The sequence below is a fragment of the Urocitellus parryii genome, chromosome 1 (assembly GCF_045843805.1).
Source record: "Urocitellus parryii isolate mUroPar1 chromosome 1, mUroPar1.hap1, whole genome shotgun sequence".
NCBI lineage: Eukaryota > Metazoa > Chordata > Mammalia > Rodentia > Sciuridae > Urocitellus > Urocitellus parryii.
The window spans coordinates 255,342,940-255,487,118 of record NC_135531.1 but is presented as its reverse complement, the minus strand read 5'-3'; the positions used below and the strand labels follow the sequence as shown (position 1 = coordinate 255,487,118).

The 144,179-nt window shown below is 37.2% G+C and overlaps 4 protein-coding genes and 1 pseudogene across 5 annotated transcripts; 3 read left to right on the top strand and 2 right to left on the bottom strand.

Moving 5' to 3' along the window:
* Positions 1-12,325: 12,325 nt before the first annotated feature.
* On the bottom strand, positions 12,326-37,441 carry Fastkd2 (FAST kinase domains 2). 2 transcript variants are annotated; one of them, XM_026394576.2, is made up of 12 exons: positions 37,370-37,441; positions 35,881-36,716; positions 32,838-32,941; positions 31,961-32,069; positions 31,592-31,715; positions 31,191-31,330; positions 29,556-29,728; positions 18,378-18,541; positions 16,793-17,008; positions 16,363-16,447; positions 13,739-13,853; positions 12,326-12,651 (listed from the first exon to the last, which is right to left on the bottom strand). In XM_026394576.2, the coding sequence occupies exons 2-12, from the start codon at positions 36,616-36,618 to the stop codon at positions 12,532-12,534; spliced, it is 2,088 nt and encodes a 695-aa protein (XP_026250361.2). In that variant the 5' UTR covers positions 36,619-36,716; positions 37,370-37,441; the 3' UTR covers positions 12,326-12,531. The 2 variants fall into 2 exon arrangements, with proteins under 2 accessions (XP_026250361.2, XP_026250360.2); XM_026394575.2 differs by having other exon boundaries at positions 37,284-37,433.
* On the top strand, positions 24,843-25,327 carry LOC113186954 (large ribosomal subunit protein uL23 pseudogene; annotated as a pseudogene).
* Positions 37,442-37,812: 371 nt separating the features above from the next.
* Positions 37,813-60,115, top strand: Mdh1b (malate dehydrogenase 1B). Its single transcript, XM_026394611.2, has 12 exons — positions 37,813-37,834; positions 42,102-42,214; positions 44,693-44,827; positions 45,011-45,153; positions 46,839-47,335; positions 50,611-50,752; positions 52,271-52,434; positions 54,286-54,425; positions 54,719-54,770; positions 56,898-56,969; positions 59,658-59,723; positions 60,039-60,115. Exons 1-12 carry the CDS (start codon positions 37,813-37,815, stop codon positions 60,113-60,115), a joined length of 1,623 nt encoding a protein of 540 aa, XP_026250396.2.
* Positions 60,116-71,015: 10,900 nt separating this feature from the next.
* Dytn (dystrotelin) lies at positions 71,016-135,446 on the top strand. Its single transcript, XM_026394610.2, has 12 exons — positions 71,016-71,214; positions 84,689-84,760; positions 88,058-88,259; positions 89,609-89,694; positions 90,255-90,355; positions 97,491-97,561; positions 97,779-97,943; positions 99,806-99,917; positions 104,987-105,138; positions 121,570-121,729; positions 124,344-124,824; positions 135,343-135,446. Exons 1-12 carry the CDS (start codon positions 71,016-71,018, stop codon positions 135,444-135,446), a joined length of 1,905 nt encoding a protein of 634 aa, XP_026250395.2.
* Positions 135,447-138,569: 3,123 nt separating this feature from the next.
* On the bottom strand, positions 138,570-142,852 carry Fam237a (family with sequence similarity 237 member A). Its single transcript, XM_026394568.2, has 2 exons — positions 142,441-142,852; positions 138,570-138,703 (listed from the first exon to the last, which is right to left on the bottom strand). The coding sequence occupies exons 1-2, from the start codon at positions 142,850-142,852 to the stop codon at positions 138,570-138,572; spliced, it is 546 nt and encodes a 181-aa protein (XP_026250353.2).
* Between the last annotated feature and the right edge of the window lie 1,327 nt (positions 142,853-144,179).

Genomic DNA, 144,179 nt, shown 5'->3' with positions numbered 1-144,179 from the left:
AAAAAAAGAAAAGAAAAAGAGGGGCTTTCTTATCCATGATGAAATTTCTTCCAAAGTTACCCATGTACATGTACTAGGACTTTCATGTCTTGGTTTAAAGATGAGAGAAAGGGGCTGGGGATGTGGCTCAAGTGGTAGCGTGCTCGCCTGGCATGCGTGCGGCCCAGGTTCAGTCCTCAGCACCACATACAAACAGGGATGTTGTGCCCGCCGAAAACTAAAAAAAAAAAAAAAAAAAAAAAAATATTTTAAAAACACTCTCTCTCTCTCTCTCTCTCTCTCTCTCATCTTTTAAAAAAAAGATGATAGAAAAATTAATATTTTATTTGTTTGAAAACGACTTGTTTCCTGTTTATTATAAAGTTTTCTAATACATAATATGTAGTTCTAGAATCAAATTTAAAAGTTTAAATACTTTGCTCAATGTCATGTGGCTTTGGTAACTCTAAGTCTGGGTTTCTTCTGCTGAAAAATGGGCAAGATAGTAATTACTTCAAAATTGGATTGTTTTATTTAATTAACCTTTGAGAAAAATGCTTAAAAGAGAGTAATTGCTATTATATTTTGTGTTATATATGTGGGTTTGGGCTTCAAATAGCCTGCCTGGGAGACTCACCGAACACTCATTCCCATGATGCTGTTATTGTTCAAAATATTTTGTGCATTTTTCTTTTGGAACTGCCTTAGAGTTAGTTTTTGAGTCTTAAGAGAAAATTATATCTTTATGCCTATACTGCTATGTTTGGACGAATCCCCTGAAGGCCTGTGTATTAAAGGCGTGGTTGCCAGTCTGTGGGGCTTTGGGGAGGTGATGCACTTTTTAAGAGGTGAGGCCCAGTGAAAGGAAGTTAGGTTACTGGGGACATGCCTTGAAGGGGTTATTGGAGGCCTAGTCCCTGTTTCTCTCTTTGCTTACTGGCTGCTGTGAGATGAACAGGACTCATCCACCACACAACCCTACTGTGATTATACTATGTTACAACAGGCCCAAAACAACAGGGCCAAGCAACTGTGAACTGAAACTTCTGAAACCATGAGTCAAAACAAACCTTTCCTCCTTTTATGTTGTTTGTGTCAGGTATTTTGTCACTATGATGAAAAACTGACTAACGTACCTACATTTCCTCAAATAATGTCACTCAGTTTTATCAATTTCATTCACCAAGGCTTGCTGAGGTAGCCTAAAATGTTTAACCTAAAGCTAAATATAAAAGATGAACATTTGCCAAAAATGAAGATACACAAAAAACTTTGTGCCATTGAGTGATAGGACAGATGTTCTATTTGTTGTATAAGGCCCAGAATATTTGGGAAAGTCATAAGCCATGGAATCAAACCCTGCTCTAGAGTTAAGAAGGTGGGGAAATATGTTGCTGATGATTCAAAGTCAACCCTGGGAAAGCTAGAATGTTCCGGAATTTTTGAAAGAGAAATATTGCCTCTCCAAAGCAATCACATGTGGATTTTCACAAGCAGAAAAGATCACTGTAGCTCTGGTAATGATTAATGTTCATTCTGTGGAAGGACAGAAGGAAGGAGAAGCACTCCTGACCTTGAATGCAAGGCAGGCTGTGAGAGGAACAGGAGAACTGGGTCACTCCTCTCTTGCCCTTATTCACGACACACTTTTTCCCTATCCCAGTCCCTTCCCCTGGGAGACATAGATGCGTGCGTGCGAGCACACACAACCACACACACACACACACACACATACACACATGCTTACACACATACACCATTAAAGAATAAGCTCCCTGCCTCTGCTCTACTAGAAACTTCCAGAATTGAGGGTTAGCATTGTGCCTGCAACTTGCACCTCAAACATCTCATTCTTCATGTTGTTATCATTATAACCCTATCATTACACTGCTGGTTAATCATGATTAAAACAATAGGGCTGGAGATGTGGCTCAGCGGTAGCGCGCTTGCCTGGCATGCGTGCGGCCCGGGTTCGATCCTCAGCACCACATACCAACAATGATGTTGTGTCCGCCGAGAACTAAAAAATAAATATTAAAAAAATTCTCTCTCTCTCTCTCTCTCTCTCTCTCTCTCTCTCTCTCTCTCTCTCTCCCCTCTCTCTCACTCTCTCTTTAAAAAAAAAAAAAAACAATAAACAAAGGGAAAATTCTTTCCCTGGTGAGCATAAATAATTGCAGATGAATACATCTTGTTTGGGCCCTACACCCTGTAATGTTAGATGCTATTGGGAACAGTATTACAGGATGTTTTATTGTCTGAGATAATTTTTTCTAATTGTAATGTTCACTCCCTTCAGATTTCAACCTCATCCTGAAGGCCCAACAAAGTCACCCAGAAGGATTTTGTGGCTCTTGCCTACAGCTAATGGAAAAAGTGTTTTTTTCTCCTTGGTAATGATCGTAAAGTGAGTGTGCAAAACCAAGCAGAAGGGGACTGGGTTTCTTTTTCCCACCAGGTAGGGTGTGAGCTCTAGAATGAGCCTAGCTTCTGGGGTGGGAGAGGAGAGGAAATGTATGGGTTTGCTTGGAAGCCTCTCACTAGGGGAAACCAGCTTATGAAGGGGGCCAGCTCAGTAGCTAGGCTGGAAAAAGCTTAGAATTCTTCCATCCTCTGCCTTTCACTCTGGATTTCCCAGCCCTCCTTTCCCACCCAGCAAGGACGACCCCAGCATACGCCAGAGCATGCCAGGTCACATTTAGGTATCAGAAGGCCTCATTTTCAGGTTCTCTAAAAATCCCATCTATTGATCTAGTCTCAGAACTGCCATCGTTCCTTTCCTTTCTGCAGCTCAAGAATGAGCAGCTCAGAGGAGGAGGCTCCTATTTTGTGGAACCTCTCCTTTTGCAGTTAGTCCACTTTGTTCTTCTTCCCATCCTCCTGCTCTTGTCACTGTGCTGCCTCTGGCTCCTCCAGGGTCAGGACGGAGAGGAGGGAAAAGGGGAAGCTATTAACTGGTGACCTTGTATTCTGGGGGGTTGCCCTTTGTGGGTAAGATGCTGGCTCCTTCAGGCAAAAGGATTCTTAAGAGACACCCTCCACCCCACCCCCTTTTCCCTGGCTGCAGCTCTCTCATGCCATTGTGCTGTCTGTCCTAACTCTGGAGACTCACTCTCAGGCTGCCTGTGAAAAGCCCTTCAGCTTCTTTTTTGCAAGCTCTGGCATGGAGTCCTCCAGGGCAGATGCCTTTCAGGATGATTCAAACCTGCTAGTTTCTGTGGCTTCCACACAATCCACAGGAAATATGCATCTTTGCCATCCCCTTTCCCCAGCAAAGCTTGGGAGGCTGAAGCCCTCTCACAGCCACCTCTATTTTTCTTCTGCAATCTGACAGGGCTCCAGGCAGTTTTCTGCCTTTGGGCTTTTCCAAGCAAGAGTAGGTTCCTAAGTCCAGCCACCTTCTCCCACCTCACCCCCATTCCACCACAGCAATGTTAGAAGGATCCACATGAAGTGCTCAAAAGGTTCTGTGCCCTGACTTCTGAGAGATATTTCATGAGTTATGATTCTACCAGAGTGAGTGAACAAAATCCAAACCACCAGACATGCCCTTCAAGACTGGATCATGTGCCCTCATCCTTCCTCTCCATATACTGGGCTCTGCCAAGGATTACAGATCATTTTTCTCTTGAGCCTATTTCAGCTTTTGACTGAGCTGAAAATTTTAAACATAACACCCTTCTCTGTCATCATCTTAGGCAATTTACAGAGATAAACTTATGACTTCATATCCATGCTACATAAAGTATGGATGTTTCAGATTCATTAGAATACATAATTCTCACATATAAAAAGTTTATGCCCATAAACAGTATTTCCACAATACTCAAGCCAAAGATGATCTCATTATCTATATGATAAAATTCATCTCTGGTGAATTTAAGTTGATCTTGCAAATCTTGTGAACCACATATACTATATGATACTTTATACATTTATACTTGTGAAATTAAGGAATAATTAGATGGATGGAGGGATAGATGGATAGGTGGATGGATGGGTGGGTAAATGACATATTCTTAAAAAGTCACATCTAAGAGGTGAGCAGGGAATTTGAGATGTGTGTCTTATTCTTTTAAATAATAGTTGACAACCCTGGAAAATGTCATTTAACCTTAGTGTCTTAATTTCTTCATCTATATGAGCAGTAGATAGGATACTTTTGGGAGCTCTGAAACTACATAGAGCAGGAAGGTGTTAGTGGGACAGAACAGAATCTGCAGCTCTGCTGTTGTCTTGAACAGTTGCCTGTTTCTAGACCTCACTTTTAATAGGTGCAAATAGGACATAGGAAGATTCTCTCTAATTCTCCTTGGAAGGTAGTTCATATAGAAGAAATAACTTTGATTTCCTGGCCCAGCAGTTCTAACTAGCTGTACAATTATGGATCTGTCATCAAAATCTCTATGCTACAATTTCCTTAACTCTTAAAGAGGATGAGGATTACTACTTTATGGGGTGGTGGTAAGAATCAAATGTCTTAAAGTACTACTATGCCTAGTACATAGACAGCCTATACAATGGTTGGATTCTGTACCATCCTGTGGATTTCCAATTAAAAAAAAAATACAGTGGGGTTTCTTCCCTCCTTTACTGCCCAGGTTCAGTCATTTTTGAATAAGCTTAGTTGCTATAGTTACCCTCCAAAGACACCACGTTTGAAAATGTGTTAGGAGATGGGGATTGATGGCAGAAGGCTTTAGTGGAGGACACAAAGCAACTTCAGCAAAGGAGACATTTTAATACATGTGAATTCTTTCCCTTAGAAACCAGTCACATTTTGCCAAAATGGAAATGAACTCAGGAAGTGGAGTCTCAGAAGTTCTGCATTTGGCCAGCCTCCTTCTCCCATAACTGAGACCTCAAGGACAGGTATATCTGGCCCTGAACCAACTCCGGAGCATCTCAGTTTCCTCCCCCAGGATCTGGCAGTCAGAAAGATGTTGGTTGCCAGACAGAATTCATCAGACTCACTTCCCAGATGCTATCGCTTCTGATGCTGAAGGAAAAATAAGTTGCCCAGCAATTGAGGTTGGAAAGGATGGCTAGAACTGGGAAATGCACAGTGTTACATACAACAATGGGCTATTCTTGTTAAAATTGATTATCAGCCATTTTTTGTATTTTTCAGAGGTCCTTGCATATCTCCAACCCCACACTGAGTCTCTAGAGGAGCTAGCACTAACATTCCAGGGTAAACTATCCCCCCACAGCGGTGTTACAAATGGTTTTTGATCTGTCAAAATCAGTCATGGCTCCAACAGCTCTCAGCAAATGAATAAAAGTTGGCCTGACCCTGCTTCCTGATGCCTACTAAAGCAAACCCAAGACCCAATGGGGCCTCTCAGGCGAGAATATTGTGCACTCAGTCCTACCAAAAAGACTCTTTCTACCTGGTCATTTCCCACCCCCACCCCCAGATATCCCAGGGAGCTGTCCTGCTCTCATTTGAAATTCAAACCAGAAAAAAAGTCACCCCTGAAAATATCAAGTGTCCCACTTGTAGTTTCATGATGATTCAGCACCACCTAGGGGACGTTGTCATTCTTTTCTTGCTATTTCCATTTTAAACTGCTTTTTAAATATTGCAACTTCCTCGGCCCATGAGAAAGCAATAGAAGCTTCTCCGAAAGTAGTTTTCAAGATTTGGCTCCAGATCATTTCAGCTGGAAACTTTGATCAAGCAGCTTATCACACAACGATCACTCTCAAGGGTTGTGGTTCACATATACAATTCACCATGGGGAATTTGCTTCATTGTTATAAGAACTACCAATTATTAAGCATCTACTCCATGAAAAGACATATATATATTATTCCTTCAAACTGGGAATTAGCATCCCCATTTTAGAGATGAAGAAATGAAGGCTCTGAGAGGTTGAAACTTTCCAAAGATCCTAAACCAGGGAAGGCTTACTCTTTCCAATGCAAAATGCTGTCTCTCTACATAGCAGTGGGGCGGTTCATTTTAATGACTCTGAATCAGAATATTCAAATATTGCCTTTCAAATAAGTCACTTTGAAGCCTATTCTGTCATTCCAATACCTAATGCTCATAACATAGCTGAGTCTCTGCTGTGCAAAGTGCCTTCAGAGCTGTCCATGAGTTGCACACATAATCTCAGTACCTTAGAAACATAGTGGAGATACATGACACCAAGCTGTATAAACTTCCAGGCCAATCCTCTGTGGAGTCTTAGTCCATATGTCTGAAATAGGCCAGGAATTTATATTTTTTGTCAAGTAGGCAAGTGATTAAAATCACCAGGAACGCTTAAGAAGTACAGGTGGAATGATACAAACTTTGGGGTCAGAAGGACAGCAGTCCAGCTCTGCCTTTTTTCTAATTATTCACGCCTAGGAAAAACACTGAAAGTCCTGGAGTATCAGCTTTACTATAAAATGAATATTAATGTTTGTTAATGTCCACCAAACAGGTTGTGATGAGGACACATGTGACACCACCATTGGTGTAAGTAACTCACCATTGTTACTTAGTTTAATCACTTACTCATCAAATTTGCCTTACATAGAAGCTTTTTGACATTTTCAAAAATTAAATTCACACTGAAAGGATATTAGGATACATAAAATATACACCAGTAATATATATTATACTTCATTAAAAAACTGAACCAATAAAGACCTTTAGGAGGAGATGATAGATGATAGATACAGGTAGACTGATGATCAGATGATCATCTTTGGGATAAGAAAATATTCCAGAAATGAGAAACCAAACACTAAAACAATTTGACACTAAGGAGAAAAACAAGCTTCCAGAAAAACACACACATTGATAGAAAATGTAGAAGCAACTCAAGTGCCCATCAACAGAGGAATCCATAAACAAAATGTGATATATACGTATAATGAAATATTTTTTAGCCTTAAGAAGAAAGGAAATTCTGACATATCCTACAACATGGATGAGCTGGAAGAACATTATACTAAGTGAAATAAGCCAGGCAGAAAAGGACAAATACTGTATAATTCCACTTTTATGAGGTATCCAGAGTCTTCACATTTGGACAGGGCTGGGGCAGGGTTCTTGCCTGGTATGAGCAAGGTGCTGGGTTCCATCCCAGTATTGCAAAAAAAAAAAAAAATTATAGAGATAGAAAGTAAACGATGGTTGACTGGGCCTAATGGTAGAAGGAAACAAGGAGTACAGAGTTTCTATTTTGTAAATTTAAGATTCTATATATACTGATTATTGCACAATACTGTAAGTATATTTAATGCAACTAAACTGTACACTTAAAGATAGGTAAGATGGTAAATTTTAATTTTTAAATAAAAAATGATATAAAACTCACAGGTAAATTTGAGAAGGATCTTGTTGGTTTGTATGGCTAGGACAAACAGCACTATGTGAATGAGATACTGTGGCTTACAAGTGAGCACACAGTTCATTTTAAAAATGAGCAAATAAATTCACAAGTAATTTTGCATTCACATTCTCAATTAATGTGACCAGCACTGCCTGAGTTGCCTGTTTTTCTTTCAAGCTACGTCTTTACCCAGCAAAGCTCAAGAAATATTATAGAGCAAAAAGGAGACTGTGACTAGACAGCCTGTTCTGCCTTAACTCCCATGGCCTGGGAGAAAGTTTTGAAAATTGGCTCAATCCACGGAGCATGATATAAACGGAGGGAGCAGTACCTTCCTCTCTGCAGCACAGTGAGTTGTATATATCTGTGTGCTGGGACAGCTGGGTACAGAGCAGACGTATCAGAGGCATGTCTGTGGACTGGATCACAGAGCACCCCCAGCCTCAACCACAGCTCACAACAGCAGGGGATGTATACCTTATTTGAACCTCAAGTTGATGAAGAGGGCATTGCCCCTCAGTTTCATTGAATTGATTTTCTTCAAGACTAGGTATTCTTCAAGATTAGTCTTTAGTAAGATAGGTAAATATTTTCTGGTGACTTTAAGTAACACCCAAGCACTTCAATTTCTTTGTCTAATTTAATTTCGTATCTTTCTCCAGTTCCACGTTTTTTGAGCAAAATCAAGGCATGGATTTCCTGAGACCACTGGGTAAAATATTGATGCCATCCCTTTTCCCTCTTCATGATGATGTGCTTCCTAGTGTAAGGAGATTGCTGAGAGGGAACTGGCAAGAAATGCAGTGAAAATATGGGGAAGAAAGGTGAAAATTGAGTGCAAGAAGAACAAGCAGAAAACCAAGGCAGGTTTCCTCTCTCACCTGCCAGGAGAGCTTTCTCTGTGCCTGGAGCAACGTGCTGAGGGCAAGGTCACATGTAAACCCAACTGCAGTTTATGTGTTATTCCTAGTGGTTCTTAGTAACAGCATGTGTTTCTCTGACCCTGAACAAAATTCTTTAAAGCAAAATTCAGAAAATGTTAAAGAAACATTTTTTTTATTTTTTTCATTCTACAACCTATAGAAGCATATTATCTGTGATCTTGTCATTAGTCAGCATTCAGTTGCTGATAACAGAAACTACTCTATTTAGCACAATATGTTTGGAGGATAATTTCTGGCCATTCATAGAAGACTCATTCTGCTTATATGATTAGAAAAACTAAAGAAATGTGTAGTTTAGTCTGACTTCCAGCAATGACTCCCTAAACATCATCACAGAACAGGCTGTCCAAAGAGCTGCTATCTCTGCTGACAGCCTAGAAGCTGAGAAGTCATGAAGATGCTGCCCCATCTCTGGTTCCAGAGACACATTACCTTAGCCACAATCCCCACCAGCAAAATGGACATCCTACATACTGCCATACCACACCCTGGAACCTTTGCTATTGCTACTCCAGACAAATAAAATGTTCCATGGCAGTTTGCTGGCAGAACCAACAGAAGCATGATTTCCATTTCATTTAACCCTCCTAATTTCAGGTGGGCCCATCTGCATGAAGAAAGCTAGGCCACAACTGGAATTCAAGCTGGGAGTCTCAAAAATGTAGACTTCAGCTTTATCAGGGATTATGGGTGACCAGAACATGCCCATGTACACACAAGGGTCCCAAGTATGTCAAGAGATATCTATCTAACTCCTCAGTCTTCTGGGTAGCCGCAAAGAGCTAGGTGACCAAAGCGCTGTTGGTCAGTGATCTCCTAGGGCTTCCAAAAGGTAGCCCAAATATGAAGGGATCTGACAGTCCCACTCTCAGTTCCTGTGGTTAACAACTATGAGGGGCATATGGCCTTTGCTGCTCTGCTGTGATATTATGTGAAGCCAACAGTATGTCCCATCACAGGGACAACTATGTGAGTAGTCTGCTGCTGAGCGAACCATTGACCATTGTACACAAGGGGAAATGTCAGTAAAGTGAAGTCAGGTGGGGTTTGAAGAATGCCAGCTCCTCATAGGTACAGCTCCAAAAGATGCCCCAGATCTGTCTTATGGACAGAATTCTATGTACTTAAGAGATATTCAAGGGTGACTACTCTAACTCTCTCTCTCTCTCTCTCTGTGTGTGTGTGTGTGTGTGTGTGTATGTATATATCTCCACTCCATAATTAGAATATCATCATTCTTTAGAAATACTTCAATTGCATTTGAGATCCATTTGTATTATCACACACAAAAAAAAGATACCAATACCACACATTCTGTCAATGACAGAATAGGAAGATTTGTTAGGTTATAAACATAATTTTCAATTTTTGTATGGTTTTAAAAATAAATTGTTTCATTAGCTACTTTTGTAGATAGTTTGTCAATGCTAAATATCAAGAATTTTGAAGAACTTATTAAAGTGTCTTGATCAAGAATTGCATGTACAGGACTGGGCCTGTGGCTCAGTGGTAGAGCACTTGCCTAGCATATATGAGGCTCTGGGTTTGATCCTAAGCTCCACATATGAATAAACAAATAAAGTGAAAAATCTATTGGCAAAAAATATTTAAAAAAAAATTGCATGTTCAACAGCCAGGTATGCTAGTGCATGCCTGTAATCAGAGCTACACAAGAGACTGAGACAGAGGATCTCAAGTTCAAGGCCAGCCTGGGCAACTGAGCCAGAACCTATCTCCAAATAAAGGGTTGGGGATGTCGCTCAGTGGTAGAGCATTTGTCTATCAAGTGCAAGACCCTGGGTTTAAAACCCCAGCAACACCTATTTAAAAAAAAAAAAAAAAGAATTACATGTAATCATTTCAATCACACAATGAAACATCTAATATCTTCTCTAATGCTTCGGATTTTACTGATTTCATTTCTTATATAAGGAAAATATTTTTTGCTACCAAGTTCCAAATAGAACCCCAAATGCTCTACAGCTAGTACTATGGAAATACTATCTTTTTCCATGTGTGCCACAGACTTGTGGTTTCCAGGGGACCTTTTAAAGATGAGGGATATGTTAATTATCTTGATTGTGGTGATGGTTTCCTAGGCATGTGTATGTATATCAAAATTTATCAAATTGTGTACCTTAAATATATGTTTATTGCATGTCAATTATACTTCAATAAAGCCATTTTTAAAAACATGGAAGGAAAAAAAAACATAAAGTACATTCCAGAAAGGTTGTTTACATTCCACTAGTAGCATATGCAAGTGCTTACATCATTACACTTTCATTAGCACTGCAATTCTTAAAAAGAAAACCAAAATACTAATTTGAAAGGCAAAAATATCTCAGATGTTTGTATGTGCACATATTTACTAGTAGACTGCAACTGTTTCTTGTTGAACAGCTCTCTGCCCATTGTTCTTTCATTGCCACAAAAGGAATAATGCTAACATTAGTGATGTAGTCAAAGGGAAATGTCTTCTCATCTGCTATGTCAATCAGTTCAAACTCAAAGAAAATTACTACTCCAAATGGCAGTTTAAGTATTCATAAATTTGTCCAATTCTCTGAATATGAGTCATAATTAACCTCTAGAAGAAACTGATACACACTTAACATTTAAAGAATGAACCCTAGTTTCTCTAATAACAGAATATTCTCACCTCATTCTGAAACTTATAAAGGTTAAATCACTTGGCTAAAACTAGACGATGTCCAATTTGGAACCAGAATCCAGACCACCTGGGATGAATAGCCCTGAAATAGGAAGATGCAGAAATCAATGGCATAGCTGAAACTTCTGAAAAATAAAATTCTTTGAGCCTTAACTTCTTCATCTATAAAATGAAAGAGGTCACTAAATGACCACTGAGCTTCTTTTTAGGTCTAACCTTTCCTAAATGCAGGCTGCATTAAGTTGATAAAACCCAACAGCTATTGTCTTATTGCTGCAGTTTTGTTTTATTGCCAGCCTGGGGAATCCTCAACTACTTTTCCTGTAAGCCCATGTCAGCTCACATTCAAACCTTAGCCCTGACCAACTATCTGCGTAGCCTTGGTAAATAACTTATCCTCATTCTAGAGATGAAGAAATGAAAGCCCAGAGAGAATCCTGAGAGCCGATATACCTCAAAAGGCTAAGACAACAGAGAAACTACACATGAATACTGAGCAGTGCCCAGTACCTAGTAAGATGTCTAGGAACTACAAGTCTTCTGTACTTGTTGGTAGAATAATACCAGTTTACATGAAACCCATACTGCAAGCTCCACAAGTGACCCGGCCTATTCACCACCATATCCCCAAAAAACTCAAATACTGGGTAGACAAGTACAGAAAAAAATATTTAAACTGCAACAAATATTTGAACAAGAGACTAAATAGACACAATTGAAAAAATAGTACTCAGGTCTGATTCACAACACACTTCAGCTATATATTTAATTTAAAAGATCTCATAAAATGATGGGAGAGGTAAAGAGGAAGAAAATAAGAGAAAGGAATAACATAAATAATGGCAAGGTATTACCAACTATGCCATCTATGTACTATCTCATCTGTGTTTCTCCACCTCAGCACTGGTTGCAAAGGCAAATGCCATCCTTATCATTTTTAACATGCTGCCCCACTAGTTAACATCCTCTACAACTTGAGTACCAAGACCAATTGCTGTCTGGCCAACACTTGAAGTGATTTGGAGGTATAACTCCATGTCATAGAACAGTGATAGTAGAAGTACGTATTCACAGATTTCAAACACAAAGACACACCAACTTGCCTATGACCCATCAAGACCAACTAAGAAACAAATTTTTTCAAATATTAAAGCTGGGGAGAAAAAAATGAAACCTACAGCTCTTGAATTTGTCAAATATCTGTATAGTAGAGGGAACGAACAGGTGTTGGGAAAATGATCCTTCTGGAATTTTTTCAATATATTCTAAGGTACCAGTAATCGACACTTCTGTCATTCTTAAAATTAACTTGAAGAAATGAAGCAACTTTTTCTGTCAGATAAATTTCATTGATAACTGAATTTCAGTCTTTTTTTTTTTTTTTAAAGAGAGAGAGAGAGAGAGAATTTTTAATATTTATTTTCCAGATATCGGCAGACACAACATCTTTGTATGTGGTGCTGAGGATCGAACCCCGGCCGCACACATGCCAGGCGAGCACACTACCGCTTGAGCCACATCCCCAGCCCCGAATTTCAGTCTTTATTAAAGTTATTTTTATAAATGCATATGTCCTAATATGAAAAGGTTGACTTTTACTTTAACATGTGCTTTGCAAATTTGCATCAGCAGAAGGAAGGGCTTCAACTGAATAAATTTTAGTCTTCAAAAATGTGACCGCATCTTCCATCTTTAGTTTTTCCAACTCCCACTTGTTGACCTTAACAGAGAATGAAGAAAATAGTCAGTTTATGAAAAGATAACACACATACACAGAGGAAAAAAACTAATGTAGGGATCAAACATATTAAAGTCAACTGCTTTTTAAAAGCAGTTACCTTACAATTACTCATATTTTAAAGGCCAAATGAGATGATAAGCTCAGAATGAGTAAAGATATAACAGTAAAAATTATAAAAATTTTAAAGGTCCTCTAAATGGTATAAAAATTACTTTCTGGGGGAAAATCTTCCTTAGAATGTATATCATCAGTATGAAAAACAAAATCTTAAATAGTAGTACATCAAAAGAAAGAGGCTATCTTAATCTCAGTAATCTGGACAATCTGCCCCTGGATACTAAAAGTATGATAATGGAGGATCAAATATTTACACTTTACATTTTGTGTAGGACAAAACCAGTTGCACTGAGATGGATTCCAAGATTATCATAAATTTATTTGCAAGATTCTTGCTACAGACAGAAACGTCTGCAGAGGCTGTTAAAGAAAAGCTGTGTTGCTTGGGATCAAAGGGAAGCATAAGAGGGAAGAAGAGGAACCATCATCCCCAAGCTATCCAGGAAACAAGCACTCTCCAACAGCCTCACTGGCCAGGGAAAGCAGAGCTTTAATATTTTTTCTTCCCTGTTCAAGATAATTGAGAAACTGAAAATGGTTTCATGTGTCTTCAATTATATAAGAAAAGATATTACTTTCTTATCAAAAAATGATAGTAATCAGCTGAGTAGAAGCCAAGTCATGTATTAGAAATGTTCTTATTAAAAAAAAAAAAAACAGTGGGCTGTGGCTCAGTGGTGGAGTGCTCACCTAGCACGTGTGAAGCACTGGGTTCAATCCTCAACACCACATAAAAATAAACAAACAAATAAATAAATAAATAAAGCTATTGTGTCCATCTACAACTAAAAAAAAATATTAAAAAAATAAAACAAACAACTAAAGCACTTATTCTAATAATGCTCACAATTTCTCTATAGAGTCCTAGTAATCAACTTCACCATTCCTGGTAGCTGTTAGGATGTATAACAGAAATTAAAGAGTGTTTCATATGCATTTTTTTGCTTACCAAGATTACATGAAAACCCATTGCATTCAAATGACGAATTTTCACAGCAAAGAATCCTCTGGGGTGGTTTGAATCCAAACAATAAACAGATCTAGGAACACACAGCACAGCTACTCTGAAAACAAAAATAAACAATATGAGAACAGTTATAGAGACCACCATTTACAATCCTGCTGCCTTGATGCTCTTTGGGGGTTTCTAAGTGGAGCTCTTCACTCACCACAGTCCTTAACATTCCCTACAATCTTAGTCCTTCACCTCTTTCCATTACTTGGCATCTGAAGATGCTACAAAATACAAAGATTACTTTGTAAACTAAAACCTTATCATTAACATATAACAAAGTTATCCCTCAGCCATCTTTAAGGATGGCTATTTTTTTGAAGTAGAAACTTTTCAGATATAAAAGCACTCTTTTTTAAGGGTTTCCTGTGTGCTAATCTCTGATCTGAATACAATTATCCAGTAGAAGCTCTGGTGGAGGTTAACACCAATGGTAATGCTCTTCTTGTACATACTTCACATACTCTAAAGAGCAATATTTAAAAACCACAACTTAGAGAACAAACACAAAGAAATCCCTAAGAGAAAGGAAAGACTAAAAAACGTAAAATGTGTAAACGTAACAAAAATGTGCAAGGTGTCACTTAATTTTTTCATTGTTCTTTGCATTTTGGAAATGAGTAATGAATTCATTAGAAGGGGAAAAAAATGGGAGAAAAAAAAAAAGACATTAAGACTATTGTCGGGGCTGGAGATGTGGCTCAAGCGGTAGCGCGCTCGCCTGGCATGCGTGCGGCCCGGGTTCGATCCTCAGCACCACATACCAACAAAGATGTTGTGTCCGCCGAGAACTAAAAAATAAATATTAAAAATTCTCTCTCTCTCTCTCTCTCCTCTCTCACTCTCTCTTTAAAAAAAAAAAAAAAAGACTATTGTCTTCTCTACCCTGGCTGCTAAAAGAGAAATTTCATATTTTTAAAGAAATGTTTGCTTCTTCTCTTCTCAGTACTTCACGCTGAGAACTATATTATTTTATTATGTAAGAACAATGATATACCTAAAACAAAAAAATGACCTGTGACTAGGATTAGAGAGTATTAATGGTTTGGATATGTGGTGCCTCCCAAAGTTCCTATGTTAATATAGAAATATGCAGATTTAAATGATTAGATTATGATATCTGCAACCTGACCAATCCATTCTAGTTTGAATGAATTGACTGGGTAATCTTTAGGTCGAAGAGGCATGACTAGCAGGGTGGGTCACTGAGGGAGTGCCCTGCAAAGGTTCATCTTCCATGAAGCCCCTTCCCCTTTCTCTCTCTGCTTCCCATCTGTCATGTCTTGAGCAGATCTCCTCTACCACCACCTTCCACCATGATGTTCTGCCTCACCTTGGAGATCCAGAATAATGATTTGGCAGACCATGGACCAAATCATTGACATCATGAGCTGAAATAAACGTTTGTTTTTCTAAGTTGTTCTGGTCAGGTATTTTGATCACAGCAATGCTAAACTGACTAACACCAAGAGAAAGCCTTTTTTGAGCAGATGGTAACAAGGGCAGGGAAGACAGCACATGAAAAAATGGTCCAGAAATAGCCAAATGAATTCAGAAAGGGAAAACTTACAGAACTTCATGTGAATGGAAAGGAATGGGTAGATAAGAATTTGAATCCCTGAAGATTTATTTTGCACCTTCCTCTTTAATATTTATGTACCTATCCAATAGAATAACAGGATATTTAAATTCCACAGGGTTGACATTCATATCTGACTCATCTTTGTGTGCCCCACGGGGCCTAACAGAGAATTTCCACAAAGGCTGACTGAATAGGGGTGTGTGTGTTCAATGATCCCATGATCACACACATCTGCTGACCAGGCAAGACATTCCCTCATGATATGGCATCATAATTTTCCCAAAGGTACTCTATTTATAATGTGTGAGTCAAAGGAACAACTATGATTACCTTCGATGGGCTCTGCTTCGTATACAACACAGCTTAATTAAGAAGTTAAGGTTTCTCTACTTTTGAAAAGGTCTTGTGATACAGCAAAATATTTAGTAGGTATTTGATTTTTGCAGAAGCTTCAAGTATCTATGGTCATTATTATTATCTTCTCAGAAGTTTATACTGCAGTGATAGTTTCAATGATTTTAGCTTCAGAACATTTTTTTTAAAAATGTCTATTTTGGTAAGTGACCGAACTCCAGTCCACTGTATTCCACAAAATGCAAACATTTGCACCTAAGCAACAGATTTAAGGTAAGAAGTCCCATGATACATTGCAGGCTCCATACAAATGTAAGGTCTTGGTATTATACTATTTCACATGAAGTCTTTCGGAATTAAGATTTAAATTCAGAAAGTCCAGCAAATGAGCCAGGTGCAGTAGTGCACACCTGTAATTCCAGCAGCTGAGCCAGGAGGATCATGAGTTCAAAGCCAACCTCAGCAAAAACGAGGGGCTAAGCAACTCAGTAAGACCCTGTCTCTAAATAAAATACAAAATAAGGCTGAAGATGTGACTCAGTAGTGGAGTGCCCCTTAGATCAATCCCTGATACCCTCATTCCCCCCAAAAAAGAAAGTCCAGCAAATGAATATTGGTAAGCAACCTTTGCATATTTGTAGCAGAAGTCACATCAATGTCAGAAAATGAAAGCACTTGGCTCCTGTTAGTATCCATTCTGATTTCAAAATCTGAAAGAAAAAATTTGATATTAATGTTTCAACATTGCTCAAAGTGATTTTCTCTTTGAAAATGTGTCTAACACTAATATATCATTAATGATAATGATAGCTAAACATATTGAGAGCTAGCCATGTGCCAAACACTAATCCAGAGACTGTAAAATTTCCTTTATTGGCCACAAGAATCTTATGAGATGGGTACTATTGTTATTGTGCTTTTGCAGATAAGTAAGACACAGAGCAAGAATCAAAGGCAGGTCCAAAGGCAACACTACACTGCACTGGACATGCTGCAGTAAACTCCCCAACCTCTGAAAGAAAATAAATAAAATTAAATAAAGAAACTTCTCATACCAATATGATAATTATGTGGCAACTGCACATCTTTGGAGAAGTATCCTTCACCACCTAGAAGGCTAGTTAGTGCCTCTGTAATCTCTGCATTTGGGCGTGGTGGTGGTGATGGCTGCTGTGGTAGTGAAATGTCTTTGGCCTTCTGATAAGGAGTGTCATCCAGTTTTAAACAAGTATCAACAATGTGAAGCTTATGAACATTCCTCTCAATGTCACCTAGAAAGAAAGAAAGAAAGAAAGAAAGAAAGAAAGAAAGAAAGGAAGGAAGGAAATGCATCATTATGAAAAATATTAATGCCACATTTTAAAAATTACACTGCATCTATATTTGTAATCAGCTTTCTTATTATAAGAACTCTATCAATGTTGCCCTACTTTCCAGGGCCTGAACCAGTGCCCTGTACCTGTCCATGTTTTAGGCCTTAAAATATCTTTAGAAGTGATTTAGTCTAAACTCCTCATTTTATAGAGGCAATATCCAAGAATGTTAAAAGAAGCCTCATGTGTAATTAAAGGCAAAGTTGGGACTAGAATGAAGGTTCCCCTGGCTTTAAGGCTGTTTTTTAAATATACTATTTGAAAAAATCAGCACATGGAATTGACCCTTCACAACTTAATTTTGGGATTTTTATAACATTGTTTTTAAAAGGATTACAACTAACTTACTCTCAGATACATCATCAAGTTTTGTATGTCTATCCAGATATTTATTTTCCTTATTTAAAAGCCAACAATTAATTTGGTTCTAATAAATAAATTTGCTAATTTGATAGCTATTTAGTTATTTATTCTAACAGGCTGTGTCCTCATTACAGGTCACAAGTAACCAAGTGTTTACAGCTATAAGGATTGACTTAAGTGGCTTTAAATGTGACATGTACAGATTAGGAAATGCAAACACCTCTGATCTAGGCATAAAGAACAATTGGAACATTTAGCCTTGTATAAAAGCATACAGTGTAAACAAAAAAGTGTAATGCTGATTGAGCTTGGATCTTTAATATCCCCAAAGGCCTACATGCTAAAGGACTAGAGGTCATCCTGTGATGCTACTGAAAAGCAGTGGAACCTCTAGGAGGCAGAGTCTAGTGGAAGGAAGTTAGAGCATTGGGGGTTCCCTTGAAGGTCACTGGCACTCTGGCCCCTTCCTCCCTCCCTCTCTCTCCTGCCTGGCTGTCATGAGGTAAGCAGCCTTCTCCATCATGTGTTCCCATCATGATGTACCATGCTGCCACAGGCCAAAGGGACACAGCCCAGCAATCATGGACTGAAAATTCTCAAACAGGACCAAAATAAATGTCTCCTCCTTATAAGTTGATCTTCTCAGGTCTTTTTGCCACGGGATGGAAAGCTGACTAACACAATGATGCCATCCTTTTTCTTCTCTTCTATACACAGCCCCTGTCACTACAGGAGGCTCAGTGGGTTTGCTGGTTTCAGCACTGACCTTTAACTTCACCATTATCAGTCCTTTCCTCAGAAACATCTGTTCTGCACATTTAACTCTGACTGAAACCCCATTTGGAATCACAAGGTAGACAGTGGTAGTGCCTTCTTTCAGTCACTATTTGCAACAACGTCCTACCTGATGTCAGCAGCTCATTGATCACATTCTTTTGGAGAAGCTGGTTAACAGGGGCCAAGGGGAAATAATTAATCACACAAAATGAACATATTGCATTCAGAAGGTTTTCAGAAGAGATGTGATGAAGACAGCCGGTCAGAGCACTAGCCATAATTTCCAGGAACCTTTTGGGGAACAAAGAAAAACCAGATTTCAAATATACATAGAAGACACGGTTATGGAAGACCTAATTAGCTGCTATAGAACCAGCATCCTTTAGAAATCCAAAGTAAAGAGAAAAAAGCGGGCTTGTAAATAAGTTTTTACACACGGTTTGGGACAGGCTGCTCTCTCACAGAGTATGTATCAACTTGCTGTTGCTATTGTCTTGCACAAAAAGTGTTTTACACGCTTTCATTTAATTCCTATTAAAACTCTATGGGCTATTATTACTATTACCCTCATAATAAAGATGAGTAAACAGGCTCAAAGAAGTTGAGGAACTAGCAGTATATGAACAAACAGCCAAGAAGTAGCAAAGACAATGTCAGAACCTAAATTGTCAAGATCCACAGCCTTTTAATCATTATATTATATTTTCTTTAAGGCTGGACCATCACTGCAGATTTGTAATCAATTAAAATTCCCTAGCTATCAAGTTTTCTTTCTTGAGTTTAAAACCCGAGAAAATATTCTGGGTTAAAAGAACTGTAAACTAAGTTTACCACCCAGAGCTAATATTATACAGTATAACAAAGAATTTTAGCATCGACTCAGAGAGGAAAGATCAAACTTCAGTGAGGTTATTTACCCAGAATGATAATACTAATAAATGACACAGATATTCTTTGAGCCCAGGTCAGTCTGACTCTCAGGGAATCTTTTATTTGTATCATTATGTAAGAAAAAAATAAAATACATAGAAAGTACTGTGATAATACAGAGGAAAAAAAGTAGAGTAGCATTTGGGAGAATTTGAACAGGTAAAAAGATGAGAAAAGGGAAGATCAATTGAATGGAGCCCTGAAAATGTATGCTATTTCAGTGTCAGTGAATAACTAGTGAGAAGAAAGCACAGAGTAGGGATTCTTACGATAAGGGCAAATATGCCTAATTAACAATGCAACTGAAGGGCAACTGAGAGATCCCACAGACCCAGCTGATTGGGTCCAGGAGGAAAGGAGGCCTGGTAGGCTAGGAGAGCTATGGGTGTTACAACAAGACAGAGAAATTAAACAGATCTTATAGAAAAAAATGAGATATCAGTATTAAACTGATGGCTGATTTCACTTGGATTGTGCAATCCAAAGACAGGTAGGACAGGGTAGGGCCACAGATGATGAAGTCTGGAGACTGGGTGGCGATTACCTCTGCATCTTGTCTCCCTCTCTCCTCACCTGTACCCTATGCTTTCACAGCCCCAAGCTATGTGCTGCTTCCTCACATGTTCTGCTGTTTCTTTCAGGTCTTGTAAATACAGTGCCTTCTACTCAGCATGTCCTTTCCTGCTTCTCTTCCCCTATGATCTCCTATACATCCGGCTTTTAAGACCAGCTCAGACACCATCTCTTCCTGGCAGCACTGAGTACACATTTCCTGTATGTATCTCTATCACTCTATTTTTCATGCTATATTTAACTGCCAATTTAGATGTCCAATTTATCTATTACACCAAATCCTCTGGTGAGAATGACTGTCTTATTTATCTTTTTGCTTAACTATCCAGGTGCTTGGTAAACATTTAATGGCTAAATGAATAAATAAACTTAGAAGAAGAGACAGAAGGAGGAGCACATTAGTAGACAAGAATGAGTCAATAATTATGAGCTCACTTCCAGAATTACTGAAACTTGAGACACTCCAAGATGTACAGTGAAGACATACAAACCCCAGAGATAGGTTTGGAACTCAGAGTACACTAAAAACCAGAGATGCAAATCTGGGATTATCCATAGGGTGGTAAATGCAGATCAAAAGAGAAGAATCCAAAGGTTCAAAACGACACGGTATAAGTGGTAAATGTTTTCTTTCTTGAGTTTCAAACCCAAGAAAATATTCTGGATCGAATACATCCCTTCCTCCAATAAAATGATTAATGTACACAAAAAGGGCATTCATTACGCTAAGCCAAATTTGGCACCACCGTCTGACCCAATTCCTCTCTTCTAATCAATGTCTTTCCAAATGCTTAGCATTATGCTGCTTCCATAGCTTTGCCACCCCTGTCACTATCTATTCTCTTTCCTTCATAAAGCATTCATTTGGTACCCGGCACCTACTGCCTTCCTCTGGATAAACAAGATGTGTCCTCCTAACTAGACTAAGAAGGGAATACAAACTTCTTTTTTATGTCCTCAGAGTAGAAAACTCAGGCAACTACACATTCATGACTGACTAACCTTGATCTACCAACCACACTTTGGCTGTCCCCTTTCTCCAGAGAAGAAATGTTGAGATGGGAGACTAAGGATGAGATCAATCTCAGCACTATGGACACTTAGCTAGATGGCTCCTTGGTGTAAGAGGCGGTCTATCCTGTGCAGAGCAAGACGTCAGTAGCATCCCTGGCCTCTACCCATTAGAGACCTCCTCCAGTCATGATAACAAAATATCAAAAAATGTCTTCAGCACTGTTCAATATTCCTTTGGAGGCAAAACCACTTCTAGTTAAGAACTACGAGGTTAAATAAAGGCAGAGCAGACAGACAAAAGGGCAATATTTATAATTTGCTTCCTGTACTAATTCTGTTCCTGCTGTTTTATTGAGTTTCATGGCTTTTTTTTAAAACCTCTATTATTCCCCCTCTATTTCCAATATAAAATTTTATTGGACAAAATTATCTTTTGGGATGTCTAGAGTCAGCTAAAAAAACTCCCTAAACGGCCAGTGCTTGTTTTCTAATCCCAAAGAATCTGTGGAACTGTTTCTGGAGTTTTAATTACCACTTAGCTGGATACCGTTCATCTGAAATGTCTACGGGGTCGCCAGGAGCCAGCCTCATAAGAAAACCGAGCAGGGAAGTAGATGAAGGATGAAGACAACAGGAACCTGGGTCTGACTCTAGAGTGCTTGCCAACTGAGAATCAGAGGCAGATTAATTAACAAACAACTATAACTATGTGGTCAAGGCTCTAAGAGTCTGTATGAGACATGGCAAGCATCCGGCCTCTGAAGGAGACAATTAGGAAAGCACACAAAACATGGTTTGAGTTGAATTTGTCCACTCGCTATAGAGCATGGTGGCCAGTTGCTTTTTAAGTGGCTCAGTATGACTCTGTTGATTATCTGCCCACGTCTGCTAGATATCTGTCCCAAACCTGGCTGGATTTTGTGGGTAAATTTGAATAAGAAAAAAACAACATGATAAAAGACAGTTGTAATCAAGCCAGATGATGGCAAAGGGATGGACTGTGAATACTGCCATGAAGACTTTCAGAACTGCGGTAGTGTCACTCTTGGTCACTCCAAGAGCTGTGACCTAAACTCTACTTTAATTTTTAATCTAAAGATTACTTTGGATATTGGCCAAATTATATTCTTATGTTGTGGACATGTATGAATATGTAACCAATCCCACCATTATGCACAATTATAATGCACCAATTGAAAAATGTGGAAAGAGAAAAAATAAACATTACTTTGTGCCAGAGATTAAGAACCTGGCATGGATTTTCAAAATGACCCAATGCAACTACAAGTAACTCAAGCCCATTTTAATAATGAATAAATCAAAGCACAGATAAATAACTTGTCAAAAGTCAAGTAGTTTCTGAACAGCAGAGCTAGGATTTAAACATAAGAAAGCTATCTATGCTTTTAATCGATCTTCTAACAGATGACATTTTATATACATATCTAGTTTTTAATGACTCCTAACTGTTCCAGAGAGAAAGAAAGATCTAAAGGAAGAAAAGCAAAGGCATAGAACAACTTGTAGAACCTAAGAAATTGTTACATGTTTGTGGTTAAAATAAAAAGAAGACAATGCAGTAGCACAGACCAAATAAACTATAGTGGAGTGAGTCAGCAAGATAGCAGAATAAAAAGGTCCAGCCCTAACTGCCCCACAGAAAAAAATGATTAAAAAAAATATATAGATCAGAAAGCCCTTATGAGGCTTTATGGAAGTCCAGAATCCAGTTAAGACGTTGTAGTATTTCAGATGCACACAAAACCAAGAATAGATGCATGGACACAGATAAGGAGAACAATTTCTTTGCATGCCACCCCTCCTGCCAGTGGGCACAGCTCAGCAGCATAAGAGATTATCTTGGCCTGTAACTACTCCCATGGAGCAAAGAGTGGTGCATGCACTGAATGTGCTGGACTTTTAGCATATGGACCAAGGGACTGGTTTCTGTTTGGTCTCACGTGAGGTACTGATGGAACCAGACAGTTCAGATGCCTAAAGGCAATTAAGAACAAAGGAAAAAGGGTACGTGACTTTCTACACCCAGCACACCTCCACAAGATTGAGAGAAGGTACAGAAGACAGGGCTTCATTCCAGGGAGCAAGGGAGAGGAGTGGAGCATGGCTTCAACCTCACAGCTTTCAGTATGCTGAGGGGTCAGTTTCTATCTTGCCTCGAATCTCCACGCCAATACAACAAGCACAATTCAGAAACCAAGGAGAAATTAAGAAGAAAGGAAAAGGGATTGGTGGTTTGCAACAGGCAACACAACTCTCCAAGATTAGGAAAAGGGCTCATCTCAAAGTTACTCCACAAGAGACAGGAAAGGAATAAGGTATACCTCCAATGTCCTACCTGCTGGTCAGTAGACACTAGAGGAAGGAAGACATCATGGTTTCCTAAAAACAGTGGAACTAATAACTATTTCTAATTAGGAATCTATGAGTACAGAGAAAAGGTTGGTGATGCTCCATATTCTGTATCTGGACTGACTGGTAAGGGTCTTTCCTTGACAAAGCCAGTCTGTAAAGACAGGAAGATGCAGTTGTTTCTTTAAATGTGTAGACATGGGTGCACAGCTATGAAGCAGAAAGATCAGAAACATGGCAACAATCAGAGGAGCACAAAAAATCTCCAGTAATCAACCCCAAAGAAATGGATATTCATTAGCTAACTCACAAAGCATACAAGATAATTGTCTTAGAGAAGTTCAGTAAATTTTAAGAGGACACAGACAAGTAAATAAAATCAGGAAAATGATACATGAACAATATGAAGACACTAACAAAGAGATAATAAATCACAAAAATAAAGCCAAAGAGAATTCTAGACCTAAAGACCATAACACCAATGACATGACTCCCTGGCTGCCAAGCTGCACAGCCAGTCTGCTGGACCCTGCTGAGCAGTGGCAGCAGAGTGGTAAAACAGTGAAGAGACAGTCCAGGTGGACAGCAGCAAAGCAAGCACAGTCTGCAGCTGTGTGGGGCCTGCCATGTAGGTAAAGCAGTCCTGAAGTACCGTAAGCCAAGGTAGGCTGACCTGTCACCCTTTGAAGGTCAGACCTGGGCATGACATGATGCCTGCTACAGAAGGCCACTTCGTGCAGCACAGCATCAAACTGCTAGCATAGACCATTCCATGACCTCAACCTTCCTAACCTGTGGTAAGAAAATGGCAGTGGGGCAGGCCTGAATGAAAATCGGGACTCAAGAATTGACTAATATTGTTAATGTTTCTAAATCCTAATTAACATAAATTTGAACCAATAGCAATGGTATTGGTATTGAACCAATAGCATTCTTTCAAACTCTAATTAGCATAAGCTTAGACCAATAGCAGTTACCCAGTGCTATATAAAACCCCTAGACTAGCACTTGTGGGACAAAAACTGCTATTGGGTCCTCTCCTGCATTGCAAGAGTTTCGTTCCTGTATCCTACTCTTACACTCACTTATCCTAGTCTGTGGATTTCATTCTCTGAATTCATGAGACAAGAATCCAGAAAGAATTAGAAATGTGATGGTGAGCTGCTGGGTTCTGCTACAACACTGGACAGCATGACCCACCATTAAAAGCAGCAACACTACTCAGCTGCAGAGGCCTGCAACTTTATGCAGACCCCACCCACCAGCAGAATCAGAGATACTCTGTTCCCACCTGCCAGCAGCTGCAGGGAATCAAACCTCTGGTTTCACCTATACTGAAAAGTTCACTAGAGAGCTGAAAGCACATTTGAGCACAAAGAAAAACATCAGCTAATCCAAACACAGGTCATTTGAAATTCTCTAATCAAAAGGACGGGAGAATAAAAAAGTATTAAGAAAGTCTAAAGGACTTATGGGACATCATCAAGCACACCACATTTGTATTTAAAGAGTTTCAGAAGACAGAGGGAGGAGCCAGAAGTTCATTTAAAGGAACAGTACCCAAAACCCCTCAAAATCCTGGGGAGAATAATGGATGTCCACACTAAAAAAGCACAAATGCCTCCATTGGACAAACCCAAAGAAATCTATATCAAGACACAATGTAATCAGATTGTCAAAAGTCATAGGCATGCGTACCACCATGATGGTGCTGAAAGCTAAGAAGGAAGCTCTGCCCCTCCCAAAGCTGAAGCTAAAACAAAAGCTTTGAAGGCTGAGAAGGCAGTGTTGAAGGGTGTCCATAGCCATAAAAAGAAGAAGATCCACAAGTCACCTACCTTCCGGCAACCCAAGACAATATGGCTCCGGAGGCAGCCAAAATATCCTCCGAAGAGCGCCCTCAGAAGAAACAAGCTTAACCACTATGCCATCATCAAGTTCCCCTTGACCACAGAGCCAGCCATGAAGAAGATAGAAGACAACAACACACTGTATTCACTGTGGATGTCAAGACCAACAAACACCAGATCAAACAAGCTATAAAGAAGCACTGACATTGATCTGGCCAAGGTTAACACCCTGATCAGGCCTGATGGAGAGAAGAAGGCATATGTTTGACTGGCTCCTAATTATGATGCTTTGGATGTTGCCAAAAAATTGGGATCATCTAAACAGAGTCCAGCTGTCTAATTCTAAATATACTCTTTTTTTTTTCAACACTAAAAAAAAAAAAAAAAAACTCAAAAGGCAAAGTCAGAATTTTGAAAGAAGCAAGAGAAGAGTATATCACCATATACATATATATGGGAACCTCCACAGAACTATCAGAGATTTCTCGGCAAAACCCTGCAGGCCGGAATGAAGTGGGATAATATATTCAAAGTGCCAACCAAAAACCAACTATTCTTGGGATAATATCCCAACTATCCTTGGGATAACAGCCCTTCAAAAATGAAGGAGAGACAAAGACTTTCCAACAAATGAAAGCTGAGGGAGAATATCACCACTTCGCTTGCCATACAGAAATGTTAAAGGGCATTTTTCTAGTTGAAATGAAATGACACAAAATAGAAATACAAAAGTGTATGAAAGTTGCTGGACTACAGGGTACATGCCTGTGATCCCAGCAACTCAGGAGGCTGAGACAAAAGAATCATAGGTTCAAGGCCCACCTGGGCAATTTAGTGAGATCCTGTCTCAAAAATAAAAAAATAAAAAAGGTCTCAGAATAAAAGCTCAGTAGTAAAGTGCCCCTCAGTTCAATCCTCAGTACCATAAAAAGGAAAACTATATACATATATATGAAAGTAGAAAACTCACCAAAGGTAAATATATAAAAATATAGAAGACTATAATACTGTAATGAATAGTATGTAAACACCTTTAATTCTAGTGTAAAAGTTAAAGAATACAAGTATTAAGAGTACTATAATTATAAAAATATATTAATAGAATCCTACTAAATTGAAACATCAGTGGGGGGAAAAGTGTACAGTCTTTGTATGTGATTAAAGCTACCATCTTATATACATTGCTACAGTGATGTTCTATGTAAGACCTATAGTAGCCAGAAATAAAATACCTATCAAGAATACACAAAAGGAAAAAAAAGACTAATAGCACATATCCAATTATAAAGGAAGAGAGCAAGAAAGGAAAAAAGAAAAAGAATTACAAAATGGAAAATAATGAAATGACAATAGTAAGTCCTTCTCTTAATAATTAATTAAACATAAATGTATCAAACTTCCCAATAAAAAGACTAAAGTAGCTAAATGGACTAAAAAAAAAAAAAAACAAAAAAAAAAAAACCAAATATATGCAGCGAACAAGAAACTCACTTTAGATTTAAGAACACAAATAATCAGAAAATAGACCGGGAAAAATATATTCCATGCAACAATAGACAAAAAGAGCAGGGGTAGCCATATTTGTATCAGACAAAATAGATTTTCAGTTAAAACCTCTCATAATAGACTAAGAAGGTTATCATATAATGATAAAAGGGTTAGTTCATCATGAAAATACACCAATTATAAAATATAAGGATTCAACATCAGAGCACCCACCTATAAAGCAAAAACTGACAGATCTGAAAGGAGTAATAGACTGCAGCATAATAACCTTACTTTGAATAACGGACAGAACATCCAGAAAGAAAAGCAATAAGGACATAAAGAACTTGAACAATGCTATAGATTAAATGAGGATAACAAATACATATAGAACATATAGCACCAGAATACATTTTCTCAAGTGCACACAGAACATTCTTAAGGACAGTTCAAGTGTTATATCACAAAAAAAAAGTCTTAAGAAATTTATGAAAACTGAAATCATATCAGGTTCTCCTTTTAAACCACAATGGGATAAAAATCATAAACTGATAACAGAAAGAAATTCACAAATATGTGAAAATCATACAATACACTCTTGAACAATTAACTAGTGGGTCAAAGAAGAAATCAAAAGGAAAATCAGAAAATATTTCAACAAAAACATGAACACAAAAAATTATGGGATGCAGAAAAAGTACTTTAAAAAAGGAAGCAATAAATGCCTACTAAAGAAAAGAAAGATCTCAAACAATTTGAATTTATACCTCAAAAAGCTTTAAAAAAAAAAAGAACAAACTAAGTTTACATTTAGCAGAATTAAGATTATAATAGAAATAAAGGAAATAAAGAATAGAAAAAAAGTGGCAAACCTAAGACTTGGTTTCTTGAAGAGGTTAACAAAATTGACAAACCCCTAAGGAGACTAGCAGGAGAAAAGAAAAGAGGATTCAAATGAATAAAATCAGTTTTGAACAAAGAGATATTATAACTAATGTCACAGAAATAATTAGATCATAAAAGATTACTATGAAAAATTACATGATAAAAATTGGATAATCAAGAAGAAATAGATGAATTCCTAGAAATATATAAAAAGTCTAAACAGGCCAATAAGGAATAAGAAGACTGAATTAGTAATCAAAACCTCAACAGGACTGGGGTGTAGTTCAGTGGCAGAGCACTTGCCTACCATGAGTGAGGCCCTAGGTTTAATTCTTAGCACCACAAAAAGAAAACAATGAAAAAGCCAGGACTAGAATGGCTTCACTGATGAATACTACCAAATATTGAGAGAAGAATTAATACCAGTCCTTCTTAAATTCATCCAAACATTTGAAGAAGGAGGAACATTTCTAAATTCATGAGATCAGCATTACCCTCACACCAAGGCCAGACAAACAGCTCTACAAAAAAAATCACAGGTCAATATCTTTGATGAACATAAATGCAAAAGTCCTCAACAAAATACCAGCCAACCAAATTCAACAGCACATTACAAGTTCGTATACTACAAGCAAGATTTATCTAGGTATGCAAGGTTGGTTCAACATACATAGTCAATTAATGTGATACACCAAATTAACAGCGTGAAGGATAAATATCATACACTCATCTTAATAAAGAAAAGAGTTTGAAAAAAAATGAACAGTCTTTTGTGATAAAAGATCTCAGCAAATTAAGCATGGAAGGAATATATCTCAACATAATAAAGGTCATATATGAAAAGCCCATAGCTAACATCATATTCAATGGTGAAAAACTAAAATCTTCTCCTTAAGAGCAGAAACAGGACAAGAATGCTACTTGGAGCAATTAGGTAAAATAAATAAATAGGAAAAAAAAGAAAAGAAGAAAGCATTCACCTAAGAAAAGAAGTATTTGCTTTATTCCCATACAATGAACTATCCAAAAAAAAAAAAATATATATATATATATGTATGTGTGTGTGTGTATGTATATATACATATAAATCAATTCCATTTATAATAGCATAAAAAAAGAATAAAATATTTAGGAATAAGACTAACCAGGCAAGTAAAAGACTTATGCACTAAAAACTACAAAACTTTGATGAATTAAAGACAACATAAATAAATAGAAAGACATCTCATGTTCATGGATTGTAAGACAATATTTTTAAAATGTCCATACTATTTCAACATGATCTACAGATACAATGCAATCTCCATCAAAACTCCAACAGCACTTTTTACAGAAGGAGAAAAATATAACCTTAAAATTCATATGGGAGTCACAAAATTGCCAAAGCAATTTTGGTAAAGAAAAACTAAGCTGGAACTGTAACATTTTTTGGATTCAAAATATATTAAAAATCTACATTAATTTAAAAAAACAGTGTGATGCTGGCATAAAAACAGACAAGGGTGACTAGAATGAACAATGGAAAAAGCATAGTCTCTTCAATAAAAGTGTTGGGAAAACCGATATCCACATTCAAAATAATAAAATTAGACCTTTATCTTACACTATTCACAAGAGTTGACTCAAAATGGATTAATAGTTTATAACCTAAAATCTGAAACTCTAAAACTTGTAGGAGGAAACATGATAGGAAAAGCTTTATGACACTGGTATAGGCAATGATGCTCTGGCTATGATACCAAAAGTACAAACAACAAAAGCAAAAACAGACAAGGAAGTCTTCTGCATAGCAAAAGAAACAATCAACAGAATCAAAAGGCAATCTATAGAGGGAGAAAATATATCTGATAGGGGGTTAATAATAATAATTAAAAATTCCCAATTTCTCAATCAAGCTTTAAAAAAATGAACTATGAATTTAGGAGCTGAAGGGATAAACAGAGAGTTCAAAATGAAAACTCCAATATTGAATGAACAAATATAAAGAACCAAGAAATAAGCAAAACAAAGAACAACAAAAATAAAACAAAATTCTGTTTAACTTCATAATTGAGTAAGAAACACTAGGTTTTATCTCTTGACATGGATGATGGCTGTAGATATGTTCCCTTGTGGTAACTGATTAAACATTTGGTTGGCAATCTTTTCTGTAAGTATGCAATATGACAAAAAAGAGATAAAAAGAAAAAAGTACATACTCTCTGTCCTGGGAATCACAGAAATGATTGAGAGAAGAATATACATGAAGAATAGGGACAATGCTCCTCAAGCTTAAGAATGAAGGATCCTCTATTATTTTCTTCATAAACAAGTCCATCAAACCAACATGTCGAAATCCAAAGTTTTCAAATAAAAGGAGGAGAAAAAGAACCTTAAAAAGAATTGAGGAGAAACTCATTAATTAATAGGCACATTATGCTACTAGTAATTTTTTAATCTCAAAAAAAAAAAAAACAGAAATGTGCTGTCACACAGAATACTCCCTAAAAAGGAAAAATTATCTTTTCCTCATAAAATCTGTTTCATTAGTTGTTGAATGAGATATCAAGTTAATAAGCAATCTCTTTTTATAAGTTGAGAATTAGGGCATACAATGATTTCTTTACTTCTTATTCCATTTAAAAATAAATTCTTTCCAACATGTATTTCATACTACTGATCTGAAAATTACTTTTAAATACACCATTTCTAGAGCTTTTCAAAATGACCAACTCAATCTTGAACTGCTCCCACTTCCAAACCTAAATATTTCCTAGTTTCTAATACATGTGATAACTAAAAAATTTCTAAATTTAATAGTAATTTCTAAAAGAATGGAGCAATATTATTAAAATAAAATTTCCAGTTTGCCTCCAATTTCTTTTTTGGTCTTTATCACAATAATTACTTCCCTTTCTGAAATCAATTTCATAGTAAATTCCATATTCATCTTACTCTCCAAAGTAAATTGAACCTTGTGGTCCACCATAGTTACCACCTACTTCACTGGAAAAAGGAATTTCTGCTAGTTTGATTTATTTAGATATGTATGTTATTAAACACCACTCTTAAATTGAAACTTTTACTCAGAAAGAAACAATGGACATGATCACTAAGTAATAATATTTTATTCTTCAAAAACTACATACCTGTCATAGTACCCATCTCTATGTTTCAAAATCTAACAAGGAAGATGTATAAACAATGCCAAGTATCTAAAGTACCATACAACCTTTTGAAAACCAAATAGAAGAGAAAACTTTGGACTTTTAGATTTTTGTTTCACATAGAAATATGATTAAAAGATTGAACAGGAGGGGTAGAGTTGAAGCTAAGTGGTGGAGCACTTGCCTTGCACATATGAGTCACTAGGTTTTCTCCTCAGCACAACACAAAAATAAAGAAATAAAATAAAGGTGCTGTGTACATCTACAATTAAAAGATAAAATATAAAAAAAAGATTCAACAGGAGCAGCTCAGGAGGCTGAGGTAGGAGGATCCTGAGTTCAAAGCCAACCAGCCTCAGCAACTTAGCAAGGACCTAAACAATTTAGTGAGACCCAGTCTCCAAATTTAAAAAATTATAAAAAGAGCTAGGGATGTAGAAAAGCACCCCTGGATTCAATCCCTGGTACCAAAAAAAAAAAAAAAAAAAAAAAGATTGAACAGTATATTAACAAATAACTGCTAGACAGAAATAATAAAGAGCTTATTTTTCAAAAGTCTATTTAGCACTGAAATATTTTGATAACTTAAATGGTACAAAGCAGAAAGAGAAATACTTAAAATGCTAAATAAACTAATATTCTTCTCAAAATTTTCTGAAGTTTATTCTCAACTGATAATATACTCACTTGTTTTAATTTCCAGATTTCAAAAGTTGTAGCCACATAATCTGCTATTCCCTTGAAGAGATCTAAATTCTGGTATCGGAGGTCTTTGCAGGACTGCAATATGCTGATCAATATTTTAAAAGGACATCCATGGATATTATCTTTAAGAATGAGTTAAATAAACAACCAAAATTACCAGTTTGGGATATAAGATTCACAATGCTCAATACTTTTGTTTCTTTAGGAAAAAAACAGCAATGTATTTTGTCAAAAAACAACACTACAACAAAAATAAAGTTTAGATATAACCATATCATCATATTTTCTTCATACCAACATAAAGTTTTAAAAACATAACACATACAATTTAAAACAGTAGGTAAAATGCTACAAATCATAAAAAAAAAAAAAATTCCTCTTACCTATGACCATCTTACTGCATTCATTCAGGAGTATAACAGAACGGTGATTCATAGCAGCTAATACCTCAAACATGCGTTGGCTATTCAAAACAGAAAATCTGTCTAATTCTTTCAAGGCTTTCATCTAAAAAAATAATAAATTCATATTTAATTTATCATTTGTAGAAAAATAAACTTTTATTTTTAAATAAAAAGGATGAAGTTTAGAAAAAATAACTCAAATAGACAAGTAAATATGTTAATTCACTTTAGCAAAGCCAAACTCAAACCCACAGCCATGTCTTCCTAAAAAATTGACTTTAGGAAGTGATAGCAGATCATAAGACTTTTCTCAAATCTTACCCTTCTAGAGAAAATTCAGCTATTTACCTCCAATTTCCTTTTAAGAGCAACTGGTGTATCCTTTCCAATATATTTCATCACAGTTTGTAAAGTAAAGACACGTTCTATTTTCCAAACCTGCTGATCAACTAGTATCCTATAATTAAACACAATAAAAGTTATAATCCTAGAATCTTCAAACCAGAACAGAAATCTTAAAATTTCATTTGGTCGAGCTCTCCCTTCCCACAAGCAAGAAACATGAAGCCCATAGACATGAACCTGTCTATGAGAGTGTAAGTAGTTAGTAAAAGATCTAGAACCAGTCTAGACCCACTTCCTCTCACATTATTACACTCTTTATTAACGAGCAAATCACATCAGAAGATTATACTGGGATATTCTAGGAATAGCCAACAAAGATATAAAATTAACTATTATACTCAATAATCTATGCCATTAGATCAGTTGCATCGATTTTATAAATCCCCTTTCAAGCTGAGTCAATGTCATGTAACCCCTACACAGTGCCCAAATAACCATTCTGAATTGAATATACATGTCAATCTTCCCCATTTCATATTGGTACTGTTTTTTCATTTTTCATTTTTTCAGTCTTTTTGTAGTGCTGGAGATAGAACTTACTGCTAAGCAAGCACTTTACTTTCTTTTAAAATACATTAATTTAGAATTCACTGTTGCCCACAATTTTTTATATGGTAAACCCTTAAAAAAAAACAGGTATTATTTCTAACTTTATTTCATACAAAGTCAGGATTTTAAGTTCAATAAAGAAGTAAAGACTTTACCAACAGTGCCTTCCCTCCCTCTATTCTCCTGCTCATTTTCATCTCAATTTTTAATTTGCAGTGTAAGAGGAAGAACAGAGAAAAACCACATGAAGAAAGCATAAGAGAATTCTCACCACAATCCTGCTCGAAGAACATGCACATTCTTGCATGGTTTCATTGCCTCTAAAATAGTTGACAAAATGGAAAGACATCTCTCATCACACTCATTGATACGTTCCTATTGAAACATAATTAAAAAACACTAAAGATGATGAGCACATAGTAGACTATCTCCGTCAAGCAAAACCACTGACCTGATGTCTTTAAATAAAGGATTAAGTACAAAACTGAGTCAATATAGTCAGTCAATAATAAACAACTTCTCTGGGAAAGAAGACATCATACTTAAGTGAATTTACCAAATAACAGATGCATATTCTTTTATGCATCCATACATTTTTATATTTAATTAAATGACAAGTTCTATCAAACATTATTTTTACCTCTTCTTAGGACCCAAGACTATCATGAAGGCCAATATGATACAGTAATATAAGACCTACTGAAGTACACAGAGCAACTTTCTCCTTCCTAAAGACCCTTAGGAGGCTGTGTTCTTATAATTTATCTATCTTTTCCTGAGTATCTTTCCTGAACCTATTAACTTCAGTTGTAAATCTCCTGCCACATTTTACTAACGCTATCTGGGTCTCAGGGAGCCCAGGCTCCAAGAATCCTTCCTTGAGGTCTCTTTATTTAAGGTACTAATTTTGATTCCAGAAATGGCAGTGAGCATAATTTGGAAAATGAATAGTAAGAAAAAAGTTTACCTGGTACTCCACAATTTAATCACAACTACCCTATACACCTCATAAGGTTAATTATGATCACATTTGAGGAAATCAGGACAAAAGAGGTACACTCTTTGCTAAAATAACATCACTAACCAGTTATAATGTATTGAGTCAGAACCAGATAATGATAAAAATGAATAAGTCTGAAAGGAAAAAAAGATTTTGTTACCATGAGACAATCTGTGGTACTCCATCAATACCTGCTCTGAAAGGAAAGTCTATCTGGCTGTGAATGAAGGGCAAAGTCATTGATGGCAGTGAGACATAATCATACACACAGATATTCTGACTCCAAATATCCATGGCTTCTACTTCACCAGTGTAAATGCAATGCTGATGTGAATACCTGTCCAAGATCTAGTACCAGTAAGAGGATCACTGACTAGGTAGGGTGATTTGTTATAATCACTTTTAAGTAACTACATAAGAAACTAATATATAATCTACCAAATAAGCATGGCTATTCTGTGGCTGAAATGAATATATATATACAAAATAAAAATTAGTTCTTAATTGAAGACATAAGGAAATCACAGTAATACAGTAATGTAGAAAGTTAAAAACTCTCATACACCTATGAACCTAATTCTTGAATTCCACAGCTAGATAACATATGTGTCAAATTATCTTCAAGAACTTCTTTCTTTAAAATAAACATTATTTTATTACTATAATTTCAGTTTAGAAGACTGAGGTGTTTACAAATGATTAAATGATTATTTTAATGAGCTAATCCTTCCTGACATCTGGTCAATGACATCAAGCAGAACACTGACACCCTTGTTTGAAACCAAAAGTTCCCCTATCCAATTTCATTCTTCCTTCCAATGCATTTTCCACTAATTCAGAGACTGAAATACAAATCTGAGCATGTCAACCTTTGGTTTAAAATCTTTCAATGAATTCCCATTGCCTAAAAGATAAATATAAACCCCTGAAGCAGGCATAAAAGATTCTTTACAATTTTGCTCTTATTTTTTCCTAGCCTCATGTTCTACTACCAAGCTACTTGCTGCCCCGACTATCCCGATTGGCCACAATGGGCACAACTTGCTTCCCATCCATTCAAACACACAGCCACGTCATTCTTTACTTCAACAGGATGGTCATCCCTCAACTGCTGGTCATCCCTTGGTCTCAGCTTAGGCATAATTTCTAACTGGGCTTGAATCCCAATTCTACCATGGATTAGGTGTTCATTCAATCAGTACCTTAGCAAGTATAGGTACTGCATCCCTAACCCAAATATCTGAAACTTAATATCGGCACTAAAATTTTTGGATTTTGGAGCATTTCAGATGTTGGGTTCAAATGGTCGAGGTTCAAGTAGTAAAGTCTACGCAAATACTTCAAAATCTGAAAACTCCAAAATCGGAAGCACTTCTAATTCCAAGCATTTCAAGTAATGGATACTCAGTCTGTACCTAAAGATACGGACAGTAACAGGCACATGTCTTGGCCATATAATTAACCTAAGTTTCAGTTTCCTAATCATTAATGAGAGTAATAACACCTATGTTAAAGGGCTATACTAAGGATTACATGGGACGATTCTGTATTTAAATTTTATACCCTGCTTCAAACACTGATCCATCTCATCTTACCATCATGAAGACAAACTAGATTGGAAACTTATGTTATACCCTCTCATAAAACATATTTTTCTTTTATTTCTCTGAGAGCTCTATACGGTCAGCATTCTGTTTACAATTGTATTCCCAAGTGTTCAGAACACTTAGAAAGCACGGCTCATTAAAGGAATGTTATTTTTGTAATTTCCTGCAAAATATGTCTTCCCCTCTAGATTATAAGCTTCATGTGTATTTGGAATCATGTTTTATATCCCCACTGACAAATGCAACAACTTGTTGACAACTAATATATGTTTATTACATGAATAAATGAATCTATCAGCTGTGTGACCTTAGTCAAACAGCTTAATATCACTGGGACTGGTTCTTCATCCTCAAAATAACATTGATCCCATAAGGTTAAGAGGATTAAATAAATTATATAAGTAAAAGGAAAAGATGTTCAATAAACATCAGTTCCCTTCCCTTCTCTCCTTCCTTCAACTACTCAACCTTTCTTTGTAAATCTTGCATCTCTCCCCATTTTAGCCTATTCACAACACTGGAGAAAGTAAAGGGGGCAGACTTTCACAGATTTCCACATCAAAAGAAATGACCTAACTTACGGTCTCTAAAAAAGAAATGCAAAAATAAATGATCTCTTTTGGTAGCTACACATCAATTTCCCTCCCCATTCTTTTGAGATATGATAAACTGAGTAAAAACACATTTAAGTCGCCCTTAAATTTTACCTGGATAAACCTCAGCAACGTCTGTACCAGAAGAGTATTCTGAGGGACTCCAAGCTTCACTATAGCATGAAGACTGAACAGTAGGTGGTCATAGTGCATAATCTTGGCTTCTCGTATCGTTTGTTCACACAACTGGTTAAATGCAGGGTGATTAAACATCAACTGCTTTTCGAAGTGTTTCTGGTCATCGGACATCCTTTTGGCAATTGTCCACATTGCTGACAAATAGTTACTGCTAGGAAATGTAGGTGCTTTGGAAAATATATCTAAAACATCACACAGGGAATTACATTCCTCAGACAGTTTTCTAGAGGTCACAGGGGTTGGTTTTGTTCCCTTGGTGAACATATCGTCACCAGAGGCCTCATGATGGAAGTTTACTTTCTTCAATCCATCATCAGATGTACCAACAGAGACAAGAGAATGTGTTGAGTCAGCGGATAAGCTTCTAGAACAAAGTAGTCTGTCAACTTTAAAGACAGTGACATTGCTTAGGTCTTTTGTTTGAAAGACACTATATCCTGATTTTAAAATGAATGGACCCTGAAAGAGGTATCTAATGGATGTTTGCATTCTACCATGAAAGTAATTTAACAGAAGGTTTCTTAGCTTCTGGTTTGAATGAGCATTTTTTGGTGTGCAAAATCCCAAAGAATACTGCCTCAAAGTTCTGCTTTTTGGAACTGAAGTACTGAGTTGTCTGAGGTTCCATAGAAAGGAACTTGTTTTGTTGTTCATTTTGCTATCCACGGAAACACTTTCAAATGGGTTTAAAGTTGCCAGTATAAAACAAAAGTCACTCCTATTTGTGAAAGAGAACACATGCTGTCGTTTTCCTGTAAGGAACAGAGTAAAGGAAGAAAGAAAAATTAAACCAATCTTCTACTTAAATAAACACAATGCATTTAACAGAGGCTAAGGTGGGAACCTACCAATCCAACAGATTTACATTTAAAAGGTAAAACTAGTTCACCAATACAGGCGTCCCCTATTTTTACCACAATGTGTGCATTGTTTTAAAGTACTCAGGGTCAACCACTTTAGAAACAATTTTTGCAAAAACTAGCTTGAAAAGAAACAGAAAAAAAGAAGAAGAAAAAAGATTTCAGATGAAAAGTTCTTCCATAAAGCTTCCTCTGCGGAAGAAATTTTTGTTAGTACTGCCTTTGAAATATCTTCAATGGAAATAAAAAGTTTAACTTCGATGGATACTTTCCAACATGATGCTTTAGCAACGACAGAACACGGACTGTTAATAATACTGACTTAGACAAGCTGGACTTGCTCGGGACAGGAAGCAGGAAACAAAAATGATGTGCCCTACGCTTGTAAGATGTCACTCACCGGACCCCACAACCCGTGTCAACATGCTCCTGCAGCTGGGACACCCAGCACTAACCTACCTCCTTAAACTCACTGCCGGGGCTACTCCTCAGACTTTTTTTCGTAGGGCAAAAAATCTAGGGTGTTATACTGCCGGTGGCCCCACCTGTGCTCGTCCTCCAGTCACCTTACAGCAGAACCCGTGCCACTATACGGAGGCCGCCATGATAACTTTGCGATAACCACGCGAATCGCGAGATTTTACGGATTCCCTTACAGGTCAAAAAGGATATGTTCCTGGCGGTTGCAAAAGGGTATGTTTGGAGAGAGAGAGAGAAAAAAAAAAAAAAGGCTACCAAAAAGAATGACTAGTTTTATTGAAGGCAGAGGTGGAAACTAGGAGTGGAAGAAACCACGGAGCTTATAAAGACAATATATGATCGTACACTGAAAGTAACCCATTCAAGTCACAACTTCGAACGCCCAACTATCTGGCTGGGCGGCCGAGTTCAAGGCTGCAGCCTCAGACTGCGCCTGCGCCACTCTTGGCGGCGCGGGTTGCCCAGAAACCGTGCCGCCGCGGTCGCTAGCTCTAAGTTTTGTTTAAACATGGCCAAATTCGTGATTGCGGGTGAGTGATCCCCGCGCTCGCTCGCAGATGACTCAAAATGCCAACAACTCTCCTCCCATGGCCCCTTAAAGTGTAGATTGCTCTTCTATCTTCGTTCCTTCATTCCACTCAATCTGGCTTCTACTTATGCCTCATATGGAAGCTGTTCCCACCGAAGTTACCAGTGACTTTTACTAAAGCTGTCCCCACCGAAGTTACCAGTGACTTTTACTAAAGTCTTAGTCTTATTCAACTTCCTCAATTCATTGAACACTGTGATCTTATCTGGCTTCTATTCTAACAACTCCAGTCTCTACGGACCATCTCAGGCTTTCTTGTGCTTTTCAAAGAGTTTATTGGATTGTGACAGTTTGCCAAGCACAGCTGAACACAGGGAATACAGGTTTTTGGTTTTGGTTGGTGGTGGTGGGGGGGGAGCATTCTTCGGGGAGTATTCGTTCTCATGAGATAAAAGCACATAATGAAGTACTTTTGATATGGTGTGACTAATGTAATGAGGGAGTGGTACACTTACCTCTGGATGAATACACCCCAGATCTGGAGGTGGGGGTGGGAGTAATAGGGACCCAAGGAACTCACTAGGGGAACTGAGATGTGAAGGTTTGGATAGGGAGGCCATTTCAGATAAAAGCAGAGGGTAAAGCCTCATGGTCTAATGGAGGACCTGAATGTGGGTCTTTGGGGCTAGATCTACAGAAGCAAGAGACAATCTTACTTAGACAGGTAAGGGCAATTGTTTTGCACTTCCTATACACCTGGCAAACACGTTTGAACTGTGTCTTGAAACGAATGGGGAGTTCAAAAAAAGTTATATGAAAATTTTTAGACAGGAGAATCCTAATAGGCTTGCATTTTAGGAAGTCCATCTTGGCAGCAATGCAGGGTCAGAGAGGGACTAAAGTGTGGACTGGCAGCAAAGAACCATGGAGGGGGGCTTATATTGTACCTGTTTCCTCCTGTTCTCAGCAAGTTTTTTTCTTTTTTTTAATTTGTTCGTTTTGAGAGTGAGGATTGAACCCAGGGACACTTTACCACTGAGCTACATCCCCGAGCCCTTTTAGTTTTTATTTTGAGACAGGCTCTCAGTAAGTTGCTTAGGGCCTCAATAAATTGCTGAGGATGTTCTCCAACTAATGATCCTCCTGCCTTAGCCTCCCAAGTCAACTGGAATTACACACGTGAGCTTTCAGCATGTTTCTTAAAAGAGTAGATTCCTCTTCTATTTTTATTCCTTCATTTCACTCAATCTGTCTTTACTCAATCTGTATCATTATGGAAACTGCCCCACCAAAGTCACCAATGACTTTTACTAAAGCTGTTCATTCTTTGTCTTATTCAAATTCTTTGATACATTGAACACAATTGACATTTACCATCTGCCTAAAATCTATTTCCTTTGCTTCATTAAAAAAATATTTTTGAGCATTGACTATATATTTGAAAGAGTGAAAATTTTACAGAAAATGTTTTGTGTATGACAGTTGCAAGGCAGTGTTCTTCAGTAGTGGTGGCAAGGAATCTTAGACAGGTAAGGGCTTCCCATAGGGAGTAATTTTAAACAGCTGAAAGATGAAAGTAACCTAGAAGAGAAGAGATAGGGCAGAGCAGAACAATTTAAACATGGGTATCAGGGAGGGGGATAGGAGTGAGGAGAACTAATTTGGGGATACTTGAGAATATACAATTAGCATAAAATTGAAGTAAGTTTAGTAGGACTGGAGCAAAGAGAATAAGGAAGTGACTGTCTCAAGCTGAGGCCTGAGATAGATAATGTAGATTCTTCTGAGCCACATTTAGTAGTTTAGATTTTATCCAAAGTGACTGGAAGGTTTTTGGAAGGGGAGAACATGCCTATTTGCCTTTTGCCTGTCTGACCATTATGGACATGGTGTGAGAGAGAAAGACTGAATGCCCACAGATAAGTTAGGAGACTGGCACTATAGATCAGGAAAACATTAGTGGTAGCCTGCCCTAGCACCGTGGACAATGGAAATGGAGAGAAGTGAGAGATGGAAATGGAGAGAGATAAGGGAGGCAGAATCTATACAACTGATTGTCTAATTGTTTGGGGGAGATCAGGTAAGGAAGAAGAAATAATAAAAAATATTCCCAAGCAATAGTTTGGATAACTGGGTCTATTAGGAATCATTTGAAAAAATTGAGCAGAAGAATAGGCTTAATACTCCAGATAGTCTTAATATTCTTAAGTAATTGGGGAGATGGACATAAAAAGAACATAGGAGAAGGAGCACATTTGGTAGGGAGCTAGCATAGATATGTTGAGTACCTATAAGACATTTAGAAGGAGATGGGAGAATACAGGAGGATATATAGACATCTAGGTAGGTATAAGGATAGGTCTGAGCTGAAAATACAGATTTCTACATGAAACTAAGGAAAAATACGTAGGGTACAAAGATAAGTCATTTGAAGACTGATGTTTTTAATGGGTCAATAAGGGAATAAGGACCTACAAAGTATAGAGAACAGCCGGAGATAGAAGGAAAACCTGCAGAATGTCCCATTATATTTAGTGTTTTCAAAGAATGGAGGAGGGTATCAGTAGTGAGTGCTCCTAAGGGTCAACAACAAGACAAGGCTTTTAAAAATACTAGGGCACAGATGACCCTAGTAACCGAGAGAACTGTCAGATAAGCTAGATGGCAGTGGGATGAGAACTAAATCAAAGTGGAGAATTGAGGGTGGCAGTATGGAATGTTTAGAAGGGCATATAGAACGTTGCATTTTTTTAACACACAAGAAACAACATGAATATATTTGTGTATGTCGTAAAGGGAGCATTAGAAACAGATAAGATTCTATCTGTGGGAGATAATCAGTTCAGCAAGGTTTCTTAGAGGGCAAAAGATGCAGTGATTCAAGTGGTAGGATTAGACAGAGAGAGGAGAAGGGATTCCTTTTTCATTGAAAAGGAGAAAGGAGGAAAGGAGGAGTCCAAATTCAGACTGGCTTGCAGGTGTGATGGCAGAAGTCTGAGGGATTTCCCCACTGAGTCCATTTTGTTTAGTTTGGTTTGATTTTTGTAAAGTAGAAAGCAAGGTGTCTCTTACCATCATCAATGTTGTCAGTGTTCTCCTCCTTCCTCCTCCTCCTTCTGTTTATTTTTTCTTTGTTCTGATGCAGTTCTGGGGACTGAACCCAGGACTCACATTTGCTCACACTCCACTACTGAGCCTTATCTCTAGCCCCTGTCTTCTGATAGTGCAGAGAAACTGTGGGGTTGGGGAAGAGATTTGGAGGAAATGGACATAATTTGGAATTGTCACTGTGGAGAACAGAAATGAGTGCTTGTAAGGGAAGCAGAAAGCTCACCAGGCAGAGTTGAGGGCTAATAAAGTCTGGTGACCATGAATTTATAATGTTGTCCCTCTGCTTGGTTCCACCATGTTTCTTCAGTGGTAATTAGCAAATGGGACCCAGGCACAGAGAAGGCAGGTAATTGAGTTCATTGAAGGTGAAGGACTTTTATCAAGCTGATTTCCTGGGACAGAAGGCCCAGATTATTCAAATCATGAGCCTTAGAATGATGGGCAATTTATTTGAACTAGTCAGAGAGGCTAATGGACAGACGGAGTTGATAACTTGGGAGTTCCCATGCTGTTGACGAACAAGTGACTGGAATTAATTAAGGGAGAATGTTACAGAGAAGTTTCAGCACTTGTTACCTGTACCTCCTGCTCTGTCTTAAACCCATACCTATTTCCTATGGTGGATTTAACCCATTAATGACTGCAAAATGTGTGTCTAAAACCCTTATATAGCACATGAACTTGAGATTTACATATCTGACTGCTGGTTGTGCCCACTTAAATACACTACGGATATCTCCAACTACACCTGTCTGAAATTAAACTTCTTATCCATAATTTCTCTCTAGTAAAGCCACAATCCTCTATCCAAGTCAGAAAATAGAAGTTATCCCACACTCTTCTGTTTCCCTCAGTCTCTCCCTCGCCACTAACTGTGGGCCACATATGAAATCCACAGGTGTCCTCCCTCATTACAACTCCTCATTAACCCTTTGGCTTTGAGTGGTTTCTGGTGATTTCTTGTCACCTCTCTTCTCTACTAAGTTCATTGCTTAATTTATAGTACTTAGCAGCCTCTTAATATAATAAAAATCAGAAGTTTATGTCATAGCAGTTTATACTACAATTTTGTTATAAAATTATATTATAACTATGATTAAATCCATAACTTCATGATAATTTCTGTGTGATAAAAGAAAACATTTGAACTCTCTTAGGTAGAGCAGATTGTCCATATTATGCAAAAACAGAACTTCTGGCAGACTATTTACAGAAGAATCTTCCTGATTTTCAGATATATAAAATTACACAACATCCTGATGTTTGGGAGGTAAGATGCCTTTTTTTTTTTCTTCTTGTTGTTTGTCTTTTTAAGAAGACTTGAACCCAGGACTTCCCATGTGCTTAATTTGTTAAACTTGTATGTGCATAAAATTACATTTTAATTTGATTAAATATTAGCTAGTGTATCATATTGACCTCCAGTAATAAGTGTTCATGTACTAATGATGTTTGAATACTATAAAATGAGCTCTTGCTTATCAGTCTCAAAACATCATTGCTTTTTCCATAATACCTGGTAGATCAAATGAAACCTAACCATAAGTAGAATAAGTTTGCCTCTTCCATCACCAACCCAACCAAGAATTCAGCTAGCTTAAATTGCACTTGTTAACTGTACATTTTCTTCCAATGCTTAATCGATAGTATTTAGCATCCTCTTAATATAGCTGATTCCTAATAGGAGGAGGATTTATTTATTTGAAATACCCATATTTGTGACTAAGTTGCCTCATAAGCACACTTTGAGAAAGAGCTTTGGGTGCTTTGGTTATGAAGGTAGAAGCTGGACTAGATGGCATCCACTTAAGTACACTCATTATGCCTTTGGACCCATATGATCCATGAAATAATTTATGCCATATAGTAATAAGTCCTCCAAGATTCTGGTTGATGTCTTTCCCCAGAGAAACTTTTCAGGAGTAATATTAGTCAAATTACCTATATTTTCAACTGCACATAGTTTTCAGAACCAAACTGACTCTTGTCACCTCTCTTCTCTACTATCCATTATATATTCCCTTCATCCTCTACTGGTATAGGAGACTTATTAGGTGTGGTGACCTTAAGGGATCTGATTCCTAGTCCATTTTCAGGATAGAATTGGTACACTTGTTCATTTACTGTCAAAATCAAGCAGGGTAATAACAAAGACACCCCAGTGGAACCTAGATCCTAAATATTCTTTACTGCCTATGTTGGGCAATGGCTGCTCTGTATGCTCATCATAAGCAGGGTAATTATTCCTTCAAGCATGGCATCTCCTCTCCTTGCCTGCTACTTGGCACAGGAGCTCAATGTGACTAATGGAAACTACACCTTAAATTTAGTGGTACTCTTCCTGTTTCCCTTGATAGAAACAGTCTCCCTTTAGGATTTAGAATCTCATACAGTCTAGAATAATAGAGTCTATGGAAGCACAGGTTACCCAAGTGGGTCCCTGGGGGTGATGGTAAGCAGGATCACTCTTAATTCTACTCCTTGGTTCCTGGATTCAGGTATTCTACATATTAGGGCAAAATATTACATTGATTTATGATGTGTATAACATCCTGAAAGAGATGCCCCATCCTTCCAAGGTATCAGTCTTTAAGCTAGCACCTGTACCTTTGGTGGCCTGTCCTGCCCTCTATTATTCTGGGTGATGTGATATATGATAAGGGCTGTGGAACCCATGGTTACATGCTAAATACTGCATCTCTTTGCTATAAACTGAGTCCTTTCATTCAAAGTAATTTTGCAAGCCCTAATCCATACTGGTCAAAGATCTAAGAGTAGAAAAGGCAGTTATTTACCCAGAATACATGTAAATGCAATTCTAAATAAATCATTACTCTCTTTAGGGTGATAGGAGTTCAGTGTGATCAATTTGCCATGAAAGTGCATTGGTCTTTGTTGCTGAACATTTAGCAGCACAATAACTAGGTAGACTTTACTGAGTGGCAGCCCATTCTCTTGAGCTATTGTATAACTTCTGTCTCTTCTGTGAGCAGACTGCAACTGTTATTTCATCCCCTGGCATTAGTTATAGTATTTCTTTAACAGTAGATGTTTTCTTCTGCTGTCTCAGATCTTTTTTTTTTTTTTAAACTGGGATTGAACTTAGGAGAACTTAACAACTGAGCCACATCCCTATCCCTTTAAGACAGGGTCTCCCTAAGTTTCTTAGGGCCTTACTAAGTTGCTGAGGCTGGCTTTGAGCTTGCTATCCTCCTGCCTCAGCCTCCCAAGCCCCTGGATTACAGGTATGCACCAGTCTGCCCAGCTTTCTCAGATCTTATCATTGGGAGGCCTAGTATACATAAACCAGAAAATGGTAATTTACACTTTTTCTGATAAATATTAGCAGATACTCCCAAGTGACTTTTAGCTTATTCAGTCTGAATCATATAAACAATGTTCACAGAAAATAAATATCAAAATTTATGTGTCCCTAAAACTGGAAATAGATCATATATAAGAAGAATACAGGGGATATAAGTCACTTTTTAAAAATAAGTCTAATTAGAACATCTGGCCTCTCTTTAAATTAAAAATTTGTACTCCAGGTTTCCAAAAGACTAACTTTCAGTAACTTTATTTGACTAATGAATTTGAAGATTTATTCTTTCTTTTTTATTAATTTGTAACTTAAATCATCATTATTTTTCTATACTTACTTTTACTGTTTAAAGATACCCAAATTGATATTGAATTGAATTCTTGGGCAGATCTAATATATGATTTTTTTTGGAGTGTCATTCAACAGGAATGGCTGAAAGATGTGTGTGAAAAGAATAAGTGGAATCACAAAAAGTCTCCCATTATCTGGAGAGAGCTGCTGGATCGTGGAGGAAAGGGTTTGCTTTTGGGAGGATATAATGAGTTCCTGGAGCATGCTCAGGTGCATAAATTAACTTGTCTGTTCAAAAAAATATATTATTGTATTACATTATTATATGTTTCAAATGTTATTTTCAGGATATTCTGTCATCTTTCTTTGAGTTAGAACAAAAATTTTCCATTATGACCATTATTGAGTGATGATCTATTTTCTGAGGTTGACTTTTTCATTCTCCATGTTTAGCTTTACTATGATGTCACCTCTAACATGATGACTGAGCTAATGATGGTAATTGCTCACGAGAACCTGGAGGCACATATAGAAAAAGAGCTGGAGAAGGAAACCCAGAAAGATCTCATCAGCCCCTTGCAGGTCTGGATCACCAGGTGAGATAGTCAAACACTAGGATTTAGGAAATTGGCTTTTATTTTTAGAAAGAACAATAAGATGGGATTAATTTCGTGATGGAAGAATACCTGAATGTCAAGTTTGAGATGTGTGTTGGGAGTATGCATGCACATTTATGGTTAGATATGTGTGTGTGTGTCCTTCTTTGTAACCCCATGTATGAGTTCTAGATTTCACACATATGCGTGCATACACACACATGCACACACACCCACTTAACTGTACAGTATGTCTGCTTTGCCAGATTTCTGTCTCTGGCACTGGTCCTCTCTAACCTTTGCCACTTGCTAGGTTTCCTTGGCTCCTCCTCTTGTGCTCCCCTTCTGTGTTCCCCACTCCCCTCACCTTGTTTTTCCTTCTTTTTTCTCCTTCTCAAGTTTGCTTGCCATTGCTCCCAGTCTAGGACACATCCAGTCTTTGCTGTCACTGTCTCTCTTTCTTTGATTTGATTTAATTTGATTTTTATTGGTGCATTATAGCTTTGCATAATAATGATATTCATTGTGATACATTCATACATGCACAATTCACATTTTAGTCTGTTTAATTCTCTTGTGTCCTCCTTTCCCCCTCCCCAGCCCCTTCCTCTAATCTACTGATCTCCCTTCTATGTTCATGAGATCCATTTTATTTCCTTTTCCTCTCAAGCTTCCACATACGAGAGCAAACATACAACCCTTGACTTTTTGAGTCTGACTAATCTCACTTAGCATAATGTTCTCCAGTTCCATCCATCTGTACTCTCTCTCTTTTTCATCTCTGTACTGTCTCTGTCTTTCTTGCTCTCTCCTTCTCCCCCTCTCCTTTCCCCACCCCTCCCCACCCCTCAGTCTGACTCTCACATTATCCTTCTGTAGAGTAAGAAGAATGTGTGTACATAACATGTGCACTTACTTTAAAGATTATTGTTATTTTGAAATATTATAAATACTCAAAGAATTGAAAATTGTTTAGTAAACATCTAGGATCCTATAACCCAGCTTTAATAAATGCCACATCTGAAGAGCATCAAAATGGTATAGATACTGTTGAAACTCCTGTTGCACCCCTCCCCAAGCCCGTTGTGAACACCAGAAATTCTCAGATGCAATTCCGAACTCCCTACAGTTGATTATCACAGAAATAGAAGACCCAGATACTTGCAAAATACAGTTAAAAAGATACCATACACAGCCTGTGTTGATCCTAGCCATTTTTACAAGGATTTGTCTTTGTGGAAATTTGGAAAAGATGGTCCTTTCTAAAAAGAAAAAAAAGTCATTACTTTATAGATAAGTGTATAAAATTTTAAAAAGCTGTGGCTAACTGAAACTTAGGTCTTTTTCTTTTAAGAAGAAATGTAAACGTGTAATTGAAGTAGTGTGATATATCTCTTTGAAATTTTGCTTTCTGCATATAGGGAATTCTGTTTTATTTGAAAAACATATTACACAGGTACATGTCTTACTTGAAATTGTTTTGAGATACCCAGAGCAAGGAGTTATTAATGAAAAATTTTTTGTTCTATTTCCAATTTTTAGCCTTCAAAATGTCTATGCAGCTGTAGAATGCTTAAAAATATTAAATCATCCTACAATGCACATGCAGAAATATCTATTAAGAATAAATGCTTAAGAGGGCAAAGGATCTAACCATTCACAATTCAACTCTGCATTTTTATCAGTGCAACCTCTCCTGCCTGCTACAACCTCCTTCCCATACTGACGAGTGGTGAAGTGTTTGGGATGCAGACGGAAATTAGCCTAACTCTGTTTGACAAGGAGCAGTCGGAAGAACTACTCAAAAGCCTGGTGATGGAGACGCAGGACCTGGCGTCTCCTGTCCTCCGCAGAGTCTCCAGCTGTACTACGGAGAAATACGCCTTCCACCAGGCCCATGTGGTCATCATCCTTGACGACAGCACCGAGGAGGAGGTGTACGGTCTAGAAGAGTGCCTGAGAAGCAAGGTGCCACTGTGTCGTCTCTACGGAAACCTGATTGAGAAAAATGCTCACGAATCTGTCAGGGTTATTGTGGGAGGAAAAACCTTTGTAAATCTTAAAACGGTCTTGCTTATGATGAACGCCCCAAGCATCGCCCACAACATTATCGCGGTGGCTCTGGGGGTGGAAGGACAAGCCAAAGCGGCAATAGCCAGAAAATTGAAAACAACTGCTTCATGTGAGTGAACTCCTGCTGATGATTGTGTTTGTGCTTTTAAACAACAGGATTTCAAGCAGCTAGGAAGAAGGTGCATCCCCTTGGATTTTCTGGATAGCTAGAATAAAAGTAGAAAGTAGATAACTAACAACTTATTTAACTACAGTAGTCCAACTAGAGTAGTTTCCCTTAGTTAGGGGATATATTCTAGGACCCCCAGTGAGTGCCTGAAACCACATATAGTACTAGACCCTACATATATTGTTTATTTCTATATGTACATACTTGATGAGGTGTAATTTACAAATTAGCAACAGTAAAAAGTTAACAATAATAACTAATGATAATATAGAATAATTATAACAATATATTATAATGAAAGTTCTCCAAAACATGAATTATTTCTGGAATTTTCCATTTAGTATTTTTAGACTGTAGTTCATTGAGAGAAACTGAAGTCATGAAAAGTAAAATCTTGGATAACAGAGACAACTGTACTGGGCATTTTTTTTTTTTAACCAGCTTTTATAATTGACCTGGTCCTCCATTATAAAAACTAATGAACATGGGCTAGGGTTGTAGCTCAGTGGTGGAGCATTTGCCTAGCATGTGTGAAGCACTGGGTTCAATTCTCAGCACCACATATAAATAAATAAAATAAAATAAATTAATGAACAGATATTTGATATAAGGCATATACTAGTCAAATAATAATTTGAAGCCTAATATTCAATTTTTTCTCAATAATGGTCAATTAAGGTAATCGATGCTTAAAAAAATTTAGAGCTATGTTAAAATGGCTTTGCCCCACTTCCCATCCATGTGACCTCGAGCAAACATGCTGTTCCTCAGTTTTCTCATATGTAAAATGGGGATGTTAACAGCACCTCCCTCTCAGAATAGATGTAAGGATCCAGTGAGATAATATTTCTAAAGTACCTGTGTGCAGGAATACCTGGCACATGGTAACATTTGCAAGGATGTTAAACTTTATCAATAGGCTTATAATATCTGGTCAGTGCTCCTATTATCTTTGAACTGGTACACATCAGAACCATCTGAAGATGAAACTGGATCACAAAATGGATGGTTATATTTTCAAGGTCAAGAACACATCTGACATATTTTAGTTCTCTGTGCCCAGAGATGGAGCAGTTGCAACACTGAGAATGGGAGGAGGCACAAGACTTTACAAGAATGAAACACAAGGAAGAGGGAACCTGGAATGCCTAAACCAGGCCATGGAAGACTTGAATGAGCCCCTGATATTAGAGCCTGTGCTGCTTTATCTGTTTCTTCCCAGTGAAACCCCAGGAAGTATAACTCCTTGTATTCTTGTATACATATCTTTAGAGTCTAACCTCCACAGTAAAACTCAACCAGACTAATGCTAAAATTATTCAGTAGGAAATGAAACATTTCCTAACCATTTTATCTCTGTCATTGACCTTATAGTTACATATGTAGACACTGATTTATCACAAAAGATTCATAATACACTGATGAAAAATGTCAAGAAGAGGCAGTGATAGAAAATTTTAAATGAGACATATGTGTTGGGGGAGGGTAGCCTAGGCTTTCAACTAGAAAGGTGCTGTCTTGTGGGTCTGCTGGTGCCATAATTATAAGTTCTGCTCTACTTAAAGCAAATAAGCATGTGATGAGCAGAAAGAAGTAAAAATAGAGGAAAACCAGGAAGAGGAAGGAGAAACATTAGATAAATAGTTAATTGAAGTGGAATTGTCTGTGAAACAACAAGGAGAACCCAGTAAAGGTAAAAACACTTAAGCAAAATGATGTGAAAGTGGGAAACCACTAAGGAAATCATTCAGGGATCGTTGCAGCTGCCAAGAGAGTGGCAAACCTTTCCATAAAAGCCAGGTTCAGCGTATCCCTAAGTTCAGTTCACACATTCTCAGACCATGTGTAGTCTTAATTGGGACTCTGTGTTACAAGTGATAGAAAGTCAACTCAAAGTGCCTGAAGTGGTAGTTTTTTTTAGGCATAGCTGAACACTGCGGCTCCAATGATGACATCAGGACTCACTGGTCTCTTTTTCTGGCTGACCATTCAGTTAGTTTTACTGTAAGGTAGGCTCTAAGGTGTAGCAACATGGCCACTGGCATTCTCAACTCACAAGTTCATGACTTACCTAACCAGTAGAAAGAGGACTTTCTTCCCTGCTGGTTTGTACAAAAGTACTACAAACTTATTGGCCAGGTTCAGACCACATGCCTATCTCCGAATCAGTTACTGTGTCCAAGAGAGTAGAATCTGGATCTCATGTCTATTGCTGGATCTAAGAAATAACAACAGCCCCATCCAAACCATATGGACTGAGATTGAAGAAAGGGTAATTATTTAAAGAAAACCCAGGATACTGTTAAAGAAAAAAAGAAGGAGGAAGAGAGACAAAAAGCAGCAGATGTTCACTAATTTTCTGAATCATAATTTAGGGTTTTTAGAGCTATAAAGAGACTCAGAGCCAGTAAGAAAAATGAGACCCAGTGAGATTAAAAGTCTTCTTTAATCTCTAAGAAGAAAATCTACCTTATGTTTACCTGGGGCTAGAGAATAATTTTCCTGTGTGGATCATGAACTCCAAAGCCTGACTACCTACCCTACCCAAGCTCCTACATCATACAGCTAATGGATGGACCCAAGTGCATATTATAAGATCTCTTGGGAGTAGGGCAGTGAAGGGAGAAGTAGCTATTCCAACGTCATGAGCCATTTAGGTATAAAAGAGAATGTCAGAGGATGAGATAGGCATTGATGGGAGTCTACTTGAGTTCCATTCCCACCTTCTTCTTCCCTGCCTGTCTCTTGCTAGAGATCCAGGACCAACCCCAGTGATGTAATTTTCAGTAGCAGTTTCTTTCAGGGAACTTTCAGTATTCCTTGATTTTAATCATATACCACACCTTCACAGAGCATTATTAGTGATTGCCAAGTGCTGATAATTAGAGAGATGATCCACACCTTTTTCAATATACTCTCCAGTTTATTTATTTTTATTTATTTTTGGGGACACAGTATCTTTATTTTTTATTTATTTATTTTTATGTGGTGTTAAGGATCGAACCCAGGGCCTCACATGCGCTAGGTGAGTACTCTACTGCTGAGCCACAACCCCAGCCCCCTCCAGTTTATTTTACAGCCAATGGAGCATTCTAAAATAGACAAAAGTAGGATTCAGGTAATTTTTTATATTAATATTATATAATGTTATGTTAATATATTTGTATTAATGTTGTGATATCATTTATTATGATTATTTTTATTTCTATTCTCAGGCATCAAAGATGTGATAATTTGGGGTAATATTAGTGGAAATAACTATGTTGATCTGAGGAAAACACGGGTTTACAAATACGACAGTGCCATTTGGGGACCTCCTGAATTTTCTCGCCCTGTTTTAGATGTGATTTTTGATAGGTACAGTATATTTTTAAGTGATGTATACCAACAATGTTAAATAAATGTATGATAGTTGTTACTTTCTTTAGAAGCATCCACAAGTCGTTGTGCAAAATTAACTCATATTTTTTCTCATATTTGTTCATGCTTTCTTTTAAAGCAAACACAGAAAATTCCACAGAATATCATCAAGTTACTCCCAATCCTAATTTTTTTTTAAAGAGAGAGAGAGAATTTCAATATTTATTTTTCAGTTTTCGGCAAACCAACATCTTTCTTTGTATGTGGTGCTGAGGATCAAACCCAGGCCACACGCATGCCAGGCGAGCGTGCTACCGCTTGAGCCACATCCCCAGCCCCTCCCAATCCTAATTTATTTGATTTTGAAATTATGTTTTTTATGTCAGATGATCCTTAAAGTAGTTTATTTACGTCATTAAACTTATCTCTAAAACAAATATATGTAAAGGTAATCTTATTTAGTGTAAAGACAGATACATATCCAAGTTTAAATTATTTGAGGCATTTTAAGAAAGAGGAATTAAAGAAAATAAGAAAACCAGGCCAGGCTGGGTATTGTGTCCCAATAGAGGCAGAACTGAGAGTGGTGAGGCACATAATCCCAGGACCAAGCTGCTTGGGTTGGAACTCTCAGCCACCTATCAGCTGTGTGGCTTTTGAGAAATCACTTAATCTCTTTATGCCTTAGTTTCTCCATCTGCAAAATAGAAACAGTAACATGAGATAGCCCATACAGGAATGCTAGGAACATGAAATGGATTAATCCAGGTAAAGCACAAGAAACACCAGCATTGTGATGAGGCAGAAGAGGAGACACCAGCAGGAGCGCCTTTGAAGCATTTTTCTAAACTCTACAACACTTTCCCAGTTGTCTCATATCCTTTCCATTTCCCCTCACTTTCCCCTCCTCACAACCTAGGAACTTGGTCTGTGTCTGGGAATGATGTGTCCCCGGTTTGCCCTTCTGGAACCAGATTTCTTTTGTGTGCTGCCTACACAGGGCCAGTGTTGCATGGAGCTGTGTCATGTGCTAACCCATTAGCAGGGGCAGCCTTTTAGCACTCGTTCTAGCCAAGCTAGGCTATTCCCTGAGTTTAGATTCAGACCATAAAAACATAATTATTCCCTAAATCTCAGATGAATAATTCAGTGCTTCATGAAATTGTTTTATTTTAAATGAAGGATATCACTGGTTCCAAAATAACATCTACATAGAATAAATTCTTTGTAATGAAAGTAATTTTCCCTGCAGTATTTGGCCACTTTTCTGTGTTCCATATTCATATTATCATGGTGTTAGTTTGAAATTTTGGGATTCCTTTCTGCTACGCTTGATTATTTTTCCATCAACTTTTTATGGGGACTGAAGTCTGTTGAAGAAAGGGCATATGAAGTCATATTTCAGTCTTGAGTATGTATATAATTCCTGGTACTTAGTTTCATTGAACCAGAGAATATCTTTTGTAATTTGCATTCCTCTCTCCATTGTAAAATTGTTTCTTTTTCTCCTTACAGTGAGTGGGTAAAAAGAGAATTTGTGATGACCATTAAAAGTTTGACCTCCACGGGAAAACAATTTGGACGCATTTTAGCTTCACACAGTATAGCCACTACGTTGAAATATTGGTACCATGGCTCACCACCTGGGGAGATTGTGTCTTTAGGAGTACTGAGTGAAGGTAAATCTGGGTTTTTCATTTCTTGTAATATTTAAAAACATCTTGTCTAGGTCTTAAAATGGTCTATAACCATAATTCATTGTACAGTTATTCATTCAAAAACTCGACAATATTTTGTATGACTGCACTGGAAACACATTAGGAATTTACCTGGCATCTTCCTTTAGGAAATCTACAGTAAAGAACAGCCAGACACACTCAGTTTTATGAAGGCAAGAAAGAGAAAGCAAAGTCAGTTCTAGGCTGGGAGCAGGAAGAAACAGGGCATCTTCATAATGGACATCTTCACTACAGGAAGCCACAAAGTCTGAATGATGCTGAACTGGAAGACAAGAGTGAGAAGAGCACTGGTTATGGGAAGCCCTGGGAAGAAAGATGCAGAGTGGGATACAAATGAGTGCAAGAGGACCAGGCAGCACTAGAATGTGAAAAGGTTGCTCTCTGTCCACAAATACTAGGTAGAAATGTCTACAGCCTTAATGTTTTAATCTACTAAAACCTATTTAGCAGATAAACACTAGCTAAACCATCTTCTGCCATTTTTACAAAACAGGAAAGAGAATAGCTAATATTCTGTCCTCCATAGTTCTACCTAAAGCATCTCTTCCCTTTCTGTTTTCCTGTCTCCCTTAGCAAGCTTAGTTTCTTCAGTGCTGTCAGCCAGGGCCCCTCTGCTGAGTTCTAGCCTGCCAAATATGGCTACCTGTTTAGCAGGTAACCATGCTGTCACACATAACACAACCCAACGTACACCAAACTGAACTTACTGTCTTCCTTCCCAATCTGATCTACCTCTTGCATTCCTTGTGTTATTAGCAGAATCATCACCATCTTCCACCTTGTTCCAGGGACTTCAGTGCATTTTGAAGACATCTCTCCAAATTCCCCATGTCAGAATTAACCTGTCTTCTCCTCTATACTCATGTAGTATTTCGTTCATCTGTCAGAGAGCATGTTGTAGTCTGCCTTTTTAGTTATATATGTGTCCTTTACTTGAGAATGTGCACCCTGAGGGCAGGGGCTTTGTCTGGGTCATCTTTCTACACCTTCCTATAGGAGCATTTTGTATGGAAAACACTCAGTGAATCTTATTCAATTGAGGTTAAGATTCATGAACATTGCCACACTGTGATTTTAAATCATTGTATGTGACTTTGTAGGAAAATGGGTATTTAAAACCCTTTATTTATAGAAATAAAGTTGAATTAATCTCTATAGGAATTTCATTCAAAAATGAAAGGGGGAAGAAGATATCCTAGTGACTACATTTTCAGTGTCCAGAATGGCAGGAATCATTTTCTTATTTGAGGCATCAAAGAAGGGGAGTCATCTTATCTGAATGGTGCTCAATTAGTAATAAAGAATGCCAATCTTTTTACAGAGAGCACAATTCAAATGAGGTCCTGGAAACTGCAAAGAAATAGCCAACTTTCCTGCCCACTTCTTTCCTTTCCCTGTCCTTCATACCCTGGCAATAAGACTGCCGTAGTAGGCTAGAAGACTGGAAGACCAGATTGAACAAATGACTTTGCTCATGGGCTTTATAGGGAGCCATGGAAAAGTTATAGGAAACAGATACAAAGAATCCAGGCAAGATTTAGAAAGGAAAGAGTGCATTAACCCTTGGGATAAGAGAGAACTAGAGATGGGAGTACTGTCCGCACTTAAACAGGTGCTCAGCCAATACTTAGAAAGTGAGGGCTTCAGTCCTCCCTTGAGGAATTTCTAGAAATTTAGTTCACCATTCTCATTATAAGTTGTCTATTATGTGTGTCCTTTTCTATAACACTTAATAGGGTTTGTTTTTCTGAATGCTTTTGTTTTGCTTTTCTTTGTATCTACTCACTACAGGCCAGTTTGGTATTCCCGAAGGGATTGTCTTTTCTATGCCTGTGAAATTTGAGAATGGAACATGGGTGGTTCTTACAGATCTCCCAGATGTTGAAATAAGTCAACAAATAATGACCAGAATGACCAGTGATCTAATTCAGGTAATGCCAGAGTACATTCAAGGGAACTGACTTTGACAATGCTGAAACTGATTCCCCCAGGGCAAAGCATACATTGGTTTTCTGTGGGTTCAGTTTGTACCATATTCCTAAAAATAATGAGGCAATGAAAGTTTGAAGAAATCTGCAGAAGAACACTACTCATCTGATTATATAACGTCTGGTATGTTAAAAATACCATTTATTTAACATGAAGAATCAAAGCATTTTTCTCTTTAAATAATAAGTAAGTAAGTATGGTCATTTAATTCTCTGATTATAAAATTTGTCAACAGGAGAAACTTGTTGCACTTGGAGACATGCTGACTTTTCAGCCATATCATTCAGGTAACCTCTTGAATGTGGTGTTGTGTTGCACTGCTATTAAAGAGTTTTAAATACTTGTTACAACAATCATTGTTAATATAGATGACTCTAATCCATGTTTTATTATTTTTAAATCAAATTATTGACAAAATAAACTGCCACGTTCTGTATATCTTTTGAAATAAAACAGAAGAATGCTAAGAAAATCATATCTTAAAAATGTCATGACCTTATAACTTTGGGGAATAATATATTAATTAGTTTTTGAGAACTACTATAACAAACTACCACAAACTGTGTGACTTAAAACAATAGGAACTTATTTGCTTACAGTCAAAGGACTGGAACACCTAAATTCAGCCATCAGTAGGGCCATGTTCCCTTTGAAGGCTCTAGGAAGAGTCTTCCTTACCTCTTCTAGCTTCTGATCCAACACTTGGTGTTCTTGGCTTGTAGCTGTACCACTCTAATCCCTGACTTCCCTTGTATGTGTGTCTTCCTTTTGTGTGTTTGTTTCTAAGTCTGTCTTTCCTTATGAGGACGCCAGTCATTGCATTTAGGACTCACCCTAATCCAGTAAGTCCACATCTTAGATTGATTATATCTTCTAAGACCCTATTTTCAAATAAAGTCACATTCACAGGGGTTAGAACTGCAACATACCTTTTTGGAAACTTAAGTTAAACCACACCACCATATTTACTTTTCGATAACTTAATTTAAATTCAGGAAATTTCAGTAAGCTTATTTTTTCTCATTGATATTTTCTCTAATCAGAAACTCATAAGAAGTGCTGTCATCTCTCTCTTTTTTCCTTTATTTTAGAGAAAATCCCACCTTAACTGTGGAAATAGGCATGTAGAAATAAATTAATGTACATGAAGAGCTTTAGCCAAATGTTTTTTGGAGTCCAACATTTTCTTCCACTGTCACTTAGGGATTACCAACTGTAAGTCAGTGCTAGGAGCTAGAAATACATGAATAGATACAGTAGACATGATCTTGCTCTCTTGGAACCTACAGTCCACTAAGGGGCCACATGTATAAATGACTCCGTTGTGGCACATCTTAGGAATGAGAAGTACAGAGTGCTGTGCTGTGAGAGGCTTGGGGATAGGAGGAAAGAACTTGAAGCAGAAAAGCAAAGATCAGCTTGCTTGGAAAAAAAACTGCGAAAAAGCTTATGTGGCTAAAGCCTAAAGAGGTTGTATGGAGAGAGCCATAAGGTGTGGACCCAAGAGCTATGGGAGGCTTCTGGGTAGAGAATAACATGATCATGAGCAGGTGGCAGAGGAGCATGAGAGAGGGGTAGTCGAGAGAAGGATGAGCCTCTGGAATTGCTCAGGTAGGGATTCGTTTGGAAAATGTGCTGGAATAAGGCAAGGCTGTCTACAAAAAGACTGGTGTTAGGAGGTGGCACAGTGACACGAGGAAGAGAGCTTTATAGCCAAGACTAGAGGCAAAGCAATTGGAGAGATCTTTAGATGTGATTATCAAGATTTGATGATGGGTTGGCTCTGAGGAGTCCCAGAGGACTCGGGCTTCTTTTGGTTAAACAACTCGTGGATTTCCTGAAAGGTTTGGGAATTCAGAAGCGATTCTGACCATTGGTCAAGTCAGAAGCAGTCCAAACCAAGAAGCCCAGAGACAGAGCAGAGGTGGAAAGTGCAGGCACGGAGGGTTGTGTAGAACTCTTATTCCCAGAATTTAGAGGCTTTCTGGGTGGCTTTCTGCATTTGGCAGACTAGAACTCAAATTCCTTTTATCAGAGAGGGCTATTAAACTGTTGTCCTAAATTTGACTCCATTGACTTGTAGCTGGTCCTACATTTCCCATCTATATTTGCCTTATAGAGAGTCTTGAAAAAGAAAATGATCTGATAATATGCTGTGTTTTTATTAACAAAGGTCAAGGGGTGGGTGGGTGGGAGGGTGTGCAGCAGGCGTGCATACAGGAGTATTTGATTGACCTTGACTCTGTTACCTTTGAACCTTTGCAGGGATTCCAAACTTAGAGCATTGAAGTAATCAGAGCATTGCACACTCACAGTTTGGAGAATTTTGCTTAGTAACTTATCACTGATATGATTCGTGTATGACTTTTTTTAATCTCTTCAATTAATTTAATGCTTACCTTTCTGACTTTTAGAAACTGAATTATCCCTAAGAGATAGAAGGCTCTCCTTAGCCAGCACAGATGACAAACAGGAAGAACAAAGTGGTAGGTACACATAGGGAAAAGGTGCCTTTTTTAATCTAAAGGTTAACATTAAATTTCAAAGAAAAGAATTTGATCATCCATTAACTACAAAAAGGGAGTTAAGTCATTTGTCACCCTTATCACATACTAAAAAATAAGATCATATTTAAAATTTATTTAAAACTTTGGAGGAAATAACCCAAAATTTGTGGTGCATCTTCTATTTCCTGGTTGCTGGGGGACACAACAGGGAAGCTGGCAGCACAAACCCTGTAGAGGAAAGGAGCCTTGAGACTCTGAGGTGCAGGACACTCAGTGAATTAGAAAACATACTAAGTTGGGGCACCATAGGGTGAAAGAAAGTACATAATAAGTAACTCTCTAAAACCTCACAAGGAAAGGAAGGATCCTTTATGTAAGATGGAGAAAGAAACTTGAAATCTACCTGGGACTTAAGATGGCTAAAGATAAACAAATTGGCATTTATTTATTCAGAAACTGTGCTAGTTCAGTTATATAAGTTGAAAAGCTTCCAGAGATCTGCTGCACACAATGTACACATAGTTAACTGTGTCCTTAAAATTTTAAGAAGGCAGATTTCCTGTTATTATGTATTTTGCCCATAGGGAGGAAAGAAAGGAGGGAGAAAGTGAGGAAGGAAGGGAAAGAGGGAGGGAGGGAGGGAGGGAGAAGGGGTGCTATATGTTAGGAACATAAAAATAAACGTTAACATCTGCCCTAAAAAGTATTTACCATGGAGCATAGGAAATAGCTAAGAGAAAATTACCTCACTGAGAGATGTCTAAGTTTGTTCAGGCTGCTATAACAAAATACCATATGCTGGCTGGGTGCAGTGGTACACGACTGTAATCCCAGTGTCTCAGGAGGCTGAAGCAGAAGAATCATGAGTTCAAAGCCAGCCTCCGCAACTTAGTAAGGCCCTCAACAAGTCAGCAGGACCCTGCCTCAAAATAAAATATAAAAAGGCCTGGGGATGTGGCTAAATGACCCTGGGTTCAAACACCAGGACCAAAAGATAAACAAATAAATAAACAAACTGAATAGCTTGTAACAATAGAACCTTATTGGCAGATTTGTTGTGTGATCAGGTTCCATTTCCGAGTTCATACATGGTGCTTCTCACTGTGTCCTCACATGGTAGACAAGGACAAACAAGCTCCCTTAGGCCTGTTTTATAAAGATACAATCCCATACATGAGGACTATCCTGATGACTTAATCACCTCTCAGAGGCCCCACTTTTAGTATCGTACATTGGGGTTAAGGTTTCAACATAGGAATTGGGGTGGAGGGATAACACAAGCATTTAGGTCCTATCAAATGGTAGGAGGTCCAGGGTGAAGTGGAAGGACCTAGGGTCTCCTAACATAATATTAGGAAAGCCTTTCCAGAAGAGATGACATGAGACCTGCTCTGGAAAGATGAGTAGGGATCATTCATTTGATTTAGAGAGAACCTCCTTCTTAGGAGGTTGTGAAAGTATCCACCAGGGGAAAGGAATGTGGCAAAGGAGGCATTTCAGGAAGTCAAGACTTAACCAGAACTTCCAACCTAGAGCCGTAAAAATAAATAAATAAACAAATAAATAAATAGAATGATTTCCAGAAGATATTAAGTAGGGTAGCTGGGCTAAAGCAGAGAATGTAAAAAGGATGAGTGGAGTCGGTAAGGTAAGGAGGGGCCATGTACTATTCAGCTGTATGGTTATCAGTATGGCTGGTGGACGGCGGGACAAAGCATGAAATAGATGGCTTACAGAACTACTCTGGATGCATCACGGCGGGACAAAGCATGAAATAGATGGCTTACAGAACTACTCTGGATGCATCACAGGCCCTGTAGAGGATTTTTACATATCCCAAATCACTGTCCAAATGAGCTTGGTAAACTCAGTCCTAACCCGAGGAGATCTCTCAAGAGGGCCCGTTAGCTAGAGCTACGTCTGGGCATCTTAGTAACAGTACTGTCATTCTACTTGACCCAACAGGTATTAAGCAACACTCAAGGAAAGTACTGAGAGGGAACTGAGAAACTTACAAGCTCTGTTGTGAGGAAGGTGACTGGCAGATTTTCAGGATAGAGGAAGAAAAGCCAAATTGCAGAGTGTGAATTCCATAGAATACATAGAATTTAAGTTACCAGTTAAAATCCTAGGCACTAAGAACTCGTACCAAGTAATATTCTTATGAAGACTCAAAAGCTTCATTAGTGATAAAGTGAAGAAAGTAGCATAGATTTCAGGTTGATTTGGGAGCTATTTGTTGAAAATCAAGAGGCACTTACTATAGGACTTTCCATATTGTGGAAACAACCTCCATAACCTTACTGGGTTCTTTAAAAAAAAAAAAAAAAAACTAGTGACTAATGAAATCAATTTCATTACTAGCATTTTTTTCATCTAAATATTGTAAAATTGATAAGAAAATAGTAAAAATTCCAGGTCCTTTTTGCCCCCAACAAACTAAGATTTTTAAGAAAAAAAATAAACAAGTATAGATTAGATAATATTATTTTATATAATTTTTGTTTCATTTTAATGTATAAAAGTGTATGTCCTGGTCTATAACATAAAATGTACTCTTGACTGTGGATCCTGGTCTACCACCCTTGAAAAACACTGGCTTAGAACATCTCATAGGCTGTTGTTTATATTCTAAACCCAATGTGTTTTCTTTAATGTTACTTTCAGACCATCAAGATAGCATATTTTCTGATCAAGCCCCAGATGACGAAAAAGATGCAGTGCTGTCAGACGGTAAGTCACTGGGGCTGTGGACAATCTTTGTGGTGCTCATATTCACGGCTCATATCAGCCAGTCTTAGATGTGGTGGTCAGAAGAACATGCCCAAAAAACCAGAACAATTTTTGAAAAGCTCTCTGTTACTTTTCTTACACTTCATAAACACTTTGAATGGGGGGATAAAAATGTCAATAATTATGTTTAAGACTGAAACTGTTTCCATTTCAGACTCACTTCAGATTCTCCCAAAATACTCCAACCTCAGCTCTGGCCCCTTGTGTCTTGTCCTTCTCACATTTCCTTTTTCTACTTAATTCTTCTTTACAAAGCTGAAATAGCCAATATGGCTAGACAGGATCGTTCTCGGAAAGTGGGTCAGAGGAACAGACTGAGAAAGCCAAGTTAGAATTCTCCTAAGAAAGGAAATCTGGCGATTGCCCACCTGCTTTCTCTGTCATATAAATGTCTATATCACATATATAACTTGCAAATATTTATGCAGAGGATCACATATTTTCTGAATCTTCCTATACAAATCACATGTCAAAATAATAATAATAATCTAGTCTGCTTCCATTTTTACTACTTCTTTACCTCTTTGAATATAAAGAAGCTGGCAAGCACTGAGATGTTCCCCAGTGATTTCTGTTGTGAGGCCATGGCTTCACAGGAAGTTGCTAAAAGCTGCTATTTGGCTGGATTCAAGCCATAGTCTTAGATTGAGATTCCATAAAAAAAAAAAAAAAAAAAAAAAGTGTTCTAACATCATACAACTCCTCTCAGGGAAAGGCACTGAGAGAAACTTGAGTGAAAAGAACAATATAGGTGAAAATGAGAATAACTGCAAAACTCAATGTGCTTTAAATGCTAAAAACTATTTTGTTAGTTCTTTACTTACTACAGTAGAGTTTTTAGATTTGATTCCACAAACCATCTCTGAAAGTCAGAATCAAGAACCCATAAATGGTTGGTGGGTAGACAAAACATTAGTGAATATTTTCTTATTCTACAAACAGAACTGGGCAGTAGAAAATCCAGTTTTCTTGTTATGCAATTCTTTTTAAATTCTTCCTGCTCCCACATCCCCAGGCACTCAGCCTGACTTGCCCACTCTTCTGGAACCTAGCTTCCCTCCTTTATAACCAAAGCTATAACTGCAAGATCCCTAATCCTTCCCTCAGAATGAATGACTGAATAAGGAAGAAAACAGACCAGATATATCTGCAAGTCCAGTTTCCAAAGTAAGTTACTGAGTTCTCCTGGTATCTTATGAAAACAAGGCAGACAGATTTCTTTGTAGTTGACCAATCAGGATGTTCACCCAAGTCTCCACACTTATTCAAATGTTCAATAAGATGGACACAATCTAGTGCACCTTTTATTCTGATGGGCTTTGGAATGGAGTTAAGCACAGAGAATTAGAATTGGTCTATTCAGGAGAAGCAGAACCTAGAGATGAAATGGAGCTGAGAATATATCTGCATACATAATTCACAATGAGAAACAAAGGAGCCAAAAGAGACTGCACATGGAAATGGCGTAAGGTCAGGAGAGAGGCCAGAATTCATTTTGATATATATGAAAATATATTTTGAAAAAAATATATGAAAATATCTAATGATGAGCTTCTGGTTTTATTTCTCCATAGAATCTACCTGACACAAGGACTCCCTTGGCCATTGAATCAGATTGAATACAGTAATCCAGTAAATAGAATGAAGAGAGGAAAAAATGAAAAACTAATAAAAACCATAGCCTACTTGATGTATTTTTTAAATTGTTACATCTTTTGTTTTTCTTTCTTGTACATACTCCAAAGGCAAAGCTGCAGAACTATAACAGATTCAATTAGACCAAAATGAAGTTATTTGGTACTTCAACAAATATAAAAAGACCTGTGAATGTCAGTATTTAAGAAAGAATAACTTTGAAGAATTTATTTCAGTCTTAGATAATATTATTCTAGGCAATTAAATAAAACTGATAGAACAAAATGTCAAGAGTTCAATCATTTTGTGGTACCTGTATCCGTTACTATGTTTATTATTGCATTTTCTCAAATAGTTTGGTGTCAAATATTATTTTCTTAAATAACATTTAAACAGTTGTCAATCATTGCATCTTTGCTTGTATATCCTCCTGAGAGAATCAAGGAGACCACTTATTTATTAACTTGATCTTTCTTTTCTAAAAAAATACTTGAACTGAGACAAATGAATGAGTAAGTTTGTGTCTGAGTGAACCAAAAAAGACCACAAAATTCTACCTATGAGATCTTCAGGGCTGGTCAGGTTTGGTACCTCCAAACCTGGCTATGTGCTGTGCTCTCTGGGATTTGCTTGAGATGAGTGTCTTTGCAACAAATTGTATTTTTGTCTTTAACTTCAATTGAATAGGTTTTTATTTTTGACACCAGATATGGCTTTGATAAGCTGAATTTTGAAGGAAAAGCATAGACTTTGACTATAAAATTGCATGCTTGAAATAAAAAAATTGTCATTAAAAATTTCTAACAGGGCTGGGGATGTGGCTCAAGCGGTAGCGCGCTCACCTGGCATGCGTGCAGCCCGGGTTCGATCCTCAGCTCCACATACAAACAAAGATGTTGTGTCCACTGAAAAACTAAAAAAATAAATATTAAGAATTCTCTCTCTCTCTCCCCCTCTCTCTCTCTCCCTCTCTTTAAAAAAAAAATTCTAACAAATGCCAGGTAGAAACTTTTGAAAGTCCAGGACTCTTATTATAAAAGACTGAAGTTGTCTGTGCTTTTCCTATACTTTTGAACAGCTCTTAAGGTCCAGATTGCTTCCTGAAAATCAGGAGACGTTCACATGCCTCTATATTGTTTCTATACCAGCATATAGTGAAATGGATAATTTCAAAACTATGACTGATTTTTGCTTGTCTTTAAGGTTAGCATTTGATTTGATGTTATTGTGAAGAAAACTTTAATGTCTGTGTTAAGGACATCAGTCTGTGCCCTAATCTACTGTCACTTCCCCTGCCTTTCTTTGTGGACTCCTTAGCCAAAGTAGTGTGGCCGCAAAGAACAATAATTGGATGAATTCTCTACACATAGCTGCAGAACTTTTTCATGGTAAAAGTGAGCTAGGTTAAAAAATGTGATTCAGACCAAGAAGCCAAAGAAAAGCTTCCTGTTCCATTTTCTTTGAACCAGTTATGTGAATCACAGAGCACTCAGGACAAGGTGGAAAAACTGAAACAGAATATAACCATGAACACACATTACCTCTCACCACAGTGGCCCTGCTACTTAGAGACATTTTTCCCAATAGTTGTTAAGTTCGAACCAATAAGATAATGTTTTTTTTCTGCAATTGATGGATATCAAACTAGAGAGAGACAGACAATTTTGTCCTCTTGCAACACATTCATTCCAATCCTCAGCATGCTGTACTTTCCAGCATAAATATGAACTATTATATAGCATGCGCTAGGAGAGACTCCCATATGCAAATGGAACAACTTGACCTTAATCACTACATCTGCTACAACACCCTTGTCCCAAATCAATATAAAATATTACTCTGGGAGAAGAGTATTCATGTTTGTTATTTATTTTAAAATAATGACAGTGCCATCTCAAAAATAATTTTCAGGGAGATTTTAGTTTTTTGACTCTTGCACTGATTCTCAGAGTAGTCTGTTACCAATTTGGGAAACATCTGGTTTCTCCACTAGAAATAACTTAAGTGTGAGATTATTTTTAAAAATTCTGTTATTAAAATTGACATGGTACAGGCATGAGGGAGGGATATTTGGTAGAAAAATTAGTGCATGATTTGGGGAAAGGTGGTGTGTGTAAAACAATTATTGGTCACTGAAAAATGAGTTAAGTGTATATAAATCCTTGTGACTTTAGCAGTTATCAGTTGCTCCTCCCACATCCCTGCCCTATCATCTTAACTAAAGAACTCTGATTTTTGTTGGGATGAGCCTAATACTAGGGAATAAATATTGATACATCTAATTTAGTCCCTATTTGACAGTGATTGGTCTAGGGACAGGCATGTTATCCAGTTTTGGACAATGACACATAAAGAGAAGTCTTTTGAAGATCTGTATGCAAGATATAGGTCCTTCCTGCTTCCTTCCTTCCTGCTTAAAATGATATCCTACTGTATTAGAGGTTTTATTTTTTATTTATTTATTTATTTTTTTTTACTCCTGTGAACAATTTTAGAAGAAGAAAAGTTTATTTGGAATCTCATGGATTCAGAGGTCTTAGTTCCATAGGCAGCAGGCTCCATTCCTTGGGGCTTGAGGTGAGGCAGAACATCATGGCAGAAGAGTATGGTAGAAGGAAGTGGCTTCAGACCTGGCCACGGGAAGCAGAGAGAGACTTCAAAATATGCAAAATTTATGTCCCAAAGGCATGTCCCCAGGCCCACCTCCTTCAGCCGCACCCTACCAGTTCTCAGTTACCACTCAATCAATCCCTACTGGAATTAATTCACTGATTACATCAAAGCTCTCATAACCCAAACATTTCACCTTTAAACTCTGATGCATTATCTCACACTTGAGCTTTTAGGGGACACCTAATATATAAACCATAACAATCCAAGTTGGACAAATGATATGTGCAAAGGCAAGGAAGCAGCAAATCTGAATCTTATAAAATTGAGCATGGACTACAGTGGATGGTATTAAAACCCTAAAAGAATTTACTGGTATGTTTCGAGAAGAATTCTGTGGTCAGAAAGTGAAATCCAGACTACAATATCTGGGGTGAAATTAAGGATAAAATTAGTTAGGGAGTGGTTGATTTAGAGGGTGACTGCCTACAGCCTAGGGCAGTGGTTGCCAAAGTATGATCCCCAGAACAGCAGCAGCATTATCTCCTGACAACATGTTAAAAATGCAAATTCTCAGCCCCCCCTAAACCTGCTGAATTGCAAGCCCTAGGTATCATAAACTCAGCTATCTGTCTTAACAGTTGGTTCTGATTTATTCAGTCCTACTGGTCTAGGAGTGAAGTAGGTTGATGGCAGCAGATATTCTGGCTAGAATTGGGGAGAATATTAAAAATATGAGTTAATGCAGGTTAATCCAATCAGTGAATTAATCCAGATAGGGATTAACTGAATGGTAATGAAAAGCAGGTTAAGATGTGGCTGGAGGAGGTGGGTCATTGGGGACGTGCCTTTGGGGCTTATATTTTATCTCTGGCAAGTGGAGTGTCTCTCTGCTTCCCAGCACCATGTTCCCACTTGCCTTCCTCCACCACTCTCTTCGTGTGTTGTTCTGCCTCACCTCAGGCCCTAAGGAATGGAGTCAGCCATCTCTGGACTGAGACCTCTGAAGCATGTGAGCCCCCAAATAAAATAAGTCCTTTGGTCACAGCAGTGAAAAAGCTGACTAAAACAGAGTGTCCCAAAATCTATGTCACTGGAGTCTTTTTAGGTCTGACACTATGGAGCAGTCTTTTCTCAATTGGTCAAATCATTACTTCTTTCTCTTTATTTCATGGAGATGAAACATATAAATTATAAGACTCCAAGAGACAGAAGTAGGATAAATCACTTTCCCCTCCTCTACTTCCTGTTACAAGTATGAAACTTTTGTTTGCCCCTCTGCTGGCCTTAAAGTAAGCATCTTAACTCCAAAATGATCCTGATCCAGAGATGAATGCTTACTCAGTCTGCAGAGGACAGAGAAAGGTTAACCAAGCTTGCAGCTGAGCTTCTGGAAGCAAACTAGTAACCCTCCCAACAGTGAGCAGCTGCTCTGCCCTCAGACTAATTTTTTTTCTGGGCAGAATTATGAGCTCATAGAGATCACTAATCATAAATCTCTCATTTCACTGGTACAAAGAAGCATGGCTTGTATATAAAGGAGCCATAATCAAGGATTTTGCAGAGTGTGCACAATCTCCTCCCTCCTTGTAGGCGTGCTGCCTATCTCTGGAAAAGAGGTCACAAATCCAAGTGCATCATGCTCAAGAACAACATGCAAGCATCACACTCAAATCAAATTTCATCCACACACAAAATTACCTCCATGTTTGCAAAATCATAAGACAAGCTCTGAGTCTTTCCTTTGATTTAGATGTGGTTTCATGTGTTGCAAGATTGGTCCCCAATGTGGCAATGTTAAGAGATGGTGAGACGGTTAGGAATTGAAGCCTAGTGGGAGGTCAGTTAGGGGTGCTGCCCCAGAAGGGATTGAGATAGTTCTCATGGGAACCTGTTAGTTTTCTAAAGAGGGTTGTTATAAAAAGAGCAAGTCTGGCCTCTCCTCCCACTCTGGCTTCCTGTCTTGCCATGTGCTCTCTCCCTCTTGCACAGGGTCACACTGTGATGCCATCTGCCTTAATATGATGCAGCAAGGAAGGCCCTAGCTAGAGCTGGCACCATGCTATTTGGACTTTTTTTTTTTAACAATGAGCTAAATAAACCTCTTTTATTTTTAAAGAACCCATCTTCAAGGGGTTTGTTACACTAATAGAAAATGGACTAGTACAATTGTCATGCTTTCTTGACCTATCTGCTACATTTGACATGGAAATTAGGAAGTTTTTAAAAACAGCAAAGAAGCTAGCCAGAATGAGCACAAGAGAGATATAGGATGGGTTTGGAGAAAGAGGCAGATCATGGACAGTTTTATTAAGCCTGGGTTAGTAATTTGGATTTTGAAGCTATGAGCAAGTGCTTATGAAGATTAGAGGCAAGTAAGAGTAGATAAAAGCATGCACAGGGAAACTGGTGGTATCCCAAGCAGGGGATGCTGGATGCCCAGATCAGGGAGGTGGCAATGGGAATAGAAAGAGGGAGAAAATTTGAGAAATATTTTATAAGAAGCCTTTATAGGATTTGAAGACAGAATAAATGTAATAAGGAAATCAAATACAAAAGAGAAAAAAAGATTACCTGGTTTTGGTTTGAACAACTGGGTGAATGGTGGTGCCTCTTCCAGAAATTTGGATGAAGGGAACAGATGTGAAGATTATATAGAACATCAGTAACATGTCAAATTTAACATCTAAATTGAGGTGCCAGGTTATCAATGAATGTACAGTTTAGACAAATAGCCAGGTCTAGAATTATCAATTTGTGAATTAGTTGCTTATAGGTAATTAAGAGACCTACATACTGTATAACATACACAGGAAGGAAAGGGGAAGGAAGGAAGCCAAAGACTTATTCTTTAGTTACTCTAATAATATAAAAGTTCTGATCTATAAAGAGAAGCCAATGAAAGAAACTCAGAAGAAATAGCCTTCAGGTTGGAAAGAAGATAAATATTATGCAAATAAACAAATCAATAATTTTGGAAGCCAGGATAATCAATATTAAAGAAGGATAAAACAAAATAGGGAAAGGAAAGCAAGAACCCTTGGTTTCGGATTATTGGATTGGAATTTAAGATATCACAATGAACTTATAAAAGGGCCTAGCAAACAGTGATATCCCCATAACAATGAACACACTTAGCACACAGATTTGAGATTCAACAAACATTCCCCACATAAAAAGGAGGGTAGGTAGAGAAATTACTGATTCTAGGAAAGGAAAAGTATGTAAGTCTGGAATATCTTGTTGAGTCAGAAAATAAGAAAATGTCAAAAAGAAAAAAAAATGGAATGATAAATACCTAAAACCACAAACACGGCTTGAAAGGATAACACCTTAACCAAGTGTACAAAGCTAATATCATGCAGTAATTAGATAATCTGAGAGCCTGTGTCTTCTGATATAAGGCACTGAGAAGAATAAAACATCCTGTAGGGTGTCCATACCCTGTTCCATGTACAAATTGAAAATAATTATGGGGAAACAGCATACAACCCAATTTGAGACATTCATTACAAAATAAATTGACCCATACTATTAAAAAATGTCAATGTTATAATAAACAAAGAAAGATTAGGAAATTGTTCCAAATTATAGGGGACTAAAGATATACAAAAGCTAAAGAAAATGTGTAATTCTGGATTGGATCATGGATCGGGAAAAAATATGCTATAAAAGACACTATTTGCAAAATTTGAATAATATCCATTGGATAATAGTAATATTTAAATGTTAAATTTCCTGATTTTAAAAAATTATACTGTGGCTATATAAGGGAATCTGCTTGTCCTTCAGAAGCATTTAAGAGTAAAGGCAGAAAATTTCTGTAACTTACTCTCAAATGGTTAAGGAAAAAAAAGTCTGTGTGTGAATGTGGATGTGTGTATTTATACAATAACAGTTTGTGAATTTGGATGGAGAGTATATAGGACTTCTTTGTCATGTTCTTCCAACTGTTATGTATTTTAAAGTTGCCAAACCAAAAGTTTAGTAAGAAAAAGCTAAGAGAAAGGCAGAGAAATATACTTTGGATTTAGCAATATATAGGTCACTGATGATTTTGATACATAGTTTTAGAAGCTCAGCCATGAAATCATGGCCTCTGACATCTTTCTAACTAAATATTTTACAATATTTGTCCTACTGTGAGTTAAATTTTTAATTATATTTTCTAACTGGATCATTAGTATATTTTTAATGTTTTTTATTCCACAAACTGTAACCAATGCCATGAAATAAGAAACAGAAGATATAAAACAACAGTAAACAAATAAAACTATGATTATTTACAAGTCATACACCTAGTAAATCCCCCAAAACACATTTGGTATAGTTTAGAATAAATAAATCTTCAGTAAAACAGAGAAGACAGTGATGATAATAATAATAATGCCATTTTTGCCAAGGAAATAAAAGACTTGTACACTGAAAATACAAAACACTGATGAAAGAAATTAAAAAGATACAAATAAATGGAAAGATTTAGTGTTCATGGATTGGAAGAATTAATACTGTTAAACTATCCATACTACCCCAAGTGGCCTATAGATTCAATATAATCTCAATCAAACTTCTAATAACATGTTTTTTGCAGAAATAGAAAAAATAATCCTAAATATGTATGAAACCATAAAAGACTATGCATATCCAAAGCAATCTTAAACAAAAGCAGAGGTAGTTCACTGCCTGACTTTCAAATACACTACAGCACTATAGGAATTGAAACAGCATGTGCTGCCATAAAGCCAGACACACAAACCCATGGAGCAAAAGAGAGCGCCCAGAAGGAAATCCCCATACTCATGGCCAATTGGCTTTTGACCAATCTGCCAAGAACATCCATAGGGAAAGTGCAGTGTTTGGGCTATTGGGACAACTGGATAGCCACATACACAGCAATGAGATTAGACCCTGTCTCTCACCATAGACAAAAACCAACTCAAAATGAATTAAAGATATAAGTCCTGAAACTAAAACTACTAGGTGAAAACACAGGGGGAAAGTTCCATGGCATTGGTTTGGGCAACGACTTTATATATATATATGACTTCTAAAGCAAAGGCAACAAAAGCAAAAATAGACAAACAGGGTTATAATAGTCTCAGAGGAAACAATCAGCAGAGGGCAGAGACAACCTACAGAATGAGAGAAAACTATTTGTAAACCATACATCTGATAAGAAGTTTATTTCCAAAATACATAGGAGCTCAAATGACTGAAGAGCAAGCAAACAACCTGATTTAAAAATAGGCAGTTGGGCTAGGCATGGTGGTACAAGCCTGTAATCCCAGAGACTGTTACAGGATTGCAAATTCAAGATCAACCTGGGCAATCTGTCTCAAAATAAAAATTTAGAAGGACAGGGGGTGTAGTTTAGGGGTAGAGCACTCCTGAGTTAAATCTCCAGTAACACACACACACACACACACACACACTTGCACACACATGCATACAAACATACACACAAACATACACACACAGAGATAGGCAAATGACCTCAATAGACATTTCTTAAAAGAAGACATACAAACATTTATTAAAAAATTGCTAAATATCATTAATTGTTAGGTAAATGCAAATTAAAACCACACTGAACTACTATATCACACCTGCTAGAATGGCTACTATCAAAAAGAAAAAGAAAACAAATCTTAATGAAAAGGAAGCTTTTCACACTGAGACTGTAAATTTAAAAAACGGTATGGAGGTTTCTTGAATTTTTAAAAATAAAACTAGCATATGAACAGCATTTAAACTACTGGGTATATTTCCAAAGAAAATGAAATACATTTTTGAAGATATATCTGTAGATAGAGATACTACACAAGAATCAAATGTTAATCAATGGATGAATGTATAAAGCAAATATAATACATATACACAATGGAATACTTTTAGATCCCAAAAAGAAGGAGATCCTATCACTGCAAGAACATGGATGAACATGAAGGATGTTGTGTAAACTAAAATAAGCCAAGCACAGCAAGAAAAATTCTGCATGATCTCATTTATATGTGGAATTGAAAAAAGTTAAACTCAGAAGCAAAGAGTAGAATGGGTAGTTAACAGGGGCTGGGATGGGGGAGTGGTTGGGAAGATATTGGTCAAAGTATACACAACTTCAGCTAGATAAGAGGAACAAATTCAAGGAACCTATTTATAATAGACTTAAATCACCTGGTGATCATCAGCTGATAACAATGTATTATATTTTTGAACATCACTAAGAGTAGATTTTGTTCTCACCACAAAAAATGAGGATGTGAGATAATGCATACATTAATTAGTTCCACTGGGCACCCCACAATGTGTACTATCTTATGACATCATATTGTACCAAAGTATATGTAATCTTGCCAATAAAAATTACCAATTAATTTTTTTAAATAATTCTCAAATTCCTTTACAATGTCAACTGAAATTATCACTTGATTTCCCTTTTTGGACCTATCAATACATTACATTATGTTATCAATTCTCAAATGTCAAGCATCCTTGCTTTTGTCCCTAGAATAAATCCAACTCAATTGGATCAGTATTTTAGTTGGTCTTTTAATGTATGATTTCTAGGTTCTTTGTTTAGGAATCTGTTATGAATATTATAAATAACATTGGCCCACAATTTTTATGAAAATATTATGAACTAGAGAGAAATTACAATGCTTTATTTCAGCATTGTGTTGTGCTGGCTTCATAACAATTTTCATAGCTTAAGAATCTGTGTATTTTAAAGCTAAAAGGCTTGACACAGGGAATTATCTGGGCTCAGAACATTATATTTTTAATTCATTTGAGATATCTTCCTTGGTATTGGTTTTCTATTTTTTCTTAAGTTAATTTTAGCCATTTAAATTTTCCTCTGAAATTGATCATCACATATGTAAATATATACATAAAATTATCCTGGCATTTGCATAAGGGGCTACCTACATATTTTTAGGTATAATGTATCAAGGCTACACTTTCTCTCTCAGAAGTTATGATCTTAACATGTTTACGTGTAAGGATCCATCAGAGCGTGAACAAAACACTGGCAGCCTCAAACAACAGTACCCATGCACAATAAAGACAGTGGCCCAGTTTCTGGCTGGTGTGGAATTTGTATGTCTAAACCAGGCCAAGTGGAGATTGCAAAGAAAGATTGAACCCTATTCCTCCCGGCTTCCTCAAGGTGGAGCTGTTTCAGAAGGTAAAGACTCAATTACCAGTGACAGTAGGACCATGTTAGAAAAAAATGCCACCTTATCAGTCATTTTGGAGGCAAAATTATAATAACTGTTTTATTTGTAATCCTGAGGAGAAGAGGGAAGGTCAAGAGTGGAGAGAGGAGGGGATGTTTTAATGTGACTACATTCATCAGAACTTGAACCAGAGGATGCAACAGTAACAATAAGTTTCCAGTTAACAAAAGTAAGTGAAACAAGTCTTTAGATCTTTTCTCTAAACCTGTCCCAAGTTCAGCCAGGCTAAAAGCTCAGGGCTAGCAATTGTCCATTTGCCCAAGTTACATTTCATTGTATCCTAGTTCATTCTATATTTAAATATTTAGAACTATATTCTATATTTAAATATTTAGAACTGAAGTTCGAACCTAGTGCCCCACCCATACTAGGCAAGTGCTCAACCACTGAGCCACAACCCCAGCCCCATTCAAGGTGATTTTTGTTATGGGACATTCTAGAGTGGATTTGTATCCACTTAGAGCTGTTTTAAGCATATTAGTTGGGACCATGTATTGCTCATGGAGTATATAATATCTCAGCTGGAGGTTCAAATGTTTTTGAAAGATAAAGCAAAATTGATTCCCTACCTCTTCAGAAGCCTGAAAATGTTAATGGTAAAGTTCTGATATGTTAGGTTCATGTGATGCCCTTTTCAAAAATTCTAGTAGAGTTAGAAAATGTTATTTTTTTAATGTGAACTATTTTAGAAATAAGACATTTTGGGTTATACTCAAAACTTAAGAGAGAATATGCATTCAATCACAAATTGTAATTATCCTTTTGAAGACTTGTCTATTTAAACCTTTTGTAAATGTGAAATCATACCTCTGTATTTTTGAAGAAATTAATAGAATGAGTTAGATTCCATTCATATGTAACTCTTTTCTGGATTTGTTTGTAACGTTGCTGTTACCTGAAATACAGAGATGGTAACCCCTGCTCTCAACAACACCCAGAACATGTTTTATTTTCCTCTCCTACAAAGCACACTAAAACAGAAACGGCCCTTTGAAACAGAGATGTACAGGTGGCCTTAAATTATTCAAGATCTCTATTACTAATGAATGCACTTGAGCAAGACTTTATAAATAGTGCAACCTCACACATCACAGTTTTGCATGCAACTGTTGGGACTGTCAGAACAACAACAACAACAACAACAAAACTCTACATGGAAAGACCACATCTGAGTCTGCAATTACCCAGCTTTTCCCTCTTTCAGAACTGCTGAGTCATTTATGCAGAAAGTTTGACTCAAATGCTTCCCCGGGAAAACTAAGAAAGGTAAGGACATGGCAGAGCCATCTCCAGCTATACTAACTGGACGGGGGGTTGACCCTTCTGTGCCACCTGGAGATCTCAGGAAGCAACCAGAGAGCATTTGTATTCCAAGGACAGTGCTGACCTTATTTCTTTTGCTGCAACTTTTCAAAACAGATCATACCTAAATATATTTGGAAACTACCTAGATTTTGGCAATCTCTGATTTCTACTATTGCTATCATATTTTTAGAAAAGTAATGTAATCAGTTTTTGCTTTAGTTTCTCTCCATGTAAAATAATATTTATATACCCAAATAATTTGTTCATTCATTCATTGGTTCATTGGAGAGAGAATACTGTTTAAATTTAATTATTGTGTAGCTTTTGGGGAGGGTGGGTACCAACTTTTAAAAACCAGTTTTCAAATGTGATGTCAACAAATGCAATGTCATTTTCTTGGAAAGGCTTTCTTGTAGAATAACTCATTGTTCAAAGGATATGCTTTGAACAATGTTACAACATGAAACTATTAACAAGGTAACTAATTGACTGTTTTTGTTAAAATACTGACTGAATTCTATGTAGAAACACATAAATGTGAATGTTTGGATATATATGGTATAAATAGTATTGGTTAGAGATTTTATATATAGACTAATTTAGCATAAGTCTAATTTGACATGCAAATAATTGAGTTCCAATTTTTGTTCTTAAAATTTAAGCAAATTCAGATTTTCTTAAATTAGAATATTGTCTATTTTTTTAAATGTTAATGTCTCAAAAGTTCTGGTATTGATAGTATTAGTCTCAGGAGCTGTTTTCAGTTTTCTGAAAAGTGTGGCCAGTATAAGAAGCCTCTACCTTACATTCTCCTTTTCATCTCCTTAAGAGATTTCCCAGTTCCCCTGCACACCGGGTGCTCCCTGTTCCATGGATAAAATGATTCCTTTAATTGGCTTCTTGTTCTCCCCTGCTCATTCCCCCATTTCAAAACCTTCTGCATACATATTGGTTCATTTCTAGTTACAAGGACCATCCTGCCATCTGGTATTTAGGAAATTCGTGAAATGGACCCTGATAAAAAAGGTGAGTATTATTGTCAAGTTTCTGAACATAGTTTGTAAATTAAAAATTGAGGGGCAGATGTACCCTCAGACCTCTGAGAGTAGAAGAGTAGGCACACATCAAATTTTTGGCTAATAAAGAAGTTATTAGTTAAGTAAAGTGAGTTTCTCTCTCTTCTAAATAGAAATTCATAATGCATTGAAAAGTATTTAGTCTGTTGTCTCTGAAGCACCAAAACTAATTTGACAAAAGTTTTCACATCCCATAATTATGTTTTAAATTTCTATTCAAACACACAAAAGTGTCTTTTTAAATTTTATCTTCATAGTTTGCTATTTAAATGACATCACTTGATATAGTTTTATGGGAAGAGTAAGTTCACAGTACAACATGAGTGCAAAGTTCCCACAGTTGTCACTATATGAATATTTGATGAATGAATATGGAGAAACTAATTCCTCTTTCTCCCTACATCTCTGTATTGAAAGTTAAGCCCATGACTAGTCTGTGACATTTTTATTTCTGGAACTATTTGCAACCACTTTCTCCTAGCTAATACAGATTGTTAACTTTAGTTGTTTGATATAAAATTCTGTATAATCCCAAGATATTTATTGAAAACAACATTATGAGTCAAATTATTTGGGGATTTCCCAAATTGGAGCCCTCCTACCAGTAAACCCAACACTGCAGGTAATCTGTTCAAAGCTCAATTTTTCTCTCCCTAAAGCAGTGTTTCTCAAATCATTGGAGGATTTGTTAAAATGCTGGAGACCTCCTGTCGAGTTTTATTCAGTAGGACTAGGGTAGAGACTGGGAAGGTTCATTTCTAATAAGGTCCTGTGCAAAGCCAATGCTGCTTGCCTGGGACCACACTGGAAAAGCCACTGACCTAAAGTATCTATTTCTGGACCCTTGAACTAGGTGATGGACAGTTGAAAGAAATCTCACTACATTCATCTGTAAGAAATGAACATAATGATCTAGCTAAGCCCAAGTGAGGATTGTTGGAAGCAAAGACGTTTCCCAAATTGCTTCTAAGAAACACACATGCAGTTTATGTTATTATGTCTTCAAGCATCTAAAACTACTTTGTTCATAGCTTAGGGCCTGATGCATCCAGCAATGTCTTCCTTTCTTGAGTTTTCTCACACTGACAGAAAAGAAGATTTAACAATGAAGCCTAGTAGAAGCAGGGCTGCCAGCAGCTCACCTGGGATACACATTCATTTTCCACATCGCACAGCTTGCCAGGTTACGCTGCATAACTTCATCAGATGACACTGCAAAGCATCACTTGACAGGAGTGATGGGCCAGATGGCAGGCAGCTACAGAGTTGCTCCTCCACCAAGAGCTGCATCTGGGAACCTGCAGAGACCCTGGTTTACTGATTCTCTTAGTGCACCTGGGAGAAACTGGGGCACAAAAATTGGACAATTTCCAGAGGAACAAATAATGCTGGGCATCACATGTTGTCAATTATTTCCACACTATTATGCATATTTCCAAAGAGGTTTCTGACCTCTCCCATTCTCTAACATTGGAGTTTTCTCTGAAAACTAAGAATTTTTTAAAACAAGGAAATATTGAATAGCAAAAGATGTACAGTGAACTGTGGGTTCTTGGATATGTTTGCACTTGGAAATAAAAGAACAGAAGTAGAGGGGCCTTGAACAGGATCTCTTCTTCAAGTGGGAATATAGGTGCATAGCCTACATTCACCTTATGTAAGTGTCTTTGACTCATGATATCAATTGCTGAATCATTATACAGCTAGTTTTCCCTTGCTATCCACAAGAGATTGGTCTGAAGATCCCCATACAGGTATGCAAATCTGCAAATGTTCAAGGCCTCTATGTAAAGTGTTCTTAATATTTTTATGTAATCTCTACACGTTCTCTGTATACTGAAAATCATCTATAGATCTCTCAGAATACATAATAAAATATTACTGCTGTGTAAATGGTTGTCAGACTGTATTGTTTAATAGTAAGGGGGAAAGTCTGTGTTCAGTACAGATTTAATTTTTAAAGTATTTTTAATCCTCAACTGATTGAATGCATGGATACAGAAATTTGGGATATAGAGGGCTAACTTTTCATTTAGGGAGTAGGTTGTGGTATACTCTATCTCCTTAAAGTTGGGCCTGGCCTGATTCAGCACTGTGACCCTCCCTCAGTGGTTTGGCATAGTGCTTGGAGCTCAATATTCTTATGTATAAAAGTGAGGACTTTGCTCACAACACTGAATGTTTTCCAAATCATATTCAAGTCATCGTACTTTGGTGTGAACTTTAGACTAAGTTTCGGAAGAAACCATCCTTTGGAAACAGACAGAAACCTCTAAGGTTTTTATCTTTAACACCTGTTCAGAGGTCCCAATTGATTGCTGATCTGTCATGGCTGCCACTCGCTTGCTTTTTGCCTTTGATTTTAGGGTCCACTTAGAGACATGGGGCTCTGTGCCAAGATTGCACACAGAAGACTCTGCCACCCCTGGTCTCTGGTCTCCCTGGTTGTGCCATACCATCATTCCTTCTACTAGCATGCCTACAGTAAGAGAAACCTCTTAGGTTTCTTTCTTCCTCTGCTACTTAGAAGATTATGTTCCTCAGACTGTGACTTAGTCTAATTTTTTCTTTACTAAATATATTCTACCTAGACAATCTGATTAGTGAACATGGTATTGCCCATATCTAACATCTCCATATCCCCCAATCCCAACTTCTGTCCAGGGTTCAGCTTCTCTCCCCGCTCCAGGAAAACTACAGATCAGTTCTTCAATGGGGCTGTCTGTCCCTTCATAGTAAGTAAGGCCTGAGTGGTGTGGACTTCACGAATGGATCCTTAAATTCAAAACAACTGTTAGATCACCCCAAGGAGTAAAAAGAGCTTAGACTTTGAAACACACAGAGGCATGGCCATGGGGACATTGTCTGTTCAATCTTTAAATGCTCTCATTGCTGAAAGAATAGGAAAAAAAATAATATGGCCACAACCATGAATGATCTTGTCACAGATATTTGAATTAATGAAGTCCACCTAGTAGTCCCTCATTTTAGTTTTGCTTGGGGCCCGCTTAGCAAAGGCTAAAGGACTGGCTGTGTTTCTAGTCACAAAACTTTCCCAGCACACAGGCCACTTCCTCCTAGTTGCCTGAGTTTTATGGCAATCAACTGATGGTTACATTTGAAAGTACTTTATTTCCTTCAAGGCTTATTTCTCTCCTGGCTCCACCTCCCTGACCTGTACATGCATTCTATCTCTTGCCTTTGAAAACAAATTTTCATTTTACATGTTGTTTCATTATGACGCTCTCAGATTAAAGATCTTGGAAAAGTTGCCTATTTTAGGCTTTCTCTTCATCTTACATTCATTGCTTAATCCTCTGCCATTTGTTGTTTATCCCCCTCACTCCACTAAAACTGCTCTTGCAAAGACTTCCAAAGATCAGGTAAACCACTAAAAAACGGAGGACACTTCTCAGCCCACAGTTGATGATCTTGTAGCTTGCAGGTAGCAGGTAGTGAAGCTTTGGCTTGTCTCTACTTTCTGAAAGTTACCTTCCTTGGCATTTCATCAATTGCGCTCCTCGTTTGTCTTTCCCTTCTCAGTCCTCTTAGGTTTCTCTTTCCTCCTCTGCTACTTGGATGATTATGCTCATCAAGGTGTTGCTACTTAGCCTAATTTTCTCTTCACTAAATATGTTCTACCCAGACAATCTGATTAATGGACATGGTATTGCCCAAATCCAACACCAACAACTCCTAAATCTCTAGCTCAGCCCAACTAGCAGCCCTGACTCCAGCTGCAAAATCAAAAGTTGAAGCCCTCTTCAGAACCTTGAATAGCTTCCCCTCCCCATATTCTCTAAAATGGAGCTGTCATATGTAGTTACCGGCCATCTGTGGCTACTGAGCAATCCAACTATGGCTAGTCTGAATTGAGATGTGCTGCAAGTGTAAAAATGACATGGACATTCAACGACTAATAATATAAAATAATTTATTAATAATTTTTGTATTGATTATACAACAAATACTATTTAGGAACTTAAAACTGCCTGTTTTATTCAATTATTGTTGGTATACAGCAGTGGTCCTCAAAGTGGGTTTCTGAGCCAGCACCACCACTATCACCTGGGAACTTGGTAGAAATGCAAATTCTCACCAACTCTGTCCTGTAGAGGTGAGACTAAGCATGTTGCTTAAACAGGCCCTGGAGGACATGATGTAAATGAAATAGTATTTGTTACAATCCTGTTATAATTAGAGAAGGAAACCCCAAAGAATTCTGGTTATCAGCACAGATACACTGCTACTCTGAAGCAAACAAATAAAATATAGGATATCATTGCTATCCTCTTCACACTACTGCAAAAAAAGGCTCCTTGATAGACCTTATCCAAATAGCCCTTCGCTAATTTGGTACCAGTGGTTGGATTTGGCACAGGGTGATGGATTGAAATTTATCTGCTGTTCCTATTTGGGAATTCCAAACTATGCACACACAAACACACATAACATAAGGAAAACATTCACAGATGATATTGTGTTTTGCAGATGATATGACTGTCTATATAAATAATCCCTAAGAATCACTTGCAAGTTGACTGGATCCAAGACAATTGCACTAAAAAAATTTAGAAAATTTTAGAAATTTCCTTCATTCCAGTTGTTTTCAGACTTTAGTTTACATCAGATTTTATTTGCATCATGTCCTCAAGGGCCTGTTTAAGCAACATGCTTAGTCTCACCTCTACAGGACAGAGTTGGAGAGAATTTACCAAGTTCCCAGGTAATAGTGATGGTGCCGGCCCAGAAATACACTTTGAGGATCACTGCTGTATACCAACAATAATTGAATAGAGCAGGCAGTTTTAAGTTACTAAAATAAATCAAACAATCAATGTGTAAGACCTTTGAAAGCTTTGCTGAATAACATAAAAAATAACATGATCAAATGACAAATTCTACTTTATAGTTTTTAATTTTGCTAGATGTGAAGACTGATTATTTCAGTGTTAGACAACAACCAAAAACTCTGAGACAACAAAAAGCTCTGTTGTGAGACTTTACATGTGTCTTCAACTAAATAAGAATTAAATTTTGGAAGATTGGAGATCTAAGCTATGGGAAAGTAAGGGAAACAATTTAGTAAGCTATGGGTAAGTATGTTACCTTCATTCTCTTATTTAAATCATGCAAATACCCTTTGAGGAATGTATTATATTCCCTATCTATCTGATAAAGAAACTGAAGATCAAAAAGTTAATTAATTTCCCCAAAGAGAAAGGGAAACTATAGAATTAGGCAGGACTGGCTCTAGAGCTCTGTCTTCTCCTTCATATAGTGAAATGGGAAAATTCACTATCAGTGCCCAAAAAGTGCTCTTAACTGCTATCCATCACAGCAGTGATGATGGTGTGAACTTGAAATAAGATCTAAGGATTCTTTTTTATTATAAAAATAACATGCTTTGGGCTGGGGTTGTAGCTCAGTGGTAGAGCACTTGCCTAGCATGTGTGAGGCACTGGGTTTGATCCTCAGCACCACATATAAGTAAATAAATAAAATAAAGGTATTGGGTTCATCTACAACTAAAAAAATTTTTAAAATAACATGTTTTTTATAGACCATCTAGATAATAGCTAAAATATAAAATAACTAAAAACACTAATAATTCCAGAATTCAGAGATGCCTACTGTTAACTAAGGTTAAACTCTTCACAGGAGAGAATTTTTATCTGTTTAGTTAACAATAATATTTCAAGACCTAGACTCATTTCATAGAAGAACTCAAGAAATATTTGCTAAATACTTGAGACAGATTTTTTTTTATTTTTTTTTATTGGTTGTTCAAAACATTACAAAGCTCATGACATATCATCTTTCATACATTTGATTCAAGTGAGTTATGAACTCCCATTTTTACCCCAAATACAAATTGCAGAATCATATCAGTTACACATTCACATTTTTACATAATGCCATATTAGTGACTGTTGTATTCTGCTGCCTTTCCTATCCCCTACTATCCCCCCTCCCCTCCCCTCCCCTCCCATCTTCCCTCTCTACCTCATCTGCTGTTGTTCAGTTCTCTCCCTTGTTTCCCTCCCCCTTTCCCCTCTCAACCTCTTCTATGTGATTTCGTATAACGTTGAGGGTTTCCTTCCGTTTCCATGCTATTTCCCTTCTCTCTCCCCCCACTCGTCTCTGTTTAATGTCTTTTCCTCATGCTCTTCCTCCCTGCTCAGTTCTTAGTTGCTCTACTTAAATCAAAGAAGACATTTGGTATTTGTTTTTTAGGGCTTGGCTAGCTTCACTTAGCATAATCTGCTCTAATGCCATCCATTTCCCTGCAAATTCCATGATTTTGTCATTTTTTAGTGCTGAGTAATACTCCATTGTGTATAAATGCCACATTTTTTTTTATCCATTCATCTATTGAAGGGCATCTAGGTTGGTTCCACAGTCTAGCTATTGTGAATTGTGCTGCTATGATCATTGATGTGGCAGTATCCCTATAGTACCCTCTTTTAAGGTCCTCAGGGAATAGTCCCAGAAGGGCGATAGCTGGGTCAAATGGTGGTTCCATTCCCAGGTTTCCCAGGAATCTCCATACTGCTTTCCATATTGGCCACACCAATTTGCAGTCCCACCAGCAATGTACAAGTGTACCCTTTTCCCCACATCCTCGCCAGCACTTGTTGTTGTTTGACTTCATAATGGCTGCCAATCTTACTGGAGTGAGATGGTATCTTAGGGTGGTTTTGATTTGCATTTCTCTGACTGCTAGCGATGGTGAGCATTTTTTCATGTACTTGTTGATTGATTGTATGTCCTCCTCTGAGAAGTGTCTGTTCAGGTCCTTGGCCCATTTGTTGATTGGGTTATTTGTTATCTTATTGTTTAATTTTTTTGAGTTCTTTGTATATTCTGGAAATTAGGGCTCTATCTGAAGTGTGAGGAGTAAAGGTTTGTTCCCAGGATGTTGGCTCCCTATTTACTTCTCTTATTGTTTCTCTTGCTGAGAAAAAAACTTTTTAGTTTAAGTAAGTCCCATTTGTTTATCCTTGTATTTAACTCTTGGGCTATGGGCGTCCTATTAAGGAATTTGGAGCCCGACCCCACAATATGTAGATCGGAGCCAACTTTTTCTTCTATCTGGCGCAGAGTCTCTGATTTGATATCAAGCTCTTTGATCCATTTTGAGTTAACTTTTGTGCATGGTGAGAGAAAGGGATTCAGTTTCATTTTGTTGCATATGGATTTCCAGTTTTCCCAACACCATTTGTTGAAGATGCTATCCTTCCTCCATTGCATGCTTTTAGCCCCTTTGTCAAATATAAGATAATTGTAATTTTGTGGATTGGTCTCTGTGTCCTCTATTCTGTACCATTGGTCCACCTGCCCGTTTTGGTACCAGTACCATGCTGTTTTTGTTACTATTGCTCTGTAGTACAGTTTGAAATCTGTTATCGCTATACCGCCTGATTCACACTTCCTGCTTAGAATTGCTTTTGCTATTCTGGGTCTTTTGTTTTTCCATATGAATTTCATGATTGCTTTATCTATTTCTAGAAGAAATGCCATTGGGATTTTAATTGGCATCGCATTAAACCTGTAGAGAACTTTGGGTAATATCGCCATTTTGATGATGTTAGTTCTGCCTATCCATGAACAGGGTACATTTTTCCATCTTCTAAGATCTTCTTCTATCTCTCTCTTCAGGGTTCTGTAGTTTTCATTGTATAAATCTTTCACCTCTTTTGTTAGGTTGATTCCCAAGTATTTTATTTATTTATTTTTTTGAGGATATTGTGAATGGAGTGGTTTTCCTCATTTCCATTTCAGAAGTTTTGTTGCTGATATACAGGAATGCCTTTGATTTATGTGTGTTGATTTTATATCCTGCCACTTTGCTTAATTCATTTATTAACTCTAGCAGTTTCTTTGTAGACCCTTTTGGGTCTGTTAGATATATTATCATATCATCCGCAAATAGTGATAATTTAAGTTCTTCTTTTCCTATTTTTATGCCTTTAATTTCTTTTGTCTGTCTAATTGCTCTGGCTAGTGCTTCAAGAACTAAATTGAATAGAAGTGGTGATAGAGGGCATTCCTGTCTTGTTCCAGATTTTAGAGGGAATGCCTTCAGTTTTTCTCCATTTAGAATGATGCTAGCCTGAGGCTTAGCATATATAGCTTTTACAATGTTGAGGTAAGTTCCTGTTATCCCTAGTTTTTCTAGTGTTTTGAACATAAAGTGATGCTGTACTTTGTCGAATGCTTTTTCTGCATCTATCGAGACAATCATATGGTTCTTATCTTTAACTCTATTGATGTGGTGAATAACATTTATTGATTTCCGTATATTGAACCATCCTTGCATCCCAGGGATGAATCCTACTTGATCATGGTGCACAATTTTTTTGATATGCTTTTGTATTCGATTCGCCAGGATTTTATTGAGAATTTTTGCATCTAAGTTCATTAGAGATATTGGTCTGTAGTTTTCTTTCTTTGAAGTGTCTTTGTCTGGTTTCGGGATCAGGGTGATGTTGGCCTCATAGAATGAATTTGGAAGAGCTCCTTCTTTTTCTATTTCTTGAAATAGCTTGAAAAGTATTGGTATTAATTCTTCTTTGAAGGTTTTGTAAAACTCCGATGTATACCCATCCGGTCCAGGGCTCTTTTTGGTTGGTAGTCTTTTGATGGCTTCTTCTATTTCTTCCTTTGTTATTGGTCTGTTTAAATTGTGTGTGTCTTCCTGACTCAATCTGGGCAGATCGTATGACTTAAGAAATGTATCAATATCTTCACTATCTTTTATTTTATTGGAATATAGGGTTTCAAAATACTTTCTAATTATCTTCTGTATTTCTGTAGTGTCTGTTGTGATATTGCCTTTTTCATCCCGTATGTTAGTAATTTGAGTTCTCTCTCTTCTTCTCTTCATTAGCATGGCTAAGGGTCTGTTGAGACAGTTTTTGATCATTTTTACTTATGCATAAAAATATGTGTACAAATAAAACTGGAATATAGTAGCAAAGTTGAGTTTATATTCTGCATAGTTTTTTATTATCATTACAGCATTATAGTTATACATAGTGGTTGGGTCCATTTTGACAAAATCACACATTCAAGGAATTTGATTTCAATCCCCCATTGCCCCACCTGGCTTTTCTTCCCCTCTCCCCACCCCCACCCCCATTCTCATTCCCCAGATCTAGTGGTCTTCCTTTCACTCCTTTATTTATTTATTCTTGATTGGTACTTTCTACATATACATAAAAGTAAAATTCTCTTTGGTACTTTCACATTTGCATAGAACATAATTCTGTTTGTTTCATTTCATATTTCCTCCCTTCCCCATCCTTCCTCCCTCCCTCTCATTATCTATCTTCTACTCCACTGATTTATGATGTCTGATCAACCCCATCACTGCCTTTCTCCTATTTGGCTCTAGCTTCCACATATGAGAGAAAACATGCGACCCTTGATTTTCTGAATCTGGCTTATTTCACTTAGCATTTAGTTTTCCGTTTCTATCCATTTACCAGCAATTGCCATTGTTTTATTCTTCTTTATGACTGAGTAAAACTCCATTGTGTATGTATACCAGTTTCTTGATCCATTCATGTATTGAAAGGTATCTAGACTAGCTCCATAATTTGACTATTGTGAGTTGTGCTGCTATAAACATGGAAGTGGCTGTTTCATTATAGGACGTTGATTTTAGTTATGTTGGATAAATACCAAGGAGTGGTGTAGTTGGTCATATGGTGGTTCCATTCCTAGTGTTTTGAGAAATCTCCACATTGCTTTCCACAGTGGTTATGCTATTTTTCAGTTCCATCAACAATGTATCAGTGTACCTATTTCCCCACATCCTTGACAGCATTTACTATTTGTAGTCTTCATAATTGCCATTCTGACTGGAGCAAGATGAAATCTTAATGTATTTTTGATTTGCATTTCCCTGATTGCTAGAGATGTTGAACATTTTTTCATGTATCTGTTGTCATTTATGTTTATTCTTTTGAGAAATGTCTGCTTAGTTCTTTTGCCCATTTATTGATTGGGTTATTTGTGTCTTGGCTTTTGTTCTGGGGGTTTTTTGGCATTGAATTTTTTTAGTTCTTTATATATTCTGGACATTAATCCCCTGTCAGAGGAACAACTGGCAAAGACTTTTTTTTTCCCCATTCTGTAGGCTCTGTTTTTCACAGTCTTAATTGTTTCCTTGTCTGTGCAGAAGCTTTTTAATTTGTTGACATCCCACTTATTGATTCTTCATTTTATTTCTTGGGCTTTAGGGATCTTGTTGAAGAGGTTCATGTCTGTACCAATATAATGGAGTGTTGCCTCTATATTTTCTTTTAGGAGTTGCAAAATTTCTGGTATAATTTCTAAACCTTTGATCCATTTTGATTTGACTTTTGTGCAGGATGACAGACAGGGATCTATGGGGCTGGGGTTATGGCTCAGCAATAGAGCATTTGCCTTGCATGTGCAATGCCCTGGGTTCGACCCTCAGCACCACATAAAAATAAATAAATAAATAAAGGTATTGTATACAGCTACAAAAATAAATAAATAAAATAATTTTGAAAATTATTTTATTTATTTATTTATTTATTTCCCTTAAAAAAAAAAGAGAGAAAGAGGGGGATCTAATTTCATTCTTCTACATATAGATGTCTAGTTTTCCCAACACCATTCATTTGTTTAAAAGTTGTTTTTTTCTCCAATATATATATATTTTTGGCCCCTTTGGCAAGTATCAGATGGCTATGAATACTATATATAGTTTTGGTTTTTTGGGGTTTTTTTTGTCTTGCTTCACAAGGCCTTTGCCTTCTTATATGAAAAGTGAGCTGACTCCCCACTTTTTGATGGACTCCTTTTTTGGTGGATTTGCCAAGTACTCTTTAGGGTCACTTGCAGCCATATTTTTTTGTTTTCAGGTAGAAGGGAGAGCTCTTCATTTTAATTTTTTCACCTACAAAATAATGTATGGTTACATGATCTTTAACATTCCTTTCTGGGACATGGTTTTTATATTGTGAAACTCCTTTTTTCATGCTATTTCATGCTTTCTTTACAGATACTCTTAATATTGAGAATTCCATGTATAGAACAGCCTTCAAATGGCGATCAGTGCAAACTTTGTGCCAATGTAAGTACACGTACACGCTCTCTTATAACACTTAGAATAATCTGACCCTGATGATGTGTGATGTAAAAGTCATAGATAAAGTAGAACTTACCCCGTGCAAGTAACTGCTGGTCTCTGGAAGGGCTGGACCTGTGCATTTAGCCCATTGTTACACAGAAGATGATGAAGTGAGGGCGTGAATTTTGTGTGCATTCAACCAACACATAGCTTTGCTGACAATAGAAAATAATTGTGGATTACGAGTTTAGTTTAGTTTTATTTTTCTTTTAATTTTTCCTGCTTGGCTTCTGAAAACATTTTTGGTGTACCTTTCAGGATACCAATATCAACACAAAATCAGATTATAAAAATTAATTTAGAATCTATACTTACATATTTAAACATAAAATTAAAAATTACTTCCATCATATATGAATGTTCAAGTCGTATGTCTTATCTATAGCTGAACATGTGAAACTGAAAGTTCAAATATGTGAGCAATGGGCCATAAATTTTTAAATTGTCTACAGAATCCATTGAGAATTCTCTTTGAGTTAAATTTATTTAGAATTGAATATTATGATTTTCTTTTCTTATACCATTATCTAGGTAAAATATATTAAAAATATTTATCCTGTAAAAATTTTCCAAAATGAGGTAACTTGGGTCCTAGCCATGAAAAACAACAGGCATTCAGCATATCTAAAATTATTAATTTTTCACATGTTCTTCATTGCATTAGAATAATGAGTTTGTGCAAAATTATCTTGACATTTATATCAGACTTAAAAGAAGTTGTGTTATATAGATGACACTTCTATTGAAGGTTGACATTTTTTACATTTTCCTTCTATCTGATAAGCTATATAGACCAATGGTTTTCAAATTGTGCTTCATGACGTATACATGGTGTGAGGTAGGGTACAACAGGGTTAGCAAGGTGGGAAGAAGAGGTATAGGCAGGGTGGGAATACTCAATGGCCATATCCTCAACAAGAACACCCTGTTTATGGCTCTCCTCCATACTGTGTTTCTGTACCAGATTTATCCAAAGAAGGAATTTTGAGCTTTACAAAAATTTTTCTTAAATAGCTGTTGTATAAAAATTCTTCTGTAACTATTATTTATTAGAGGAATAAACAAAAGGCAGAATGTGCTTATTAAAAATTTATCCCCAATTATGTCATTTTCCTGGAGATTTTCTCCCATTAAAGAAAGTAGTGAGCCCAGTACAGATGCGCATGCCTGTAATCCCAACAGTTCGGGAGGCTAAGGCAATAAGATAGTGAGTTCAAAGCCAGCTTCAGCAAAAGCGAGGCGCTAAGCAATTCAGCAATTAGACCCTGTCTCTAAATAAAATACAAAATAGGGCTGGGGATGTGGCTCAGTGGCTGAGTGCTCCTGAGTTCAATCCCCAGTACCCCTCTAGGGAAGGAAGGAAGGAAGGAAGGAAGGAAGGAAGGAAGGAAGCAAGGAAGCAAGGGAGGGAGGGAGGGAGGAGAAAGTAAGTTATCAATGAAAGTTCACATTAAGTTTCCATCATTTGTACCTGGAAATAGAGAATGTCAATGGAGGATGTACTTTTTTAAACCTTTTTGTTATCCCTGGCATCAGAAGCAGTGAATGTGCCTAATACCCATGAGAAATATTAGCAATACATAAAATCAGTGGTTTTGAAAAATTCGACCTAGAAAAGATATTCAAACAGACATTTGAAAACAAGAAGACCTAAACCTGAGATAAAACATGAACTCCAAGTAGCAGGATCTGGAGACTATCGCTGTGTAAATCTCACAATGAGATTAATGGGCAGCACCATTATCTGGTTTGCTGTAATAGGGACCTCTCAACAAAAAACAAAACACCCTATGTTCAGAATGCCAGGTCCAGGTGATAGGATTTGTGATTGAATAACAATGGAAGAGTTTATAGTTTCCACCACCTGCCGCCAGGTTTTTATTTAAGTCACATTTTGGAAACATGGCTCCTCTGTTTCTTAGACTCTCCCCTTAAAAAGCAATATCAGAGAACAAATAAAATATCTTATTATACTTGCTTTATTTCTTTTCTGTGAGGGTGATTTAAGAAGTAGAGAGAACACATGGAGTTTTATCCTTCCACAGACTGCAGTGTTTTCAATGCCAACCATTCTAGAGGCTCTTGTGACATCCCTGTTCCTTGGAAGGCACAGGGGGTGTTTATTAATTTTGTCTGTCATCCTGTATCTGCAAGAAAACAGAGAGTTACCTCTATTTCATTCTTCTTTCTTTTCATTGCCTTGTAAAATTTTTAGAAGATGGTAAAACACATATATATGTATATGTGTGTGTGTGTATATAGTATATATATGAGAAATCATTATTTTTTGTAAGCAGTTCTAGTTTTATTAGGTGCCTTCTTTGGATAATAATATTGATGGAACCAAGATTTTAAAAGTGATTTGGCTGAGACAAGGGCGGGACCTAAAGAGTCTGGTAATTCAGCAACTGCTTTTATAAAGATCACTGGGGTTTTGTTTGCTTTTTTTTTTTTTTGAGTGTGTGTGTGTGTGTGTGTGTGTGTGTGTGTGTGTGGTGCTGGGGATTGAACCCAGGGCCTTATGCATTCGAGGCAAGCAACTTGTTTGTTTTTTTACTAGGGCAATTGCATCTTAACCCAAGATAGTCCTTCTGAAGCGAGGCTGCAGACAGGAAAAGCTGTATTTAGACATGAAAGGTAAACTTTTTCAGTCCACTGAAAGCAAATTATGAAAATATTTTCCCTGATGGGCGCATTGGTACTCACCTGAAATCCGGGACACCTAGGAAGCTGAGACAGGAGATCACAAATTCAAGGCCCACCTACCAAGAACCTGTCTCAAAATAAAATTTAAAAAAGGGCTGGGGATGTAGCTCAGTGGTAGAGACCGGGTGGGTTTAATCCCCAGTAACACACACACACACACACACACACAAATACTTTACCCAGTTTGTCTCTACAGCCTCTTAACTTCCTTGGAAGGCTTATTTTTCAGATTTTTTACTTCTCCTTTTAACTTCATCCTATAAAATGGCATCCTAGAAAATATACTGGCAATAATGTTTTAACTATGCTTTACCAACAGATGTACTTTCCCAAAATCAAATTGACTGTCAGAATAGAAATGCCTGAATTACACACAAAGCATGTGTTCGAATAGTGGTCATATTTAATTCTTTTAAGGAAAATAGCTGCCAGAAAGAAAATAGTCTTGTTTAAACACTAGAAGACATTTGCTTCATATGAAGCCATTTGTTATCATCAGAAAAGAAGGTTCAGTTCTTCATTTGCTTCCTACAGTGGACTTGATCGACAGCTCCCTGATTGAGCAGGTCCTTCTACATGGAAGATTCTGGGAGGCCAGGGAGAGCTCCCTTTCTGTGCATCAGCTTCTTCAGGCACTCCAAGATCTGTTTCAGAGAACTAGGGAAGGAAAATCAGGACAAGTGAATCCCAGAGCTTCTGAACTCACTTTGAGCCTTCTCAGGACCATGTATGACAGGTGAGGATGTGAATGTCACATCAAGCCATCAAGGGCAATGTATAGTTGCCACTAGTCATTGGCCATTGGGTGTTTTTAATATTTGCTTGAGATTTGGTATAAAAAAAAAGCATTATTAATTTGTCTGTTTCCACAAATTTATTACTCATTTAGGAAGAGAACAAAGAAGGAAACCCTTATCCGGGTCACTAGTATAAATGTCCCATGGATAGCAAGGAAGGAAAAAACTCCACACTACTCTTTGGAGAAATATGCACTTTTTGCAAGGAGCATTATACATCTTTATTTTGCTCTTGACTCCCTCAAAGTATGTTTGTTTCCCTGCTCATTTCTTTGTAATTCATTAGTAGTTGAGTTGTTGGATTGAATGGGGTTGAGTAGCGAGCACATGGATGACTAACCTATAGGCCAATTTAGAGCATGTCGAAGAGTTGATTACATGTACTCTGCAGTCAATGGCTTTGCTAATCTGTGAGTGTGTGTGTGTGTGTGTGTGTGTGTGTGTGTATGTGTGTGCTATATGTTTTGCTGGGCTATAGCTTTTACATTCTCTGTTCCTCCTCATTTTGATTTACTTATGTCATCTCGATTCAGCAGACCGCGTCCTTTAAAATGAACTTTTAAAAAATCATAGTGAATACAAAACACTTAGAAAGTAGAGAAAAAGACCAGAGAAGAATATTACCCATCAACTGACCTCCCAGAGGCAAGCCCAGGTTGAACTCCTGGACAAATTCCTTAGTTGTTTTCTTTTCTAATTTATTATTTTTAACCGCATAAGTAATATATATTCTCAAGTTATTTTTTAAATAATTTCAGCCTTCTTAAATGTCAAACTTTGGAGTATCACTGCAACTATGATGCTTGTTTATAATAGCCTACCTGCCTTTGATAAATTATTTTACAGGTTTTGTAAACTTACTCAGCCGGTGGGTTAAAGATGAATAGCCCCTGAGCTAGGGCTAGTGAACTGGTGGATTTTGTTCTGTTTGGGTTTTTTGTATGTTTGCTCCTTTGGGCCTTTGTTTGATTTCCATGCAGCTTCATCCTGAGGAATTAAGACTGCCTGCTCCTCAAGGACAAGAAGTACCCCATAATCCCCAGTCCCCAGAACAGTGCTCAGCACAAGAGAGGCATCCAATAAATATTTGTTGAGTAAACGAATGCTGAAACATTTTAAATCAATGCTCTGTTTTGCAAAATTCTAGCTATAGAAAAAGAGGCCATCAAAAACTACAACTTATACCACCATGTAAGAAATGTCCACTAATAGTTATATATTTTTAATAAACCACTTCAGCTATATTAACCCTGCCCTTTCCATTGTCTCTGTGATATGTTCCATGCAGCAAAGGAACGGGTTTTCTCAAGCTTCTGCCTGTGGCTGCTTCCCTAATTGCTCTCTCAGGGGACACCCCTCTTACAAAATACCGAGGTAACCTATAGGAGTGTTGTGTGCTCTGAAATACCATGACACTACCATCTTTGCAAATCCCCAATGCATTATCTTTTCCACCCACTCTTATATCCCTTGTAACAATGACTCTTTTTCTTCAGCATGTTCTCAGCATGACTGACTTGTTTTGATTTAAGAAAAATGTTTAAGAGTGGGAGAAATTGGGATTTTTTTTAATGATCAATACTTTCTAATTATGCATTGCTTGTTAGCCTTTGATGCTTGGTAGGGATTATTCAGACACCACCGATTATTGTTCTCTAAAGACTGAGATCATCTTCACTTTGCCACTTACCAACCTCATGATCTTCATCATAGAAAGGCTGAACTGTCAAGGGGTTGAAATGTGAATGGGTTTTCATTAGTTCTCCAATAATCTAGACTGGGAAGCCCTCAAAAGAGCAAGCAAATAATCAAGAATATAACTCTGCCTTCCTTTCTCTCCACACTCACAAAAAAATCTTAGATCAAAGCACACACTCTTCAAGAATACAAGTATTCAACTTAAAGATTTATTCCCTGCCCCTTTACCTATCCAGCTCTATTTCAGCTGTATGCAGAAAATAACAAGGGAGATCATGATTCTGGGGCACGCATGACTCGAAAGATTTTGAGAAGTCTATTAAGAGATTTACAGCAGGTAAGCCCCTAATATTTAATTCTAACTTTGTTTCAGTTATGTTGGCCACATGTATTATCAAAGAAACTGTTTTTTACTGTGTCAGTGCTATCTTTATATAGCTTTCCATGCAAACTTGCCCCCTATTATTTGAGTATGATCCCATTAACTTGAATCTGATCTATGGCAATGGCATCCTAACTGGTTTCTCAAGCTTAAGCCTCCCCCTTCTCTATCTCTTCCTCTGAACTGAGTCAGTGGCCTTTCCAAAATATAAGTGTCACCTGGGTTAGTCAGCTTTTCATTACAGTAATAAGATACTTGAGATAACCAACTTTAAAAAACAGGAAAGGTTTATTTTGACTCACAGTTTTCAAAGTTTCAGTCCATGGTCAGTTGGCCCCTGGCTTTTTGGCTATGGTAAGGCAGCATATCATGGCAGATATACGTGTTATAGGGATCTGTTCACCTCATGGTGGCCAGAAAACATATATAGAGAGAGGAAGAGACCAGGGTCCTATAGCTACCCTCAAGGACATAAAACCTCCCACTAGGTCCCACCTCTCAAGTCTTCCAACACCTCTAACAGCACCAGCTGGGAACTAAGCTTTTAACTCATGGGCCTTTGGAGAACACAGAAGAACCATAGCACACCCTCATACCTAGAAGGCCTCACTGCCCACTCATGTCCATTGGATAAAGGATAACTCCTTAGCCTCACAAGCAAAGCTTTTGTGATTTGACCCAATCCTCCTCTTTTTGAAAATAGGTGAAATTATGATTTCCATACAAATATAAAGGAAACATGCAAAAAATCTATTTTATTTATTAATTAAAAGAAGGCACCTTTAAAATGTCACAAGTAGTTGAAAGGGGGCAGGGTAAGCCAAGAACAAACTGCAAGATTAGGAATATTAAATTGAATTTGCAGATGGATACAACACTGATTTGGGGCAGGGGGGATTGTCTTTCAACCTGGACAGAATTTATTTACAGGTCCACAGACAAGAATTGGCATTAGTTTTCTGTAAGTTAACTTCAGTCTCTACAGAGTTATAAAATTCCAAGTCAAAGAGTGATACATCATCTCTGTAGGTTCAGATAAGCACCACTGAAGAGATAACCAGTGGTCCCTCTTATTCCAAAGTGTTTGATTTTTCTTTGGGCTCCTTCCACTCCTTTAACTTCTGCACATCAAAATCCTTATTGTCCCTGACACGCGCACCTTCTCCAAGCTTGACTTCTGCACTTTCATCCCCTGGAGCTCCATCGCCTGTACTACCACTTAACAAGCTGTTCATCTTTCAAGATCATCAAATAGTAGTCACCTCCTCACTCAGACTTTAACTCCCTATGCAGAACTTTATTATAGCACTTGGCAAATGTTATAGGAATCTTTCCCACCAGACTCAAGGGCCTTGTTTCTCAAGGAAACAAATTATATGTAATTCATGCCCACATCCCCAGTCCCTAGAACAAAAAAGCCTTCAACAAATGCTTAATGAATGTATAGGTAAAATGCAATACTGAATACCCAAATTACAATTTTCCATCCTTTCCAGTGTTTTAAGAAAGTGCAAATTTGATATTGTTTTTATCCCTATCGGGCAAAGGGATTTAAATTGCTTTAATAGGTTGTTTTCAGTGGTAAAATAATGTGAAATGAAATAACCAAGCAAGAACTTGGTTTACATATGGATTAAGCAAGTTCCAGATTGTCTTGTGTGTAAGTGGTCGTTGTCCTACTGCGCTTTAATTTATTTGAAGGATGTCTTCGTTCTAATTTCACATTCTGTAAAATCCTATAGTTTGTGTTCTGTCTTGTGAAGCCATGATACCTCTTTGATATTTTTTTCTCAATGGTCTGAACCAGATATTCTCAAGATCATTCAAATAGTAGTCATATCCAGACTCCATATAATCCTCATGATCATGATGGAGAGGTATGTGGGGTAGGCAGAAAGATTATCAAAATCACTAGGACAGGAGATATGGTTTGGAAAAGCCTACCCCAAGTAAAATTATCTTTGCTTTGATTTTTTTAAATTATTTTGGATGTTTGGGGAACTATTAAAGATTGAACCCAAAGTCTTGCACATGCTAGGCAAGCACTCTACCACTGAGCTATATCCCCTACCCTTTTTATTTATTTTGGGACAATCTCACTAAGTTATCCAGGCTGGCCTTGAACTTATGATCCTCCTATCTCAGTCTCCCAAGTAGCTGGAATCACCACACCCAACTTGACTTTTTCTTAATAACAATATTTTATGTTCATGTTGGTAACAATAATTAATATCTAATTTATTATGAAAATTCCAAAATTTGAGAAGTTCATATTTCTTAGTTTTTTAAATGCCAGATAAGAATTATATGTATGGGGATGTGGCTCAAGTGGTAGCGCACTCACCTGGCATGCGCGGGGCACTGGGTTCAATCCTCAGCACCATATAAAAATAAAATAAAGATGTTGTGTCCACCGAAAACTAAAAAATGAATATTAAAAATTCCCTCTCTCTCTTTAAAAAAAATCACATGTATTTATCATGTACAATATATTGCTTTGAATTATGTATCTATTGTGGAATAGTTAAATGTAGCTAATTAACAAATGCATTATCTCACATAGTTTTAACATTTGGGTGGTAATAACACTGAATATCCACTATCCTAGAACTTTTCAAGAATACAATATATGTCACTAATGATAGTCACCCACTCCCAATAGTAGATCTCTTGAATTTATTCTTCCTATCTTACAGTAGTTATATATCTTTTGACCAATATCTTCCCATTCTTTCTCCCCACTAATCATGCCACCCTCTGGTAAATGCCATTCTTCCCTCTACTTATATGTGATCAATTTCTATGGGCTCCACATATAAGTGAGATCATGCAGTATTTGTCTTTCTGTGCCTGACTTATTTCATTTACATAAATCACACCAGGTTTATCCAGGTTGTTGCAAACTACAGGATTTCCTTCTTTTAAAAGGCTAAATCACTGGGCTGGGGATGTGGCTCAAGTGCTAACAAGCTCTCCTGGCATGCATGGGGTGCTGGGTTCAATCCTCAGCACCACATAAAATAAAATAAAGATGTTGTGTCCATAGAAAACTGAAAAATAAATATTAAAAAATTCTCTCTCTCTTCTCTCTTAAAAAAAAAGACTAAATCATATTCCATTGTGTTTATGTAGCATACATTCCTTATCCACTCATACTTAGCTTGCTTCCATATCTTGGCATCAATGGTGCTACCCTAGTATGAGACTGAAGGCTTCTAGAAACTTCCTAGAGAATCACTGGCAAAGTCTGCTTTGGAAGAGCGAAGGAGCACTGATATCCTGATATCCTCTGGCAATTGAGAACGAGAATAGAGCTTGCATTTACTGCTGCTGCTGCTCCCTTGTTCTTCCAACTTTTATTCCATCCAAGCCACCATCCTATTGGACGGTGCTGCCCACACTTAGGGTCTTCACTTCAGTTCACTATTCCATATGCCAGTCATTCCTAGACACACTCTCATTGACATAATCTTCAGCATCTCTTTATCCAATCAAGGTGACAATTCAAATTAACCATTACAGGGAATATAGGCTCCCATTCACACCAAGATGGGTCTGAAAGCTTAGCCCACAGATATCAGCTTGAAGTCAGGGACCCTAGGGGTATGCCTAGTGCTAGGTTTTACTGCATTGGGGTCCAGTGCAAATTACTACACTTACCTCCTCTTTCTCCCAAGAATGGTACCTCTCAGCCCTGTTCTGCCTTGGGTTGGGAGAGAGGTTACAGGTAATATAAAACTACTCATATTCACATTTTTTTCAATAGATCTTTTATTGTGATGATGATATAACCAGGCACTATAACCTCTTCTCTGCTTTCCATAGCTCTTCAGAAGGTATTTATATGCATGGATAGTCATTCAAATTGATGTCTGGGTAGGAGGAAAATTATTGAAGACTCCTATTTCACCATCACGCTCCACTTTCCTCTTCCTTCCTCCCAAATGTTCATATTTCCTAAATAAAGTGATGATTTTTAAAATTATATATAGTTAAAATATTAGGTATAGATCTTTCAAGGTTTTATGCCGGTTGCAACATCAAATAGTTACTGCTACCAGGTTGTTTTTGCTCTCTCAGACATGTGTTAGGGAGCCATCATAGGAAATGCTCTTTTCCAACAACCCCACATCCCAGAATTCAAGCAGGTGGGGAGCCATGGAGGGCAGGATAATCTCTTTATCCATTTATGCAATCAGACTGGTTTAGAAAGTGAGTGTGATGAAAGGAGATGGCTAGGGGCAATTTTCCTTCTCCTTTAGAGATACTTGTGTCTTCCTCCTGACTACTACCAATGTTTCCAGGCTAGCACCAGGTCCAGAGGGGCCTAAAAACTCTGTCTTTGTTCCAAATATAACAGTTATGGTTTGGGGAGTAGGTGTGCCCCCAAAAGCTCATGTGTGAGACAATGCAGGCAAGTTTGGAGGTGGAATAACTGGGTTTTGAGCGTCTTCACCTAACCAGTGCATTACTTCTCTGATAGGAATTAACTAGATAGTAACTGTAGGCAGATTGGGTGTGATTGCAGGAGGTGGATCCCTGGGGGGTCTGTTTTGGGGATACATAAGTTTTGTTCTCTCTGTCTCTTTGCTTCCTGGTGCCCCAACTCCAGCCACTTTCCTCCACCACACCCTTCTCCCGTGAAGTTCTGCCTTGCCTCAGGCCCCACAGGATCGAGCTGCCTGTCATTGAACCAAGACCTCGGAAACTGTGGGCACCAAATACATTTTTCCTCCTTAAAATTGTTTTTTTCAGAAATTTTGATCACAATGGCAAAAAAAAGCTGACTGAAACAGTAACTCATTTCAAAGATTTGTTGAAACGGCAGCTGGTACAGCGACTCCCTTCTCCCCCCACACCCCCACCTCATTCATTAGAATGTTCCTGAGAAAGAGCTATTAGGAAGGTGGATATTTGCATAGCAAATTATCATTCCATTGACTTGGCATTATGGACACAAAGATGGATTTCCACAGAAAATTCCAGACTCCACTATGTGATTCAAATCCTCCTGAAGAATCCTAATTATCTTTTCAAGTACCATTCTATTTGTGCCAGCATGTCATCTAACCACATTTAGTTCTTCCATAGAACACCTGCAAGATATTAGTCAAATGGGCAATTAATACACAAAATCTTTGTGCACACCCTTAAAGGCAAAAACATAGGTGGAAACCCACGACAGAAGTGAATTTTCTTTTCACTAGTGTTAGGATCACAGAACTGGCAAGTAGATCTACTGTTATTCACCTCTCTTATGTTACAAATGAAAAGAAACTCTTGGCCAAAGCTCAAGGACACCAGAGGAGGGCCAGTGTCAATCAGCAACACAGTCTAAAGGAGTGGTCCAGTTAGTTCATTAGCACCCAGAAGCCAAAGATGAGTAATGAGTTATTTTTTTTTTTCAGACAAAGGCCAAATAACGTAGGGAGTAGTTACTTACATTTGACTAGTGACAGGGTTATTATCAATTTAAAGTATAAGCCATCTTGTCACTATTACGCAAATGTTTGTTGAATTCTGCCTGGCTAATTGTCAGCAAAGAGGTTCTAAATGCCACTTTCCTGATTAGAAGAATGTTTGTTCCAGTTGATGGACTCGGCAGGGGGGCATTTGAGATTACTTCTGAGCTTCAGGCAGTGCCTGCCACACCCCACACTGTAGAAGACATCGGATGAGAAAGTGGGACTATTTAGTCAGCTTTTCTCACACTGTTCCCAACCAGAACAACTGTAAAGGAGGAAAGTTTATTGGAGGGCTCACGGTTTCAGAGGTCTTAGTCCACAGAAGGCCAGCTCCATTCCTTGGGGCTCAAGGTGAAGCAGAACATGGTGGCAGAAGAGTGTGGCAGAGAGAAGTGGTGATGATTAGGAAGCCGAGAGAGTCTCCGCTCTTGAGATAACAAAATAAATACCCCATAGCCACTCCCAGAACCAACCACTTCCTCCAGCCACACCCCACCTGTCTCCAGTTACCACTCAGTTAATCCCAGCAAGGATTAATTTACTGATTAGGTTAAGGCTATCACTGGATCATTCCTGCTTTGAACCTTCTTGCATTGTCTCAAACATGAGGCTTTGGGGGATACCACACATCCATACCAAAAAACAAAGACCAAATGGGAATAAGTAGAGGTGACACGTAGATAAATCTGTGCACAGAGATAGTCACAAGAGGTTCTTAGTCCCTTAAACTCCTTGTTGTGACTGTGGTTATAATATGGATACCACAGTATGAAGGAGTATACATCAGTCTTTGGAATATCTATAAAGTCTGATGTTACAAAGCTTTTTGAAAACTCCTCAAAGTCTTATTGTCACTCAGACTTCTGAAGTGAGATCCCAATTCTGCACTCAACCACTGAGCTACATTTTCCCAGTCATTTTTATTATTTTTTTAAAAATTTTGAGACAGGGTCTAGCCAAATTACTTAGGGCCTTGCTAAGCCGCTAAGGATGGACTTGCACTTGCTATCCTTCTGCCTTAGCCTCTGAAGCCACTGGGATTGCAGGCATGTGCCACTGTGCCCGGCTAACTTGCTTCTTTGATCTTAAGCAAAATGTCAAATCTCAGTCATCCCTTTATTTTTAAAAATACTTAATTGACAAAGAAAAATCACACATATTCTAGATGTAAATTGGGTGTGGTGATGTGCACAGCTGTTCCAGCTACTCAGAGGCTGAGGTGGGAGGATGACTTAAGTCCAGGAGTTCAAGACCAGCCAGGCAACATAGTGAGACTCTGTCTTAAAGGAAAAAAACAAAACAAAACAAAACCAGAAGAACCACCAAACTCTTTGGGATCATAATAAGTGGAACAGAAGCCATCCCTTTATCAACCCGATTGCTAGACTTTCTTCTTTCACGTTTCCTCCTCCTCTTCTTCCCACTAGTTAACTCACTGTTTCAACTCAGACATTGCACAAAACCCACAAATTTATTTGGTTTGCTTGGATTGAGACAGTTCATCCCATCTCAGACACCCAGTACTTGTGAGTTGGTGGCTGTGAGATGGTCACTCAGGCCTGCTGTTTCAGGTGGCCACAGATGCCTGCATGCTCTCACAGCTGACACAATGTTGCCTCTTTCAGATCCCGACCCTTGTAGGGGAGAGTCACACTCTGTGTCCTGTGGAAAGTGCTGTCCGCAGCTGTTTCCAAGGGGTGAGTACCTTGGTGATGTCAGAGTCGGGCAGATGTACTTGAAGAATGTGCTCAATTTAAATTAGACTCCACGGGGCCCCCAGACAACCCTATTCGGGAGGTACATTTGCCTCCAGGTTTTTGTACGATATGCTTGTTGGGCAGAACTGACAGAAATCAAGCTGGAAAAGAATACAAAAAGCACAAAGTCATACCCACACATGTTCTTGTTTCCCACGTGTTGAGCCCAGGAATCCAGGAGGAGAAATTCTTATCTTGGATACAGTCTGAGCCTCTCATCCTCCTGTGGCTCCCAATCTGCCACCGTTTGTCAGCCACTGAAACGGTCACTCACCCTGTTCGGTGCAGTGTTTGCAGGACGATCCCAATCGTCGGACTGAGGTACAGTCATCATTGGTATTTCATGGATGGCCAGTCTCCAAATGGGTCCAGCACCAGAGCTGCTTCTCTCCAGATGCTTTCTGAGGTCATCCTTGCACATCTGGAATTCAGTTGACTCTTCCAGCTCAATAATTCCCTGCCTCAATCATCCCGGCTGAAAATTAATTTATTTCCTATAGTCAATGGAACATTAAATTCTTCCACTGTCTCACACTTCGATCAGTAAATATTCCCTTAAAGGGAAAAAAGGAATGTCTTTTAAAAAGACTTTGGAGCCATCCATAATCATAACAGTAGTTTACCTTTGTTCAGTGTTAAGCAAATGCTAAGATGAGCAGTTCACATGGGTCATTTCATTTAAAACATGTCTATGTGCCTTACAAAAATGGTATCAGAACATCCAATTTGCAGCAAAGTTGAAAAAAACTTGCTCAAGTTTTCATGTTAGCAAGTGGCTGAGGCTGGCTAGTCTGGATTCACAGTCCCTGCTTTGCATTCGTGGTGCTATGCTGCCACCCTGTGCAGAGAATGAGGTATGAGACAGAAGGGACGGTCTGCATTTGTGAGAGCAATTCAGGCCTTCCCTCCCCCTAGTGACAAAGGCTGATATGAAAGCTAAGAATTAGGGTGAGGTAGGACTGGAGTTCTGGGACACTCAGTTTAAAACAAGTCACAGCTGGGGAGTCCAGAAGGGGAGGGCCCAGAGGATTCAGAGCTTGGCTCTCTCTCACCTTGTTCCTGTATTTCCTGATCTTAACTAAACTAGGCCTTAAACGTGTTCCCTACATTTATTAAATAGACCTTCGGTACCCACTAAAAACCTGGATGTTAAGTTTTAATTTTGCTTAGAAAATGCATTGGGTTCACAGGTGATTTTAAGGACACAGTGAATTGTCACTCATCTTTGCAAATAACTGAACTTGTAACTTGAAAGTTGTGTTTTATATAGTAATAGAACTGCTACATGTCCCCTACTAGGCCAGGTACAGAGTTAACTTTGCAATAACAAGACACACCATTTTATATTGAATTTTTTTTTGTTCAAAACCAGGATACAAGACATAAATCACATATGGTTATTTCTATTTTACAGATGGCATGAATTGAGGCTCAAAAAGTTCAAGTGATTCTCTCAAGTCACCCCAAAAAACAGAAGACAAGAAGTTCCATATTTTCACTTTCAGAATACATCCTTACCTCTTAAGAATGAGATTAAGCTTCCACCTAGAAATGCTTCTGTTGAGCTCTCTTTACTCCTACATACACAAGGCAAAATAAAATAAAGGCTCGTGTCAAATGATGTCTGGGGCTTCTTTCAGCTCTAACTTTCTGAGTCTATTAAAAATTGTTCAGATCTATTATAATCCTAATCTTAAACTTGTGTTATTGGCTCTCAGAAAATGTAAGCAATAGCTTTGGGTTTAGAGAAATTAATAAAGCCATTTGAGGGTAGAAGCAGTCACAGATCTGAAGGTAGCAGGACAAGGGCAATGACTTGGCCTTCTAAAAGCCAGGGATTGTCCCTAATCTGTGTAGAGCTAGGGGTTTATTTTAAAAGGTTACAGCTCTTGGTACTCTACATATAAAAGGCATTTGACATTTGGGGGCAGTGGGAGAGAAGGGTAACTCAGACCTTTATATTACAGTTTGCTGGATAGAACCATATTAATATCATGCTTTTAAAATATTATGAAAAGATTCATTTGGTTAAATAATTTAATATCTCTACCAACTTTGAGAGAAATCTTAGGTTAACCGGATAGTGCAGACATCTCCTGTAAGTTTTCATTCTCCACCTGAATATTATTTCTTTGCTGTTCTAGTGGTATTGATATAAACTGCATTTTCATTTTAATTGGCAGATACCGCTGTCTGAAGTGTCTCAACTTTGACATCTGCCAGGTTTCTTTTTTATCTGGTCTTCATAGCAAGTTCCACCAGAAGTCACATCCTGTAATTGAACACTGTGTTCAGGTAATTTCTAATGCAAAATACTAAAGTATTCATTGATTAAGTTCTAATGAGCTATAGCCTTAAAAAAAATGCAGTGGTGCATGGCTGTGATCCCAGCAACTACCATGGCTGAGGCAGGAGCATCCATAGTTCAAGGCCAGCCTCAGAAACTTAGGGATCCCTAGCACCCCTCCCCCACAAAAAGGTCTTCCAACAAAAATCACAGATTCTGCTTCTACCATACATTATAATATTTAAGACTAAGGTTACACCCAACCTTAACTATCTCTTGATATAAATATGCTTTCTTCAGTATGGAGATTCCATGAAAATCTAGGAATGAAACCACCATTTGACCCAGCTATCCCTCTCCTCGGGACTATACCCAAGGGACTTTAAAACAGAATACTATCAATAGACTTAAAGACAAGAACCATATGATCATCTCGATAGATGCAGAAAAAGCATTTGACAAAGTACAGCATCCCTTTATGTTCAAAACACTAGAAAAACTAGGGATAACAGGAACTTACCTCAACATTGTAAAAGCTATATATGCTAAACCTCAGGCTAGCATCATCCTAAATGGAGAAAAACTGAAGGCATTCCCTCTAAAATCTGGAACAAGACAGGAATGCCCTCTATCACCACTTCTATTCAATTTAGTTCTTGAAGCACTAGCCAGAGCAATTAGACAGACAAAAGAAATTAAAGGCATAAAAATAGGAAAAGAAGAACTTAAATTATCGCTATTTGCGGATGACATGATAATATATTTAACAGACCCAAAAGGGTCTACAAAGAAACTGCTAGAGTTAATAAATGAATTCAGCAAAGTGGCAGGATATAAAATCAACACGCATAAATCAAAGGCATTCCTGTATATCAGCGACAAAACTTCTGAAATGGAAATGAGGAAAACCACTCCATTCACAATATCCTCAAAAAAAATAAAATACTTGGGAATCAACCTAACAAAAGAGGTGAAAGATTTATACAATGAAAACTACAGAACCCTAAAGAGAGAGATAGAAGAAGATCTTAGAAGATGGAAAAATGTACCCTGTTCATGGATAGGCAGAACTAACATCATCAAAATGGCGATATTACCCAAAGTTCTCTACAGGTTTAATTCGATGCCAATCAAAATCCCAATGGCATTTCTTGTAGAAATAGATAAAGCAATCATGAAATTCATATGGAAAAATAAAAGACCCAGAATAGCAAAAGCAATTCTAAGCAGGAAGTGTGAATCTGGAGGTATAGTGATACCAGAGTTCAAACTGTACTACAGAGCAATAGTAACAAAAACAGCATGGTACTGGTACCAAAACAGGCAGGTGGACCAATGGTACAGAATAGAGGACACAGAAACCAATCCACAAAATTACAACTTTCTTATATTTGATAAAGGGGCTAAAAGCATGCAATGGAGGAAGGATAGCATCTTCAACAAATGGTGCTGGGAAAACTGGAAATCCATATGCAACAAAATGAAACTGAATCCCTTTCTCTCACCATGCACAAAAGTTAACTCAAAATGGATCAAGGAGCTAGATATCAAATCAGAGACACGGCATCTGATAGAAGAAAAAGTTGGCTACGATCTACATACTGTGGGGTCGGGCTCCAAATTCCTTAATAGGACACCCATAGCCCAAGAGTTAATAACAAGAATAAATAAATGGGACTTACTTAAACTAAAAAGTTTTTTCTCAGCAAGAGAAACAATAAGAGAGGTAAATAGGGAGCCTACATCCTGGGAACAAATTGTTACCCCTCACACTTCAGATAGAGCCCTAATATCCAGAATGTACAAAGAACTCAAAAAAATAAATAATAAGATAACAAATAATCCAATCAACAAATGGACCTGAACAGACACTTCTCAGAGGAGGACATACAATCAATCAACAAGTACATGAAAAAATGCTCACCATCTCTAGCAGTCAGAGAAATGCAAATCAAAACCACCCTAAGATACCATCTCACTCCAGTAAGATTGGCAGCCATTAGGAAGTCAAACAACAACAAGTGCTGGCGAGGATGTGGGGAAAAGGGTATACTTGTACATTGCTGGTGGGACTGCAAATTGGTGTGGCCAATATGGAAAGCAGTATGGAGATTCCTGGGAAAGCTGGGAATGGATCCACCATTTGACCCAGCTATCTCCCTCCTCAGACTATTCCCTGAGAATCTTAAAAGAGCTTACTATAGGGATACTGCCACATTGATGATCATAGCGGCACAATTTACAATAGCTAGACTGTGGAACCAACCTAGATGCCCTTCAATAGGTGAATGGATAAAAAAAACGTGGCATCTATACACAATGGAGTACTAGGCAGCAATAAAAAATGACAAAATCATGGAATTTGCAGGGAAATGGATGGCATTAGAGCAGATTATGCTAAGCGAAGGTAGCCAATCCTTAAAAAACAAATGCCAAATGTCTTCTTTGATATAAAGAGAGCAACTAAGAACAGAACAGGGAGGAAGAGCATGAGGAAAAGATTAACATTAAAAAAAGATGAGTGGGGGGAGAGAAAGGGAGAGAGAAGGGAAAGCATATGGAAATGGTAGGAGACCCTCAATGTTACACAAAATTACATAGAAGAGGATGTGAGGGGAAAGGGGGGGGACAAGGGAGAAAATTGAACAACAGCAGATGAGGTAGAGAGGGATGATGGGAGGGGAGGGGGGATAGTAGGGGATAGGAAAGGTAGCAGAATACAACAGTCACTAATATGCCATTATGTAAAAATGTGAGTGTGTAACCGATATGATTCTGCAATTTGTATTGGGGTAAAAATGGGAGTTCATAACCCAATTGAGACAAATGTATGAAAGATGATATATCATGAGCTTTGTAATGTTTTGAACAACCAATAAAAATATATATATTAAAAAAAAACAAAACAGAATACTACAGGGACACAGCCACATCAATATTTATAGCAGCACCATTCACAATAGCTAAACTGTGAAACCAACATAGAAACCCTTCAGTAGATGAATGGATTTTTAAAAATGTGGCATATATACCCAATGGAATATTACTCGGCAAAAAAGAGAATAAAATCATGGCATTTGCAGGTAAATGGATGGTTTGGAGAAGATAATGCTAAGTGAAGTTAGCCAATCCCCCCCCCCCCAAACAAATGCCAAATGTTTTCTCTGATATAAGGAGGCTGACTCATAGTGGGGTAGGGAGGGAGAGCATGGGAGGAATAGATGAATTCTAGAGAGGAAAGAGGGGGGTGGGAGGGAAAGGGAGGAGGCAGGGGATTAGCAAGGATGGTGGAATGTGATGGACATCATTATCCAAAGTACATGTATGAAGACACGAATTGGGTGCCAACCTACTTTATATACAAACAGAGATATGAAAAATTGTGGTATATATGTGTAATAATATTGTAATGCAAAAAAACCAAAGTACATGTATAAAGACATGAATTGACATGAACATGCTTTATATACAAAGATATGAAAAATTGTGCTCTATTTGTGTAATAACAATTGTAATGCATTCCGATTCGTGTATTTAAAAAAATAAAATCAATTAAATAAAAATGCCTTCTTTAGATTGAAGGGTTTTTTTTAAGTACTGGGGATTAAACTCAGTGGCATTCTACCACTGAGTTATATCCCATCCCTTTTTATTTTTTTTATTTTGAGACAGACTCTCACTAAGTTGCTGAGGCTGGCCTTGAACTTGTGATCCTCCTGCCCTAAACTTTCAAGTCACTGGTATTTACAGGAATGTGCTGTCATGCCTTGTTACATCACAGATTTGGGGACAAGGAAAGGCCAAACAGAATCTAATCTGACCATTGATTCCCACACAGGATACTAGAAAAGTCTGTGAAAGTTAGAGGGGGGAAGCATTGGAAATTGGCATGGATGAAAAAAAAAAAAGCTCTGGTTTGGTAAAAATGATGCAACAAAAATTCAGGTTGTTGGTATACTTTTGGAGAAGTTTTGTTTTTGCATGCATTTTCCTGATTCCTAAAATTCAAGTATTTTTTTCTTTAAGGAAAAAGAATGAGATTATTATCTCAGTTTTGACTGTAAGAGCTGTATTTGAGGTTTTGTTTCTGTTTAAGACAGTCGATTATTAGTACCCAACAAGTAAATTTAGTTCTCAGAAAATAGAGAAATGGAACAGTGGATTTTGAGCCAAAAGCATTCTCACTTTCCCCAGAAAGAACGTTTTTCTTTTCACGATGAATTTGCCATGTACCAGTTTCTTCCCGCAGATGGCGCCACCGTCCCCGCCATGCCACTCTAGCGAAGAACGTTGGATTGATTTTGCTGAGGATAGCTCTCCCTTATTCTCGCTTTAACGTGAATAGTCAACAAAAGTCAAGGGCCCGCGTCTTGCTAAATATTTCCAGCGGGGCACTGCCTTGCTGAACTCTACGCCTTCTGTTCTGCAGGTCCAGCGGTCTCTGATCCCTGGGTCCACGCCCGAAGCCCAGGGTTAGACGATGCTACAGTGCCACCGTGTGGTCACTTTGTTACTGCACTTCAAATTTGAAGAGCCGAAGACCTTTTAATGCACCCTTTCCTTCCTTCTTTGTTAATTTTTAAATTTATTTTATTTACTTATTTTTTTTTGCAGAAATTCTTAAGGTGAGGTGGAGGAATGGACTTCAGGTGGTCCATGAAGCCACTGAAATTGTCCACAGGATTAAACCCATGAGTATTTTTCTGGAGATCAATTCATGAGTCATCATCCAATTCTCAAAGGAATCCGCAGCCCAAGATATTAGCAACCATAGACTTACTCCTCTTCCATTCCTTCTTCTAGCTTTGCATTTCCAACTTCCTGGGTTCCTCTAATGAAGAGGAGTTGTTGAGAGAGGTGGGGATGAACTATTTGGAGTCTCTATATAAACCCGCAATGTGTATGTTTATACAGAGAAGATAAGGAAATTCTATGGGTAAGGAAGTAAGATGATTTCCCCAAGGGCATAAAAGTAAGAGAAATAATTCCCCAAACCTTCACTATGGCCAATCCACCAATAAAAGGAAAGAGCGTGTTTAGACTGATCTGATGCCATTTTTAATGTTGGCCATTTCAGCGGATGTCAGCAATGGAAAGTACAAAACTCCTCCTCAGGACGCTCAGAAAAAACCTGCTCCAAGGGTGCTGTGGGAGAAAAGAAGCTATGAGAAAGCGGTGGCAGCTGGACCAGGTGCATCCAAAGGACATGGCTGACCATGCACAGGCCACGTGAGTGTCCATGAGGAACAGACCACAAAGTGGCAGCCCAGAGCACCTGGGTATTTGTTGCACAGACGGCACAGGGCCTGGTGCCAACTTTTCTAATACTGAAGATTCTAAAGAAGGCAGGTGGTAGAGGGGAGAGAGGAATTAAAATACCTCTCCCCTTTAGAAATGGTCTTTAGTTTTAGAGTAGAACTAGAGGCAGCAAGGCCTTTTAATGGCCATCTAATGAAAGGCATCAGAAAGACAACAGAATGACTTTGTTTTAGATTTCTAGTTTTTACTGGTTTGATTTTGAAAGCCTAATTCAGAGTTGATGCTTTATTTAAAAAAAAGAAAAAAGAAAAGAAGTAGGAAGACCCTTGAGTATCCCACTACTCACAGATGAATGCTATTCATATTTTAGCCTGACCAACAAAATAGGGATTATTCTATGAATACAATTTTTCACTCTTATTTTCACCTGCAGTAAATGGAGAGCATGTCCCATGCCATTAGTTTCCTTTTGTAATAGCCTTACTCTCATCCATGTAAGAAAAATGCTATAATTTATAAGCAATTGCTTACTATTGAAACTTTTGATTATTTCCAATTCCTGCCCCCTAATAATTCTATAGTCAACATCCCTGGGCATGCATTGTTCTGCATATTTTTATTATTTTATTAAGAGAAACTCACCGATCTCCCTAGTCTACTTCTAGTGCCACAGGCCAGATGAGCCTTTTACAACCTTGATCAGATTTTGTCACTCCCCTACACAAGCTTTCTGATGGCTTTCCTTTGTTCAAGAAAGCAATGTTCTCCCAATGGCCTTTTGCCTGGCTCTAACAGCTCCATTCTGAACCAGCTCTGAGCCTCTCCTGTGCCTCTCCCTTGACTTGATGCACTCTAGCCATATGCTTCTCCTGCTGCTCCTTGAACTTGCCAGGCATGCGGCCACCTGGGTTACCCTAGACCATCTCCTGCATGGCTCGACTCTGCCCCTCCTAAAAATCCACCAAAAGTCTTTGCTCAAGTGTGATCTCATCCTCAATGCCTTTTCCTGATGAGCATTTGACATTTCAGCCCCAGTCTGCACACTAGCACTATGAGTCATGTTCCCTTGTTTTAGTCTTTAAAGCACTTCACTGTTTGACACACACTGTGTACCTTACTAATCTTATTTATTTATTTATTCCCGTGTCCCCCACTATAATGTAAACTCTATGAGGGAGGAATCTTTTATTGTTTCCATTTGTATTTGCCAAAACCTATAACAATGTCTAAATACGATAAATGCTCAATAATGTTAATTGAATGAATGAGTGATAAAATGGATGTATACATAATGGAGAGTCCGTGGATAGATAGATGAGGTGAGTCCCTTTAGAATGAACCATGAAAGGGAGTTGGACAGACGGAGGGGACATAATGTAGGAAGGAGGAGAAGTTTGATGGAGTCCACAGAGACAAAGAAGCCTTGTCCTTAGCCAACCATCTGTGTGGCCTTAGCAGAGTCACTTTATTTCTCTGTGACCCACTGACTTCACTTAATAACAAATAACCTGACATTCATATTCTTGGAATAGTATTTGCGAGGCTAAGATAAAGAAAGGGAACTGCAAGGGCTAGGTAACTCTAAAGGTTATTTAAACTTCAGTGTGTTCTGTTCTGTCTACCCCAAGTACAATAGGGTTCTCCCAAATTGATGTTATATAATAATTTTCAGTTTAGCCTGGATATTGATGAATTCAGAACTTCTGCTCAGTGTCGTTCTTACCCAGGGAAAGTTAATGTGGAATATTCCTATTTCACAATGTGATAATAGGCAAAGCACATTCTCGACAGCTATCAAGTTGGCACTTTAGCAGTGACCATCTTCTAAGAGATCAATGGTGATTGCCTAGTGATAACATTGAATTTATTTCATGATTCAACAGTTTGCATGGTTAAAAACTTTCTTTCTCTTGATGTGGATTTACTTACTTTACCTACAATTATTCACACTGAGAAAAGAAGACTTTTATTTACAAAAACATAATTGAAAGCTAGGAGCCAAATATCATCAGCGTTATTAAATATTTAGGGAAACTCTTGCAAATACAATACAAAGAAAATTGAAAAGAACAGACAACATGACTTCCATTTACAGTTAATATGATTGTGAATCCCCAAGAAACCTCTAGCAAAAACTACTAGAATTAATAGGCTTTGAGTGATAGTGGAATATAAAATAAATATGCACAAAATTCAGTGCTCTTCATTATACTAGCAATAACCAGCTGGAAATTTTATAAAAATCCCCTTTGTAATAACTGTAAAAATTATTTTTAAAAGAAACTAGGGAAAAAGTTTAACAAAAAGAAATGGCTCGTATAAAAAAAAAATCATACTACTTTGTTGAGTATAGAAAACAAGACCCAAACAAAAAGAGAAACATACCAAATACCTAGAAGGGAAGACGTTAGCATAAGAATGCTCATTCTCCAAAAATGAATATAGTCAATCCTCATTATGCATAAATTCAGTATTTACAAATTTGCTGATTTGTAAAAAAAAGTTATTAGTAACCCAAAATTAATATTCAAGGTACTATTCCAGTATTTACAGACATGTCCAGAAAGGCCAAAAACTTGAGTTGCCTGACACATACATTCCCAGTACATTGTGCTCTCTTCTTGCTTCAGCTCTCATACTGTGTTGTGGTTTGGATCTGGAATGTTCCCCCCAAAGACCCCTGTGTCAAAAGCATGGTCTCCAATGCAGAAAGTTTCAGAGGTGGGGCTATTAGGCAACCATTGGATCATGGGTGCTCTAACCCCAACATCCAATGGATTCATCCACCCACAGCTGAATGGCCTACTGGAAAGTGGGACCTAGTTGGAGGAAGTAGGTCACTGGGGACATATCCTGGAAGGGTTTGTCTCCTCCCCAGCCCCTTCTGCCCTACCCACCCCCTGCTTCTCAGTTGCCATGAGCTGGGCAGCTTGCCTCTGCCAACCCCTGCCACCATGAAGTTTCTGCCTTGGACGTAGCTGACCATGGACTGAACTACTGAAATCATGAGCCAAAAAAAAGCTTTCCTCCTCTAAGTTGTTCTTGTCAGGTATTTTGGTCACAGCAACAAAAAGCTAACTAACACACACTGTAAACAAGTATGTCCACATAGTCTCTTTGGGGCTGTGTTTTTCACATTTTTGTACTTTTTGATGTGATTTTAGTGTTGCAAAAAAAGGCCCCCAAGCGTGGTGCTGAAGTGCTGTTCAGTTTCCTAAGCACAAGTAAGCTGCACTAGACCTAAATGAGAACATGTTGTGTTATGTGAGCTGTATTTAGTCATGAGATACAGTGCTGTGGACCATGAATTCAATGTCAGTGAATGAACAATGTCTATTTAAAAAGATATCTTTAAACAAAAACCCACATAAACCAAGGTTATGTATTGATTGGTGGGTGGAAAAGTGCCCAGGAACATAACCCTGTATCTCCCCTAGGAGCCATGGTTCAGAATTTGCTAATTCAATGTTCAAGGTGACTTTATAGAACACAGTTCTTGTGAATAATAACAATTGATTGTGTTTCAATTAAATGCATTTCCAAATAAAATCTCAAAGCTTTCTATGTAAGGCAAAAGAATTTTGAAAACATAGTGGAAGAATAAATGTGCAAGAATAGTCAAACGTACAAAATTGAAGACTAGTGAGAGGGTTGTTCTTCAACAGATGTTCAAACTTGCTATGGAACCTCTATGACCAAATGATACAGTATTTTTTAAAAATGGACATGTAGATATGAGGAGAGAATATAAAATCTAATAATTGATCTGGCACATATGGAAACCTAATGTGATAAAGCTGCTTTTTCAATACAACAGAGAAAGAACACATAATTCTGAAATACATCTGATAATTCATAATCCATCTGAAAGAAAAAAAACTGGCCTTTAGTTTGCCTCATACGATAAATTCCAAAAGTAAAATTTAAATTTAGAATTAAAAAAAAATAGAACAATAAGAAACCTATGACTGGAGAACACCTTCCTAAGAAAGAGAAAAAAAATAGAAATCATGAAGGATTGGATAGGCAGGTGTGTATGTCAGCATGGAAGTTCAAACATTTTCCTACAGTAGCAATGTCCTAAACAAAATCAAAAGATGAGCCTTAGACATGGAAAATAACTTTTCAATAATAAGACAAGTCAGGTTACTCAGAGGTTAGGTTATGCAAAGTGGTAAGAAAAACTCCAGAAGAACATAAGGAAAATGAGCAGGACAAAGAGGAGGAGAAAAACACACCAAATTTGTAAATAGGCAATCACAGAAGAAGAATTTCCAAATGGTCATTAAACACCCCCAAAGATCTTCAACCTCACTTATGGTTAGAAATGTGAAAATAAAAGGAACCACGAGACACCGTCACCTAGCAGAATGGCAAAGATTCAATGACAGTACCCTTTGCTGCTGAAGATAGAAAAAAAAATAGACACCCTTGAAACGTGGTTGAAGTACAAATTGCTATTGACTTTTCAGAAAATCATCTGAAAAGCCTTCATTGACTTGCTCAATAAATAATTATTTGTCATTTAAGTATTCAATACATATTGAACACTGTTCTGGGCACTTTGGGATATATTTGTGAACAAAGATCTCTACTTTCATGGGGCTTGCATCCTGGTGGAGGAATGAGACAAAGCAAAACAGGTAGGTAAAGGAATGATGCAGTGCATTGGAAATGTGAAGGGCTCAAGTAAAAGGTGGGGGTGGGAAACAAGGTAAGAGAGAGGGAGACTAGAAGAGAGAGTTGGTGGCAAATTTCAATAGGATGGTCACAGAGGGCTTCAGTGAGAGGTGACATTTGAAGAAACCCTTGAAAGAGACGGGGAGTGAGTCAGTTTTATCTGAAGAAAGCAGGCTGCGAGTTGAGAGAGCCAGGGCAGAGTGGGAGCCTGCTTGGCAGGTCCAAAGAACAGTGGCAGGGTGGTGTGGCCGGGGGCAAGAAGGACAAGGGAAATGACAAGAGAGGGAAGGAAGCTATTAAAGGGCCTGGCAGGTCAGTGGCAGGGCTTGAGCTTTTCCTTAGAGGAAGCATTGAAGGGTTTTGAGTAGAGAATCTAACTTCAGTTTTCAAACTGCCTGTCCCGTTGTTCTGTGGAGACTAGACTCGGGCATTAGAAGCAAGGCTGTGTAAACAGTTTCCTAATTTTTCTCTCCGTGTTTCTATTTGGAATTATTAACTTAAAACGTCAATGAATTTATTTTAGCTTTGCTTTCTTTCGGATAGGCAGTCAGGTAGGTACTCTTTTTTTCCTATTGAATTAAAATTCCACCTTTGTCACATATTAGGTACCCTGATTGTTTTAGGCACCTTTTCACGGCTGTGACTAAAAGACCCCAAAAAGAACAGTGTTGGAGGCTCATGGTTTCAGAGGTCTCAGTCAGTCGACAGCAGGCTCCATTCCTCAGGGCTCAAGGCGAGGCTGAACATGATGGCAGAAGAGTGTGGCAGAGGGAAGTGGCTCCCATAATGACCAGGAAGCAGAGACAGAGACTGACTCCACTTGCCAGATATAATATAGACCTCAAAGGGACACCCCCAACAACCTGCTTCCTCCAGCCACACCCTACCTGCCTTCAGTAGTTAATCTTGTTAAGATTCTCACAACCCAATCATTTCTCCTCTAAACCTTTCTTGCCTTATTTCACACATGAGCTTTTGGGGGACAGCTCACATCCTAACCATCACATGTATGTACTTGAATCAATCAAGACAACATCTCTCCTCATCCTCAGGCCTATCCGTCGATTCTTGTAGTTACAGTAAACAATATGGTCATGGTGGTTCTGGAGTAAACAGAAGGTAAGTTTGCAACCACCTGAGTAGGCCACAGGTAGATCATGTTTGTGGGGATAGATGGGTTAGGTTTGAAGCACTGGAAGTTTGAGGTGGCTCTTAGACACTCACGTGGAGGTGAGGACTAAGCAGTTGGCTCTCTATATCTACAACTTAGGGGAAAATGTATGTGCTGGAGCTCCAAATCTGGGAGCTGTTGGCATGTATGTGGGGTTTAGAACCATGAGATTATGCAAGATCATCCGAGAGTGTCAATAGAAAAAAGAGGACAATCAAGGAGTGAACCCTCTGACACTTCACGTTACAAAGTTTCAGAGAGGAAGAAGAACCCACAGGGAAGACGGAGGAAGAGTGGTGGATGAGGTGGGAGGAAAACCCAGAGAGTGAGGAACACTAGAAGATGAGCGCACAAAGGACCCCCAGAAGAGGGCAGGGTGGTCCTATGTGCAAACCTACTGCTAAGTCAAGTTGGATTGGGCAACAAGGACCTCATCAATGACCTCAAACAGAGCACTGTAGGACAGTGGTAGCAGAGAAAGTCGAACTAGTGGCAGTGGATGAGAGAACGGGAAGGGGGAAATTGAAGACCGCAAGCAAGAAAATTCCAGAACTCCTTAGTATAGAGAGAATAAATAAATAAACAAATAGCATAGCTAGAAGATGACTAAGGTTAAAAGAGTATTTGTTGTGATGGGAGGAATAATAGCATGTTTGTGTATTTTAAAAAATGAGGGCTGGAGATGTTGCTCAGTGGTAGAGTGCTTGCCTAGCATGCATGAGGGCCTGGGTTCAATCTCCAGCACTGTAAGAAAATAAAATAAAAATAAATGAGTGAGCAAGGGGGAAAAAATGAAGATCTGTTAGGAGGGGCAAATTGTTGGCACAGTCAATATGGGGGTGAGATGCAATGTGGAAGGATTGGCTTTAGAAGACTAGTTCCCACAAAGTGGTAAAATAAACACAGGATTCAGCCAGTGACATTCTTGCAATTCTACCCTGTAGGAATCACTAGATAGTAAATGAGAATGTTTATTTTAGCATTGATTGGCAGGGTAATAAATCAGAAACAACTTCAGGGTCCTCTGTCCCCCCAAAATTATAATAATAATAATGGCATACATATGATTCAGAATACAACAGAATCTAATGAATCTGTTTAGAAGAAGAAGATTTAGCTCCTACCTATGATGATAGAGTGTATTCACCGTCATACACAATGAGGAAAAAATTAAGTAGCAGAATAATGGGTAGGGAATGATTCCATTTCTATTTCAGAATCAAATCCAATAACTGTTTTGAAGTTTCTAAATGTTTGCATGAGTACAGAAAATATGAATGTATGACCATGCTGTCACCCTAATGTCAGACTTCTAGCCTCCAAAAATGTGAAAAATAACTGCTATTTAAGGAAACCAGGTTGTGGTATTTTGTTATAGCATCCTAAGCTAAGACAGAGCAATAGAGGGGATTAGAATTATCTCTGATGGAGCTGGACATAGTGGCACGTGTCTGAAATCCAAGCTACTTGGGAGGCTGAGGCAGGAGGATCACAAATTCAAGGCCAGGCTGGACAGTTTAGTGAGACTATGTCTGAGAGAGAGAAGGAGGGGGAGAGAGGGGGGGAGAGAGAATCTTCTCAGGTGGGGAATAGAGTGTTACAAAGAAGCTACAGGTTACCCTCTGTTTCTACCCCAAATGCCCACTTCTTAAAGACATAACTAAATGTACCACAGAATAATCGCTTCTTGCCCTATGTTCTCATCAGGTCTTGTAGAAATTATCACAGCATGTCAAAAGTAATTGAGTGTTTGTCTATTCATTAGACGGGAACTCTGTGAGCAGAGAGCTCTCTGCTTTTTTGTTGTTTTCTTTCTTTCTTTTTTTTTTAAACCTGCAATAACTCAAGATGTCAAGATGGCAAGATGCTTCAAAAACAATTTTTGAATAAAGGAATCAAACTAAGTGGAATTGTATAAAGTTGAGTCTGCCTGACCTTCAACTGGTCTATTCTGTGTTCTTTCAGATATGACATGATAAATATACACCTGTACTTAGAATCCCTAGTATCTGACCTGGACAAGATGACCTACAAGATTTTCTGCCATCGTCCCTGGATTTCTTTGCATTCGCACATCTAGATTGTCATGGAGAAGGGGAAATGGGATTTCCATTCCTATTATTGGTTGATTGGCTCTCTGTTGACTAAATTGTCTGGAAAAGAACACAGAGAAAACAGTTGAGCTACTTGATTGCTAGGGGGGTTACTGACTTCAACATCTGATTTTTAATATTTAAAAAAGGTTTTCCTCAATATCATATCTGGTCATTAAAAGTTGCTACAACTTCCTGAATAACTACTTTCTAACATGCTTTCCATCCGGTACAATAGCTCTAAAGTGCCAGTGTACACAAGGCCAATTGGACCAGCAGAAGCAGCCTCCAGACGCATGCGTCAGCCAGTCTCTCAGGCTCAAGGAGCAGATGTCAGCAGCCCGCGTCACCAGGTGACCCGCGGCAAAGGGAATGGGCAATAATGCACAATGGGTCTGGACCATATCATAAGAGTGAAGTTTGGCGAACCATTCTGTAGTTTAGGGAATATTTTCAAGATGTTAATGTGATCAATGAAAAATCTGGGAACATGTATTTTTAAATAACAATTTTATCTCCAGTCATAAAGGGATATATATTTATTTTAGAAAATTTAGGAAAGTCAGAAAAGAAAGATGAACAAATTAAAAAATATAAACAACCCATGATGTAATCACGGCTAATATTTCAATATATGTCCTTCCCTGTAAATATTTTTAAATTAGTTTAGATCATACTTACAAAATGTATTGACTAAGTAGTCAATAGATAGTTGCAGAGATAATCATGTTCCATTGTCATTACAATTATTCAAAATCATCTTAATGGTATTTAAGTGGACATAACATTATTCATTTAAGTCTTCCTCTGTTGTTAGGTTATTTCAAATTTTGACTATAATTTAAAATTTGCTTTTAAAATTCTTACATACTATTCTTTGTGTACAGATCCCCAATTATTTCCTTAGAATACATTTCTGAAGTTTGATCACCAGAAAGAAAAGTAGAAATGTTTTTAAGGCTCTCCGTGCCTGTTGCAAAATTGCCTTTTTGAAAGTCATATCAAATCATACTCCCAGTGGATACAGGCAGCCAGCTCACTTGATACAGGCTAATATTGGTTATTACTATGTTTTGAGTTTTGTTCATTTTATGAGCAGAACATATTTGCCTGACTTTGTATTCCTCTGATTGAGTGGAATGAGACTTTTCCCCAAATAGTTTAGAAAGCAATTGTGTTTTCCTTTCTTTCAGTGCCCTCTGCCCGTTTTTATTGGTGCATCAATTTGATTTATCAATATATTTAAACTTTCTGCATTTGAAGTTTCACTAAGTCAAATATTTCTTCCTAGTTATTTTCTTTTAGACTTATTCATAACCTGACTTGCTATATGGTTGTTTTCAATTCTTATGAAAATGCTATCAATCTTTGCCTTTGTAATTTCTTACACAGTTTTATGCTTGGAAAAATTTCCCCACTAAGAAACCAAGTGACTCCTTAGCTGTATTTTATTTTAACATGTTTCATCCTGACATTTAACTTTTAAATCTATCTAGCCTTTGTTTTGATGTATGATAAGAGACAAAGATAGTTTCCTACTCCTGCTTTTTACTTCAATAAGTCTTTTCCTTTTAAATTTCTGTATTATGCTCCCTTTAATATATACTAAAATCTTCACCATTTAAGGATGTGTTTTACTGCTTTCTATTCAGCTCAATTGCTTTTCATTTTATTTTCATATAAGAACATTATTTGAATTATTCTAACTTTAGTCCTATTAGCATATTACAGAACAAGTCTTAAATCACTGTATTGAGATACGATTGACACATAAAAAGCTACATATAGTTAATGTATACAACTTGATAGGTGTGGGGATAAGTATACACCCATGAAATCATCACCACCACCACCATCCTTGACATAAAAATATCCATCACTTCTCAGTTTCCTCTTTCTCTGATTATTATTGTTGTTATTATTAGGATGTACATATGTATGTGTTTGTGTTAAGAATATTTCATATGAGATCTATCCCCTGAGCGGGCTGTAAGTATTCAATAGAGTATTGTTGACTCTAGGTGCTACACTGTATACTAGTTTTCCAGGGCTCATAATTCTTGCATAAGTGAAAATATATACCCTTTGACTATCACCTCCCATTTTTATCCTCTCTCTTTCTGAATTATTTTATTGGTGCATTGTGATTGTACATAATGATGAGATTTGTTGTTACATATTCATTTATGCACACAGTATAATTTGGCCAAGATCACTCCCTACCTTCCCTCCTCCCACTACTGATCTCTCTTTGATTTTCATGAGATCCCCCTCCCCCACCCCTACACCTCTCTTTTCCTTTTTCCTCTTTAGCTTCTACATATGAGAGAAAACATATGACCCTTGACCTTCTGAGGTTGGCTTCTGAATGAATCTCACTATCCATTCATTTTCCTGAAAATGACATAATTTCATTTTTCTTTATGGCTGAATAAAACTCCATTGTTTGTGTTTGTGCATGTGTGTTTCCATCCAGCTGCTGATGGGCTCCTAGCCTGGTTCCATAGTTTGGCTATTATGAATCACATCACCTCCCTTTTATTTTTATTTTTTTATACAAGCTATTATAAAATATTTTTTTCTAGAATAATTTTGAAATCATTATAATCATTACAGTGTGATCTTCTAGGTCTTCAAAGGATGATGTTCTGTAATATTTTTCAATCATCAAAGAGAAATTAGTTCCCATCTTGCAGCTAAACTAGATAGAAGTCAAAATGAAAAGTAAGGCCTGTGGCCAGCAGTGGCCTAGGCAGCCATCTCTGTGTCATGTCCTGTCAGTCCCTGTGCACTTTAATCATCAGCTTACGGAGTGCAACTCATTCAAAAATACCCGTGTGGGATATCCAGCACGGTTGGTGGAGTGCTCAGCCAAGAGCTGGGTGCACATGTGTGAGCACAAAGAGCTGCTCTACTTCCTGCTTTGAATAAAGGGGAAGAAAAGACATTGCCGCAGTGCAGATTTGTCTGCATGGTAACCTTTATTTATTCTGTGGGAAACTGCAAAAAGGTTTTGCTGTTTTTGTTTCCCTTACACTCTCCTCTTTTTCATTTTTAAAAATTGCTATATACCATCTTATGTATGTAGTACTTTGTTGTTATTAAAAAATTTTAATTATACAAATAAGACATGAATCTGATTGCTTTAAAAGAAATCAAGATAATACACAGAAAGTTATATCCTTTTCAGCTACAAATCCTAACCCAGGTCCAATCTTCAGTTCCCCAGAGGCAATCTATTTGGGATATATGTTTGCATGTCTTTTCTTCTGCGTTTTCAAATATGCATGTGTGTGTGTGTGTGTGTGAGTGTGTGTTCATGTGTGTGTGTGTGTGTGTGCATATGTGTAGACATACCCAAAGGGGACAAAGGAGCAATATCTCTTAAACTGAAAACCCGAAAAACTTGAATGTGTACAAAAGGAAACATTTAGTTTTATTCACAGCATCACTGCTTTTAATTTTGAAAAACTGGAAATAGACTAATATCCTTTAATGGAAAAATGACTCAATAATCACGGTATCTCTTTAATTGATGTGCCATAGTAGGTCCACATGTACAAACCTGAAATGCTTCCCAATTACAGAAAAATATGTACCATATGGTAGTATTGATGTTATTTAAAAAGTTACAGATTCGTTTTTCCATCCTAATAATTTAGAGCTCACTGATTCAAAGGCTATGCTAAGCATATGGAAGCCATTTGAGTAGTTAAATGGAGAGGCAGACGGGCATAGGTCACTCGGAGGGGGCACAAAGGCCACATAGCAATCAGGAAGTGTAACTTTAAGTCTGTGTAGAGCTCAGTTTCTTCTGCCCTTCCTTCCTTCCTCTTCCAGGACATTCCTATGGGACAGTGCTCCGTTGGTGGCCAGATGCACCTCCTATCGTTTGCAGGGAGAAGGAGACTGTGCAGAGTAACAGCCACAACTATTTATCAGTGTAAAGCAATGAGATCCAGTCTCTCATCCAGACCTGTGAGGGCCAGGGGCTGGAACACTATGCCCCAGGAGTCTGGCCCAAGCTTAGTCAGGCCAAGACAAGCCCCTGGCTGGCAGTTCAGGGAGCCGAGTGTGATGTGAGGTTTGATGGGAAAATCCTGAGAGCCCAGCCAACCATTATTAGTTCAACAGACTTGGTGAATTCAAAGAGAAGCAACATCTCCAAGTATACATCCAAGTAGGAAGCAATGAAAGATAAGAAAATTTAAGTAGAAGATAGAAAGAAGTGAGAGACTTCTTATATCAAGGGAAATAAAGTGGACCCAACTGCTTTTTTAGAGGTCTTAGGGGAAGGAGATGTTCAGGATGGCAACGTAACTTGGGCAAGAGACTATTGTAAATTATTCTTCAAACCTAAAATTTTTCTCTATGTTTTAATTTCTTATGTGTCAATTGAATTGTGTGAATATACTTTTTGCGTCATTGTTTATGGACATAAACCAAAACATCAGCTGTCTTTAAAAATAGGTGATATTTTTATTAAAAACATTATTCTTACAATGGACTTTTAGGAATGTGGATTAAAATCCAACTGAAACTCATTTTCCCTATTTCTTTCCTTCTCTAGACCTTAGTCAGCATTAAGAATGAACTGTGGAGGATTCGCGAATCCATCAATGCTCTCCACAGGGAAAGAAGATAGGAACAGAGTGTGGATGCACACACAGCAGGCTGCAGAGACAAATCAGTAACATTTTCCTTGGCTTTGGAAAAGTTTTCTATAAGGACTTCACTTTGCTCTTTTGTTTTTATTTTGGAAGGAATTCTGTAAGCAGAGAAATCTTGATTCCAACATGAAGGTAAAAGAGCAATTTGACATTACTTGAGTAGTTATGCAGAATAAAAATCAACTGGGTAGTAAATTTTTACTCTTGATTACCTGAGCTTTTTCTTTGAAAGTTGGCTCAGCACATTCAGTGAGGTATTGATCCTTGCATATGTCTTGTGTGTGTGTGTGTGGCTTATTTCTAAAGAAATCAGTACGGTTTCTCCAGCAACATCTAACTTTCTCCCAAATTTATTATGTTGATTGGAGACAGCCTACCTTCTCTTCATTGTATGTCAAGAGCAAATCACTCCTTGGGCTTGTCACTAGTTGTCCTTCCTGTAGAAGACAGAATTCCTGGCTCCTCATGCAGTGTACAGTCAATAAGTTAATGATACTCCCCGTATATGGATGAGATATGCCTCATAATCATCATCATCATCATCATCATCTAACTGTACACAAGATAGGAAATAGTTTCCAAATTCTGTGATCACTCATGTGAACAAACTTAATAAACCCTTCTAAAGTAACTTAAGTGTTAAAATTGACTTTTTTTTCTACTTCATGGTATGAGAAAAATATTAAAAATAAAATTAAAGAAAACAGCATCAAAAAGCAATTTTGAAACTTAAAATGTAGAAATAACAAGGAAACTTTTAAAATTAATTCTTTAAAACTTAATTCTTAAAATAATTCTACCACACATGGTATGGGTATCCTAATAAAGTATTTAGCATTACAAAGTTTACCAAAGTGTGGGGCTGATTAACAAAATACAAAATGAAGGCTCCATCTTTGTTCTTGTCTGCACCATCACTGCTCTCAAATGTGTGCAGGACATGGTACTAAAAGACACAGATGAGGGGCTGGGGTTGTGACTCAGTGGTACCTTGCACATGTGAGGTACTGGGTTTGATTCTCAGCCACCACATAAAAATAAATAAATGAAGATAATGTGTCCATCTACAACTAAAAAAAAATATATATTTTTTTTTAAAAAAAGGCATAGATAATAAGCCAAATAACAATTTAGGATCAATAAGATTTCACAGGATAAAATAGTGAAACAATCAATAAAGACCAAATTTTAAGGGATTAAAGAGAAGTCTTCCAATTGTATGTTCACAACAAATAGTGTAAAAAATATGTGATGTATAGTTGACTGCAAGTTCAGTAATAGCCAGCATTATGCCACAGATCTCAGGCTGCTTTAACAGGAAGAGTATCACTCATTGGTTGGTTACTGATTCGTCGGTGGGTACTTTGCTAGGGACTCATCAAGAGAAGTCATCTTTCACTACTCTGTGTGCGATTAGCCTGCCTTGGGAGCATCTGGGATTATTTTAAAGGCCTAGAACATGGTGGACTCAAGCCATTTAGCTCTAAAAAGCAGAAACACATATAAAGATCTAATGCAGATTTCAGGTCATTTGATTAGAATAATTTCAGATAATCTGAACTGTTTGTTAATAATAGATATCTAACTAGAAAGTAGTGGTAGACTCCCAGCTGCTGCAAATATTTGTATCAGATAAATTGTGTTTATCAGAAACACTCGAAAGAAAATCTCTCCTTAAAAATTTTTTTTAAAAAATTAGAGTAAGGAGAAACTGTATTTCTGATTGGCCTCTGTCTACTTTCCCCTGGATTATAGGGAATACAACACATGTTTCCTAGCTATTCAAACACGGTGGATTGGCCAATGAGGAGGCAGGGCTCTTAGTGTGGACAACATGGGAGAAAGAGAGACTGTTGTTGTTAGAGATTAAAACAAGCACAACACCTTAGGTACAGAGAGCACTGTACTCAGAAGCCTCCTAAAATGGTTTCTTTGTTGTCGGTTATATAACCCCTCTGAGCTGACACCTTCCTGAAAACCCCATCGTATGTACATACTCCAGTTACAGTCAAGGAGTAGAACTCCTGTCTCACCTGACTGACTGTCTGGAAGTTTTTCAGAGTCATATGCTGTGGGTAGGAGCCCAAACTGTACCAAGGCCTCTCCAAGCATTATGGAGACTAAGAAATTCAAAGGTTCTAACTTGAGAAATGGTACCTTTCTCACCAGATAGCTAATTTATCCCAAATTCTACACATATGCCAATGACACTGATTAAAGAATGATATTATATGCAGACAATTTTAATTATGTAACTACTATGTGACAGGGAATGTTTTAGGTCAGGTCCTGGGGACATGGTAGTAAACTAAATATGAAAAATATTGCCAGAATCAAGAGACAGAAAGCAAGTAAAGAAGTAATTGAGTAATAGATATGCAAAACAATAAGCAAAACAGGTAATATGTCATAGAGCATGCTATCCAGAGGCTTAAAGGGTAGAGGCTCTACCAAAATTTGAGGTCTCTTGGAGCTCTGGAAGCAATTAGACATGGGGATAAAGAAGGAAAGGAGATGTGCAGGGTCAGAGGAGAGGCTGGGGTCATGGTTTGTGATTTCTACTGGGCATTAGGGAAGGCCTCGTTGAAAAGAGAGCTTGTTAGCTAAGATTTGAAGTGGGTGGGGGAGTGAACCAAGTAGGGACCCCAAGAGGAAAAGGGGGTCCAGGCAAAGGGAGCTATCTGATGAAAGAATATGCCCTGGTGTGTTCAAGATAGCCCTGTGTGGCTGAAGGGCAGTGAGTGGGCAGGGAAAAGCAGATGAGATGAGCTAACTCACCTTTGTAAGGACTTCAGTCTATGCCAAATAAGAGGGGAGTCACCAAGATTTGTGTGTTTGGTTTTTGTACCAGGGATTGAACCCAGGGGCACTTAACCACTGAGCCACATCCTCAGCCCTTTTTATTTTTTATTTTGAGGCAGGGTCTGCTAAGTTGCTTAGGGCTTCACTAAGTTGCTGAGACTGGCCTCTAATTTGCAATCCTCCTGCTTCTGCCTTCTGAAATCCTGGGATTACAGGTCTGTGCCACCATGCTCCACTTATCAAAGGGTTCTGATGAGAGAAATTACATAATCTGCCTTATGTTTTAAAAAGAATAATCCCAACTGCTTTGTTCATTCTTGAACAAAGAATAATAAATGGCTAGAGAGGAAGAGAGGCCAAAACAGATCCACAACTCATGAACTGTATAATTGGTCCTTCCCTATATCTTGGGTATTCCGTGTTTAGCCATGTTAGGTATACTATTTTTCCGAATGGAGTGTTTCTAGACAAAACAATAATGAATAAAGTAAATATTCATATTTAAGCAGCTGGTGAAACTATGCTGTCAAAAGTAATCCAAGCTGGGCATGGTGGCACATGCCTGTAATATCAGCAACTGAGAAGCTGAGGCAGGAAGATCGAAAGTTCAAAGCCAGCCTCAGCAATTTAGTGAGTCCTTAAGCAACATAGTGATACCTTGTCTCAAAATTTTAAAAAAAGGGCTGGTGATGTAGTTCAGTGGTAAAGCGCCCTTGGGTTCAATTCCCAGTACCAAAGGAAAAAGTCATCTGAGACATGCCTGGTGAGTTTTCTAATATCTCTAATGTCAGTGAGGTTCTCAGGGGAGTTGCTACATAACGGACACCACGGGAGCTCTGCATGGTGAACAAAGGCATACAGCAGTGTAGACAGGTTAGCCAGCAATCAGGGCACAGGCTTGTCTGTAGGAGGACCTGGAGTACATCTGGTTCCAGCTCAGGTAGGGAGCTGGCCTCACCCTTCCAAACCACTCTTCTCATTTCAGAGTCCTTAAGCAAGAGTTCAGCCAATACAAAGAGAAGTTGCAAGCATTCTACACCTACCAGGAAGAAAAGAATTGCAGTTTCGAAACAAAGATTCATGCACTTACAACCCATCAGGAGAGTCTATGGACCAGGCTACAGCAGATGGGACAGGACCTACAGGTAGAGAATGGAGGGGGCGGGGGGGGGGGGCACTGACCACCTGGACCACCTGAAGTCTAACCTGAGATCCTCCTGCCAAGGGAGAGAGGCAACCCAAAGCTTAACACCTCACATGGTCAGCCTCAAGAGAAGAGGCCCTCTTCTCCCCATCCCTTAACCTCCTTCCACTTTCACCCTCCACTCTGTATCCTTTCCCTTCTCAAAGACTGCAGCGTTGAAAGAAGGTAGGGTCGGTACCATCTATAAACAACAGAACTGGGCAAAGCAGTTCTTTACAGTAATTGGTTCTTTTTCAATTTTTTTTGTTCTTTTTAGTTACACATGACAGTAGAATGTATTTTGACATATCACACACACATGGAGTATAACTTCCCATCTTTGTGGTTGTACATGATGTGGAGTTACACTGATTGTGTATTCATATATGAACATAGGAAAGTTCTGTCTGATTCATTCTACTGTCTTTCCTATTCCCATCTCCCCCTTCCTTCATTCACCTTTGTCTAATCCAATGAACTTCTATTCTTCCTTTCCTGCCCCCTTTTTTTTTTTGTGTGTAAGCATCAGCATATCAGAGAGAACATTAGGCCTTTGGTTTTGGGGGATTGACTTATTTTACTTAGCATGATAGTCTCCAGTCCCATCCATTTACCTGCAAATGCCATAATTTTATTCTTCTTTATTACTGAGTAATATTCCATTATGTATGTATACCACATTTTTTTTAATTGATTCATCTGTTGAAGGGCACTTAGGTTGGTTCCATAGCTTAGCTATTGTGAATTGAGCTGTTGTAAACATTGATGTGGCCGTATCACAGTAGTATGCTGATATTAAGTTCTTTGAGTATATGTCAAGGAATGAGATAACTGGGTCAAATGGTGGTTCAAATCTTCTGGATCCCTCATATATCCTTAAAATTCTTTGAGGATGTCAAAAAGCTTTTGTTTCTGTGAGTTATATCTGTTGCTGTTTATAATAATTAAATCTAAAACCTACGAATGTCTTTAAAATATATTCATTAATTGGTTAACATATAAAAATAATAATGCAACATTTTAAAACAATAACCTAAATTTTTTAAAGCCTAGCAGAATGGCATTATTTTATATTTTTTTACAAATCTCTTCAATGTCTTAATTAAAAATATCTGAAATATCAGAACTGGTTAGCCATCTCTCTGTTGCAACAGGTTTTGGTTAAAGCCTATGAAGAAATCTGACCTCATATATGATTACATTTGAAAAAAGTATTTTCATAGGTTTTCACATAACTGGGGATACTTTTCTTTGGTACTACACCAAAACACAATAAATGATAGTTTCTTAAAGCACAGAGCAATATGGAATCTGAAATGATGTCTATCTCATACTCTGTTTCATTACAACCCAATGTTCTAGTATGTTCTTTGATTAGTCTACCCATGCATGATTTTGTTAACAAACTACATTGGTCATTTGAAAAATGTTGGTTCACTGATGTTGAACTTCCTAAGCTCACCTATTTTATTATACAAAAGAAATTCACACTCATTAATATAATATCACCACTAATTTCATCAGAAAATTATAAAGCTATCAAGGTCATGGTGAGAAATGCAAGTTTTTCTAACTTCTGCTCGAGAGTTACCATTATGATTGACTACAAATACGGTTCATTTTTGTCCCTTGCAGTGACATTCTCATTTTGTTCCTTTATGAACAAAAAAAATATTTGCAGATACCCAGATATGAAAAATCATAGTCTGTCTGTCAATCCTTCTTTGGCCCAGGAGGTAACCTTTGTATTCTGCATGACGCATCTGAGATGTTTTATGTACACTTCTCATTTCACCACACACAATATTAAAAAGGCAAGGGTTATTATTATTAAAATCAAGAATTTTTTTATATTCCATCAAAGGTATTCTTACATGGAACTTTTTATTTATTTATATTTTTAATCAGGTAGTGTATGATGTTGAGAGAGCCCCCGTTGGCTCTGTGTGGTAAAGCTGTCTTGACTCCTGCTCAGACACTGACAGCTTTACTTATCATTAATTCTGTACTATCAGTGCAAGCATCAAATAACACAGAAGTATCATTAAGAGCAAAATTTTACTTCACAGACCCCTAAAAGGGTCTCAGGGATTTCTAGGGCCTATGGACCAACCACACTTTGAAAACTGTGCTTAAAATAGAGCACATCCCTAGATTGTATTCCTCTGGCTTTCTGTGAACCCCTCACAACACAACCACTACACGGATCATGATGAGCATGTTTTGTTGTGATTATGTTTATTGTTAAATTATATGTCAATTCAACATATGCTTATGTTTTCAGAAATTCCTTATGATGTTTTTAGAACCAGGAATTTTTTTAGAACCTAGATTTTACCTCCCAAATCTTGTGATTATTACCTGTGAAATTTTATAATCTGAGCTGTTCCAAATCTTGGAAAGAGTTATAGATTGATATTGAATTAACAACATAAAATATAATTAATAATATATTTAGAGAGGAAAAAGAAATGTTGTTTTAGCATCTCCTGTTAGATGATTGAAATTTAATGCTTTTGGGGAAAAAAAGTAAAATAAACTTTAATTCTTCATAAATAAGATTTTTCTCTACCTAGGCAATGTTGCAGCCACTCCATCCTGTATCTTCCCATCAAAATACAATGTTCAGGGTTGACTATTTTTCAGCTGTTAAGCCTCTGAAGAGAGGTGATTTTTCTCAAATGGAGAATGTCACTGAGAATAGTTCAGAATGGGAACCTCTTCCTAACCCTGCCATAGTTAATGGAAGTCAAGCAGAGGCAGAGAATGCTCTACCAAATTTGGAATCATCAGAGACTCTTCTGCAAAGCACCAGACTGCAAAGCTATGCCCAAAATATTCCCAAGGAAATCCTTAGCTCCCTACCAAGCTGTCAAGAGGGATTGCTACAGCAAGACCCCCAAATTTCTCCTCCTGAAAAAAACAGACCTGCTCTGGTACCTGCAGAAAGAAAAGAGACGGCTAACATCAAAGAGAGAAATGATGATCTGGAAGAAGAGGAAGTCCAAGAACTATTGTCAAAATTCATGAATGCCTTCAACCTAGAAAAGACACCAGGTAAAGTTTTCCCCATCAATAGAGAAAGTAATGGCCAGAGATTAAAATACTTGATTTTATAGTATAAGACCAATGGGTGTAGTTTATCTAGTCTGTAACATTATTCCGAGTCTTTTGGACATCAGTAGCATCTCTGAACTTGATTCCTAGTGTTGACTAATTCATAGGATTACTGTGAACATAAAAGGGGATAAATCATGCAAGATTTTAGAACAGTGCCTGGCACACAGTAAGCATTAAATAAATTCTTATTATTTTCTTATAGCACTTATTAGTATCTAATAGCACTTATTAGTATCAGCCTTAAATCATATATACCTGTGCAGCCTCGTATCATGATTTTAAAATGGGGATAATAATGTTGTTGTCTTTCTGAAGAAGAATTGATTAACTTTCTAAATTAGAAGAAGCTTGATCATTATAATCTCCTTCATAAGCTGTGATCCATTGCTAAATTCTGAAAGCCTTTTAAGAAACCCTTTACATAGTTATTTCTTCTGCTTTGGAGTAACATTATCTTAAATCTAGGGAGAACATATATACTTTTGAAAAAGTCTAAACTCTCGTATGGTGGAGGATTTATCTAAAGACTCATGGTAAAACGAAGCATAACATTCTCATGTATGAATGTTCGCAAAATATTTCTGATTTGGGGGTTGGAGTGTGGTTCAGTGGAAGAGCTTCTGCTTAGCATTTATGAGGCTCTGGGTTCAATCCCAGCACCACACACAGCAGTTTCTGAGTTGGTTTATTAGTTTTTCAGAGTTTTTATAACAAAGTACCACAAACTAGTAGGTGACTTAAACAAAAAAGAAAAATAAAAATAAGGAAAAAAAGAAAGAAAGAAAAGGAAGAAAGAAATTGATTTTCTCACAGTCCTGGAGGCTAGAAGTTCATGATCAAGGTATCAGCAGCACTGTCCCCCACCCCCCAGGCCTCTCTCCTTACCCTGTTGATGACCGTCTTCCACCTGTGTCTCTATGTAGTGTCCCCTCAGCATGTGTTTAAGTCCAAATTTTCCCTTGTTATAAAGATAACAGTCATATTGGACTGGGGCCTATCCTAATGACCTCATTTTAACTTAATTAACTCTTTAAAGACCCTGTCTCCATATACAGTCAGTCACAATCTGAGGTTTTGGGGTTGACTTCAATATAAATTTTATGGATGAGGGGACACAATTCAGCTCACGACAGCTGGAGAACTATATATTAAGCACATGATAACATCAGTTTTATACTTGGTAAAGTCAAGTCAATGAGCTAATTATTTGGTGATTTTCAAAAGCTCTACAGTAAATGGAGTTGGAGTTATAATCTTAGTATTAGAGGAAATGAGTTCACAGTGATATCAGAGCATGCTCAGTCTGCCTGAGACAAAGACAAGATGAGAACTCCTTGTGCCTGGTTCTTAAGCCAACAAAAAATTCCACCCATGGTATTTCCATCTAAATATACTTGGGGTCATTATGAGCATTCAAAGCAAAGTCAATATCCACTTGACCTTTTTCTTGAAAATTTTCACATAAATATTGGACTTTACAGAAAAGGATTTTAGTATTTGACATCTTCTTTTTTGTTTTTATGTTTCTCCAAAAAAGCTGATGAAAACTGTTGATTACTAAAACATTGTGTTGGATCAGCTCTCACAAATGTAGTTATTATAATATACATTTTATATTTATAATACTAGGTTTACTACTTCTTTTTGGAAGATAATATCTCAACATTTCCCCAGTTTACTATCTGAAGGTAAAGGATTTGTGCATATTTTAAGTGATTTATCAAGGTCTCTATATAAATATATCTATCTATACATACATAATTATATCATTAAAGGAAAATCATGAGTAAATATATATTTCTAAATTCAGGTATTGTGAGAATGTATCAATATGTAATTAGTATTATCCAATCTTGTAGAAAATATTTAAAAATCTCAACAAATTCATCTGTTTCCACTTACAATCTCGATAGAATATAGATGTTTTATAGGAAGCATGTTCTATAAACATGCTTATGATATTAGCAGAAAATGCTTGTCCTTTTGTTATTATAGGACTCACTACTTTGTGATGATTTGACAAATACTAACTTTTAAGATTTAAATTTATAGACTACAAAGTCTATTTCTTTTGTATTAGCGGTATTTTTTTGAGACCTCTAAACTTGCAGTATAAACATGTTAACCTTCATGGCTACTGTTTTGTACTGTCACTCATCACTCAAATATTTCTACTTAAGCTAGGATCCTTATTCAGTCTGGTATTGAATATAATCCTGTTTTCAATTCCAATTAGCCATTGGCAATTTCTATTATAAAACTATACTTCATTCATTCTACATAATCTATACATGCTTGCCAAGATTACACCAAACTTACTCAAAGACAGAAGTGTAGTGAAAATGTGGAAAATGAAATGAGCTAAATTGAGGTAATGGCTACCTTTATTTACTCTATTTTTATCGTGGAAACATTAGATAATAGCAGGAAGTTTTGATATCTTTACTGTTTGATTTCTTTAAATTAGAAAATTGTTGGACAAATTAGAAATAGTTACATTTATAACATTCTAAGATTGACTCAGATGAAGTATTGATATATTCACCCATTGTGGTGATTATCCCAGTAGTTGACTGCCCTTTTGGATTACAGCTTCACTAAGAAGTTACTGTATCTTGGTTATTGAGATGAACTTCATGATAATTAAAGGCTTAATAGGATTAAAAAGTAAACCTTATGATGATTTTTGGGCAATCGTTTGACATTAATTGAATAGAGTCATTCAGCATTAAGATCTAAGATAAAAGGACTTCAAAGATGATGAGAGCATAATGAAAAGAGACAGTTATGTGTAAAGAGGTCCCTGAACCTCTTTAAATTCTGAATGTTGGATTGAAAATCAATAGGAAATAAATTTGTTAAAAACTTACAGTAAAGAAAGTAGATTTGTGGGCTCGGGTTGTGGCTCAGTGGTAGAGTTCTTGCCTAGCATGTGTGGAGCATTGGGTTTGATTCTCAGCAAAGAAAGAAAGAAAGGAAGAAAGAAAGATTTGAAATACGGTTTAGTACTCTTTGCTTCTGTTTTATTAAACTGTCTGCTTTCCATCTGAGAGTGAAATTTCCTGTGTACATGTACTAAATTATTTTGTTTCTATCTCATCTATTTTTGCAATATATTTGTCACTGTGTATTTCAGTCATGAGGAGGAAAGACAGAGGAGGAGGGTGGCAGAATTAGGAGAGCATGGTTTAAGAACAAAGATGGCGGTTTAGACCAGCATGAAAGCACCTGGAATAGCTCCTCCTCAAGGCTGAGTGCAAAGCATGCAGGCTAATAATACTTAAATCTCATCTTTTTACTCAGGAGAGAAATAGTTGGACTATGCATCCATCATTCTACTACTTCTGGGGACTCTCTTAGGGACCAGATTTTGCATTGCCTGTCTCAGAATACTGATAGTACCTCTCACACACTAGAGGCCTGAGAGTTGCTAAGAACAAAGGTAGCAGTTGCAACTAATATGAAGACTTGAGAAGCTCCCAAAATTTCTGAGTAGACTGATTGCTGAGGATCCTCTTCTGTATGAAAAGACATGAAGAGTATGCATTAGAGTCCCTGACCTAGAAGTGGCTATTTTTTCTACTGTATATATACAAATACAGAGTAAAGAAAAGTGAAGGAGCATGGGAATATGGTACAAACAAAGGAATGAGAATGCTCCAGAAAAGGACCCTTATGAAACAGAGATATATGAATTACTTGACAGAGAATTCAAAATAACCATTATGATGATGTTTATGAGCTGAAGAGAAGAAGAACAAAATGACAATTTCAACAGAGATTGAAGCTTTAAAAAGACCGAATAGAAATCTTGGCACTGAAAAAATTCAATAACTTAAATGAAAATTTCAGTACAAGAGTTAGACAGCAAACTAGAATCAAGCAGAAGAAAGAATCAGCCAACTCAGAGTATTTGAAATCATCCATTCAGATGAGAAAAATAGGGAATTGGGGGGGGGCAGGTAAATATGTTTGAGACAAAAATACCATGATACTGAAACAGTGATGTATAAATCACTTTCAATTTCAATGCAAAAGTTAAAGCAAAAGTATTACAAATAATTATAACTAAAAAATGTTTATGATATACAATATTAAAAGGTGTGACTTTTCCAGTAACATAAAATATGTGCAGCAATTAAAAGTAAAGAGTTTTTCTATGCAATTGAAGTTGTTATCAGCTAAAAAAAGACTTTTATAACTGCAAGATGTTTGATGGAAATCTCTTGGTAAGCACACACAACAAAACCCACAGAGAAAATATACAAAGTAAAATAAACCACAGTATCCAAAAAAAAAACTGAAAAGAAAGGAAGATGATAGGATAGGAAAAGGAAATAAAAGAGCTGTAAGATAGAAAACTAACAAAATGGCAAAGCAGAACTTCCTCTCCAATAATCACTTTAATTATAAATGAATTAAAGTTTCCAAACAAAATACATAGAATTGCTGAAAGGATTTAAAAAATAAACAAATAAAAAAGAGACCCAGCTCTGTAATGTCTACAAATAACCTACTTTATATTTAAGACTGAAAGTAAAGGGATAGAAAAAGATATTCCATTAAAAAGAACCCAAATGACATCAAGAGTGGCTATCCTCATATGATTCAAAATAGACCTTAGGTCAAAAACTGACACAAGAGAAAAAAAAAGACACATAATGATAAAATTGTCAATTCCTAAGGAATGCATAATAATTCAATTAATATGTGTACTTTACATCAGAGTACCTAAATACATACAGCAATCATTGACAGAACTTAAGAAAGAAATACACAGTAATTCAATAATTTTAAGAGGGTTCAATACTCTTCTTTCAATAATGTATGGAACATCCAGACATAAAGTCAATAAGAAAACAGTGGACTTGAACAACACTATAAACCAAATGAACCTAAGAGACATGCAGAATATTTCACTCAACGGCAAGATAATATATGTTCTTCTCAAGTGCACATGGAACATTATCTAGGATAGGTCACCTGTTGTCAGAAAACAAGTCTTAACAAATTTAAGAAGCCTAAAGTCAGATCTAATATCTTTTCCAACCACAACATAATGAGAGTAGAAATTAATAATGGAAGAAAAAAATTCATGAAGATACACGAATGATCAAAAAGCAGAGTAGAAAACTATTTCAAGAAAATGAAAACAAAAACACAGCAAGCATACCAAAGCTTGTGGGATACAGAAAATATAGTCCTAAAAAGGAATCTTCTAGTAACAAAAACCTACCTTCAGGGGACAAACACTTCCTACCATGCATGAGGCTCTGAGTTCCATCCCCAGTACTGAAGAAAAAGGAGGAGGAGGTGGAGGAGGATTAGGAGGAAATGAAGGTAAAGAAAGCAAAGGAAGAGGAAGAAGAAGAGGAAGGATCACAGTGTGGAAAAGCGCAGGAGTTAGCCCAAAGTTAGCATAAGGAAGGAAACAATGATTGGAACAAAAATAAATAAAATATAAAAAACAATAGGGGAAAAAAAGCTGACTTGATTTTTTAGAAGATCAATAATGTGATAAAACTTTAGCTAAACTAACTAAAAGAAAAAATCAAATTAATAAAATCATAAATGATAAAGACATAATTAATACCACAGAAATAAAAAGGATCATGATTATTACTATGAACAATCATACACTGACAAACTGGATAATCTAGAAGAAATAGATGATTTCCAGAAACATACAACCTACTAAGACTTAGTTATGATGAAACAGAAAATTTGAATTACTAAAAAAGAAAAGCCCAGGACCAGATGACTTTACTAGTAAATTTTAGCGAATATTTAAAGAAAAATTAATGTTTATACTTTTAAATTCTTCCAAAAAAATTGAGGGACAGGGAATACTTCAAAAATAATTTTATGAGGTCAGTATTACCCTGTTGCCAACACAAATTAAAAACTCTACAAGAAAAGAACTGCAGGCTAACTTCTCTGGTAATAATATATGTAAAAATACTCAACACAATATTAGAACATTGAATTCAACAGCATATTAACAGGTTCATACACCATGAGCAAGTGGGAATTTTCCTTGAGATTCAAGGATGTTTTAGTTTTTGCAAATCAATAAATATGATACTGTACATTCCAGAATAAAGGATACCAATCACATGGTTTGTTTCATAGATATAGAAGAAAGCATTTGAAAAATTCAACTCTATCGTGATAAAAATTCTCAATAAACTAGGTAGAGAGAGAAATTATTTCAATGGAATATAGTCTATATATGAAAACCCACAGCTAACTTCATGCTGAAGGTGAAAATTTGAAAACATTTCCTTTAAGATCAAGAACAAAGCAAAGATGCCCATGCTCACCACTTCTGTGAGACATAGTGCTGGAAGTCATAGCCAGAGCAATCAAACAAGGAAACAAAATAAAAACTATTCAAATCAAAAAAGAAATAAAATGATCTCTGTTTGCAGATGACATAATTTTATATATATGAGGGCACAGGTAAGGTCAGGGATGTGGCTTATGCCCTTTTCCTTTCTTCCTTATCTGGAACCATCATTATGAATTATTATTTTAAATGAATAGAAAATGAAGTTTCAAATTTAGCAAATTATGGGGAAATAAAAAAGAATGTCTTAGCAAACTCAGGAGAGAAAAGTTCAACATTGTATCTTTATCTAATCTGTTTGAAGATAACCTCAAATGATGACTGGGAGCCCAAGCAGTGTTTATTGGAAACTTAATGGACATATATCTTTTATTCTATCTTCTCTATCATTATACACACACACACACAAAAAAAAAATCTAAGTAAATTTTGATGAGTAAAGGAAGAGATCCAGCAGAAAATATACCTAGTTGGTTCGTCATTAAATCACTCATTTATTCACTTAACAAATATTCGTCAATAATCTACTCTGTGCCAAGCACTATGCTTGCTGCTTGGCATTCACGGCATAGGTTTCTATTTTTAAGACATCCTGGCATTATGTGGAGAGTAGCTTGGAGAAGGGCAAGTGGGATAACAGACCAGGAAAGAGCCTACCGCAGGGTAATGGTGTTAGTCTGGATAGATGGTGATATTTTATTACAACAGGGAACACTGTGAAGACTGACAGGGGGTCAGAAAAATCAGGTGTTCTGTTTTTAACATATTAGGTGTGAATTGCCTGAGACCTTTCTAAATGAATTGTCAGAGAGGCAATCAACATATATAATCTGCATCTCAAGGAAGAGGTCTTAGCACAAGTAGATATCTAATGAATATTGATTTGCTTAATTAATGATTGTTGTAAGAAAGACATGCGTTCAGTATTTCAATTGCCTAGGAAACTACTCATAGACTACACAACTTAATACTTTCAAATCTCTACATCCAACATTCTAATAGCCTTCTCTCACATCTTTAATTTATTCAGGGACCAGATAGGCTTTTAAATTATATTTAAATTAATTGTTAATTTAAATTACATTGTGATTTTCTCTGGACTGTCAATTAACATCTCCTTAGGCATTTACCTATATGCTATATTAATTTAGTCCTTATACATGTTGAGTCCCCAGAGTATGCCAAGTAACATATTATGTACTAGGTGCATATCTTTGGCTTTTTTTTTCCTGTAACATTACAAGGGATTTAAGCTTAAAAAAAAAAGTAACAGGAAAAGCTCTCATTCATGAAAAGATGAAAAGGACTATACTCCCTTATTTCTTTATTGCTGTATTTAAGGTTTGATCACTGTGGGCTGAGAGGCAATGTCTTAAAATAAGTTTGCCTCTGAACAAAGATTTTTAGTCAGGCCATGAAATATGATTTATTCAAGGTCCTTGTAGCTCTGGAGCAGTGTTAGAGAATAGATGCAGAAGAATGGTATAAGTTCTCTCCTCCTGAATGTTCAATGCAAAATAGCACAGATGGAGCTACAGGTACCTGAAAAGTATGTAACTAACAAAATAAGCCTTTCTGTGCTTTCAATTCTTGTTATTTTATTTTTTACCAGTTACACAAATAATACAATATTACATTTTTGGTAAATTAAGATGCCACAATGCACAATTTTCTAAAAATTAATTCATCTTCATGTCCTCCACTTCTCCCACCTTTTTACTAGAGGTTTAATAAGTTTTCCTTCACATGTTTTTAACTGCATATGTACATGTCCTTACTTTTTCATCATAAGTCAGATTATTCTATACTTTTGCTTTTTTCCTGCTTGCTTAGTGACATTGAACAATGTCATTTTTTAAAATTCTATGTAGCATCTCATAGTATGAGTATACTATATTTAGTGATGTATAATCAAATTACTTTCAGCTTTTCATGATCACAAAGGCTTTGGTGAATATCCTTATATTTCCTTGTGCTTATGTGTAAGCGGTATTCTTTTTTGTATATTTGTATTTTGTATATTTAAACTATGAAGAGATCTTAGTTTAAAGATTACGCACATTAAAACTTTGATTGATAACCACCAAATTGTAGATCTTTTTATAGCACAATCTCCTTTTTAAATTTTTTATTCTAATTTATTATATATGACAGCAGAATGCATTACAACTCGTATTACACACATAGAGCACAATTTTTCAAATCTCTGGTTGTATTCAAAGTATATTCACACCATTCGAGTCTTCATACATGTACTTAGGGTAATGATGTCCATCTCATTCCATCATCTTTTTTACCCCCTTGCTCCCTCCCTTTCCCTCCCTCCCCTTTGCCCTATCTAGGGTTCATCTAATCTTCCCATGCTCCCCCTCTCAACCCCACCATGAATTAGCCTCCTTGTATCAGAGAAAACATTCGGCATTTGTTTTCTTGGCGGGGGATGGCTAACTTCCCTTAGCATTATATTCTCCAGCTCCATCCATTTACTTGCAAATGCTATGATTTCATTCTCTTTTATTGCTGAGTAATATTCCATTGTGTATATACACCACATTTTCTTCACTCATTCATCTACTGAAGGGCATCTATGTTGGTTCCACAGTTTAACTATTGTGAATTGTGCTGCAATAAACATTGATGTGGTTTAGTTTGAATCCATCCCATTTATTAATTCTTGATTTTAATCCTTGCACTGCAGGAGTCTTATTAAGGAAGTAGGGGACTAATCCAATATGATGGAGATTTGGGCCTATTTTTCCTTCTATTAGATGCAGGGTCTCTGGTTTAATTCCAAGGTCCTTGATCCATTTTGAGTTGAGTTTTGTGCATGGAGAGAGATTGTACAGAGTTTGCAACTCTGATTGTACAGAGTTTGCAAGACACTCCTCTGGAGTGGACTTTCTTTCATGGGATTTAATTTCATTTTGTTGCACATGGATTTCCAGTTTACCCAGCACCATTTGTTGAAGAGGCCATCTTTTCTCCAATGCATGTTTTGTCTAATATAAGATAACTGTACTATGTGGGTTAGTCTCTGTGTCTTCTATTCTGTACCATTGGTCTACCAGTCTGTTTTGGTGCCAATACCATGCCATTTTTGTTACTATTGCTCTGTAGTATAGTTTAAGGTCTGGTGTTGTGATGCCACTTGCTTCACTCTTCTTGCTAAGGATTGCTTTGGCCATTCAGGATCTCTTATTTTTCCAAATGAATTTCAAAATTGTTTTTTCTGTTTCTATGAGGAATGTCATTGGGATTTTGATTGGAATTGCATTAAATTTGTATAATGCTTTTGGTAGTATGGTCATTTTGACAATATTAATTCAATAAGAATTACATTTACTGATTTCTGTATGTGGAACCAATCACATATGTGGATGAACCCCATTTGATCATGGGACACTATTGTTTTGATATGTTTTTTGTATTTGATTTGCCAGAATTTTATTGAGAATTTTTGCATGTATATTCATTAAAGATATTGATCTGAGGTTTTCTTTCTTTGATGTGTCTTTGCCTCGTTTTGGAATCAGGTAATATTGGCCTCATAGAATGAGTTTGAAGTGCTCCCTCTTTTTCTATTTCCTGAAATAAATTGAAGAGTACTGGTATTAGTTCTTCTTTAAAGGTCTTGTAGAACTCAGCTGTAGCACAATCCCTTTTATAACTGATATCGGGTGAGTACCTCAAACCTTAGCTGTATCAGTATCACCTGAAAACTTATTACAGATACATATTCTCTGCCTTATCCCCAACAGACCAAGTAACATCTCTGGGGATGGGTCCAGCATTCTGTTTTAACACTCTTCAGGTGATTCTGATTGTACAGAGATTGCAAGACACTTGTCTGGAGTGGACTTTCTGGCACCTCAGATTTGTGCCATGGGAAAATGTATCTTAAGAACCTACAACTTCTTTGGATTAGTGGTATTGATCATGATTAATACAGCCATCTAATTTGCCTTATAACTTAGAGAAAAGGCATTGTTTGCAGGAATTGAGGAAAGATGGGTTCCATATCATCTATATGCAAAAGCTTTATCCAGATCAGCTTAAGAACCTATAAGTAGGTTTCTCTGAAAGACTCTCCTGTTTCTTGATTTCAGGGCCACAGTCTTCAGTGAACATGGGCCTATATGGAAAAGCTGAGCAGGTGTGCAGGGCTTTCTCTGCCCTTGTGGATCAAATCACTTTGCCCAACCTCAAATGAAAAGGAGTCCAGACTCAAAGGCCCCCAGGTGTGATGACAAAATGCGTTTTCAAAATCTGAATTAAGAAAATTAAGTTTTCTACCTCTCTCTCAATAATTGGTGTAAACTCTAAAGAAGAGAAATCCTATTTTGAATCTCCTTTTTAATGGATCTTCTTTAGAGTAAGGCCATGAGGTGAAGAGTAAATGAAAAATAAATTGAATCCAGGTGTGTGGAGTTTCTGTCACAAGGTCATTCTTTGGATATTTTGGTAGTAATAGTCAAATGTGTGATCTATGTCAATGAATGCATCTTCTTCACATATCATTCAAATTAGTGATTGATGATCTAATTCTCCATCTGGATGCTCCTTCTTGGGAACTGGTATGACAAAGAACTACACACACACACACACAGGAGTGCTTATAAGACAAGTGAAATCTGAATAGATTCCTTGGGTTGCATCGATGTCAGCTTCCTGCTTGTGATACTGACCTATAGTTATGCAAGATGTTCCCATTGGGCGAAATTAGATGAATATACAAATGTCTCTATTATTTCCTATAATTGTTTATAAATAAAAAAGTATCTCAGAAGACTTATGTGAATGTTTTCAAAACCTCCATCTCATGAGTTTCACCAAAGCACCTGTGTGTCCTTTCTCTGTGTGTTGAACTAGATTATAGATATGCTTAACTCAATATCCAAAGTAGGAGCTAACAATTTTTTTTTACTGATACAACACTTAGCTTTAAACACTTTATATGTACTAACTCATTTAATCCTTACAACAGACCTAGAAAGCTGATATGTCATTTTATTTTTTTTAAATGGAGCACAAAGACATTTAATAACTTAGGCAAAATCATTTGGCTGGTACTTGAAGTTGATATTTGAACCCAGCTCCTGAGCCTACAATCCAATCACTGATCTCTAATCGCTCTCAATATAAATTATTAGGATTCTATTCAAAACCTGTGGTCCATATTACACTCAGAGAGATTATAGATATACATATATGTGTATGTATACATATGTGTGTGTATGTGTGCTCTATAATTCCTAGTACTGTTTACAGAGTAAAATAATGTCCAGTTGGATAGGATTAAGATGAATTTATCCCTGTTCAATCTCATCCTAATTTTTATGTTTGTTTCCCAGCCTATTATACATCTTTGTTTTGGTATTGTCATTTGACATATTCACTCTTCTTTCTTCAACCCTTAGTGCTCCTTATACATGGGATAATATGCCATAAAGCATGATGGTTCAGCAAACCACAGCCTGTGGGCCAAATCCTGCCCACTGCCTACTTTGAACAGGCTGTGAGCTAAGAGTGGGTATTACATTTTATAAGTGGTTGAAAAGGACACCTGGAGAGTATATGGATTTAAATGATGGTGTCCATAAACCAAGTTCTATTGAAAAATAACCATGCTCTTTTATTATGTATCATAGTTTCTTTTATTCTACCAAGGTAGACCTGATTAATTGCAATAGACACAGGAAAGCCAACAACCCCTACTCTTTACAGAAAATATTGCCAACTGCTGTTGGCATTCTCCAAGAGTGGTATCTATTTACTGATTTAAAAGAGGTGATGAGTTTATCAGATGGTTTTGAAGAGCAGGATGAAAGGCATTAGAGAAAAGAGTATGAAAGCAAATGATGAATCTATGTAAAAATGGTAGCCAAAGAGTGGCAGTTTTTTTTAAATTTTTTTTATTGGTTGTTCACAACATTACAAAGCTCTTGACATATCATATTTCATACATTAGATTCAAGTGGGTTATGAACTCCCAATTTTTACCCCAAATGCAGATTGCAGAATCACGTCGGTTACACATCCACATTTTTACATAATGCCATATTAGTGACTGTTGTATTCTGCTACCTTTCCTATCCTCTACTATCCCCCCTCCCCTCCCCTCCCATCTTCTCTCTCTACCCCATCTACTGTAATTCATTTCTCTCCTTGTTTATTTTCCCATTCCCCTCACAACAGGTTTTTAATATTCTCATTCTCCCAGTCAGCCAAACCCTGAGGCTGGACTTCTTCCCCCATTATTAGGATTTGGCTAATCCTCAGATGAAACTTTGTCTTCTGATAATAACCCTTTAGATAAGATTTCTAGCTTTAGGAGGGTCCCAAAGGCTTCAGTGAAACATTTATTGAGATTTTATTCAGACCTGAAAATAATTTGGATTTGAAAATATCAAGAGAATAGCTAACATATCTGAAATTCAAACTGGCTCTCCATCATTGGTTATGAGAGAATGGTTGGAAACATGGGAATAATTAGAGATAAAAATAGCCTTATGTCTGGAACGCAAGTCAATTTGCTAATTGGACTTCACTGCTATGAATCTCATTCAGGCCTGGTCATTTTGCTAGGAAAAATTATTTATATGTTTTTCTCTTATAATTCTGTTTAAGTGTGTTTTGCTTTTCAGTGCAAACTATAGCCACTTATACAGTTTTAATATTTCATCAAATAGCACATATGTAATTGGGAGATAATTGATACTTATGCTATTTTATCAGAGTTTGGGTATCTTTAGTGGAAACATTAAATATTGAGATAAAGAGACTCCAAAACATTACTTGGTCCAGAGCATTTATTAATTTTGTTTCCATTAGAAGAATGCTTTATTCCTCCAGTTTTTTGTTTCATTTTATTCGTTGCTTCATTCAGTATTCAAAAATATTTTCTCAAAGTGTAGTATCACAGATTGTGGTAACTAGCAATTAATAAACACAGTTCCTTTTATGCCAGTGCACAAGCAATTCAGTGGTAAATGGCTTGGAATTCATGCAATGTATTCAAGTTAAATGTATGGCATCCCCAGTCCATTAACAATGTCAAACATCCCCAGACAAATTATCAAATTAATACAGAGTATAGTCTTCCAATCCTCACGTCATCTTCGGAGGTTAACTCTTAAATGTTCTGGCAGTAATCACTGTTTGAAGGAATATGCTAGCAGCCTAAAAGAACGAAGCTTTAAGTATTATTTAATTTTCATATTAATTTTTATCTCTGGACATTTTCACCAATTAAAATAAATAAGTGATCAATATTTAAGAAAAAATATGTATGCACTGTTTAATTCCAAGGCATGAGTTAGCTCTAAGGTTAGATTTATTTTCTCTTTATTTCCAGGTTTACTTTTCCAACGAATCTAGACCCACTCCTGCGCATATACATGCTTATCCAATCTTCAATCAACTCTTTCTTCTTTAGGAAAGGGACTCTTAGGAGCTGAGAATATGCACCTGAAAGCAGAAAAAAAAACTAAAGGTCACCAAATGATTTTCAGTTGAATTAAATATCAGTAAGTTGTTTTTTAAAAAGGAAAGTAGACATTTCTTCCATTCTTCTATCAAAATTCTATATAAAGTTATTTCATATATAATAAATTTATATTTATGAAAAGTTTTGTGTCCTATGCAGTTTACCTATATAATATGAATGATGTAAATTATAAAAACATTTTCTCTTGTCAATTACTATGCATTATTTTTCTGATTAAAAAGTTAAAATGGTCTTTATATAATATTTCCTGTAAAAATATAAATAAAACATTTTAAATCACACACAGTATAATCTTTCTGAGGTAGTTTTATACACATGCTTTATACCATAATTTATTTAACGATCACTCTATTGTGGGGGTTTAGATTATCTCCAGGTTTCCTGTTACTATAAATCACAGTGCAGCAAAGAACTTGAACCTCTGGATGTTTCTTAGAGTAAATTTCTAGGTAAAGAATTGCTGAATATGCTGCTTAGGAAATTTCTTGGAGAGAGCAAAGAAGGAAGTCAAACACTGTGGATCCATCTATGTTCCACTAAACACTTGTGTTTAGTGTTCAAAAAATAAGCACTGAATATTTGTCAGCTAATTTGACACCAATTGCAACATCATTAGTTGATAAATCTAAATTTTCATTTTTCATCACAAGAAAAACAAAGAATAGCAAATTTTTTAGAACATTCAGACTGCCAGGCCCCAGAAGCTAATTTTTTTCTGTCCTTATTAGTGACAGAGCAAGGTTTGTTGAAGGAAGAGGCCATCATTTTTGACATGAACAAGGTTATACTTCAAAATCTCTTCATTTGAATGGAAGTCTTTACTACTGTGTGAGTTACCCTAAACTGTAGCTTACTCTTTGGGAATTATCGGTGTACTCTTGGCCTAAATGAATCAATCTCTCTCTTTCCTTCTCCCTCTCTCTCCTTTTTTCTCCTCTCAGAATTTAGTGCTTAAGCCTAGGTATGTCCTCTTTATATTCCCTTTATATGTTCCACCATTCAATTGTTAGTCAACATCTTTCTAGACTAAATAACAATAACTTTTAGGGTATTTTCTCATAATGCTATCTCTAACCCTTAGAATTTCTAGAATTCTCATTTCTGAGCCTCCTCTGTTTCTACTTTTCATTGTAAATAGCCACAGTGTCCAGGTTATCACCCAGCTCAGTCAACTCTCCTTTGGGTAAAGCTCTTCTAGATTCTTTCCAGAGTTACATTAGTTTCTTTCATATATTCATTTTTTATAGGATTACATAACATTAGAACAGAGAACTTGAAGGTATGTCAGAGATTACCTAATTGATGAAAAAACAAAGTACCAGATGCATAAATTAATTTCCCCAAGGTTACCTAGGTATTTGGTATCTTTTGTTTTCAAATTTATTGATATAATATTAGCAAATATGATTTAGTCAAATGGAAAATGGCAAGTTACATATTTTTAGCAAAGCATGATTCATACTAAGATTTTGTAAGTGGATCTAAACTATTTGATTTAAAGTCATCAAAATAGCAAAAACCTATTTGTATATTATGTACACATTTATTTTATTCTTCTTCTCTTCTGCCCTGATGATATGATTTCCCTGAGAAATATACAGAAAAATACCTCTTCAAACCTTCGTCCAAACATGGTAGCATATTATCCCCCGCCCCGAGACAAAAGGAAAAATTATTAGAAGATCCATGCAGGTACATCCAGAGCCCAGTTGAGCCACTAGAGATTTAATCAAGCCTCTTGAAAGGAAATCTCAATGTTCCTGTAACTTTTTAACTTCTGGACATGTATCTCCTTGACCTGAGACCCTCTTTGACTGTGGTTCTGCCAACCAAATGGAAAGTCTTGTTTCCTGATCTGCAAACAATTGTTTGTACCAAACATTAAAATAACTTCAACAAAGAGAAATGCTCACTCCTATTACTTGGCTACTTGCAAAGCAACAGTTCCTAAAGTTTGAAACCATCTGACTCAATAGCAACTTTGTAGTGAGATAAAGGAACTGGCTTCTATGGCTGGAGATGGAGAATTGTGTGTGTGTGTCTCTGTGTGTGTGTGGTGTGGGTGTGTGTGTGTGTATAAACATGTCTACATACATATAATTATTCTCATATTGAGAACACAAATGTTTTCTTTAGACATTTCTCTGAGCTATTCAAGGTGAGTACAAAATACAAAATATAGTTGTGATTTTTTGAGCACAACAGCTAAGTGATAAAAATGAGAGAAAAATCCCTACAGATCACCCTCCACCATACAGAAGAGAATATGTAGTCCTTACTTATTCTGACACCTGAGCAGCCTCTGTTCAAAATATTTTAAAAATAGTGGCAACCATGGACTTGGGTTGTGGCTCTGTAGTAGAACACTTGCCTAGTATGTGTGAGGCCCTGGGATCGATCCTCAGTACCACATATAAATAAATAAATAAATAAATAAATAAATGGTATTGCGTCTGTCTACAACTAAAAATATTTTTTTAATGGCAGCAACCAATGCTTCAAGCATTTCATCTGTATTTCTACTTTAGTATCAAAGCTGAAGAGAGAATATAGCCTGTGAAAACTGAAGTTAGTTTAAGTTATAATTACACTTATCAAAACAATAAACTTATTTATAAATAATAGCAGTGGATTATCTGGTTTTGTGTGGCAGCAAGTCATGAGGATTTTTAATTACTGAGGTTAAAACAAACTTGATCTCTAAAATTTTCAATATCTTAGGAAAAGGTAGTCCTAAAATCATACCTATTAATCATTATTTTAATTATTTAGGAATATATGTCATATATCAAAGGCATAAATGACAATTTTTTTACAAATGTAAAAATTATTTATACTCCAGTTTCCATTGGTACATAAATAATTCTAAAAGAGTTACTACTACCTAAACTATACTTGCTGCGATGCTTGAAAGCTTAATGGCTGAAGTGATACCAAAAATTGAACAACAACAAAAAATGAATAGAACTCAGGCATCTCTTTGCTCACTTATTGACAGAATCTCACTCACCTTCATTCCAATTTTATAAAGGATATTACTTCTATACCCCTAGAGAAGACTGTATTTGAATGCAATATTTACTTTGGTGAAAATTTGTAAACTTTTGGGAAGTTACTAAAAGTTAATTATTTGATAGAAGTTAACTATTTATCTGAAATTCACTAAAAAAAAGGAGTGAATCTGCATGCCAGTTGATTTTTTTTCTCCTAATCAACTAAGTACCTCTCAAAGAGCCCCTCCACTAACATGAAAGCAATGTTTTGTTTTGTTTTCCAATTTAAAGGGGGCAAGAATTCATGTGCTACAAATATTCCCCAGGCTTATATTCAAGTTTTCCCAATTCCACAGCAAGTAAATATCAATACCAATGTTTCAGCTAGTGATAAAATAGTGTTGATCTTGGGCATACCTTTGAACCTTTGCCCTGTATTTGAGGAATCATGCTTTTCCTTATTTGCCCTTCTTATTCTTTCTCCTTAGTGTTCACATGAGCTATGAGGATAGTGACAATATGATCATCTAAATAGTTATTGTGAAATGCAAAAGAAAGTGCTATCTATCTTTCTATTACTTCTGTGCTCTTGAAAAGAATATTTGTGGCATTTGTCCCTTAAAGCCATTTCCCCCTTCCTCACAATTCAGCACATTCATACTTGATTGACCCTTTTAAAAGACATGGGAGCCGGGGCTAACCACCTTGTTTATTCCCTGCGTGCTGTGGCTGTGCTGCTGAGATTTTCTCTTCCTTTACAGACAACTGCCTCCTTCCTAAGCCATGGTTCCTGGAGAGGACACAGTCCACATAGATGTCCCAGAAGAGTTGAGCCAGATCCCAAAACAGTGCTCCATGCTTCAAGTTCTCAGATGTCTTCAGGTAGATCATGAAATCCCAGAAGCCCGACACAGTGTTGGAAATGCGAGGCTTTCGCATTTCCAGGAGGAGCACTGAGGAGGATTCCCAGCACTGAGGATCAGCTTGGTTAAGAGCCAGTAGGTCTGTCTGGCTATGACAGAAGAAAGGAGACACACAGCACATTCCCACAATGAGCAGGGAGCAGGTGAAGCTCAAGGGGTGATGGATCCCTCTTCTGATCCCAGGATCAACCATGGTCCTGAAACTGCACAGGATGGAAATACATCAGTCCCTGTTCCACTCAGAAGAGAAAATAAGTGTGCCCTTAAGAAACATAGACCCAGAAAAGGAAACACGTCATTGTCACAAAATAGGAAAAGTCTTACCTTTCTTCCCATATCACAAGTCTCCTTCCATCTAAAATGACTCATTGCCAGGCCAGATCGTGTAAAATCGAGATATTTGGGCTAAGAAGTATTCCTAATATATGTTCTTTTGTTAGATGTATAAGAGAGCTGTTTTTCCCTGGTACAGAATAATACAGTTTAAAAGAATATTAAGTGAAAACTTAAAAATCTTGCTTCATGGCTTTAATTAATTAATATCTTAAACCTAGCCATCTAAGATACCTATGCAATTAAGAATTTAAATATATTTTTATCCTTGTGTATGGCTTTTACTTTTTTTAAAAAAGACATTCAAATTATAAAACGTTATAATAAAAATAAATACAAGATAGGTGCTAAAAGGTGGGTAAATATATTTGGAAACTGAAGGACATATATTCATCCCATTAAAGTAGAATCAAAAGACATTTTACAAACACCTAAAATGTTCTCAATTCTGATATAAATTTAATAAAGATACTGTTTTTAATTTCTCTCTTTTTGTTGTAAATCTTAAGGATTTTAAAGAAAATTCTTTGCCTCTCATTCAACTTTTCTCTCAATGCCTGTTACAATAAAATCAGGGCAGCTACATATCATCTTGAATTCGTTCTTATGTTACCACTTCAAACAAGTGCAATGAGAAATTATGCTCTTAAAATAACTTAAATTTTCTTTTTCCCCAACAAAATAGCTTATCGGAATCCTCACAGTGGGTGCACAATGTAATCACACTTAAACAACTTCAACATAAATAAGAAACAGGAAGCACACAAAGCTCACTTCTACTTTTATATTATATAAAAAAGCTTTTAGATGGTAAATATCACGAAAGTAAGCAAGGTACATCCCATGAGAATACTTATGGGAATATTCTCATATCAAAATATTCAATGATAATATCATAAAATGGAATATTTGTCTTCAGCACAGCAACAGAACATAATGAAATACCGTTAAATATTTCAGAAACTCTTTGAACAGGCACATCCCTATTATGAAGGAGTATATTATGATAAAAGACACTTCAATTTTTTTCTCTATTTCTATATCATTTATACATTAACTCTGCCCGAAAAAAAAAAATATATATATATATCTATTGTGCTCTTTTCGGAACTAAAATAGCAAAGTCAAGATCTCCCAGAGGTTACTTTTCTTCCAGGGGCTGAATCTAAGCCTAAGCCTTAAGTGCC

What these genes read in the sequence shown, in the direction of transcription:
- Fam237a (XM_026394568.2), bottom strand. Translation starts at nt 142,852, where the DNA reads ATGGTTGATCCTGGGATCAGAAGAGGGATCCATCACCCCTTGAGCTTC. An exon ending in GCACGCAGGGAATAAACAAG is followed by an intron (nt 138,704 to 142,440) that starts GTGGTTAGCCCC and finishes TTCTGCTTTCAG; the next exon opens with GTGCATATTCTCAGCTCCTA.
- Fastkd2 (XM_026394576.2), bottom strand. Translation starts at nt 36,618, where the DNA reads ATGAACAACAAAACAAGTTCCTTTCTATGGAACCTCAGACAACTCAGT. An exon ending in ATGCAGTAAGATGGTCATAG is followed by an intron (nt 31,331 to 31,591) that starts GTAAGAGGAATT and finishes TCATTCTTAAAG; the next exon opens with ATAATATCCATGGATGTCCT. An exon ending in AAATCTGGAAATTAAAACAA is followed by an intron (nt 29,729 to 31,190) that starts GTGAGTATATTA and finishes ATTCTTTTTAAG; the next exon opens with GTTCTTTTTCTCCTCCTTTT.
- Mdh1b (XM_026394611.2), top strand. Translation starts at nt 37,813, where the DNA reads ATGGCCAAATTCGTGATTGCGG. An exon ending in ATTGAAAACAACTGCTTCAT is followed by an intron (nt 47,336 to 50,610) that starts GTGAGTGAACTC and finishes TTCTATTCTCAG; the next exon opens with GCATCAAAGATGTGATAATT. An exon ending in TGACCAGTGATCTAATTCAG is followed by an intron (nt 54,426 to 54,718) that starts GTAATGCCAGAG and finishes ATTTGTCAACAG; the next exon opens with GAGAAACTTGTTGCACTTGG.
- Dytn (XM_026394610.2), top strand. Translation starts at nt 71,016, where the DNA reads ATGTTTACGTGTAAGGATCCATCAGAGCGTGAACAAAACACTGGCAGC. An exon ending in GTCCGCAGCTGTTTCCAAGG is followed by an intron (nt 97,562 to 97,778) that starts GGTGAGTACCTT and finishes TCTTGTTTCCCA; the next exon opens with CGTGTTGAGCCCAGGAATCC. An exon ending in GCTGACCATGCACAGGCCAC is followed by an intron (nt 105,139 to 121,569) that starts GTGAGTGTCCAT and finishes TTCTCATTTCAG; the next exon opens with AGTCCTTAAGCAAGAGTTCA.